The sequence below is a fragment of the Stegodyphus dumicola genome, chromosome 4 (assembly GCF_044657685.1).
Source record: "Stegodyphus dumicola isolate Sdum_Otavi_A_Nest chromosome 4, ASM4465768v1".
In the NCBI taxonomy this organism is placed as follows: Eukaryota; Metazoa; Arthropoda; class Arachnida; order Araneae; family Eresidae; genus Stegodyphus; species Stegodyphus dumicola.
In genome coordinates, this window is record NC_140771.1 from 87058110 (window position 1) to 87202288 (window position 144179).

Consider the following 144179-nt stretch of genomic DNA (forward strand, 5'->3'; position numbering starts at 1 on the left):
AACATTAACAACTGCTTTCTTGTATACCAGTTTTACACAAAAATTGCGTTTGGCGATCGGAAAATGATGCCACAAGTTCCTGGCGCAACGGTCGTCTCTGATTGGTTGAATTTTTCCAGTTCCCGGTGGGTTTCCGACATGAAGGTAAGAAAGGATTACTTTCTCACATACCTGCCTACCGAGGTGACCATGGAGGTAAGAAAGGAAGAAGTGGCCAACCGGCACTAGAAGTGAAGCACTGCTTCGAAGCTTCGGTCACCAGATGGGGTGTTCTTTGTTTACATTCAGAAGCTCGCTTGGCAGTGTTCTGATAGTATTTCGACACACGACAGTTCCATACAAATCGAAACAGGGACAGTTTCGCATGAAAGAAACATTCATAGTGTGATTGATAATAGCAATTTGTATAGTTTAGTGACATTTACGCAAAAATCACATCTTGGTTATTTTTCAATAACTAACAACAGAGATTTTGATTATGAATTTGTTTTATTATAAGCTTCTGAATTACAAAAATATAAATTTGAACAAAAATGTTATGCTTAAAGAATGAAAAATACCTTACGGTACCTTTAAATTTGTATACGTCTTTCGATACCCTTGATAGAGTATTCGCTACTTTTATTTTATATTCGAAACGCCAAAATGTTTTAAATAAAATAAATTTTTTTCACATCCATATATTATTGTAACATGTACCTTTTAAAATTTTTTAGAGGAGAGGCTTTACTGCTGCTCATTTTAAACTCATCATTTTAATTTTGTATATCTGAAAAAAAATCCTTTTGGGCTTACACGTTTTACTTATTTGGGTTAATTAAAAATAAAATATAGTGAATACACAGAAATTAAAGATTTGCACATGCCGGAAATGAAAAATATGAAATATGTATGGGTATTTTATGCATGTGCTTGAAAAATGCATGTATCTGCGTTTAACAAAATAAATAAATAAATAATTAAATTATTTATAAATGTATTTGAAATGTAGAATTTATTCATTTATAAATAAGTGTGAAGAAATCAAATTATTGAATGTATCTAATTTATAATGATTATAAATGTTATCTTAATATATAATAACCTTAATATTGAATTGTAAACATAAACTGAAATCCTGTTGACAAATACGTTATTAAACTATTTAAGCAAGAATTGTTCGCACCGGAAAGCAATCTGTTAAAAGGCATTGTAAAGCAAATGCTATGAGATGCGCACTTAAGAAAGTAATAGAGTTTTGGAATATGTATTGTTGAAATTAATGGTAAAAAAATCTGATAAGTATAATTAAAAGAATTATTCCCCTTACATTTTATAATATCTCATTTACAAGTTTTAAATAATACTTAAAAAATCCTTATTTTATTTCCTTTCAGAAATGTTCAGAGAAAGTTAAGTACTATTTAAAGTATTTCGCTAATTTCTAATAATTCTCTAATTTAAAATGAAACGAATAGAGCATTAATTATAAATTGACTTATATTTTTCGATTTAAAAGATGCCTCAGAAGCCAAAAAATCATGTCATATTTAAGAAAGTATTTTAGGAAGAAGCTCTATAAATAGAAAAGAAATAATACATAATTTTAATATTAATAATACAATAAACTTTGATCTTAATTTTTGTACCTTAACCGAATAAAATCGAATTACCTTAAATTTTTTTTTCTAATGTAATTAACGAAAACTTGTGAAAATATTTCATTCAAATTAAACCATTCTGAGAAAACTGTTCTGCGAAAAGTATACCATTTAATTCCGTTCAGAATGAAATGCTGTATAAAAATATGTTGTTTTCATATACTTAGGACTCTGAAGTGTTATAGAAAAAGAAAATAAATACATTTATATGTATATTTACGACGTAATTACAAAATATTTACATCCGATCGCGTCAAAACCCATTGAACTTATTGGCAAATGACGCAATGTTTTGGTCACCACGTAGGGATCGCCAGTGCTTCAGAGCAGGGTACGGGAGAAATCTGTTTAGGGCTACTCCATCTTACTTCCTACGTGCATGGTTTCCGAGTATGGACGCGGACGAGGACGGTCGCTCGCTTTGCGAGCTCCCGCCGACACAGCCTTTATCCATGGAATTTTGTGATTCTTCGCAAACAAATGCTTTACCTTTGGATACTTCAAACGTGCAATCGTGTACAGAGAGCAATCCATCTGATGATAATACCCAAGACGACCGATCTAATCTTATTACTGAATTTTACGGACTCAAAACTCAGTTTGAAGTCATTCAACAGCAGAAAATGTTTCTAAAACGGACTGGAGGACTGGAGCCCCCTGGATACTTCTGGATACCAACAACTAGACCTAGCGGGAAAGACACTGTTTAATAAGATCAACGACATTGCAAACCGACTTAATGTACAGATATTCCAACTCCCTGCCACCTTACAAGAATTTCAGCAATTATTAGAAAACGATAAAATTGCCAAAATGGCCGCCGAAAAAGAAGCTCTTCTCCGTAAGGAGAAACTCAAAGACAACTTGAAACCTCTTTCTCGCACGCATAGCGTAAAGAAGCAAGCGGATAGACCAGTTTCGACTCCCTCGGCTCAAGATACCATTACTGCCTCCAGCAGAAAAAGAAAGACTGCGAGCGTAGATTCGGAGGGCTTTATTACCCCCGCATCGCAGAAACAGGGAAAAACTCCAGAAATCATTACAGTTCATGATAGTAACCCCACTGATGTAATTACAAACTCAAAAAATATTGCCTCTAAAAACAAATATGAAAGAATTAAAGAAAGCCTCTTGGACAGCGGTCGCAGTCCCGCCAAGGGAAACTCTATGATCATCCCCTCTGCTAACGGGGGAACTTCAGGAGGAGAAACTAGTACGGCGCAGTTACAGAGCGCTCCCCCCTCCACAGCAACCCTCCATTCCGGCTATTCACGTTAAGAGCAGCAAACAGTGGAGAACGCAGATGACTTTCCTGCGAGAAATTGCCCCTAATATCAAGTGCATTCTCACTGGACCTTTTTTTAAATTATTTGTTCAAATAGAACTAGAATTTAGGGAGGTTACACGATGGATGCGGCAGGCCGGCATCCAATTCAAGACTTTTGATCTAAAGCAGGACAGGCCTATCAAAATTGTTATCAGAGGCTTTCCTAAAGAAACTGAAATCGAGGACGTCAAAAATGAAGTGGAATTATGGGGTTCCCAAGTGCATAGGTGCGCCGGTTGACTAAACCGCGCACTAGACACCCTATGCCCCTTGTTTACATACAGGTAGACCAACTCTACAGTGTCACCGATATGTCGGGCGCTGAGGTCAAATTTGAGGCTTACAGAGGCCGTAAAGGCCCTACTCAATGCTTTAGGTGCCAAGGATTTTTTTCATTCCTCTGAAACTTGCACCCTTAACATCCGTTGTGTGAGATGCGCTGGCCCACACTGGGCAAAAGATTGCACATTAAATGATGATCAACTTACTTGCTGCTGCAACTGTGGAGGTAGTCACCCAGCGTCCTTTAAATCTTGCCCTCGTTACCCAGGTAATAACAAAAAGAGTTCAAAAAAGAATGCTCCTGCACCCCCTCTCAGGAAACTACAAACACCCCAGCGACAGCTGTACAACCTGCCACTGTGACTGCACCTAAAAGCACAAGCTCGCTGTCTTATGCAGCGACCCTAGGTAAAGGACCTACAGAGCCCCGACCAAAAATCAGGGTCCAAATCCGGCAGCTATAGCGAATGTGCCTCAAATAGCTCCTCCGGTTACTCAAGTAGAAAGTGGAGACGCCGAGGATGTTTTCTCCTCTACTTTAAAATGCCTAATTGAAATCTCCCGCGATCCTGCGGTAGATAGGCATATTCTACTACAAGCCTTTCAAAGGGCCCTGCCAAAGCTTAGGCAGGCAGACGCTCTTACGAGGGCCTTCCTAATTTATGAAAGCTATATTATGCTTTCAAATTAGGATTTATCGGCTATTTTAGACCTGTGTCTTAAGTTTGTGTAACCTTTTACAGCGGCCTTAAATTCAACTGTTTAAGACAAAGTTCAATTACCAACAGAGAACTTACCATGTGCACATGGAATGCAAACGGCCTCATCAATAAGATCGATGAAGTCAAAGATTTTATTGTAGTGCACGATTTTGACGTGTTATTAGTCCAAGAGACTCATCTTACCCAAGGAAGAATCCCAAAATTGGGAATTATGACATGTACTCGACTGACAGGGTGTCATTAGCCAGGCGTGCAAGTGGTGGCACCCATATCTACGTGAAGCGTTCGATTAAGCATCACATGATACCCCCTCCTGATTTAAGTATTTTGGAAGCGACAATTATCAAACTTTTCCTCCAAAATTCTCCCCCACTAACAGTCATCTCGGCGTACCTGCCTCCACTATCAACTGCACGTGGAAGAGGTACTTTTCCTGTCAGTGAAATCTGAAGTGATTTAAAAAATGAAATACCATTGCATTTTGCCGAATTTTGAACAATTAAGACTTGAGAGCATTACCATGTCTAACAGCACACAAATTTATTGCATACATATTTCTAAAAAGTTATTATTATTTCTAATTCGTACAATAAATACTAAAAATATTAAATGTGCTATAAACTAAATATCAGACTGAGGCTACAAATTTTCCAGAACAAATATACTGCAAATATGTTTAGTCTGAGAACTTAGGTCTGTTTAAGCCAGATATTTCTAGCAACTGTGAAGTAAAACTGCCACTCTATAGGGAAATTTCAAGTTCCTCTGAATTCAGATTACTGTACATAACTATGATATGAGAGCACACATTGACTTATTTTATTGCACTACGATATGAAAGCACACATTGCAAGAAGGAAAGTACAAGAAAATGTTTATAGATTACTTGCAATCAATGCACATAAAATAAATACTAAAAAGCTATAGAATAAACCATGTTTGAACATCGATTAGTACAGGGAAGCATAGCAAAGCAAATAAAGCATTAAATAAATATTTACAAGTGCAAGACACTTATTTTTACATATATTATCAATATTTTATATTTTATTGAATTATGTGCTATTTCTAATTTAATACTCTTTGCTTGATAAGCAAACAGCAAACATAATAATATTTCCCGAATACGTATCCCGATCTGCTGCTACGGATAATCCCTTAGCAGGGAAAAGGTATCACGCTGTCCTCCTAGAAGAAGTACGTCATCGGATGACAACCATAACTTGGCCTACCATGTTTCTCCCCGTTTTGGCGTTAAGGCTGTTCTCCGAACCTTATCCGGTACTTTTCCTGTCAGTGATTTTGATAAACTTTTATCATTATCAAATCATCTAATTATTGCTGGTGACCTAAATTCACGTCATACCGCATGGTTTTGCCCTAACAGGAACAGGTATGGCATTAGTTTAAATTCATAGTGCCAGAGAAACCATATACAGATCATAGCTTCTACCCTTCCGACTTACTATCCTGTTAGAGGGTCCTCTGCAGTTCTTGATCTGGCTGCCTTTCATAATGTCAATTTTAGACACGAAATAAAAGTGATTCAAGACCTTGACTTCTTGATTCTTGACCTTAACTATCCAGTTTTGATCACCCTAGATATCCAAAATCGTTAGTCAAAATTACAGGAGCAAGTCTCTACAAATTGGGACGACGTTAGATTTATTTTGGAACGTACTGCTACCCCCGCCCCTATCAAAATTACCAGCAATTCGGATTTTGACAGGTGTTTACTAAATTTGGAGTCCATTCTCAAAGAAGCGAAAGCTGCGGCCTCAAAACCAATTTTCTATCCGGGTGTCAGACTCCCACCTGAGACTAAATCCAAAATTAAGCAGCAGAACTTTTTGCGAAATTTTTGTCAAAGGTCGCGTGATCCCAGTATCCGCGCCCAAGTTCGCAAAATACAGAACGAGATAAGGACTGAAACCCGTCTCTTCAAACAGACGGAGTGGAAACACTACATTGAGTCCTTAACGACTGAAGACAATTCGATTTGGCGGGCTGCCGCTCGAATACGCAAACAATCCAGACACATTCCGCCCCTTCAAACGGCCGAGACACTGAAAAGGCAGAAGTCTTAGCCGACAGCCTTGCTACTCAATTCACTCCTAATAACGACGCCTACTGTAACCGCCCGGTTACTCAAGGGCGCATACATTCACGTGTTGAAGAGTTTTTAACACAATCTTTCACTGAACTTGGGCCCACTGGTCCTAAAGAGGTGATGGAATACATCAATAGACTGAAACCCAACAAGGCTCCAGGCATAGAGACATAGATTCTATCTCTAATCGCATGATTAAAAATTTCCCTGTAATGTTTATTGTTTGGATTACGGTCCTTATTAATTTTATGCTAAGGAGAAGCTACTTCCCCGACCGCTGGAAAATTGCAACGGTCGTCCCCATTCCAAAACCGGGGCAAAATCTAAACTTACCCGTCAACTACAGACCAATTAGTCTGCTTCCCTCACTCTCAAAATATATGAATATGTCTTACTTAATCACTTGAATGAATTCTGTCGAGATCAAAACTTAATCATTCCGGAACAATTCGGCTTATGTCGCTAAATGTGCTGCCACTTTATTCATTCGAAGAAACATCCCTCGTTTAGATAATCTAATTTTCTTCGGTGAACCTATTCCCTGGGTTACTGCTTACAAATACCTTGGTGTTTTACTAGACTCAAAATTAACTTGGCAACTTCACATTCAAAAAATTATTGCGAATGCGGAAGCTGTCAAAGCCAACCTGCGCCCCTTTTTCGCTAAAAATAGCGACCTGTCACTTGACAACAAGATCTTGCTTTATAAATTTATCATAAAGCCAATTCTCACTTACGCAAGTCCCATCTGGGGCTCAGCTGCTCTGACTAACCGTAAACACGTCCAAATTTTTCAGTCAAAATTTCTACGGCAGATATTAAACGCTCCATGGTTCATAAGGAACGATGACATTCATAACGACCTCAAAATTATGCCCATTAATCGCTTTATACAGCGACTTTCGGAAAGATTTTTCAAAAACATCCATCTTGTTTGAAATCCAGTATTACATACCCTGCCGGTTTATGATCCTGCGGTTGCCTCTTCTAAAAAGCGATCTAGAGCAATCTTACAACCCGATTATGCTCAACTTCCTTTTAAACGGCGCCGGTATTGGAATACAGACGCCCAAGTGGATGCTTACCTCTCGTTCCTAAACCCCAACCGCCCCCGCGTTAACAATGCGTAAGGGCATTGACCGGAGGAACCCTGTTTTTTAACTCTTTAAGAAGAGTCTTCTAACGTTTCTTTAACAAGGGACAACTTATCTCCGCAGCCGCACGCGACTGCATTTAATTTCTCAATAGCTTCTTCAAAGCTTCTTTTCCATTCGCTAAACGGGTTGCTTTCGACCCCCTAAGGGGGTCTTTACACGTCGCACTAAATAGCGACCAAAATTTTTCTTCTCCTCCATCAGCTGTATCACACTGAACTGCTACTAGAACCCGCCCAACGGGTTTCCCCCCCAGCCCTTTTTGCCCAACTCTCCGGATTGCTTGTCCTAAGGATTTTATTTTACTGTTGATATCAAGAATCAAGGAAATGTAATCTCAAAATTTATTCTTGGCCCTTTTTAAACACGAAATTTAATTTAAAGACTTTCTAAGAGTTTTACCTTTTTCTCATGCGGAAGGCATTATCTGAAAAGCTTTTATTTTTGTAATTAGGCTTCAAAATTTTCCCTTATTAGATGAATCCCTCTTTTGATGTAATTATTTTATCTTTGATGATGTGGAGTTAAAGGCCTAGCCTAGCGCACTCCGTAAATTAACTTCCTTGATCCTTGATCCAGTTCTCGGTGGGTTTTAGTCGCCCGTGTCTTCCACCTTCGAAACCCCCCCCCTTTATGGACAAAATGTTTTTTTCCCATTGGCTACTGTTTCATTACGTTTGTTTCCCCCTTTCACGTCGTCTCACCTAAATGGTGAATTTTGACTACTTTTCTTTTCTGGTAGCATTCCTTTGGAAGTCTTCTAATTCCGGCAACCTTTTTCAGCACTTTTTGCTCACTTTGGTCAGGCCAATGTTATGGACGCAGGTATGTTTGTCTTGTTCTTCTATTTTTCTTTGCCTTTGGTCTTAGCAGGACCCATTTAGAGACATTATTTTTATGTTTATTTTATTCTTCTCTTTAACAAAGTTTTTATTCTTCGAGCTCATAGGGATTTTCCTTGAAAATGTGTAATTTTTTTACTAATAGCTTTTTAGCTATTTATTTTAATTTGTACATTCGCCTAACTAGGCTTCCTTGTACAGTTTTTTTCTTGCAAAAATGGTAAGTTTTACACATACAATTTTAAATTGCAGGTACATCGGGGAAAAAAAGCGAAATCATTCAGACTTACTATATTATGATAATTTAGTTTGAGTATTCTATTAATTAAATTCCGCTTTCAGTCTCAATTGTTTTTGTTTGACGAAACGCGCTAATGGTATTAGCTGGATTCAAGTTTTATCACACTTTTCCCTTGATCAGCCGTCTTAAACCTCGAGTTAGGCTAATTTACCATTTATTTCAATTCTGTAAAGGGGCCGTTTTAGATAGGGTCATAGAAGAGTCCGGTATAGTGTAACAAATATTTATTAACAGGTTTAAGTTACACACGGACATTACATTTAACTTTAAGAAAAAATTACAGAGCATCAGTCTGGTACAACCTATCCAGTGGGAGCCTTGGCTTTTACTGAAGTACTTCTCTGGCTACTCACCAGAGGGCAGCCTTGTTGTCACAGTTAGTCCAACAGTTTATGTTAAGGGATTGGTTACAAAATCCCCTCTGGCTCCGCCGACGTCCCGGCAAGGAGACAGAACTGGAGGATTTGGGAGCTCTTGTAACATTGTCTCTAATTTCAGTTTTTTTTTTTTTTTTTTTTTTTTTTTTTTCCTGGGCAAGGGGACCTCTCTTTGAAGCACTGTTCGGAACCATAAGTTCGTGATTATTTTGGGAATCCAAAGTAATTTTTGGCGGCCTACCTCTCTTCTGGAGAGGAAGAATGGGAGAAGTTGACGAGTCTTTGAACGGTGTTAGTGCAGACGTATGGTACGTTCCTAAGGGTTCCGATGGTTTATTAAGGCTTGAAAGGACATAGGAAGTAGGCGATTTCTGTGTGATTACCAAGTATGGACCGTCACGCTTTGGCATGAACTTTGAAGTCTTTTTGTTTTTTCCATTGCTAACGGGATGCAAATTGACCCATACCTTATCACCTGGTAAATAAAACACTTGTCGCCTTCCTTTATCATACTGCTTTTTACGTTGATCTTGCTTTATTTCGTATGCTCTCGTATGTCCTTTGTAAGAGTTGCGAATCGTTTAAGATAAGGGGTGATTTCAGGAACAAAGTTATCATTTTCAACCACAGCTTTGAAATCGTGAACAACGTCGTCGACAGTCCTCAGCTCTTTTCCAAACATTAGGAATGCTGGTGTATGACCTATAGCGTTACAGACGGCCGTATTCATAGCGAAGCGAATAACTGGGAGTTTGGAATGCCAGTTGTCATGCGCATCTCCTACTAGGATTGCAAGACGAGGTTTTAAGTCTCTATTTTTCCTTTCGACAGGATTTCACTGAGGAAAGTAAACTGGTATCAAGTTTTGATTGATATTTAATGTGCAGCAAACTTGTTGCATGCCTGCACTGATAAACTGGGTGCCGTTATCGCTGATGATTCTTCGTGGTATACCATGCCGCAAGAATACTTCTTCGATGAGGGTTATAGCGCAGTCGCGTGCTGTAGCTTGAGCAAGAGGAAATAATTCAATCCATCGCGTAGCACAGTCTTCGACAATGAGGATCCATTGTTTTCCAGTGTCAGTGTTTGGCAGTGGTCCAAACAAATCAATAGATATAATCTCAAAATGTTGAGAATAGACAGGAGTTCTTAGCAGTCCAGCTGGCTTTTGGTTGGTAGCCTTGTAGCGGTTGCATTCAGAACAGCGTTTCATAGTCGGATATATACTTTTTCATATCAGTCCAATAATAGTGTTTGGCAATTCGTTGGAATGTTCCTTCCTCTCCATAATGTCCAGCCATTGGGTCATCATGGTGCTTTCGCATGATTGATTCACCCTCGGCAGCAGGAATTACTAACTGGGCCTCTTCTGAATCAGAGTCAGGGACATATCGGTAGAGAACACCTTGATTCATTAAGAATCCCCGTTCAGTCCAGTTGGCACATTCTTAGTCCTCTGAGTGGATTCGAAACTTTCTATAATCTTTTTTAAGTTTTCATCTTTAAGTTGAGATTCACGCATGTCTTTTGGACTTCTTGTGGGCATGTCCACCACAGATATATTTGAAATCTCGCAAGGTGAAACTTCATGTTAGGCGCTTGGACGAGCGATAACGTTTGCCTTTCCAGGAATGTATTGTACTTTCAGGTTGAAAGACTGAATTTCAAGCGTCCATCTAGCAAGTCTTCCGGCTGGAGACTTAAGGTTCAAAAGCCATTTTAGAGGTTGATGATCGGATGCTATAGTTACTTCTGATCCTTCTACGTAACCACGAAATTTTTTCAGGGCCCAGACTACAGCAAGGGCTTCTCGTTCAGTCGTCGAATAGTTTCGCTCAGCCGGAGAAAGCAGTCGGCTGGCATATTCTATAGGGTGTTCTTTAGACCCTTCCCCTTGCAGTAAAACCGCTCCAAGAGCATAATTGCTTGCATCTGTTCGAAGAATATACGGTTGAATTCCATTTGTTTGCTTCAATATAGGAGGTGTTATGAAGCAGTTTTTTAGAGTATCAAATGCTTTTTGCTGGCTGAAACCCCATTCCCATTGGACTATCTTCTTCGTCAAATCACTAAGAGGTTGTGATATTTCCGCGAAGTTTTGTATATATCGTCTAAACCAAGAACACGTTTGAAGGAAGGATTGCAGTTCCTTGACGTTTTGGGGAGGTGGAATTCTCTGGATAGAGGAAACTTTTTCTGGATCAACTTCGATTCCTTTTTGTGTAATCCAAAATCCCAAATATTATACACGAGAAGAAGCGAAGTGGCATTTCTGTCTGTTTGCGTGCAGTTTGAAGAGCAAAAGCCTTTCCAAAACAGCTTTGAGATCGGAAAGGTGTTTCTCGAATGATTCTGACAACACGAGTATGTCGTCCAGATAGGTGAGGGTTAGGATGTTCTCAAGTCCATTGCGAAAACGGTCTATCAATCTCTGGAATGTTCCTGGGGCATTCCGAAGACCAAAGGGCATCTGCAAGAAACGATATGTTCCGAAGGGACACACAAATGCTGTCTTGTCTTGATCATCAGTATGCACCTTCACTTGGTGATAACCTGCACAGAGATCAAGGGTTGACATGAAAGGTGTAAGTTTTGCCTCATGTAACAGATCATCCATTCTCGGAAGTGGGTAGGAATCTGGAACTGTAATCGCGTTTAATTTGCGGTAATCTATGCAGAGGCGTACTGTTCCATTAGGTTTCGGTATTAAAACAACTGGGGATGCATAAGGAGATTCGCATTCTTCAATTATGCCTTCGGATAAGAGCTTGTCAATTTCTTGCTTTAAGATTTCTTTCTTAGCAGGGTTCATTCTGTATGGTGGTATACAGCTAGTGGGGGATGGTTTCCAGTTTTAATTCGATGTTCTATGAAAGGTTGGAAGGTAGTTGAATATTGACACAATGATCAATGAATTCAGTCATTTCTAACCAAGCATGTGTCCAACCATCAATGAGGAAAAAAAAAAGAATGCACTTAAAAAAGTTTGCTTTTAATTTTAATTTTTTTTTATATTATCATTCCAAATTATTGAAAACGAAATCATTTCATAAGAAAATTTTCAACATGTAATAAAAACTGACACAACATGAATAACACCACAGCACTCATTTTTCCATAAGATCAAAACTAGTATATCTATGAATAAATAAACACACAGAATATTTTCAGATCATTATATAAATAATTTTAAAATTCTTAAATACATCTGTTGTTAAAAATATATATATAAAATACTCTATATAACACATGCTCGTTATTTGCAAGCTTTGTACTTTATATATATTTTGTTCAAAAATGAAAAGTTGAGGAAAAATTTTAATGAATATTCAAAAAAATTCATATTCATATTCAAAAAAATATATTTATATTCAAAAAAATTTATTACTATTGTATCCAACAATTATTCTGATCAAGAGATAAATATTCATTTTACTACAAATGTATTAAACAGAATAGAATAAAAGTAAGATTATTGTCAGTTCCCAATAGAGTGGGGACAGATTAACCAGGCTTTGTACAAAATTTAAAAAAATGTTTATTATCACATAATGAAAAAATTATTATTTATTTCAGGTATTAATTTTTCCATCTCAGTTTATCACCATAAAAGATAACAAATCCTAGCAATATAAAATTATCAAAAGTCATTATTGATGTTTGATGGCACTGATAATGGTATTATATATATTACATACATTGATAATGACGTTTATGTACAGTTTTTTTTACACCACCACATTTTCATAAATTGTAATGTTATTTCCAATCTGAATTGGGCCCCCGGATAACCTTAAAATTTGTGAAAAAAAGATGCTATTGTAAAAGAAATGTGTTCATAATGCAAACAGAACTTAACTGGCCACTGGCAGTGGTCACTCATATTGAAAGTAATACAGTCAAAAGTCGTTAATCCGGACTCGTCGGGACTTCGGCGATTCCGGATTATCGATTTTTCCGGATTATAGATCATCAGTTTAAATCTGGTAAGATGGCATGCAGAAATTACAAAATTAAAAATATGAAACCGTAATTTATGAAATAAAGAACAATTATGATCTAAAGGGTATCAAAATTTACAAAAAGAAAAAGCTTAATATTTATTTGTTTACTTTATTAAACATTTCCTTCAATGTAAGTTGCTTCGTTTCATGTGATAATACTTTCTCTTTAATTCTATTAAACAGACATAATTTCTTGTTTATTTACAAAGTTCCGCTGTTCAAGTCCTATAATTGCTGTGTTGAGAATACCGACTAATTTGTCAATCGAAATGTTTTCGTTTTCAATAACCTCTGGGTCACTTTCTTCACTATCGGAAGCGAATTATAATGACAAGGAACTTGATTTAAATCATATCAAAGACAGAATGAAATACTACACTTAGTATGGAATTATAAACCAAATAAAATAAAAACATCTGCCCTGAAGATGAGGATAGTGCTGACAGATCAACTTCCAATCCGCCTCGTGAAATTGATAAACAGATTTCGGATCTCAAAACATACTTTCGCTTTGTAGATACAAATTACATATTAGTAAATATATATCGGAAATTCTATTTGACATAATCTTTCTAATCTACCATAATCTAATAATGATGTTTCTGCCCCCCCCCCTCTGCCGCACAGCAGCGTGAAATTGGTAAACAGATTTCGGATTTCAAAACATACTTTCGCTTTGTAGTAAATATATATCGGAAATTCTATTTGACATAATCGAAAGTTCAAGCTTACTTTTATAAAATTGCTCTAACAGTCTGCAAAAAATAATAAGCCGGATCCAATTCGAAGATTAAGGAACAACGCAATCGGCAACATTAACTGAATTAGATAACTTTAGCTTAGCGTATAACTCCGTTACAATTTAAACGCGCATGCGCACAAACATATTCGCTGCCGTAAGGGTCTTACGCTCTCTCATAAACGCCTGTGCGCATGCATGAACGCGACGCATGCGCAGAAAGTTTGTAGCTTTGAGGTCCGGATTATAGATCATTCCGGATTATGGGTGTCCGAATTAACGACTTTTGACTGTAGTGTAAAATCTGAAATTATGATTTACCATACATTAGTAAATCAACAGTTGATAATGTTTTAGGAGTATAAATTAATTATAAAAAGATGAAACAACTTATAATAAAGAAATTTCAAATAGTTTTGAGACTGAGTTCAAGAGACTTAACTGGAACGTCAAATTGATGAAGATTTTCAAAATGCTTTTTCTTCAAATTAAATTAAGATTGAAGTTTGACTATTGAAAAATATTTAAAAATATGATATGTTTTAAAAATTTCTAAATCAGAAAAATTCAGCATTTTAGATTCGTCACAAAGGAATATATATTAGACAGTTGACTTTGAAGAGCTCAGGTTAGAACTGTGTCTCTCCTCCTACAGGCAAACTTGTTTTAATCAATACAAACATTTATTTAAAGTTTCTCCTCTCAAAAACACATAAATCAATCACACAGTCTAAAACTATGGAAAAATTGAAGAAACGTTGGGAATTTGTGAATAACTGAACTACAGAGGAACTATCTTTGTGCTGTGAAACAATGCAGCTTCAAAATGATTCCATTCACAAATTTGAATTAATGTCATATTGTGGGGTTATCAAACAAACTGTAATGAAAATTTGATGTAAAATATACCAGTTCAATATTAAACTCATTATTTGAAATTTTATTTTAAGTTATATTTTTAGCTGAATATGATTTTCTAACTTCCTTGAAATTTTATAGCATGAAAACTGCAGTAAAGAACAAAAAGTTCTTACCAATAAAAAAAACTTGCTGAAAACAAAATTAATAATAAAATAAATGTGTATATTTAATTTCATAGAAGCTTTTAATAATAAAAGTGCTTTAGAGCTTACTAAAAATAAAATAAATAATAATAATAAATGTTATGTAATAATAAATGTACATATTAATTGCATGAACAAATTTAACGACTGTTTAAAGCAAAATTAAGCACAGATATTTACTTATCAAACACAAGTTAAATCTTAAATAGACTTTTGTAACAGACAACAAAAAATAATCAGAAAATTTACACTGAAAAACCAGAAAAAACAGCCACATTTACACAATTAGAATGTCATACAGAAATGACAATGCCTTAGACATTTTTGTCAAATAATTTATCAAAATGTTTTTCTGGACATTTCTCTTTCCTTGAAAATTTAACGATTAAACAATTCTTCTAAAATTTCATTTGCAATACATGATCTAAATTCAGTTTAATTGAAAACCAAGAGATTTATCAAAAAAGATATTATTCCTGTTTCCTTTTAATTTAGTGATTAAATAATTCTAAAGCTACATTTTCAACAGATAATCTGAAGTTAATTAAACAAAATTCATCAATATTTTTTCATAGGGATTTCTTTTTTCTTTGAAATTTAATGATTAACAGTTTTCCTAGAACTGCACTTTCAAGAGGATCTCAATTCAGTAAAAGCAAAAATCGGAAAATTTAAAGACTTATCAAGAGATGTGACTGAAAGGTTAAGTTTTCCAGTTTTGTAAGAAGGTTCGCAGCTTTGAAATGCTTAGCTGATGAAAATGTATTAAATCCATTTTCATCAAAGCAACAGCTTGTTTCCTTTAGCATGCAAAAAATTGTTATGACAAGCATCAGTCACAGTAACCAAATTTTGAACAGAGTCAAAAAATTACATATGCATTTTCAGTAGCAACCTTTCAATGGCAACATAAGTTTCACATTCTCAAACTCTCTTGTTATTCAATAATCAACTGTATTGGATGAAGGATCATTTTCATGAATTCTCATTCTATTTTACTTTGAAAAGGCAAATATTTAAAATTCTAAGAAAATCCTGTAAAAATATACTTTAATTCATAAAATATTTTATCTAACTAGCAGTACAAAACAGTTATTAACATCAACTAATTAATCCACTACAAAAATGTACAATTATCTAGTCATTTTATCCTTGGGAAGATGACCCATGTCACCTAAAGTGTACACTGCTACTCTACCCGTTGGCCGTATAGCAATCCAGGTCATACTGCAGTGATGTAGCGCAAATCTCATCCAAGCTTCTGGAGGAAATTGAAGTAACCTGGAAGAGAATAAAAACAATAAATGTAATGGAACACACATATTTATACATATGTGTGTTTTGTTAGCATACATACTCTGTCATAGTCAGCTGCCAACCTTGAAAATGAAAAACCAGGAAAGTTTTGCGCAAAAACCGGGAGTTCCATGGAAATTTTATCATTTCAAAAAAATTCCAAATTGTAGCAAAATCATTTTATAATGCACAATTCAGGTTATAGAACTATCTTAAATATGATATTGATGTAAAATACATTAATATTTATTTAGATATCCTAAATTTTTTGTTCTTTGGCTAATTTCATTGTGTACATTTCTTACACTTTTATCCTGGGGAAAGCCACCCTGTTATTATTATAATAGTAGGTCTATTGGTTGCTGTATTGTTCGGTAAAGATGTACTACTCATTTGCAAACTCAAAGAACAACTCACTTTTCTCAGCAAGTGAATGCTGATTTATAAAAAGAGAGTTGTAGCTTTTTTAGAGTTCACCATGAGCCCTTGCTGGAAGTCTGCCAGGAAAGTTTAATTTCCATTTTGTGCAAGAAAAGAATGTTTATCCTCCCATGTTAAAAATCGGTTTAATTTTTATCACCAATTTTCTTTAACATTCTTTTACTCTAGAATTTTATTATTAGTTCCATGTAGTAATGAGACTTTAGCAAATCTCAAAACTACAGTTGGAAGAAATCAGTCCATATTATTAGCAGTTTGATTGAATCAATTCATCTGACCCCACTGGTTGTTTGATTCTTTCCACTTTTCACTCTATTCTCACACACCCTTCTTGATTCATTTTCTATTCCTGATCTTATTCATCAAGGTTACTGTCGATGAGCTACAAGTTATAAAAAAGAACTGGTTCAATTCATTGAGCAAATGGTTCTATCCGATTCCTTAAAGAGTGGTTTTACCCACTTCTATTACTGGGCTTGGATATGAATCCCTGAGAACACTTAAGAGGCTATCACTTCTAGGGACGTACACGGCTACGCGGGACAATTCCGAGAAACGAGATTCTAGTACACTGCTTTAAGCGAGAAGCTTCCGAGAAATGTTTCATCTACCTAGGAGGAACATGTCCCGGCTACGAGCAACATTTTGAAACTTTCCCAAAAATGTTCTGTCTGGAGACGTGTTCCTCATACGTTCAACCAATCAGACAAAAGTTCTGCTTCTGAAGGATCACGGGTAACTTTCAATATGGCGATGGCTCTCAATGTGAAGTCGTGGACGGTGGAAATAGAGGCCGATTTAATTATTGCTGTTTTGTTGTAATATAACTGCCCGAGTCATTTTAAAAATGTTTATATATTCATTAAGTATATAATCATGGAAATTTCAGAGTTGACAGTATTTTACGACGTTCTTGCAGTTCGGATTTGTTTACAAATTGTTTGTCGCCAAAAGTTTGCCAAATTTGTTGCATTTCGTGCTGATTGTGTATTATCACTCGTATATAATAGAATTTTATTTCTTCAACTTAAGTTGAATAATTTTTTTTTAAATCTGTTTGTATATGTGTGGCTTTTCTCCTAATTACTTATCTTTTAAATTGTTAATTGCATAATCAGTGACACATTTTAAACAGCATAAAAGATGCATAAAAAAGAAAATCATAGTTTATGTAATAATGACAATACTCATTTTATTTGTCTATTATTTTCATGTTATTAATGAAATACTTTCTGGATTATAAATACATTAGAAACTATACTTTTATTGTAAATGCTACATATTGAAACATTAGAAATTTATGGATTTATTATTATGAATGATGAAAAACATTTGTACATATATTCATTAATATAAATCTTATTCATTATATTAATACTAATAAATATATATCTACAACTTCTAAACCATCGCATCTCTCTACCTGTAAGTAAATATATGACTTATTAGATGTGTATATATATGTATGAATACAAAAATGAACATTGCGAAAAAGTTTATTTGAAGTTACTTTTAATTCATATAACGATCATGTAATTGGCAGCAACTGTAGTCATCAGTTCTTTGCAAATTATTATGGATATGTAATAATCAGGTGAAAAATAATTGATGAGCACCTGAGTACTAAAGAGTGTACACATTTTGTTTTGGGGTTTTCATAATTATATCATATGTATGATCTACGTAACATAAACATGACTAAAAAATAATAAGAAATGTAACAGCTGTGCATTTATAGCATTTGATATTACTTAAAACAGTGCACAACTGATTATCACCTTCGTGTGTGTTTAAATAATGAATTATACTTTCCAATTATGTGCACGAGCCTACTAGTGGCCGAAGCATCGTTGAACATTGGTAGTTCTGTCTCAGGTTAGAATGCCGCGAACAGGCTAGCTACATGGGCGTTTTCTTGGTTTTTCCCATTTGTAACTAGTATATGAACCAGTTCTAATTTCTAGAGTTGGTATAATTAATGTGTTTTAGGTATATTACCGAGTGTTCTATGGGACAGTAAACAACTTGCAGATGTTTGATTGCTCATGTATTTTTGACTAATTTTCATTTTGCTGAATAGTATCTTCTGCTGGCTCTGAGGATGTGAATATCAACCATACAGATTTTTGTCATAGAAGGTCTTGAGTTTTTTTTTTTTTTTTTTTTTTTTTTTTAACAGTAATTATGAGCCATAAAGCCATAAAGTTAAGTCAAGAAAATGCTTTCGCCAGGTCACAAAATTTCCAATGAGCCAACATATTTTCATTGGAATGCAGACATCATAAAATACACATAAGTAATGTCTGCTAAATAGACTTATCCAGCACACATTTTAAACTAGACTTAGAGTATACTGAATTTGGCTATTACTGAAGTAATTGATTTCTATAACCAGAAGTGTGATTATCTGTTACTTGAAATGTCAGAGTGGCGATCAAAGTGATTAACTTGATAGCAATCACCTTTCTATTATCTTCCATAACTAACAATAAAGTTTAAAACGAAAAGAGTGTGAGTGATACAAAACAACACGAAGAAACAAAGATCACTTGAAAGGAAACGTCACTTTCACCAGTCTGAGCGATAACTGATTTTTGTTTGGCTTTCAGCCTGTTTACCAAGTAAAGATGGTAACCCGATTTCGCGGAAGAACGATTTTCAGAACTTTTCCTCCAGACATTTTGTTCCGGCAACAAATATCATATGTGATAACAGCATTAGATGTCTCTGCAGCATGGGGGAACTTAAAATACGAATGAGCTGAAAGGTTTCTTAGTATGGGGAGATGGTTGGCAGACCACTGGATTTATACCCCCCCCAGGCTGTTCTCCATCAAAATTGAAACAGAACAGAACTTTCCCACCCTGTGTTCTTGATGATGAGTTCTTGATGATCAGTTCTTGATGATGAGACAGCTAAACAACCAATGGATATTGGCTATTTCCAACAAATACCTTAAGGTGCAAGTGTCGGCCATTCAATACAATAACAAAAACATATTCAGAAAATCCTACATATGGAAAAGAAAGCTTTTGTTTATATCCAAGCCTTTTAAATGCAATAAAAACAAAATTAATAATTAATGTACAAAGTACTTATTGGATAAACTTAGCAATTACATATATTCATGTACGACAAAGTTAAATACAAATATTATCTGACTAAATGTTGCTTGAATCTTCATAAAACGTTTTATAACCAATAGATAGACAGTTCAGATGTAAGTAGATTAGACAGTTCAGATGAAATTTATGCAATTTAAGTTTATTTTTAATTACATTTTTTACCTATTCCACTCTCTAATGCTTTAGTTTAAAAGTATCAATAATTAAAATGGGGAGAAAGAATTTTTATACATGACTTTTACTATGCTCCCTATTGGGAATATCGGCAAATTTTGATTAAGCTCACTATGCTGGTCTTAAAAATAGAAATACATCAATAAATAGACTAAATAACAGGCAAAGTGCTAAGAAATTACGAAGGATTCAATTTTAAATTCGGTAGCGGTATTTCCCAGATCTAGAACCATACTACAGACTTCACCATTCATTAATTAATTTGATGATTGAGAAGCATTGTCATCAAAGTGAAAAACTTCTTTTATATCATATTAATTTATTACTTTATTACCGCTTCTCCACATATCTTTACAAAATCCGTTAACTGGAAAATTTCACCTTTGCTTTAATATATCCAAAAACCTTTAAAATTAGTGGCTATCATCATAAAATTTAGCTATCTTTCACTATACGTATTAGGCTATGCGTCATGAGCTTGGCGACTAACGAAACGTGTTCCGTTAAATTTTATCTTTCTTCTATGATGCACCGAGACAATTAAGCCTGAATTGTATTAGTTTAGCTATTTATTATACTTATGTCTATTTCTTGCACATGCTTAAGGCTTATCAGAGTTCTGAATAAATAAATTCCTCCATATACTTATTGAAAGCCAGTGCTAGATATCTTGCCGCCTGATGCAGTCTCTGTGGGTCCTAAATTCTGCAGTCTGTAATCATCGGTAACTTAACTCTGTAATCATCGCCAAGCGTAATGTCAACATAAAAGGTTACCATACTCCTTTATTATTCAATTACTAACATAAAAACAAAATTGTTTAGGTATTGCTACATGAGTCATTATTCAAGTTGTCATGTTTTTATAAACATGCGGTGATGAAGGGAACGTATAAATGATTCGCCAGCTTGGCATCAGATCAATGATGTATCTATTTGGAATGTTCTGGTTTGAGATGTGTGCCATAGCAGACACGCAGCAACAGAGCCTATTAGCATAAATTTGTACTCCTCACACAAATTTATTTATGCTTAAATGCTAAAATGCTTGTTTCTTTATGCTAAAATGCTTGTTTCTTCAATAACAAAATATTTTATTTAGTATCGAAGTGAAATTACGAATTGGGACTCTCCAGATGTTTTATTATGCGCGGAGGGGGGGAAATCAAATGTGCATGTGTAAAGCCTATGAGAAAAATGGTGGTGGTGGTTTTGAGGTTATGATTTTAGATCATTCCGGATAATAGACGTCCGGACTTTGGACTTTGCACTGTATTATGCTATTGTACTGCATTTTAAGTACGTATAAAAAGCAATACGAATTAAGTAAAAAAAAAAAAAAAAAAATCAGCTTATATTTTGCTTAATCAAACAGGACTGAATAGTCACCTAGAATATCATATATGAAATAATTTCTCACTAACTAATTTAGTTCCATCTTTAATTATTCATTTTCTTCCTTTTCTTTAAATGAAGTGGTACAGTTTGGAATTTAAATGAAAATTGGAACACTCCAGTTTTAAATAATGAGAGAAAGCAACAGTGACAGCTCATAATAAGCACTGTGGAACTGCAGCACCCACTATTTCCACTTATTATTATTTTTAATATTTAATATAGTGTGCCCTTTAGTCTTTAATTCTTTCTTTATACTTTTACAATACATAATCCTTAAGCTTAATGTCAGTAGCCATCTCCCACTTTGTTAAAAAGGTACGAAAGTCTTTGTTTGGAACTGCGCGCTTCACAGTTCCAGCGACGTGGTGGTTGGCTGTTCTGCGCATGCGCACACAGAAAGCAGCACGCGACCTGGGTAGAGAGAACAGCACTGTCGCTCATGCAGTGCCAAAATTCTGGCATGTTGTTGAAAATGTGATTTCTTTTACTCCGTGTGGTATTTCTTCACAAGGTGGAACTTCATAATATGGATCATAAACAGAGTTTATGAAAATTTGCAGCTTTTAAAAAATTGCCTTTCTCAAATTCAGTCAACATCAAATGCAGATCAAACTATTGCAAAAGCAACAGGAATTTTAAAATATCTAAATAATAATAATTTCAAGTTTCGGTTAGAGCTTTTTTATTAGATGCCTCATGTTGAAATGATATACAACTAAATGCAATCTAGAGAAATTAGTGTGTTTAAAGCTAATGAATATATAACAAATTTCAAAACTGTTATTTTAGAATTAAGAAACTCAAAGTACTGTGAGAATTTTCAAAGACAGTGATGGCAGAAGCTAAGGAAATATGTGACTTTATACTATGTATTGATATAATGCACAGATATTCTTCCACTAGTAGCTGCTAAATTGTTAAACAAGAAATGCTTCGCTAGTTTTAGGAATGAACATTCTACAGAAGAAATAGTACTCACCACTGAAGCATATCCAATGATTGACAATGAAAAGCTTGAAACTGAATTAAAAGTATTCTATTGTAGGTCTGATATCCATAAATACTGCAAATTAACTGAGCTACTGAAATTTATCTTCGGAAATAATCTAGACAATGTTCTTAGTGAAATTACGAAACTGATAAAAAATTCTCTTGAGAGTTCCCATGACTACATCAGAGGCAGAACGCTGCTTTTCAACATTGAAAACCTTTCTAAGAAGCACTGGCAATTCGGAAAGATTAAATGCGCTTGCAGTGCTTTCAATAACAAAACATTTCCTCAGTTGTCATCCACAGATTAAGGAGAAAATTATTGATCTTTTCGCGCAAATTAAAACAAGAAGAATGAATTTCATTTTTAAATGAATAGACAAAGATTGAACTGTGATAATTTTGGTTAAAGTAATTAAGAAATGTTTAATTTTTTTCCTTGTAAGATTTCATGAAATTTCAAAATAATTTTCTTTTTATACATGTTTGTTTCCTTTTACACAATTTTAAAACAAAGGTTAAATTTTTTTGAAACAGCACCCCCACTAATTTTAGCCACGAGCTGCCACTGGAAAGCAATAAATGTAAAGGAAATTTTATACAAATATACAAATGCTTTTACATATATGTATACATATATGCGTACGTGCACTAAAATAACTAATAAATGAAATAAGCTCAAATCAAATCCACAACATGAATATAACAATATACTAAAAGCCACAATAAGTTTATGAGGAATAACTAATATATATATATATATATATATATATGTATGTATGTATATTAAGAACTGTTAGAATTTAAAACATCAAAATACAAAAAAAAGGGGGAGAGAGAAAGAAATATTTAAAATAATGAAACAAAAACTCATTTACATCTATAAAGTTTGACTTGCTATGGTTTCATAAACTAGTATCAAACTCTTAACAGACGTTAAGTAAGTTATTACTATGTCTGGATAGAACTAGAGAATCTTAAAAAGATTTTAAAACAAACTCTTTCATTAGATCAGAACTAGAACATACATGCATGATTTGTGCTTACAATTCAGCCAACCACTTGCAATGATATAACTTAAAGTAAGTTCAAATTTAAAATTAAGCTAGCAGTCAAATACTATACAATTCTAGCCAATGTAAGTATTTAAAAAATGCAAAGCCGAACATTATAATCTTATCTGTGTTAGCAGAAAACTTAGTAATGTGGCCTCAATAGACAGAAACATGCTTGTCTTACAATACAAAAATCTCAGCTTAAATACCCTAAGCTAATTTGCATTTCGATAGGGAAACAGAACAGATAAGTCAGAGCTTAAATTGTGTCGGAGCCCGGCTCTGGTACTTCTTAGTTTTGGAGAGAAATTTTAATTCTAGCCGGAGTGCACCAGAGCCCTAAATAGAAGGCTCTGGCACTTCTTTTATGTAACTGAACAACAATTTCAGTAAAAATCTGATCTTGAAAATTTTATTTTTAGCAATAAAACTATATTAAAAATTTCTTATTAAATTTTATCTCTTTACAATTTAATTACTTAAATACTTTAAACTGAAATTATTTTAATAAATAAATAATAGATTAATTATTAATTAAATAATATAGATTGATTATTAATATGAATTAAATAATTATTAATTTATTTTAAAATTATTTATGATTTTAGTAGTCATTTTATTTATTTATTCTTGTTCCTCTTTCCTGAAGGTTTTCCATAGGGCTCCGACACTTCTACTTTTAGAAATTAAGCCCTGAGAGAAGTGACAGTAAAGATTTAAATCATGATAACTGGTTAAATTAACATAAAAGAACATTATACAACAAAGAGAACATAATACAGAAAAGTATTAAAAAATAAAAACAAGGCATTATATATTTTGTAATATTTATTCAGGTGGGTTATGTCTCAAGACAATGTTTCTGAATTACATAATATTACTAAAATGTATACTGAAACTAATAAAATTTTGCATTTGTTAATGAAATCTAACTTCTACATCAAAAAGTGATAAAAATCAAGCACATAATGCAAATCTGGCCAAAACTTATCAGTAAATTAATTTGATGAACTAAGCATGTCACAAAAGGAATAGATAAATCAATTAAGTACAGCAAAATAATTAACATAAAATCAAAATGGCAAAACTTTAAGAACTGTAATCATTGTGGAAGTAATATAACTTACATGTATTCACTGTAATAAAATACGATTTCAAAATTTGAATAATTATACTTATTCCAAACTACAATGATAAACTCTGATACACTTCTGAAGCTTTTATTGATTCAAGCATTTAAACTATCATATTCTTACATAAATCTATAATGCACCCTTAAAGTTCTTTTGCAGCCTTTATTTTCTCAGTTGTTAGTCATGGACATATACCTTCAATTAAATTACCATTTTAAATTATACAAATTTCACATTTTGGCATTTTTAAATTTAGGGAAAAAAAAAAACCACTTTGAAAAAATTATGAAACCTGACTTTTTATATGGTTCCCCAGTCCTTCTAGTTACATTTAGGAAAATTTTATACTCATAATAAAAAGTTTAACTTCCATGCAACAAAAATGACAGAGATATATAATTTCAAAGTTTGGAATTTTTGGCTTGCCTCGATACAGCTAAAAAATCTAATGTGTACACCACATGACTTCCTTGTACGGAATATTAAATTATACGCATTTTTTCTTGCATTTCTTTTAAACTTATTGGATTTAATTAAATCTACTTCACCAACAGCGTATAAACCACAATAGAATAAAGACATTCTTTAAAATTCACTCTATTTGTTTAACATAGCGACACTCTGGCACTAGGTTCACTTAACAGTATTATATTTCATTCATATTATAACTCAGAATGCACAAAATGTATATCATTTAAAGAATTATCTAATCATTGCCACATGTTCTTTTCAAATACTATAATAAAGCTAGAGTGATGTAAAAAAGAAATTAAGCAAACAAAACAAAAAAGAAACAGTTTTTCACAGACGATTGAGTATTTCTCATTCAATTAATTCAGTTTTCACTTCGCTACAAGACAAAAATGCATAAAAGCTCAAAATATCTGTATTAAAAATTACTAATTATTAAAAATTATATTACTAATTATTAAAAATTAAGTAAATCTTAAAAACTTATTTCCTCAAAAAAATTCCATAAAGGATTAAGCCTGATAATTCGCAATAATAAATGAAGGCATTATTTTTGTTGTTGCGAAGCTTAGTCTCTCTTGGCAAAAAATCTACAATTCTGCTGTTTCAAATGTAAACAAATATGTCCGCCATGTTATTTAAAACTTAACCACACTTAAACAGCTTTTAAATTGTTGATAATTGTACAAATATTGGTTCCAGAATTATGAAAGGCATAAAATCCTTAACCGAAAGATAAGAACAACATAATTCAACCATTTTTAAAGCAAAAAATGTACAATTTACAAACATATAAGAGTATAGAAACTAAGATCACTGTACTGAGTAACAGAGTGGATATATATATAAATATAGTATTTATATACGTTTGGTGCGGCCGATTGCAACCAAAATACGAGGTGCACATCTACATGTTATAGCAGTCCTATATACAAAATTTCAACGTTCTGAGGCTGCTCGTTTTTTAGTTATGCGAGATACGTATGTACATACATACGTACATACATTTGTACAGACGCCACGAAAAATTCTCTTCAGAATTAATTTGAAAGCAGTTTTATCATTTTTTTGGAGTCTTTTATTCTGTCCTTACGTACAGATATCATGCAGAAACATCGTTAAATTGCATTCGATAGCGATCAAAATGGATATTTTCATTGAAATATGCTGCCTGAAACTTTTCGCGATTACAATACTTCCTTTTTACTTCGTACTAGGAAGTAAAAATAAATTACAATAATTGGAGGTGAATTCCTTAAATTCCTTTACCTTAAAATGCTATTCAACGATATTCCTTTATAATATACTTATGTGCAATGTTCTTTAACCCTTTGAGGGGAAGTATATAAAATAATTTAAATTGAGGTAAAATTTTGCATGAATTGTAACTTATGGATCCTAAGAACACAAAATTGAGACTTAAAAAAAATCTAGAGTGAGATCGTGAATTTTGAGAGCCTGTATATATTTTATACAGGTGCCCCTCTAAGACATTTTTTTCCAGGTAGCTGCCAATTGTTCATTTTAGTTTTTTAAATTAATTTTGCGTACTTTTGATATGCCTCTGGAGAAATGGGTGCTTGAATATAGTTATGTAAGTCTGAAGACAAAAACCTTTAAAATTCTGCAAGAAATTAAAAATTTTAAAGATAAAATTTATGTTTTATGCACTTGATGATGCAACCCAGCTGAACATATTTATGTAAAATATGGGTAAAAAGCTTTTGAACTTGATTTAAATTCAATATTATTATTTTCTGAGAAAAATTAGCAAATATAACACTGCATGACTAAACTGTATCATGTTCCAACTGAAATAGTATAATGTTATAAGGAGATGTAATCAGCCGAAAAATAAGAAATTGAAAAATGAAACACTTACGACTCAGCTGAGAAAGTAGGTTGCATTTTTGAAGTTATTATATTTTATGCTTTTAAATAATATATAAAAAAGATCATACTTTATGCTATGATACCAAGAATCGCCCTCCCTCCTCCACTTTACACACTTTAGATTATCGAGGGCCATTATAGGGTCCATTTTTTATTTTTTGTAAATATAGGTTGTAATATATCTTTTTGTTCAGGAAGAAACGCAGTTAAACAATTTTATTATTTGATACACCTCAAAGCTCTTATTTCAATTTTCAACCCCTCTGGTCTAAAGCACCGTTTCCACTGGGGTTTATCTGAGCTAACGGAGTCAGTCCCATGTGTCGACTAGCTCCACTGTGCCTGCAGTTCAGATTTTTCAACTTGCTGTTTTATGGGGAAAAACTGGTTTTGGAGATGGGTCGACTATGTTATTTGTATTCGTTAGCTCAGATAAACCCCAGTGGGAAAGGCCCTCTAGTAAACCAAGAATAAAAAGAAATTAATATACTTGTATTCAGTCCTAGCACAGGGTCACTAAACTCCCCATCCCCTAATGAACATAATATTGAATCCTAAGGAACTTTGAGTAATATGGATAATGGGGAGCTGAAAAAAAATTTCAAAAGAAAAAAAGAAAAGTTTACAGTAAAATGTCTCTACTTATTTGGTGCATACATATTAGGACTGGAATAGAATCTTAGAATCTGATTTACAATGGTGTTAGTTATAACTTTAACTTACTGGGAGTCCAATCTACGAGTTTAATGGTAGGAATAATAAAAAGTCTTTTTTTTGCCAAACATTTTAATTATTTTTATTAAAGAGTTTTAATTGATAATTTTAAGGTCATTTTAATCATAATTGTTAATACCAATTTCATTGTTATTGGAAATGGTTTTATTAAATTTCAAAGATTTAAGATGAATAGTTGTTCCAATTAACCGAAAATTACTGAAAATGATAAGGTTATCCTGTATCTAAAAGTAAGATTAAATTTATCCATTTGATCCTTCATAAAATTGCACTCTTGCATAAAAGGATTAATTATGCAGAGTATTATTATCTTGCATTTATGCAGAGTAGAGAAGACTGGCGTTGCCATCTATAGGCGTGGCACCCTCTGTATAGGCCCCAGTATATATTACAGTCAAAAGTCGTTAATCCGGACTCGTCGGGACTTCGGCTATTCCGGATTATCGATTTTTCCGAATTATAGATCATCAGTTTAAATCTGGTAAGATGGCATGCAGAAAGTATAAAATTAAATATATGAAACCATAATTTATGAAATAAAGTACGGGTTTTCATCCGCAGAGAACCCGTTGGCGCTTCGGGAAAGAACCCGTTGGCGCCGTTGCATTTTTACTCGCCAAGCTCGCGGTTCATCGACGATGAGCCGAGCCGTAAACGTGATTTTTAGTGCATGTAAGTTGAAATTAGCAAGCAAAATAATATATTAAGCATATGGTAGTAAAAATTCACAGATAATAAGCATGTAGATGTAAAACTAACCGGTTAAACGTGATATACGAAAATAAATTTGTATTAAATTCAAGTTAGCACAGAAAAGAATATATTAAGCGTTTATAACGGAAATAAAAATTCATTTAAAAAATATAAATTAGTATGAATTAGTATTAACCGGTTAAACGTGATATACGAAAAAAAATTGTCTTAAATTCCAGTTAACACAGAAAACAATAACAATTTTGATGCATCAAACTATTCTGTCATCTTAGGTAATCAATAATATTTTTTATTTCAATTTAATCATGTATTTATGTCACACCTGCCATCCTCTGAAAGGTTATTGTTAGAAAAGCATTAACAATATATAATCTTGTTAAAATTTTAAGCCATAAAAATTGATTTATGCTCATAATTTTAGATGACAATGACCAATAATAAAAATAAAAGCATTACTTAATTATTTAAAATGCACATGCACATTTTGACTTATTTTAGAGGTTGGAAACCTCATGTTTCTTAGCGCTGTTAATAATTAAGAACACAACGTAAACAGCTGTGTTACAAATTAGCATTCACCCCTCCCGCCGTATTTTCTTCCTTTCATCCCGAACTGAGAACCGGCATCTAACTACGAAAATATTTCTATCTATTCGTTGTTAAAAAATTCAGAAAAAATAATAATAAATAACAGAAGAATAATGTAAATCTGCAAATGCGAACAACGACAGTAATAATTCAACAAAATGAACACAAGAGGAATGGTTGCAAACTTCGAACAAGCGAATAGGATAAATCCGATGGGTTACCAGGTTTGAACTATTATCGTCAAAGTTGGCGATGTTTACATTTATCGGGTTCTCTGCGGAAGTGCTTCCTAAAGAACAATTATGATCTAAAGGGTATCAAAATTTACAAAAAAAAAAAAAAAAGCTTAATATTTATTTGTTTACTTTATTAAACATTTCTTTCAATGTAAGTTGTTTAAGTTGCTTCGTTTTATGTGATAGTACTTTCTCTTTAATTCTATAAACAGACATAATTTCTTGTTCAGTTACAAAGTTCCGCTGTTCAAGTCCCGTTAATTGCTGTGCTGAGAATACCGACTAACTCGTCAATCGAAATTTTTTCGTTTTCACTAACCTCTCTGTCACATTCTTCATGTCTTTATCCATTTTTTGCAGCAATTCCACTTTTTGTTTGTTGGACATCGAAACATACTTTCGTTTTGTAGATCCTTTGGAAGTTCCAGCATCGGAAATTCTATTTGACATAATCGAAATTTCAAGTTTACTTTTATAAAATTGCTCTTACAGTCTGCAAAAAATAATAAGCGGGATCCAATCCGAAGATTAAGGAACAACGCAATCATTAACATTAACTGAAATAGATAATTAGATAATTTTAGCTTACACCGTCCGTTATACATTAAACGCGCAGGCGAAAACGTATTCTGCACTTGCACACACGCATATGCGCAGTAGTCAAGGTCTTACGCGCACGCGTAAAACGGCTGTGCGCATGTGCCAACGCGGCGCATGCGCAGAAAATTTTTAGCTTTGAGGTCCGGATTATGGGTGTCCGAATTAACGACTTTTGACGGTATATAGCAGTTTTAAAATTGTATAAATAATAATCTGTTAATTATCACTTCTGACTAAAATAAAGTAAATATATAAGATTAAGCATGTGTACATCATATATTTGCAGATTTTGTTTCTTTCCGTCCAATAGAATTTAGGAATCTTCAACCATGATACCTTGGAATGAGGTATATTAATTTCATAACTACAAAATATTGAGCATTCATAGGGTAGTGCTGCCATTTAGAATAAAAAGGAAACACTAGAAACTTTACAGCTTTTAGTGTAGAAAAGTTAGCATTTTAAGGAGGTTAAAAACCTGACAAAGAATCGGTATATTTTACATACTTGTGCCCTTTAACCCTCTGAGTGTTACGGGTTTAGCCCTGAAATTTCTAAGCTCCTCAAAATGTCATGAATAAGTGATCTTTTCTTGATTTTAATTTAAAAATGACTCTTTCATTTTGTACCTTGATTCCTTTTCTTCCAATATACATCCAAACTGAAATCAGATACATTAAAAGCTAGCAGAAATTTTCATGTATAATGAATGTGGAAGGCAACCTACTGTACGGAATTTTCCGGCTGTAACGCTGAGAGGGTTAAAGGGTTGACTCATGATTTTGTTATAACTAGTATATCAAAAGAATTTTCACCCAAGTAATTTATAAGTTTTCATACTTAAAAATAAGTTACTAATATTTTCATGATGTTATTACTTTTGAATCACAATTTAATCATCATACAAAGAAAATTCATTAAGCTAAAAATGAAAAATATTTTTAATTAATAAAATTTCCTTGTATGATGATTAAATTGTGATTCAAAAGTAATAGTTACACAAGATTCAAATGTCTGGCATTTTCTATATCAGACAAATTTTGGCTAAATATAACTATAGGAACTGGAAAAGCATATAAGAAATTCAATTTTGCAATTTTTACATAAATTTTAAAACTTCAGAACATGGATATAAGTAAAATTTGAAACATTTTTCTTCTGTTGACCCCATGTACATAACAATAATAAGAACTACTGCTTTCATTTTGTTTGATCAAACAGAATGTTATAGTAATCATACATTAACAGGGTGGGTTCATAGCCACATTTTAGTTAAAAGAATAAGCACCTATAAGCACTTTTCAAGCACATTTTAAGGAAAAAATAAGTACCTGTCTAATTACATTATACACAACTGCATAACCTTAAAAGAAAAATTAGACTTGCAATTTAATTTGAGCAAAGCAATATTTATTAAGAGAATGAGCATTACCTCAACAATGGAAAACAATTAACTTTTTTTTTTTATTTTTAAATGACAGTTCAATTTACAGAATTAGTTTACAATGAAAGAAAAAAAAACCTATGCAGAACTAAACTATATTACAAAATTTAATGATGATATTTCAGTTGAAAATATAGAAAATAATAATAAGCCATATTAATTGTATTCATTTGGCACCTAATAATAAATACAATTTATTTTTCCACTCATATTAATATTTAAATAATTTAACTTAAATCAAAATTCTGAACATTTTCTAAATTTTCATTGCATAACAGTTTTCGCTTAACATATATCCCAAACAAAGTAATTTAAGTAAAAAAGAGGCACATTTCTGAAATCAGAAGACGGGAAATTGCTTCATGCAGTCATCCTTTAACAGTAAAAGCTTAACTAACCTGCATACTCGTAAATTCCCGAATATTCCGGATAGTAACTGGAAAAAGAGGAGTGGGGGAAGATTGTAGCCGTTCTTTAGATTTAAATTTTGGCTAAATAAATAATTTTGACATTTCGATATGTGCATCATATAAAAACCAACGGAACTGAGAAATATTCTGCTTAGAAAGCACAGTAAAACTCTTTTAAGTGTTCATAAACAAATCTCAGACTGAACATCAAAATTAATTATCAATGCAAAATACCACAAACGTTATTGCGCAATATGTGCGGCATAATTCTTCCATATGTGATATTACGCAATCGGAATCAACACCTACCGGTATTCGGAGAAAAAGAATTAAATAAAGGAAAAGAAAGAGACTTACTAATCTGGGGTGTTTCTGATTCTAATTTTCAACAGACTGTATTAAATTTCCGGAATAGAATCAATCTTCGCTTGGGTTGGGTAGACCACAAAAACTTTTAGTCCTATTCAATCCAGATTGGACAGTGACAAAAAAAAGTCCGCTGCTTCAATATTAGAGATTTTGCGGAGAAACTCCCAACCTCCGTACTGTATAATGTATTGGCAAAGAAAATGAAATTATTTTGACTATTCGATTACTTTCCTTTTATTTAAGCCATTCCGAATATTATTCCTTAGAAAGCTAATCTGTGTAAAAACACACCCATTTTTGGAAGTTTATCTATACTTCAGCAGTTACTGCAACTATATTATTATAAATATTCATACATATGCTCATAATATAAGTATAACGATCATAATAAACACGAATATAAACTGACTACGCGGGACGAGAATGCAAATTATTAAAATCTTGATAGAAATTCAAACGTGTGTAGTATTTGGTTGGGAGGAAAAGAATACCGAATGTACCGGAATTTTCTACGTTTTCGCAATTCTTTGGCCAATAGAATGACGTGCACCTGTCTGTACTCTCGCGCGCACCATAGGTTATGTTAATGCAGAGGAAGGGGGGAAAGCAATTTTCGGGAGTATGATTCACCATCTGACATTGCATATAAGGAAGAAAAGTTGTTTATTTAGTTTTGGCTTTGGTACGGGGAAAAAATGCACGTTCTTTAAAAACAAAGGATTAAAAAAAAAGCACTAACAGCAAGAAATAAGCACTAAAAACAAAAAATAAGTGTTTTAAAGAAAAAGTAAGCACCTATAAGGGCCTTTATATTTTATTTTCAAATATAAGGACTTATATGCACTTGTAAGGACTGCTACGAACCCTGATTAAACTATTTCTCATTGTTTGGTTCAATGCCTCTTAATTACTTCATTTTTACTGCCATTAACTTTAATAAGTTGCCATTAACATTAATAAGTTGAACAGTTCAATAATTTAAGCAAAAATTATAACACTGTCTGGCCTTAAATAACAAAAGTCATTTATATAGCTTTAATTATAACTCCATTACCATGCACTTCCAAAAAATATTAGAAATGAAATGGTACAATAGCATAAATAAAATTATGCGTTCCCTTTTCTATACATTACCGTAAAATTCAATTCAACAGCAATATCACAAAAGAATTTTAAAATGAACATGTCTTTAGAATTTACGAAACACAGTCTCGTGAGCTAGAGAAAAAAAATTTCCCCCCCCCCATACAGTTTTACCATTGCTCGCTTTGAAATCATTGTGTGTTTTAACCAAAAATTCGTTTAAGTGTTACAAAATATGAAATGGATAATAAAAAAAATTTCAAATTCTAAATTAAGGATGCCAATATTCCAGATGCCCATCAAATTTTGAATAACATTATATGTTATTCAAAATTTGGCTCTAGGTACCATTGTTTTATCACAATGCGAGAAACATACATACATTTATGCAGATTCTTCATTATTTAATTTCTTTATATATAACACAGGGCTCTAATATTTGGTGGCAACAATTTGAAAAGTAAACCAACATTTATAGTGAATGAAAGCAAAATGCCAAAATTAAATTCATAGCTTTTCTATGCAGACTCTTTGGGCTAAAAAGGCGTGCCTTAAATAGTTAGTTACATTAGTAAGGTTTACTTTTATACTATACTTGAAGAAAGAAAGAGCAGCAGTGAGTAAGAAGATAGCAGGATAGAGAAACTAAGAAAAAATGTGCAAAATTACAATATGAAATTTTGTTAAGAATGAAAAAATTTTGGTTTGTCTTTGTCCCTACTAGCTACACTTTCATAGACTTTTTTTTTTTTTTTTTTTTTTTTTTTTTTTTTTTGTTATGCTGCAAGAATGAAAAATGTGCAATGCCCTCACCAAGACTTGAACTCTAGATCACTCAAAAACACAAAGGCATGCAAAAAGAAAGAAGAAAATGTTCGAGGGAAAAAAAAATGCACAAGATCACACTAAGAAGCGTTGGTTAAAAATGAAAAGGGTTTGGTTTATTTTTATTTCTACCAGCCAATTAAGATTTCAGTTCACAACTTTTAGCACTATTATTGGTGCCTAGCACTATTATTATTAGTATTGCACTATTATTATTAGTATATTATTAGTATTAGTATTATTATTAGTATAGTTTAGCACTATTATTATTAGTGTTACATAAGAACCATGAGGGAAGGATTAGTTTTAAAATGATGCAACTTTAGAGCCATTTTTTATAAACATGTTACTATTTTGGAACAAACTGCAAATTAAAATCAGGATTTTATTAACATATTTTTTATCTCATATACATATGAGAAAAAATGTAAAATATGTAAATAAATATGTAAACATATATATAAACAAAAACAAGAAGAAAAACTTTAAATCATTTAATAGGTCTGAAAAATAATATCCTGCACTATTGCAGCAAAGATAGCATTTAATTTAATAAAGTAATACAGAATATAAAAGAAGTTATCATCTAGAAATTTGAACTGAAATTTAAAAAGCAAAGGTGCATTAGTGTGATATTAAATAATTGTAACTTGTAAAAAAATACCCTGGAATTATCAATTAATATGTAAATGAAAAGAATAAGAGAATTATTGCCAATTACACAGAAAGATCCCAACTTATCAAAGGGAACTGAAACCTCTCTAGACAACCATTAGGTTCAGGTTCAAGTGCAGTGGACACCCATTGGTTAACCTCTGGCAATGTGGGTATTGTCCAAATGAACTATCTATCTTTATTTGAATAGTTTTTTTGTGGGGGGGGAGGAATTTTGACATATTACAACTTTACATATAGTTACAATATAATTGTAATACATGATGTCGTTCTTGCTTATTTTATAATACATAACGGCAAATACATAAAAATGCTTTTACATACATATATAATATCAGGTTTTAATGATTTTCCCAAGTTATTAGATCTGCTTTTATGCCAGTAATAGTAGATTTTGCCACCTCATCAGCTTCTGCAGTTCCAAAAGATTCCCACATGGGATTTAACCTATGAAACTGTAGAGTGTATATTGGGATTCAACATAGAAATATCACAGATATGTATGCGTACAGGTTCGTAATGAATCAAATGCATAAGTCTGATGAAAAGGGTATAAAATTTATTATTATCACAACAAATGAAATGCTTAAATTTCCTCAGATATTCATACAACATTCCAATATCTCACAGTAGTTATATTTTAAGTTACTAATATATTCAACAGAATTTAATTCAAAACAGAGAAAGCTAATCTGATTTCAACGCGATTTCGCTACAATCATTATAACACCAATAAGTAAACAACTGAACTGAGATGTTTTCCCTCCAGCTTTTATAAGTGTTTTAATAATGCACGAGCACATTCTCATACTTTCTCAATTTTTCTGAATAGCAAAAGCAATTACCAGATATCTGTTTATAAAATGTGCATGCTCATGTATTTTTCATTTTTCCCCGCATAGCTTTCTCTTCAAATTTGTCATGCACAGCATTGCATGGGGAAATGAAACAATTTAATAACAATTTTATTAAAAATAGCAAACTAAATAAATACAAAATCCATAATTATCCAAGATATCTATGATATTCATTGATGTTTGATATTTTTCTTAGCTAGAATCATGGACCAGCTATCTGTATATATTTGAACTTCTTTCAGCTTAAATTTGGCGCTGTATAGATATAGAACTGTCCCCAATCCCCCTATTTTTTTAATATGTGTGTGTTTGTGTAAGGTATACATATATAATTAAACATATTGCTGTAAAAGGTGTTAACATATTGCTACAAATTCTGTACATAAATAGATAATTTTAGTGCAATTATATTCAAAATTATTGTGTTTTTCTCCATAATGTAACATGAAAATCTCGAGAGAAATGATGTTTTGCCGGAAAAGTAAGAATACAGGGACAAATTTATTTAACAGTGAGTAAATGGCTATCTCGCTAACCTGGGCAGATATCGCAAAGCTGGCAGTGGTTTTGATGACTAATTTCTGTTACCAAATTTGGCACAAAATCCCCAAAAGTTGCCAAACCTGGTGGCCATTTGGCAACATTTTGGTCCGATCCTTGTATCACCGTAATGGATATTATATTATAGCTGAACAGCTGTAATTGATTTTATATTTAATTCTAACCGTATTCAGCCTCGTATGCCTTCCAGTATTTGCAAGAGGCAGAAATTACCAGTAGTAGTAGTAACGGAGGACGTGGGCACCGTCCCTCTACCATTACAGTTAATTAGTTCTGCCCGCGTCTAGTATTTATTAATAATTCTAAAAGTTTTACATTGCCGTATATTGTGGCTGATTTACAAATAAAGTTTATACAATAATTGTATTCACAATATTAACATAATTTATTACATAAATTTTGATTAGAGAATTTTCTGTAATGAATTTCTTTCTTTTGCAGTTTCTTTTTACTTAAAACAGTCTATACAGTCAAAAGTCGTTAATTCGAACACCCATAATCAGGAATGATCTATAATCTGGACCTCAAAGCTACAAACTTTCTGCGCATGCGTCGCGTTCACGCATGTGCACAGGCGTTTACGAGAGCGCATAAGACCCTTACAGCTGCGAATATGTTTGTGCGCATGCGCGTTTAATGTGTAACAGAGTTATACGCTAAGCTAAAGTTATCTAATTCAGTTAATGTTGTAGATTGGGTTGTTCCTTAATCTTCGAATTGGATCCGGCTTATTATTTTTTGCAGACTGTTAAAGCAATTTTATAAAAGTAAGCTTGAACTTTCGATTATGTCAAATAGAATTTCCGATATATATTTACTACAAAGCGAAAGTATGTTTTGAAATCCGAAATCGGTTTACCAATTTCACGCTGCTCTGCGGCAGAGGGGGGGGGGCAGAAACGTCATTATTAGATTATGATAGATTAGAAAGATTTATGTCAAATAGAATTTCCGATATATATTTACTAATATGTAATTTGTATCTACAAAGCGAAAGTATGTTTTGAAATCCGAAATCTGTTTATCAATTTCACGCTGCGGATTGGAAGTTGATCTGTCAGCACTATCCTTATCTTCAGAGCAGATGTTTTTATTTTATTTGGTTTATAATTCCGTACTAAGTGTAGTATTTCATCTCGATATACTCCGTCTTTGATATGATTTGAATCAAGTTCCTCGTCATTATAATTCGCTTCCGATAGTGAAAAAAGTGACCCAGAGGTTATCGAAAACGAAAACATTTCGATTGACAAATTAGTCGGTATTCTCAACACAGCAATTATAGGACTTGAACAGCGGAACTTTGTAACTGAACAAGAAATTATGTCTGTTTATAGAATTAAAGAGAATGTATTATCACATAAAAAGCGAAGACTCTTAAACAACTTACATTGAAAGAAATGTTTAATAAAGTAAACAAATAAATATTAAGCTTTTTCTTTTTGTAAATTGTGATATCCTTTAGATCATAATTGTTCTTTATTTCATAAATTACGGTTTCATATTTTTAATTTTGTAATTTCTGCATGCCATCTTACCAGATTTAAACTGATGATCTATAATCCGGAATCGCCGAAGTCCCGACGAGTCCGGATTAACGACTTTTGACTGTATATTATTTCGTTATCGTGAAGTTTCTTTTTTGTTACTTGTACCATTTCAACTAGAATATTGTCGAAGTCCTCTTGCAAAATTCCTTTCATTTTGCTGCAGTTCTTTTATGAGTTTCTCAGTTTCAAGTTTTCTATTGTATTCCTCATATTGTTTTTTCTTGTTCCGTGCCTTTTTTAAGAAAGACACGGAAGCAAGAATTTAAATTTTCCTAACCGACTAACCTAACTCAAATTTAATAAGTAATTGCAATGTGTGTTTTGATTCTGTACAACCCTTTTTTCAAATTAGAATCTGATCTGGTGAAATGTCAGTAGTAAAGTTAAATAAAACATACACTTTATTAATCCAAAGAAAATATATAAGTTTATAGAGCCTAATAATATAGCATTAAATATTACTGGTAGATACCAAACAATAACCGGAAAGATGCAGAATTTTAATCAATATTGCACATAATTAAAAATTTCACCTACGCTATTGATATTCCATAACCGGAAAAGATGGAAAGTACCGAAAATCCGCAGACCTGAAATCCGCCAACTCCTGAAATCCGCGTTGCCTCTCAGAATATAAACATTCAGTTTATAGGTTCTGGAAACCGCAACATTGCGTACGAAATATCGAAAAAAAAAATACTTACCAAATAATGACGTCATAACTACCGAATAATAATGAGTCAAAACGGAAATACCAAATTATTGATATAAAACGTTAAAAAAAGTACCATAAAATAAATAAAATAAGTTTTTTTCCCTCTAATCTGCATCGAGGTAAAAAAGCAGATGATTCACTCAACTCTTTGTTTAAGTTCACGATTCACGTTGTTGTATTTTCTGAGCTTTGTTATTTCACGAGACTGTTCAGTGCTGCCTTTTTTTTTAATCCGGATATTTTGTGGATAAATTAAGAATATTTTTAATTTCAGCCCTTTTTAATACAATGACATATAAGAAACGCACTCATGATTTTACTGCTTGCAATGTTGAAAAACGTAAACACGTTGCATTGACGGTAACGCAAAAAGTGCAAATTCTTGCAAAAGATGGAAGCAGGTGCTACTCCTCGATTTATAGCAGAATGGTATGGAATTGCAACATAATTGTGTATGATATACAGAAAAATAAAGAAAAGCTATTGAAATTTTACAGCAACAGTGAACACCGGAATCCGAAACCGGAAATCTCTGCATGAGGCAAAATCGGTAAACCTCGATGCTGTGTACATACAATACAATGAATAATATAATCAATTTATATGTGTAATAATAAGTTAATGCATATAATAGATTAGTGCAATAATGTATATAATAATTTGGTTAAATGTATCTAATGTGCATTATTCATTTTGCACTTTTAGTCCGAATATTATGCTTTATCTTTTCTGTCCTGAAATCCACAAAATCCTAAAATCTGCACAACCTCTGGTCCCAAGCTTCGCGGATTTCTGGAATTTTACTGTATTGCACAAATAAAATCATGACAGTAAAATATAATATAACACAACTTTAACAAGATTTCTAAGACGAGGCAGTGATATAATTTAAGTAACATTCATTTTTGCCAACTGAGCCTGAAAGGTTATTATATATATTTTTTTAATTTTCTCAGCCTACAAATATCAAATAAACCTTAACTACTAATTAATTTTTTTTTCTTCTAAAATTTAGATTTTCCTTCTAACAAGTCATTAAATTCATCAACGGTTGGCCAAGGAGACAAAAGAGCTGAGGTTACACTAAAATAACAATTTCAAGAAAAAGGAAGAAAACTTATCTAAAGGCTTCCTGAAGACGACGCAGTCATGCAGGGGAACTGAACGGTCACAGGTATACAGTCTGGTGGAAATTGAGCTCCGGAAAATACTGAAGTTTTTCAGTCCAGACGAATACCATAATCACGCAAGAGGTACATCTATATGCATGGTAGGGCCAGGAGTGCAAAAGAAGATCTGACAAGAAACCATAGATGTTGATATGCGAAGATCTGATGGCCAATTACTGCTGGGGAGAGACAAATTGGATCAGAAGCCATCCTGTCAGCTCCCTGAAGAAATACCCGCATGACGAATGAAGCTCCAGAGAAACGTGTATAACTTAGATGGTGAAGTTTAAGAATAGCTAAGGCAGTGAACTAATGCAGCTCAGGATAATCAGATTTTGGTGTACTAAAGGAGATGCAAATCACTCATATTGCCAAAGAAAATCGTTGTGCAGAATAAATATCAAAATGCAGTTACAGTAGGAAAATATCGAGTCTATTGAACAAACAAGATAGGGTGAAGATTTAGACAGGCCGTAGGGCCGATAGGCCCCATAGGTATGGTGTGCCAGATCTCCGCCTTTACGGTGCGCCGGCTCAATGCCTTTTTCGAAAAAACCATATCGTGCAAAAGCACTGTAATATCTTCTTATTTAATAAATAACCATATTTATTGTTGAAGTTGCAACGCCATATTTGTATTATGTTACCATTGCTCAGCAACGAGAGAAATTGTTTTAAAAAATTAGAATTCTGAAGTTTTTACCAGCTAATAGTAGTATGAAAGTTTTGCCACTAAAGAATTTCTTCAAATTATCTATCTCCATGAACTAGAAATAAAATTTATATTCTAATAAGAAGATTGCCTGTTTTGTCAATTACTGCAAAATACATTACAGTCTTAATTAATTGGAGGTTCCACTGAGATACTGGAAATCAGGAGTGCAAATATCAATTTCGATGGTGCTGGTCTCCTAATCCCAGAAAGTTGCTGAAAATTTTGAGAACAAGTTTGGTAGTACCAATTGAAGTTTATTTAAAGGAGAAATGGATGTAAAAAGTCTGCCGTTTTAAAGCCAGATTTGAAGCGGATCATTCAAAGGTTATCTTCTGTGCTTCTACAACTTGCGTCTGAGCAAAAATTTGTCAAAAACAGGATACTGCTGATTTCCGAAGATAAGATTAACTTTTGGTTTTCATAAAAAAGTATTTATTGAATTTTAGTATTTCATTTCAGAATTAATTTTTAAATAGTAAAAGATTCTGTGTAAAATAACTAATACTAAAAATATTAGGAGTAATTTATAATTGATATTTGTGGTAGAAAAGTATTTTAAATTATTATTTAGCCCTTACTGTTGTTTGTATTGAATTTTTTTTTTTTTTTTTTTTTTTTTGATAATTGATATATGTACGCCATCCCGACATTTATATAAAAAAAAAAGAACTGCTAGCTGAGTTTTTTAATCTGTTGCCAAGCAGGCGCGCGGAAAGTAAGTAGTAACATCAAACTGATGTAGTGTGATTTGATTATATTGCAGAATTAGCAAGTCTTTTCAAAGTTCTCGCTATCCAGGCGTTTGGTAGATAGTAACGTCATCCCAACGTATTGCAGCTTGTATATTGTAAAACATGTACTACCAAAATGGTAAAAAAATTTTTGTTATCGCCAATCAGGCATGGAGATAGATAGTAAAATCGTCAAACTGACGTGGGTAAAATTCCATTGTATTGCCTAACTGGCAAAGGTGTTTATATAGGTAAAGCTAACGAGGCTTGTGAATAGTCAGTTAAAACGTCAACGCAACATAGTATTATATTACTTTGTGCCAACCTGGCAAAGTTGTTTAAATAATTCTCTCCAATTGGTTAGTGTGAATTTAGTATTTGAGAAATTTAGTCTCGCTAGAAATTATGCATTTTTAATACAAGTACAATCTTTTAGATTCAATTTCAAAAGGAAGCCTATTAAAGGTAACTTGTGTCAACATGTCATTCTTAGCTAGGAGAAAAAAAAAATAGGATTTAAAAGTACTAGCAGAAGAGTTAGGTTTAACCATGAAACCTGAGTTTAAGATTGTGCAGTCGCTTAAATTGATTACTGAAAGTCCCAGTTATGATGAGGAGTTTACTCGAGAACTACTGGCTGCAATTAGAGAAGAAAGAAAGGAAGAATACGAAAGAGAAGAAAGAAAAAAAAAGAACGCTGAAGAGAAAGGAGAGAAGAAAGAAAGCGCAAAAGAGAAGAAAGAGAAAGAAAGGAAGAACGCAAAAGAGAAGGAAGAGAAAGAAAGCGCAAAAGAGAAGAAAGAGAAAGAAAGGAAGAACGCAAAAGAGAAAGAAGGGAAGAACGCGAAAGAGAAGGAAGAGAAAGAAGGGAAGAACGCGAAACAGAACATGAAAGAGAATAAAGAGGAAAAGAATGCGAACAAGAAGAGCGAATTAGAGCTTTTGAGCTACAGAAACTTCAGTTGGAAGCAATGGCTGCAACAGCACAGCCCGTAGAAACTACACAGACGAATGAAGAGCAGTGAATGAAGAGCAGAGATGAATGAAGAGCTGAGCAGCCTTTAAAAATCAGAATTCACAATGTCATGCCACGTTTCAACTCTAAAAAAGATGAAATAAGTTTATTTCTGGTGTTATTTGAGCATCAAGCTAAAATAAGTGACTCAACTTATTTCATTGCTGCCTCCTGACATTGTTCAGCTTATTGCTAGAGAACCAGAAGAGGATATGAAAAAGTATGAATATGTAAAAACTTTACTGTTACAATGATTTAAATTGAGTGCGGAAAAATTTTGACAACTACTTAATAAACACCAAAAATCTACTGAAAGTACTTGGTATGATTTCTACTATGAATTAAAGAATTATTTAGAAGGATGGCTTAACAGATTAAACATTAAAACGTTTGAACAGCTAAAAGATCTCATGCTAGTTGATCAAATTAAAAAGTGTTACTTCTTCTGATTTCAAAGAACATTTTATGGATGAATGGACTACCATAATTTCACCTACTGAGATGGTTAAGAAAATTGAAAATTTTGAAGATGTGAGAAAAACAATAAAACCGAAATTTTCTGCCAGTCAAACTGAGAGATTTAACAAAAAGACATTGACAAAGAAGTCAATTTCAAAACAAGAACCAAGAAAATTTATATGACAAAAGATATCGACCATGTTGTTTTGAGTGTGGATCACACGAACATTTTAAGCCTCAGTGTCCTTGCTTAAAACCAAATGAAAAGTTAAATTGCGTATCTTCGAAATATGATTTGTTAGAGACATATACAATTAACGGTTTAGTGAATGGGTATGAAATGCCTATTCTTCGAGACACAGGAGCCACTGTTGATGTTATTTCTCGAAAATACATAGATAATGAAAAAACGACTGGAGAACATGTCTGGGTACAATATCTTTTAAATGACCATTTAGTGTGTCTACCGTAAGCGGAAGTTGAAATTAATAGCGAACTTGGTCATATAAAGACAAAGGCAGCTATTGTTACAAATGATACCGGAAGATATGTATTGGGTAAAAAAAACTGCACAATTGTTCAAAAATAAATCATTCTTAAATTTAGAAAAAATAAATGCAGTTTTGACACGTAAAAAGATCTCATGAAGAAGATCAAAGCAGAGAAATTGAAATGGAGAAACTAGAAGAAATGATGTTTATTGAGACTGACGAAGATATTTTATCTCAAGCTCATGAGGAAGACAAGGAACTTAAGCAAGTGATTAATGTTAATTCAAAGGAATTAATTGAATCTCAGCATCAAAGCAGAGATCTAGCGTCATTGCTTAATGAAGCTAAAAATGAAAATTCCAGCAAGACAAATGATTTCAAAGTAAAAGAAAACAGATTGTTGGTGAAAAGGAAAATAGATAAAAATGGAAATGAAAGGAAATTAATTGTTATTCCCGAAAAATATATGGATCAAATAAAGTCATTATGTCATGATAGCACAACTGGAAATTTAGGCTGCGTCAAAGCTAAAGATAGATTAACAAGATACTTTTAGTGGCCTAATTGCTATAAAGAAACACAAGAGTATGTTAAAACTTGCGATCCTTGTAAAAGGGTGGGAAAATCTAATGATAAAGCCAAAGCACCTTTGACTAGTATCAATTATTGCAGAAGTATTTTCAAAAATTAACTTTGACGCATGCGGCCCTTTACCAATAACACCGAATGGCAATAGATATTTAATTACAGCTATTTGTTTAGCTTCAAAATATCTGGATGCTGTACCTATTCCTAATATTGGCACAACGTCAGTAATTGAAGCCATGTTACAAATATTTAGTAGAATGAGTTTCCCGAAAGAAATACAAACTGATCAAGGTACCTCCTTTATGAGCAATCTAGCCATTGAATTTGTAGAAAAATTTGGAATAAAAGTAACTAGAAGCTCAGTACACCATCCGCAAAGCAACCCTGTTGAAAGATTTCACCGAACAATCAAACGAATTTTAAAAGTTTTATGTATCGAAGCAGCCCCTGAGTGGGAGAAGCAAGTTCCCGCAGCTCTATTTCCTTTAAGAACAACAATGCACGAGAGTACAGGATTTACACCTGCAGAATTAGTATATGGTCGAAATCTTAGAACACCTGTAACATTATTATATGAACAATGGATGAATCCTGAAGACGAAGGAAGTAATGTTGTTGAATACGTTTTTCAATTGATAAATCGGTTTAAAAGATGCAAAGAGCTGGCTACAGATTAAATGCTGGAAATGCAAACCAAAAGAAAAGTGTGGTCCGATCATAAAGCTATCAAAAGAAAATTAGCTGAAGGAGATTTAGTATTAGTTGTATCAACGAATAAACCAAACAGACTAGCAGTTGAATGGAAAGGTCCTGGGAAGGTTGAGAAGAAATTATTCGAAACTAATTATGTTGCGAGTTTCGAAGGAAAAAAAGACATTAATCAAGTCTACCATGTTAACATGCTAAAACCTTATCATAGGCGAGCAGAATCAGTTAGCCTTATGATTACAGAAGATCAATCTGAAATTGATGATATGGAGAAAAATTTCCCAACAACTGACTCTGAACCAACATTGTTCGATTTTGAGGACATTAAAGAAAATAGTTCCTTAAGTGATAAGCTAAATGAAGAACAGATTCAAGAATTGCATGATATGCTGCTCAAGTTTTCAAAAATCTTTTCTAATAAGCCTGGAAAAACTCATTTAATAACGCATCATATTCAATTGACAGAAAACAGCCCAATCCACTGTAAACCATATAGAATGTCTCCTAGACAAACAGATATATTAAAAACGGAAAATTGATAAAATGCTTCAGCATAAAATAATTGAAATAAGAGATTCAGATTACAATTCTCCTATGATTTTAGTGGAAGTAGCAGGGAGGGATCCAAGACCTTGAATCGACTATAGAAAATTAAATAAGTTGACAAAAACACAATTCTTTCCCTTGCCTAACACCGAACGAGTAGAAACGGTAGCAGGCGCAAAATATATAACTCTTTTGGATTTAACAAAGGGATACTGGCAAATACCTTTAACACCTAATGCTCAAAGATTAGCCACTTTTGTTACAGGTGTTGGCACATTTAGACCTCTACGGATGCCTTTCGGACTTAAAAATGCACCATTTTCATTTAGCAAAATGATGGCCGAAATCCTTCACGGTTGAGAAAACTTCGCTGTTCCATATTTAGATGACGTGGCAATCTTTTCAAACACCTGGGAAGAACATCTAAGTCAACTGAAAGCCGTTTTGACCAAAATAAATAATGCTGGTTTAACTATTAAACCTATAAAATGTAAATTTGCTCAAGATAGAGTCAAATATCTAGGACATATTATCGGTCATGGTATAAGAATGCCAAGTGAAGTGAAGTGAAAGTAAAAGCTATTCTTGATTTTCCAGTGCCATCCACAAAAAGTCAAGTCAGAGCATTTTTAGGATTAGCAGGATATTATAATCATTACATTCCCATGTTCTCATCTATAGCAGCACCCGCAACGAGACATTTCCCACCCCACTCCTATATTTTACTAAGAATGAAGAAATGCCGTGCGTGACTGTTCTGGTATTTCCGTTACCTTTCAGGGTTGAGTTCATAAAGGCGTGGTTGAAAGGAATTTTTCCCACGATGTCTGAATGGCTAGATTATTTACAAATAAAGAGCTGTGGGACGGTAGCAACCCCGCACGGTGTGGAATGTTCTACTTGTATTCACTACTTCAGTCGAAATGAGTGCGTACGAACGTGAACAAGAGAGACTGCGGGCGAGTGTTGAAACAGATAGCGAAATAGAAGATTCTGAATCAGAGCATGATAATATATCAGAAAGTGACCACAATACAGATTCTGAACAAGAACATGATATAAATGATTTATGTGTCAGGTCTTCTGTCTCTTCCGAAAATTTTCATGTAGGAAAAGATGGAACAAAATGGTCTAAAGTATTGCCTTTCAGAAATGTTCGGACTCCGTCGAAAAACATTGTAACCCATGTACCTGGTGTAAAAAAACAATATCGAAATTTAAAAACTCCAGTTGATTGTTTACTTCAAATTTTGGATGATGATATTCTAGGAGATTTGGTCAACTATACTAATATTTATATTTCAACAATAAAAGATAAATTTTCCAGAGAAAGAGATGCTTTTGAAACAAATGTAGCGGAACTGAAGGCTTTGTTTGGATTGTTATACTATGCTGGTGTTTTGAGAGCAGCGCACCTGAACGCAAAAAACTTGTGGTCTACTGATGGTTTTGGAGTTACTATTTTTAGAAATACAATGACACTCAATCGTTTCCATTTTCTTTTGAGATGCATTCGATTCGATAATATAAATTCGCGATCACAAAGAAAAGAAACTGATAGACTCGCATTTATTAGGGACATTTTTGAAGAGTTCTCGAAGAACATACAGAAACTGTACTCTATCTCAGAATATTGCACAGTTGATGAAAAACTTGAAGCATTTAGAGGAAGGTGTCAATTCAGGCAATACATGAGAAATAAGCCAGCCAAGTATGGTATTAAAATTTTTGCTTTATGCGATTCTCGCACGTTTTACACATATAATTTAGAAATTTATGCCGGACAACAGCCTATCGGACCTTACAGGCAATCAAATACGCCATCTGATGTCGTCAAAAGAATCATTTCGCCGATAAAAGGAACATGTAGGAACATAAAATGGATAATTGGTTTATGAGTGTTCCTTTAGCGACTTATTTATTACACAATTATAAACTTACTTACGTCGGTACACTTCGAAAAAATAAAAGAGAAATTCCGTTAGAATTTTTGCCTCATAAAGGTAGACCTGTACACACTTCACTATTTGGCTTCAAAAATAAGGAATTTACTTTAACATCGTATGTTCCAAAAAAATGCATCGGTCCTGGTATTGTCATCTATGCATGATGACAACAAAATTGATCCAGATTCAGGCGATAAGAACAAACCGAAATGATAATGTTCTACAATATGACTAAAGGTGGTGTTGATACTGTAGACGAATTATGTGGAACATATTCAGTTTCAAGAAGATGCCGACGTTGGCCGCTTACAATATTTTTTGAACTAATGAATATTGCCGGAATTAATGCATTCATAATACACAACTCTAACCATGAGCAGAGTAATATGAAACGAAGGGATTTCTTGAAGGAATTATCATTAGCCCTTGTAAAAGAACATGCAGTAATTCGATCAAAGATCACATCTCTACCCATTGCACTAAAAACTGGAGTGAAGAGGTTGGCTGGAGTAGATGTAACTAATGAACCAAAAAAGTTTAAAAAGAGAAGCTGCAGACGATGTGATATTTGTCCAAGAAAAGACGACCGGAAAACATCCATACCTTGTTTAGAATGTAACAGGGTTGCCACTCAAACAGGAGAATGAAATTCCCTGACTTTTCCAGGTTTTCCAGGTGCATTTCAAGAAAATTCCAGTCTATCCGCGTAATGTACATTGGCTACGCTAAGAGGTAAATTATGGTATTACTTGTATTGTGTAGCAAATTCACTTAATTATTCAATAAATCCCAGAGGACATTTATTCTTAATTATTCTTGGTATACTTTGTTTGATAATTTTGTTTACTTTTCCACTGAAGAAACTTAATAAAATTTAAGATATATACATTGGATAACAAATGTATGTTTTATTTAATTATTACTCATGATCATCACCAGTTCAACACGAGGCTAATCCGGTCTTTATAAATCACAACGCAATGCTAAATAGTTAGGTTAGATTTTAGGTAAATTTAATTTGTGTGAGGTATGTTCTTAAAAAGCACCTTAACACTTGAAAACACAAATATAATTATAATAGTTGTTGTTTTCTCCATTGAAGATTGAGATTAGAATCTTCCCAATCTGGAATAAAATAAGGCTTTTTTTTTTTGCAGACATTCTGCTGCTAAACGAAACAAATAAATCTATTTTAATAAACTGAGGTATTTTATATTTAGTTCGCAGCATACATAAGAAAAAAATATGTGCATTAAATTTCGTGATGGTATGTCATCATACGGCTAGAATTAATTTCAAGATTATGCCAGAGAAAATTTCCTGAAATTTAGAAATATTATTTACTAATAATTAATAAATTTAGAGGGAAGAAGCATCATTAAATTATACGAATAACATAAAAATAAAGATAATTACTTAAAAATTGAATTAGAATAATCAACGATATTTTAGCGAATATAGTTATATTACATGGTTAGCCTAGATGACAGATTACTATTTTTTATTTTACTGCAAAATGGCAAGGTATTTATTAAAAAGAAAAGTTTAAAAAGATTTTGCGGTAAAATTCTAGTATACGGTAAGGCTTTGGCACGATTTTGAAAATTGTCGCCAAGACCAAAATGACCCGTTTACTGCGCATCATCATGTCACCAAATCCATACATGGAGATTATTTTAACCAAAAAACGTCTATGCAAAGAATCTCTAATTCTTTGGTCTATGTAAAGAAGAAAATTTTCCATACAAGTAAAATGCTATTACGCCGCTAGAATGCGGAAGGAAAATTTGCCAAGGGATTTGGCGACAGAACCTAGCGGCCAGAATTTCCCTCTCCGCAATGTGTACCGGATATTGAGAAACGTGTTAAGAAGAAACGTTCTTTGACAAAAAGAAAGCTACGAAAATCCGTTTTTAAATTATTGCGAAAAATCCAAGAAGAAACATTTTATCAAAGGACGTTTCTTCTTGGATTTTTCGCAATAATTTTAAAAACGGATTTTCGTAGTTCCCCCCCCCTGAAAATTACTAACCTATGAATTAATTTACTTGCGCCAAAAAATATTTTCTTTTAATTTAGAGTTTAACTACTTGCGCTAAGACTAAACTTCACGGTTGCGGTGCCGTGCACTACAATATAGCAAGTGGTAAAGTGTCTCATTTATGCCGCTCCGCATCTGCGAGTGCAATCCAGAGCTGTAACTCGAGAAATAAACAATCTCGTTGTTAGGCGACGTGTGCACCATGTTATTTTCATTTTTGCGATAAATGCTTATCGACGTGGGGTTCACGTCGCTCGCAGTTTGAGACAAAAACATCTCGACGTGCGTGGCACGTCTTTTTAGCGCAAGTGGTTAAAGAAATTTTAAAGGATATTCAATTAATGAACTCTTGATAACATGACCTTCGAACTTCGACACCGGTTTCCAGCTTTGGCGGCAGACATATCACGCATGCACAGATGTTTCCCTCTATGATGGAACGGAGCCACGTCTGTTGCAGAGAGGTTTTCCTTCTTTACAATACATATTCTTTGATTCTAACCTCCATGGTACCGTATACTAAGATTAAACCCATTTTGTTTTATACGAGAACAGGTACTTTCTTTAGTTCATGCATTGCACATGCGATTCTCGAGAATACTGAAAACCAAAAGTTGCGGGAAACTTGCTTTGCTTTTCTAAAAGGCAATCAAATTGGAGCTGTGAAAATTGGCTCTATGCCAGCAGACACTCACGTGATAGGCAATTCGCCAAAAAAGTTATCTCTTCCGACGTCGGCGCAAAAATCGCTTTTTTTGGCGGGATCATTGTATGAACTTCCGTGACTTTTCCAGATTTTGACAAAAATACTTAAATTCCCTGACTTTTCCCTGAATTTTTTGGTCAATTTTCGAATTCCCTGACTTTTCCCGGTTTTCCAGGTAGCGTGGCAACCCTGATGTAACAAATTAATTTGTAAGAAACATGTAAATATCTTATGTGAAGATTGTTTCAAAAGTAAAGATTCTGAATAATTAAAGGTATGTTTTTCAGTTATTGTATTACTGTACTTAATTTTGATAGAGATGAAATGATAAATTGTGTTACTGAAGTTAATTTCGAAAGGGTTAAAATGATAAATTGTATTACTGTACTTAATTTTGAAAGGGATGGATTGATAAATTGCATTATAATATACTTAAAAATTAAATGGAATAATTTAATTAGATTAAATAATAAAATCAGCAGAATTTATTTTTTAGTTAAAATTTGACTGTGAAGATAATTAAAAAATAATGTGCATTTATGCATTTTATAGTTTTCTTTCGAATACCGATCATGTGCAAGACCTTAAATTAAGTCATATGTTTTAAAATTAAACATATTAAACTAATCTCATGCAAAATTAGAATTTCTAGTTTCAATCCAAGCAATAAACTGTGCTCGTTCATTATATTTAACATGAAATGTGGACAATGAAACCTTGGGGTGAAAATTGTCCCGCGCGGTTACTAACGCAGCGAAAGGGAGCACGGGTGCTGAAGGGTTAACAGAAACTTTGAAAGGAAACTTAAAGGGAAAATAAATTGGACAGAAGAGGGCACAAAAGCATTTGAAGAACTAAAGGAGAAACTGTCTCAAAGGCCTATACTACATGCACCTGATTTCAATAAGGAATTTATTTTGCAAACTGATGCTTGAAACTCTCTTATGTATGTCATTTTAGCTCAAAAAGATGAACGAGACAATGAACATCCAGTATTATACCTCAGTAAGAAATTAACAGAAACTGAAAAAAAGTACTCTATCACAGTAAAAGGAATGCGCCGCCATAATATTTACTGTGAAGAAACTTCAATGTTATTTAGACGGGCATACTAAATTCCTCATTATGACTCATCATAATCCCTTAGTTTGGCTAAAAAATAATACGAGTCTAAATCCACGACTTATAAGATGGGCACTAATACTACAACCCCACAATTACACGATCGTTCATCGAAGTGGTAAAAACCATAAAAATGTAGACGCATTAAGTCGTACTCCGTAGCCTGATTAAATCATTTGTTTCTCTATATAGATACAAAATTTTTTGTTCCTTCCTCTCTTCCTCAGTGTATGTTATTATGTTATTTCTTGTATTTCAATTCTGTATTGTGCTGATATCGTTGTTCTGAAGGAGAAAAAAAAAAAAAACGCAAACTTTAATTTATAAGAATATAAATTAAAGTCTATCTGGAGGGGAGAGAGGTAGTAATATCTTGTTATTTAATAAATAACTATACTTATTGTTGAAGTGGCAATGCCATATTTGTATTATGTTACCGTTGCTCAGCAACGTGAAAAATTGTTTTAAAAATTAGAATTCTGAAGTTTTTACCAGCTAATAGTAGTATGAAAGTTTTGCCACTAAAGAATTTCTTCAAATTATCTATCTCCATGAACTAGAAATAAAATTTATATTCTAATAAGAAGATTGCCTGTTTTGTCAATTACTGCAAAATACATTACAGTCTTAATTAATTGGAGGTTCCACCGAGATACTGGAAATCAGGAGTGCAAATATCAATTTCGATGGTGCTGGTCTCCTAATCCCAGAAAGTTGCTGAAAATTTTGAGAACAAGTTTGGTAGTACCAATTGAAGTTTATTTAAAGGAGAAATGGATGTAAAAAGTCTGCCGTTTTAAAGCCAGATTTGAAGCGGATCATTCAAAGGTTATCCTTCTGTGCTTCTACAACTTGCGTCTGAGCAAAAATTTGTCAAAAACGGGATACTGCTGATCTCCGAAGATAAGATTAACTTTTGGTTTTCATAAAAAAGTATTTATTGAATTTTAGTATTTCATTTCAAAATGGAATATAGCAGCTTCTTTAGCTAGTTGGTCCACTATTTCATTGCCGTATATTCCGGCATGACTTTTTATCCATTCTATAGTTATTTTGAATGAAACATTAAGTTGTAAAACTTTCTGAATTGCTGCAATAATAGATGAGGTAGTTTTCGGATTTTTAATTGCGTAGAGTGTGGAAAGGCTGTTAGATTTTATTTATATTATGCCTGCAATGTATTTTATTGCTTTACTCATTGCCATCGCCTCGGCTTGGAACATACTATTATGTTTGTGAAGCTGGCATTTCCATTGGTGAATTATGATGCCATTATGAAATGCCACGAAAGCGCATCCAACGTTCTCATTAATTTTAGATCTATCAGTATAGATCTCATATTTTTATCAGGTGATTTGGTGTCATTCATAAACACATGGGGAGAATTGAGTATCATTAAAAGTAGCTACGTGGCGCAGTAGTTTTACTTGCTGCATTGTGGCTTCTAGTTCTGTGCTGATATGGAGTGGTATTAAAACGGCCAGGGCATTTATTACATTTGAAGATGTTGTTCAAAAGGCTTTCGTTATACTTAAACCAAATGGTCTGTGTGTACTCAGAAGATGAATAATTCTTCGCCCCTTCACTGGATATGCCCATATGGCTGCATAATATGTGACAATTTTTTCAATAATGATATGAAAAAGGACCTTTTGGATATGTGAATTCAATCCCCAATGCTGTCCTTGCATTTGACGTAGTTTAATTGCAACAGCACTAATACGTTTCTTGATTTCTAAAATATGGGGTATTCAATTCAGTTTTTGGTCAAATGCGAGTCCTAAATATTTAACTTGCATAACAATTCTGAGGCAAGTGCCTTGTAGTTAGATCATTGGATGATGTGTCAGTTATCCTCCTTTTTTAGGTATTAGGAGAACTTGCGATTTATTTTCTGCTATGGTTAGTTTAAGATTTTGACAAAGGGTATTGAAGATATTGCAAGTTTCATTATTGTTCTTTTGTAGTTCTTCTCTGGTGCATCCTTGAACAATTAAGGCGGCATCATCTGCATATGCATATATTTTAGTATGCATTGGGCTTATAGTATTTTATCAAATGCAAGATTCTACAAATCACGGCCCGCACATGAGCCCTGTGGGCAACCTCTTGTCATTTTTCTTATAATAGCACCATTGTTTTGGATGATTAACAGTTGGCATTTACATACGTAATTTCTAAGGGTTTTGAAGTTATTTACTGGACAGTTAGCCTCTCGTAGTGCCTATAAGATGGCTGGCCACCATAATGTATCAAAGGCATTTTTTAAATCAATGCTAATGAATGCTGCATGGTGGCCAGTATTGCGGTATAAGTTATTATTGTCCTTTATATTTGTAAGTGCTTGAAGTGTTGATTTACCAAGTCTGAAGCCATACTGTTGTTCACTAAGGAAATTTATCTTGTGAAGATGATATTTTAATCTATTTATTAAAAGCTTTTGATATATTTTTCCAAGGGTCGATAAGAGGCAACTGGGATGGTATGCGCTTGCTATTTTTGGATTTTTATATTTCTTTATATGCCCTTGGAAAGATACCTGCATTTAGAAGTTTGCTAAAATAAATTTTGAAGAATTTTAAAATTGAATTTATTACCACCCTGATGGTATAATCTATACCATCAGGTCCTGGAGCTCTCTTTTTCGGTAGGTATCTGGTGATATGTTGTATCTCTGTGATTGTGAACTCAGTATCTTCCAAGGATGTAGGCAATGTTGTTGTAAATCTTACTGTGGCTTGTGCTGCTGTATCATTAGCAATGCCATCTTCTGGGAATACTGTATTTAAAATGTGATTGATAGTTACATCTGAAAGACTGGAACCTTGGGAGCTTGTTGGTTGAAGGTGTAGTTTCATTGGTGTAAAGAGCTTATCTGTGCCAATTTTATGATGTAGACCATATACATTTTTATTTTCGGTACAAAATTGATGCCAGGAGTTAATTTTTGCCTGCACAATCATCTGCTTGTAAAGGGCCTGTTCTCTTTGATAAATTTGCAATACATTTGATTGGATCATGTAACGTCCTTCAGACTTTAATTTACGCCTGAGAGCTCTGCATTTCTTTTGTTGTATTCTGAGATCTTTCGTCCACCATTTTAGTGATTGCAGCTGTTTTGAATGACACTGGGAAAGGATTTCATTGCAAGTATCTTGTATATCAGTTAGTAATAAATCGGTGAGATTTTCAAATTCTTCTGGTGACTGGATGTGGATAAGTTGCTGTTCATGAATAAGTAAGCTATTTCTTATTTTTCTACTGAATGCTAGAATTTTATTTATTGGTGAGTTATAGCATTTAATAATTGGGATGAATGTGCTTTTTTCAATTTGGAAAGTAATGAATCTGCGATCTGATAGACTTTCCTGCTTTTCTACTTTCCAGTTTTGAATTAGAGGGCTTATTTGTGAAGTGGTGAGAATAAGGTCTGGCCATCCTATTGCATATTTCATAAATCCTGTCGAAAGCGGGTGGAGAATCAATTGCATTATGTAAAATTAAATTTTTGGAAGACATATAATATTCTATATTATGACACTTTCGATTTGTCAATGCATATCCCCAGCTAGTATGAGCATTGAAATCTCATGAGACTATCTGATGGTGAGTACCTATGGAGTTAGAGATCTTATCTAAGAAGTTGAGAGCAATGACTAGATCATCTGTGGGACTTGAATAAATTGAAATAAATACCATTGTTAGTCCTTCTGTCTCCAAGAGAACTGCTACTTGACCTCGCTCTACTGCGAGGATATACAACGACCAGGCTTGGTTACAACATATTATCGTTGCTCGTGGTAGTTCAGACATATCTTCTTTTTGAAATATATTTCTTCTTTTTGAAATATATTCCATCGGCGGTGGAAAGCCATTGATGCTACGTAGCCAGGAAAATGTTTAATTCCGCATGCAGAAAAATCTATATTTTTTCTCTTGTATTGTTTTCGGAGTGTAGTTTCAGATAGTTGCAGGATCCGGACGATACCCAGATAGTTGCGGACGATATAATTAGTCTATGTAAGCCGTCCAGGTGTCCGGACCTGCTCTCACCTGTCACCACCTGTTGCTGTCTGTGCTTTTTGTAGGTTTATTTGTAAGCAGCATATTTGATTATTTAGTTCTAGATGAGTTATATTCATTGTATTAGTGTTCTGTATTTGTGGTTCAGTACTCTGTCGTAAGTAGACTTGCTTTGAGGAATTATTAATTTTGTTATTGTTGATTATTAGTTGTTTATATTCAGTTCTTTTTATTTTACTAATTTGATATATGTATGAAGGACAGATTGGAGACGTAGATATGATGCATGTCGAACCTTGTTTGATTTGTTTTATTATTTAATTTGCAGTTTATACAGTTTGGAGCTTCTGCAGTACATTCTTTTGTGTAATGATTTTTTCCACAGAAGTAGCAGTAGGGCCTTATCTTACATTCTCTTGAAATATGTCCATATTCTTGGCATCTGAAACAGCATTTTATACCATAAAACTCTAATTTTACATGTTTTCCATCCTAGAGCAATAATGGGAATGTTCCATACATATCTTGGATTGCATAATGCTTTTGGAGTACAGTTTATTATCCATCTCACGAGATCTTTATTTTTATCAGAGAGTTTAAATAATGGTGCTAGATCCTGAATGTTACATTATGTAGTATTTGATAATTGTTTTAGTAGTGTATCTGTGGAGATATTACATGGAATACTGTCTATAATTAATTTTGGTGATCTCTTCTTTGCGATTCTGAAATCTACTAATTTTATTGCTTCTTCATTTGTAATTGCATTTGATATCTTTGTTATGTTTTCATGCGATTTGCAGAAAGTACTAGCAATCTGTCGGTATCTAGGAAAAACTATATAACACAGATGAAAGCATCAATTCCTCAATTGTTGCTGTGAGTTCAGCATGAGTTCGGAGTACAGAGATACCTCCAGGTTAGCTTCCTCTTTAGATACACTTTGCCTTAACATTCTAGTAGTTCAAAATGTAATTACTGATTATACTCTATGATATTATGAACATCTGTATGAGTATTTCTGTGGAAAGTTCCAGAACTCTGAAGAGTTTTTTTTTATCTCCTCCCCCCTTTTTTTTCCTCATTAATTTCATTTTCTAAATAAAAATCGCTTAAGAAGTACAAAATGTATATTTTGCATTTAAGAAATCTTTCTCTGCTGCATACATAATAGCAAGAGCAATCAAAAAGATCTCTACAATATCACTTACGGTTTTGAGCACAAAAAAAAATTCAAAATAACAATATAATTTTAAAATATTGGAATTACAGATTTTTTTCAAAAATAAATGTACACTTAGGTCCCCCCCCCAAAAAAAACATGTTATTTTGACTTTTTTTTATAGTTATCTGTTTATATATTAAGAGGGGTGGCAAACCCTAAACGACAAAAATTTCTAGATATGCCACTAGTGAGAACAGATACTAAGATTACGTTGTTCTTTCACAAAAAAATGTGGAACAGCAGAGCTTCAGAAATCTGGCAGTTTTCATCTGACATGTCTATATTTTTTAATCCAGATAATCACTCATCTTCAGACATTATTTTTAAAGGTTTGTCAAAGCATAGCAATAATCTCAGCTACAGTTTTACTACACAGGAAAAGCAAAATTTTAGGCACTTTCTTTTCTTTTTGTGGTCACACATCACATAAATGGAAAAACACTGTTAGCAGTAGCCAGGGCTGAGGAGTCAGGAGGGAAAATGACCAACTCAGACTCCTGGAATTTTAATGAATCTGACTCCATATACAGTCAAATCCGATTAATTGGACCATCGGATAATCGAACCAGCCACCTTTTTCGGACCAAATCCTAAAGAACCTAAACAAATGCTATGTACATAAGCCTAATATAATTTGCTTATTTGGACCAAAATTCCCTTTAATCGGACCAAAATACATGAGAGCAAATAAGATACAGAAGCTACAAGTTGGCCGCATACAGCAGATGTACAGGTGGTCTGCAACATATGGGAGGATCTATAGTTGTGGCTCCTCAGGAAAATGCTTTATCAAAGGTCAGGAATTCCTTAAAGTAATGACAAAAGCAAAACTGGTGGGAGGTGAACACGCACACCATTTTCTTTGACCTGCGCCTCCGAGTTTCGAGGAAATGAACAACAGAGTGTCCGGCTCCATCTGAAAGGAATTCACCCCTGTCAATCATGATTAAAGTTTACACAAGAAAGCTATCATTTCATCACCTTTTTGGGATGATTTTAGTGCCAAAGCTTTGAATGGCGAGCATTTTATCTCCCTCTTGACCTCAACATCTTGCACCCGAAACACCAAGATTTCTTCAGACCACTTTAGTCAGTGAATTGAGTGCGTGTCTTGTCTCCTCTGCCAAAATGCCACGACGGGACTTGACATTAGCTGAAAAAATTGGTTTCCTGTATAAGATCAAGCAACAACCACAAAACACTAGTCAGCGTCAGTTAGTGGAAATAACCGGATTGGCAAAGACTAAAATTTCATGCTTAATAAAACGAGAGAATGAGCTGTGAGAAGAATGGGCACAATGTGAAGGACGAGGAGGAACTTCCAAAAAAAGGAAGCATGAAGGCAAGGACCCAGACGTCGACGAGGCCTTTAATGAATGGTTTGCCATTGTTACTGGATGATCTTTGTAAGTAAGCACCCAATGTTAAAATACAAAGCAGAACAACTCACTAAAAAGCTGGGACACGATGACTTTAAAGCTATGGACGGTTGGTTGTCTCGATAGAAATCTAGACATGACATAAAATTCAAGAAAGCACATGGCGAGAAAGAAAGTGCTGATAGTGCAAATGCTGAAGAATGGAAATCAACAAAACTGTCCGAGCTTCTTGAAAAATTTTCAGCTGATGACATCTACAATGCTGATGAGACTGGGCTGTATTACCGTGCTACGCCGGACTGCTTGTTAATTTACTAACATGTTGAAATCTATGTCTCCAAAAAAGCGATGGATCGCGTAACTGTTTTGCGCTGCTCAAACATGTCAGGAACGGACAAGAGGAAGCTATTGGTTATAGGAAAAGCACTAAGCCTCACTGCTTTAACCTTTTGACAAGTGGTGGTCGCGCCCTGAAACCACCAATTTTCGAATTTTTTTCTCCTCTTCCTTCAGAAATTTTTGATTGAAAATCAATTGATTACTGATCTTTTACCTCTAAATAACACAAAATGACTGCAGAATCATACATAATACATATTTTAGGTCTTAGTACTTATTGGATGACTTTTAAAATTTGTTTTCAATCGGATGCCTTTTAAAATTTGTTTTTAATCGGATGCCTTTTAAAATTTGTTTTCAATGAGACAAAATAACTTCCTTTTATACACAACTTTAAATTTCAAAAGTTATTCATTGCACATCATGATTTCTATCATAAACAATAAAAAATAGCAATAATTAAACTGTGTGTGTGTATATATATATATATATATATATATATATATATATATATATATATATATACAGTTTAATTATATATATATATATATATATATATATATAAACCACTATATGTATGGCATTTGCTTTGTGGTTTCAGGTCGCGACCACTGCACCACTAGAGCATTGTGTCACAATGCTCTAGAGGTTCAGTGGTCGCGTCTTGAAACCATGGCTCTTCAAAATGATGTTTGCTTGCTTCTCAAATAGGAATGTTTATTTTTACCCAGATATAGATAAGAAGGCTTTGAAACCACAGAGTTATTTCATTACTAAACAATACATGCACCTGCCCAGTAAAAAGGTCTTTCTTTTCCAGAGACTTTTCTTTGACCTCAACACACTTGTTACCCAAGCTAGTATTGTGATTTTATACATTATTTTCTGTGGTTTAAATTTAATGTAAATATACTTTGCTATAATTAAAAATACAACTTGCATAAAGTTTTATTTAAATTAAAAATATTTTCTGAATGTTTTGGGACGAAATACGAATAAAATAAGTATGAATGGGAAACGAATGATCCTTACCAAAGCCAAAAAGACCAAGCCCCCCAGATTAACATAAAAAAAAACACAATTTCCTGTACCAGATGAAAAGAACCTAAATAATGCTGGACATATACCAATGACACTTAGATCCAGACAGTGTCATTTTGTAGCACAAGGAAGGAACTCCATAGAAGAAGATACATCTGCGAAACATGCAATGTGGGTCTATGCATATACCAAAAAAGACAAAACATGCTGTGAACAGTGTCACAAAAAATATTTGTTCTTTGAAATTAAAAAAAAAAAAAAAAAAAAAAAAAAAAAACCAAGTTTTTTTTTTTTTTTTTAATCCTTATTTTACTGAGTTTTTTAATCCATTTAGCCAAACATCCTTATTATGTAGGTACTCATATTTTCACTGCTATAAAAAAATGACTCAAATGTTTATTTTTTATTTTTTTCTGACGATTTACTTTGTAAAATAATGTAAAAAAATTATATATTATGCAATTCCTACATACGTTTTTTTTTTAAATTCATAAATTTCATCATTTATTGGAAACGCACACGGAGAAAGGTAAGTTTTTTCCCCCCTACTACTTAGATAAGTTTGCGCGGTGGTTTCACAGTGCGACCACCACCCACAGAAGAATGGACAAGAGTAGATTTTTTTAAATTCATATATTATTTGTCTCTAGGTTCATAATATTCAATTTCTAGAGTTTTTAGTTAAAAAAATTATAAAAATAATATTGCGCCCGTCAAAGGATTAAAGGAGTTAGGATGGAGAGTTTACCAGTTGTGTATTGTGCGAACAGAAATGTGTGGATGAACTCTGAACTTTTTTAAAGAATGGCTGAAGGATTGAGACAGAGAGCTACAACGCCAGTCGAGAAAAGCGCTGCTTCTTCTTGACAATTGTGCAACACATCCTCATTTAGATTGCTTGATGAACATCCAGCTGGAATTTCTACCTCCCAGGACCACAGCTTTGGTCTAGCCAATGGACATAGGCATCATAAAAAATTTGAAGACCCTTTATTGTGCAATGTTGGTTAATTACATCCTTGAAGCAATTAAAGAAAGTTTGCTGACCTCATCGTCAAAAGCCAGCGAAGTCAACATCTTACAAGCAGTTACATTTGTGGCCGACAGCTGACGAAACATGAGCAGTGAGACAATTCAGAACTGTTTTTGTCACTGTGGCTTTACGCACTTGGTTTTGGTGATGGATGTGGACATGCTCATTGAAAGTGAAAATGATGATTTACATGTGGAACTTCAACAGGTACAAAATTGAGAAGAATTTTTATCCATTGACAACAAGCTTCAATGCTACTATGAAAATGAATATTACAACGCTGCAATCGTTGCTTGAGTTGCAGCAAAACACACGACAGCATCGGAAGACCAAGAAAGTGATGATGATGATGATCCGCTGATAAATTGGTGCAAGTGACAACACAGGATGCAAGAAAATGTATTGAAACTTTGCATCGGTATTTTTTTGCCTTTTTAATTTGTTCGTCATCCAACAAAATTTGGTGTTTAGGATCTACATATATTACACCCAGCAAGATCTTATTATCTAGCAAACTAGTTTCACTTTTCTTCATTGAAGAAATGATTCCTTCTGCAATAAACCCTCCATTTCAGAAAGAACAAACATCCCATTCTCGCCTTCTGTCAATTCTTCAGATTGCAGCTTTTTTGTGGCTATATACGGTATAGAAAGAAGAGTTTCCAATTCTGTAAGATCATTCTACAATCTTTCTGTTAGTGAAACATTAGGGTTATCTACATCTTCTTAAAAAAGTTCTTAATTCTAACAACCTCTTTATCATCAAATATGTACTTCCTTATTACATTGCTTGATCAATAATTCTCCTTTTCCTGCTTGCTTCCTAAGAAAGGCATCAATTTTGGGAGTTCTTGCTGCTATTGCTGCTTACCTAAATTTATCGATGAGATTCATAACTAAATGAATCAGTTTAATCAATAATTCCAAATATCAATCCATCCTGCTCCCTTATATTTATTTATTAATATGTCAATAGAATAGAAAATATTTATAACTGTATATAGTTCATGAATGAAAATATTAACTCAGTTTGTCATTAATTTTTTTTTCCAATTCACTTTAATTTCATTTCAAATTCATACTGTCCAACAAAACTAGAGTTGGAGTCAACGTGTTTTTAGGGACTCCAGCTCCAACTCCTTTTACCCAAAAATCTGTGCAACTCCGATTCGAACACCACAGCCCTGGCAGGAACGCATACAAATCAGCACCAAGAGCAAACCAATTTACTCAGATTGATGCCAATACACATACAGGCATGTAAAATTCTAAGCTAACAAGACCTTACAAATACATTCTATAATTACAAAATGTTCATATGCTGTGCTCTTAATCTGATTTGTTTGGGCTATCCCTGTACGCATATGGACTTTTTCTTTTATTACAGATTAAAATTAATTTTAAATAATTCAAGTCGCTCATTTAAACTGTGTTGTCCGGGTTTCTGCCATACATCCATGCATTGATAAGCGTGGGAGTTTAGAGTAATTTTAGAGTGTACTTAATAGGAATGATGATAATTAGGTCAAAAAATGCAAAAGAACCTACCTGCAAAAAAAGTAACGGATTACGTTTGCATGGCAAACTATAATTTCATAGCTATCAGACTTTTGCCTGGCATCAGCACGGTGGAAGTATCTTCGAAATGCAGCTTCAATCCTTGCCCCGTCTTCGTAAAACTGTTAAAAGTTTAAATAGTTATTAAACTACAGCCACTTACATTTCTACTTTCATATACATAGTAATAATTAATAATTGAACGTACTGACATACATGACTTAAATCAAGCAGATTTTGAAATGCTCCTAGAAAAAGTCTAATACTTGAGATTGACTAATATTGAGAACTGAAACTAACTGATTAATAACTCTTGATTTGAGGAATAATTTGCATTATATTTTGGCGGAAGAGATCAAATTTCTCCAAGTCATAACAGAAAATTTCGCCAACTGAGAGGGGGAAGGAAGGACATTGAAATATATCTTAGTACTTTAAGCAATTAATACAATTATTAAAGTTCCTTCGCTTGCTCACGGATTACAGTGAAATCATCCTAGCATGGTTCCAAACAAATTCAATTTTCACTGAAGGTAGAAGATATCATACATTCAAAACATTTCAGAAAAACAACTACTTAGTGCAAAGTTTCTGCTTTGTCACATAGTATAAAACAGTCAATCCCCACAGTTCACTTTCAAGTTAACAGGTAAACTGGAAATTGGTTCTCTCCATAACAAACACAGAGACTAACAACAAAGAACTACCTTGTTCGGGATGCAGTTCGGGAAGTAGAACGGGAGAAGAACGTTCTTTATTTTGATGTTGACTGGTTGAAAACGTACAATCTGCAAGATTTTTTTTCAAAGAAAAGGAGGAAAAAATTGTTTGTCTTTCTTGCAATGATAAAGCTGGTTAAAAAAAAAAAATTGCATGAAATAGTTACTTATTGAAAAGAGATGTATATGTGATATTGCTTTCGGGAAAATGATCACTACAGGTGATTAAAAAAGAAGGAACATTTTATTTATATTCTCAGAAATACAATTACTGTTCACTTTAATATTATGGCAACAACAATAAACTGACACTTAGCATTGTTGCCATAATAAGTTTGTTGTTATAATTATCAAAATTATTAAATTATTTGCTATCAAAACAGATGCTGTGTTACTGAAGCTGTTCTGAAAGTAGAGTTCAGTTATTAATCTAAAAAATTTGGAAGAAACATAATTCTTCCAACTGCAGTCAAAAGTCGTTAATCCGGACTCGTCGGAACTTCGGCGAATCCGGATTATCGATTTTTCCGGATTATAGATCATCAGTTTAAATCTCGTACGATGGCATGCAGAAATTCTAAAATTAAAAATATGAAACCGTAATTTATGAAATAAAGAACAATTATGATCTAAAGGGTATCAAAATTTACAAAACAAAAGCTTAATATTTATTTGTTTACTATATTAAACATTTCTTTCAATGTAAGTTGTTTAAGTTGCTTCGTTTCATGTGATAATACTTTCTCTTTAATTCTATAAACAGACATAATTTCTTGTTTAGTTACAAAGTTCCACTGTTCAAGTCCCATAATTGCTGTGCCGAGAATACCGACTAACTTGTCAATCGAAATTTTTTCATTTTCACTAACCTCTTTGTCACCTTCTTCATGTCTTTATCCATTTTTTGCAGCAATTCCACTTTTTGTTTGACGGACATCGAAACATACTTTCGTTTTGTAGATCCTTTGGGAGCTCCAGCATCAGAAATTCTATTTGACATAATCGAAAGTTCAAGTTTACTTTTATAAAATTGCTCTTACAGTCTGCAAAAAATAATAAGCCGCATCCAATTCGAAGATTAAGGAACAACGCAATCATCAACATTAACTGAAAGAGATAATTAGATAATTTTAGCTTATACCCTCCGTTATACATTAAACGCGCACGCAAAAATGTATTCTGCACTTGCACACACGCATATGCGCAGTCGTAAAGGTCTTACGCGCACGCGTAAACGCCTATGCGCATGTGTCAACGCGGTGCATGCGCATAAAGTTTTTAGCTTTGAGGTCCGGATTATAGATCATTCTGGATTATGGGTGTCCAAATTAACGACTTTTGACTGTATTGGGAAAATCTCAATGTATTTCAACTTTATGTTTAGATATGGGATAGTTCATATCTTTCTAAATACAATATTTCACTAAATGATTTGCTATCGGATAATTATTCTTTGTCAAAATTATAAGCGTGAAGGATTTTATGCAAAGTTGTCTGGCGAACGCCAAGTATTTAAGTGTGGCCTTTTTGCCAAGCAGGAGAGAGGAAGCAGTGAGTTCGAAGCAGGCCGCTTACCTTAGAAGTTACGCAGTTGCTATTTGCCTTCCAGGCCAGAGGTTTTAATCCTCTTGATAAATTAAACGTATTGTAGTGTTCACAGTCTCTGTGCTACATACGCTTCCTGTTATTATAAGGCCAATCTTATTCTAAAGTTAAATTAGAGTTTAGTTTTATTTTTATACCTTTTACGTTAGACCCCGAGTGGAGGGTCATTGTATTCCGAAGTACGGAAGTCATTGTATATAAAGAAAAATAAAGGGTCTTGTATACCCTTCGTCTGTATCCTGTCTACTTACTACAATTAGTGAACATAGCTTTAGTAAGCTCTCTGTTCCTAGTCAGGTCATTGTATGTTTCCGAAGAAGGTTAGAAGAAACATTGAACCTGATAGTGGCGCCCGACGAAGAATAACCATGGCCGAGTTTCAAGAAGAACCTGTGCTGCCTGCAGAAACGGCTCAGAATCCAGAAATGCCAGCTGCCGCCCTGGAAGGATTTGGGTACATCGTCCAGACCATGCGCGCTTCGATGAAACCAGAAGCAACATTTAATGGAAACTCACAGGTAACCAGTTTTTTGGAAAAATTGGATGACCACTTCATGCTCTACCCCGTGCACGAGTTTCAAAAAGTTACCTTAGCTACCAGCACTTTGAGGGCCAAGCGCTTAACTGGTTCAAATGTATCGGCAGAAGTCTCTTGGGTCAAGCAGGAAGTTCCACCTATACTTACAAAAATTTCAAGACTGCCCTACTAAAAGCCTTCCCTGTTGTAAGGGATCGTGCGAAATTAGAAACAGAACTTTTCAGTATATATCAACAAAGAATGGAAAACCTCTCGAGCTTTATTTTAAGAAAAATTCACGTTTTCAAGCTCTTGTATGGAAACCGTCCGGATCCTGAAATAATTCAAGTGATTTTGCCGAGGTTACTACCCCAAGTGCAAGACTTTATTGAATTACGAAATCCGACTACACTGGAAAAGTTATTTGAGCTAGCAATGCAGTTTGAAAGTAGAAGAACGGCGGACGTCGAAAGAAGACGCCAATATCAACAGCGAAACCAATTTGGTACGCCAAGACTACAGCAAACTCAAGCACATGGCTACGGAGAAAAAGCGAATCAGTGGGCAAGGAAACCCGAGCATTCAAAAACAGCCGGCGAACGTCGACAGTTCAATAGCAACCCAAGAAAAAAGTCTCAAGGCCAGTGGAGAAAGAAGGAAAGCACCGAAAGGAAAAATAATTTAAACTAAAACGGATTTCTGCTGACAAGAGGGTGCGGAAATCTGAAGGCCACGAAAACCCCTCTTCCTACAAGTTAAATACAATAATGGTGAAAAATTTAACTCTTCCGAAGATTGAAGTCTTGGTAAATAATATCCCGGCCACCGCACTCCTGGATACCGGCGTGCAGTGTTCCTGTGTGGCAGAAGTCTTTTTTAGAAAGTATTTTCGCAAATACCGCATATATAATGCGGATAATACAACAGTATTAGCGGCGCAAGGAGAACGATGTAAATGCGTAGGTAAAGTACCTTTGTACATCCGTATCAAGGACGAACAAGTAAAGGTGATGTTTTTTATAGTAAAGAATTTGCAAACAAATTTAATCCTAGGAATAGACTTTCTTTCAGACGCACAAGCTACACTGGATTTTAATGCAATAAGTCCCTTAAGCTGACGATGAAACCAGTGCGTGTAGAAAAGGTTGAACCGCCAAGGTTAAATCTTGACCACCTGCCTAATGACGAGCAAAATAGAATCCGACAAGTGGTAAGTGAATTTGCTTCCTTATTTAGTGATATTCCAGGATTTACTCAGGTTACTAACCATAGTATTGACACCGGAGATGCATTGCCGGTTCGTCAAAAACCATACCGGTATGATAAGAATAAGGAAAAAATTATAGAATGGCATATTACCGATATGCTACGTAAAAAGATCATAACGCCTATCTCAAGTAGTTATGCTAGTCCGGTGGTTTTATGTAAGAAAAATAATGATTATCCTTTGGAGCATCCAAAAAGGTGGAGATTCGCTATTGATTACCGTAAATTAAATTCCATAACGAAATATCCGGTATATCCGTTACCGATCATAGAAGAAATTTTAAGGAACATAAAATCAACCAAATTTATGACGACTTTAGACTTAACGAATGGTTATTTTCAAATAGGGGTCAGGCCTGAGGACGTGCCTAAGACTGCTTTTATAACCAAGTCTGGCACTTATGCATTTTTGCGTATGCCGTTTGGCCTTTCAGGCGCCCCAGCAACATTTCAGCGATGCATGGACATTGTGTTAAGACCTGTTCTTGGAAAGTCCACATTTATCTATTTAGACGATATCATTATTACTAGTGATAATCTCGACCAACATATACAGGATTTAAGACAGGTGTTTTCTTTATTAAATGAGGCCGGTCTAAAAGTTAATGTCGAAAAGTGCAAATTTGCAGCCCCTGAATTAAAATATTTAAATTACAAAATATCGCAAGAAGGGATCGAGACAGATGAATCAAAAATAATCGCTGTACAAAAGTATCCGACTCCAAACACGGCAAAGAAGCTCTCTTCTTTTCTAGGACTTTGTTCATATTATAGGTCCTTTATAAAAGATTTTGCGGCTATCGCTGAGCCATTGTTAAAATTAAAAAGGAAAAAGGCAAGATTCTCGTGGACGGCTGAAGCCAATAGTGCTTTCGAAAAATTAAAACAAGCATTAACGCAAGCCCCTGTGTTGAAATTTCCTGAAAAGGATGACAATTTAGAAATTTCAGTGGATGCTTCAGATTATGCGGTAGGAGCGGTACTTTCGCAAAATCAGCAGCCCGTGGCATTTTTTAGCCGAACTTTAAATCAAACACAAAGAAACTATTCCGCGACCGAGAGAGAGGCACTTGCAGTTCTGTTAGCAGTGCAAAAGTTCCGAGTCTATTTTGGAAAGGCGCCGATAACAGTATATTCTGATCATGCGGCGGTAACTAGATTGTACTCAGGAAAAAATTTATCCCCAAGGTTAATAAGATGGGCACTCAAGCTGCAAGAATATAATCTGGTAATCAAGCATACCCCCGGAAAGGAAAATATCGTAGCAGATGCCCTATCACGAATTAAATTAGACGAACAGGGTAATACCGTAAAAGTTGCAATGCTGACAGCGTGTACAATAAATTCCCGAGAAACTGTAATAACCGAACTGGGTAAGGATCCTGAGTTTGGAAGTATTTATGAGTATTTGAAGGATCCTGAAAATTTTAGCCACCAAGATATTGTGGCGATAAGAAATAGGGCGGCCCATTACGAACTAATAGATGGTCTATTATTCTATACAAAAATTACGAATGCCAACAACGAATTTCGACCTGTTATCCCAGCTAGTCTTAGATTAAATATCCTGCAGGAGCTCCATGACAGCCCTTTAGCTTCTCATGCTGGTATTCGAAAAACTATCCAACGCGTACGCGAGGCAGTCTACTTTCCTGAACTGCAAAAGTTAACAAGGGCGTATGTCCAGTCCTGCCCAACATGTCAAGCCGTTAATTATATTAATTCCGCCCGGCCGGGTTTCTAAATAGTATTAAATCCGAATTTCCAAATGAAATAATCGGCATCGATTTATTGGGCCCTTTCCCAAAAAGTCAGTTAAACAAAAGTCGCTATCTCCTTGTTATGGTTGATCATTTTAGTAAATGGACCGAAATTGTTCCCTTAAAACGAGCCTCCGCGAAATTAGTTACTGATTCTATTTTAAATAAATATATTTTAAAATACGGGGCGCCCCTAAAAGTTATATCGGATAATGGTCCTCAATTTGTAAGTAATATATTTGAAGACATGTGCCAAAAACTGGGTATACGTCATTTAAAAATGGTCCCGTATCGGCCGCAATCAAATATAGCGGAACGGGTCAACAGAAATATAGTGAAAATTATCCGTAGTTATGTTAAAAATTTTCATAAAAGCTGGGATAACTATGTCAATGAATTTGCTTTCGCCCTTAGGACCGCAAAACATGATACAACGGGCAAAACTCCTGCTGAGTTATTTCTAGGCAGAAAGATTATAACACCGTTAGATAAGTTATTTTATGTGCAACAAAGAGCCCCAGAATTTAAAATGGGTGATATCGAAAAACTAATTAAGGAAGCAAAGAAGAATACGGAAGTAGCACAAAGAAAACAGAAGCTCTATTATGATTTGAAACGACGGGGAGTAACTTATAAAGTACGGGATGAAGTTTTAAAAATTAAGCATTCACTTTCTTCAGCACCAGAAGATAAAACTGCCAAATTTTTTCCACGATTTGAAGGACCATATGTTATAGAAAAAATAACTCACGCTGTAGTAGTGTTAAAAGCCAGAAATGGTGAAACCTGTTCCGCAAACATTGATCAAATCAAGCCCTACTTCGATCGTAATAAAATGCAAATATTTTCAGATCTTTTGCAGGATCCGGCACGGCAGACACCGCAGGCACAAGCTCCAGAGGTGGAAAAACGACAAGTACAAGGGCAAGCCAATAAGAGGCAGGAGCAAGTGAAAAGAAAATTGCCCCGCGGAAAAATTGAAGGTAGCAAGAAAAAGAAGCCGTTCCACCGTCCAGAAAAGAGAGTTCACGAACACCCCCAGAATGAAGAAGGGAGAAGGACGACGTATGTGAAGAGAACCAGGAGAAATGACGGCAACTATAACCCAGCTCTAAAACGGAAGATCGACTCATCCGACAGGACTCTCCGCAGTAAATGTAGCCGAACTCCGGAAGGGCCATCAGCGGCGGAGGAAAAAGTACAAGGAAAATTTGAACGGCCAACAACGAGGTCCAAGCAGGATCACGACAGAAGTTTCCCGGTTCCACCAAGACCAGCTGCCTTCAAACGGCCAAGACCACAAGCAGAGCACAAAAGGAAGGTGTTCAAGGGTGGCCGTACTGGTGAAAAACGGAAGCTTCCAGAGGAAAGCACTGAAGGGCGAGCCCGTACAAGAAGGAGGATCAACCAAGCTACTATCAGCTATACCTTTAAAGACTGGGCCCAGAAAAGGATGTCTGAATATTACAAAGATAAGTAAAATTTTATGTTACTTTACAAACTTAAGTTAATCTTTCATTCTTACTGCAAGTGGCAGATTTCAAGAAGTTTTACCTCATGCGAGGTCTACCTTTATCACCAAAAGGGCGAGTAATGAGTTGTGACCGATTTTCTTATTATGTTTTTCAATTACTCGCGCGTAAAACTAAAGTTGATGTATAATAGCGTTGTGTAAAGACTTAAATATTGTAAAAAGTTATTGTATAAATTTTATTTAAAACATTCTAGCAAGAAAGAAGTTTTAGTCTGAAAGACTTTTTGAAATGTAGTATTATTTCAATGTAGAAAGAATTGGCACTTGCTTTGAAAAGAATAGAAGTTAACAATGTACTACTAATGTATGTTTTCAAATGTGTAAAATTAACGGCATGTTGATATGTTCTTGTATACATGTGAACTGTTATTTTGAATGTTAAGAAATACCGTGATATGGTAAAAGTGAAAGTAATGTTAAAAATTTGTTATTCGTGTGACTGTAAAGACTAAATCATGGTGAATATGTGTTAAAGGTTGAATGATGTAGTTAGGCTCTCTGACGCTACACTTTAGAGTTAGCCACTTTCAGAATAGTACCTCAGGGTTTAGAGTTGAAAGTAGGGTGTGTTAAGAGGTCTCGTATGTTGAATTTTAACACGTTAGTGTTTTGATTGTAGGAGGAAGTGTGGCACACGTAGACAGAAACACATACGTGTTTGGTGTTCTTTTACAACACATGTCAGAGAGCACGGGGAGAGATAATTAAAATAGTCATGAATGAAATAAGAATGTTAAGAGAAGTATATTCTATATGTTAATTGCAATGTCATTCTGTAACATTTCATTAAACTAGTTTTCCTTCCAGATCTCTGGAAGGAACCAGAATTGAATAAAGCTCCTGTTTAGATGCAGTACAGATGAAAAAAAAAAGATTGTTGTATATCCCGGGAGCTGCTATTGTAACAAATTTCTTTCTTTTAAATTTTCTAGTTTCTAGCTAAGTTATGATTGTAAAAGGTTGGCCTCGCGTTAGTTTTTAGAGCTAAAAGTTTTCAACAAGGTCGTTTTAGACCTCAGTTTCAAACAAATTAACTCTGGCGGGAAGTATGTAAGGATCTTAAGTTTTACTAACGTTTATTTTATTTTAAATCTTTACTATCCCTTCTTATTTTCTACTTCCGGCCAGAATTATAAGCGTGAAGGATTTTATGCAAAGTTGTCTGGCGAACGCCAAGTATTTAAGTGTGGCCTTTTTGCCAAGCAGGAGAGAGGAAGCAGTGAGTTCGAAGCAGGCCGCTTACCTTAGAAGTTACGCAGTTGCTATTTGCCTTCCAGGCCAGAGGTTTTAATCCTCTTGATAAATTAAACGTATTGTAGTGTTCACAGTCTCTGTGCTACATACGCTTCCTGTTATTATAAGGCCAATCTTATTCTAAAGTTAAATTAGAGTTTAGTTTTATTTTTATACCTTTTACGTTAGACCCCGAGTGGAGGGTCATTGTATTCCGAAGTACGGAAGTCATTGTATATAAAGAAAAATAAAGGGTCTTGTATACCCTTCGTCTGTATCCTGTCTACTTACTACAATTAGTGAACATAGCTTTAGTAAGCTCTCTGTTCCTAGTCAGGTCATTGTATGTTTCCGAAGAAGGTTAGAAGAAACATTGAACCTGATAAAGTGTCTGTGTGGCTTTTGTCACAGCTCATATGTACTGCTCTGTTTATTAATAAAGAGAAGCATTTTATGAGAAACAAATTTTATGAAGAAGGAACAAAATTCTATATTGCTGATATTTACATTTTTACCACAATTGACAGTGTTTAGCTACATCCTTAAAAGCAATCTTCTTCATTTTCTTACTGTTTTTCCACCAAATAAATTCACTGAGGTACATTGGATATTCAAACATGATGTAGTACATATATGTGAGGTTAACTATTGTTGCATACACTAGAAAATGCATTAAAAATATGACAATTTTACTAAATGTTGAAATTTGGGGCAGTGACAGTTAGAAAACACTTTTTCTTTTTTGACGTTAAGCTTTCTGTTATATGTTTACAACTGAGAATTATTCTTCAGTATTTAGTTTGTTCATTTATTACAAAAGCTGAATTTAGTAAGATTAATGTCAATGTAAACTTGGCCAAGAGCATGTATACTGCACAAAAAAAGGGGGCTCAGTTCTATAACTAAATTTTGAAAGCACGACTTAGGATATGTATTACGTTTATATATAGCATTATTCTAATACAGTCAAAAGTCTTTAATCCGGACTCGTAGGGACTTCAGCGATTCTGGATTATCGGTTTTTCCAGATAATAGATCATCAATTTAAATCTGGTAAGATGGCATGCAGAAATAATAAAATTAAAAATATGAAATCATAATTTATGAAATAAAGAGCAATTATGATCTAAAGGGTATCAAAATTTACAAAAAAAAGCTTAATATTTATTTGTTTACTTTATTAAACATTTCTTTCAACGTGCGCATGCGTAAAGCATGCATTACGCATAGTCGAAATTAGAAAATTGCAACCAGAAAACTATTTGATTTGTATTCGTGATATTTATAATGACGAGGAATTTGATTTAAATCATATAAAAGACGGAGTACATCGAGATGAAATACTACATTTAGTAAGGAATTATAAGCGGAATAAAATAAAAACATCTGCCCTGAAGGTATCAGGATAGTGCTGAGAGATCAACTTCCAGTTCATTGCACGCCGCGACGCCTCCCCCCCCCACAGAGCAGCGTGAAATTGATAAACAGATATTGGAATGGTTAGAGAAACAAAGGATATGTCTTTATCCATTTTTTGCAGCAATTCCACTTTTTGTTTGATGGACATCGAAACATGCTTTCGCTTTGTACACCCTTTGGCAACTCCAGAATTGGAAATTATTTGTACTGTAGGTTTAATTTTAATTCGGATTTTCTGTACGGAAGACTAGTAACGTCTTTTCACTCGCTACTTGCAAATGCGCTGAAACACACAATGGAATTGGGTAAATTTCCATGTAATAAACTAAAATTTTTGTGATTTAATTAAAGTGTAACTCCTAATATTTAGTATCATTAGATGGAGAAAAATTAGCATTTTAATTTGAGACTACTTTCATAATCCTAGCTTTAACAGATTTTAAGTTATAGCCATTTAATTAACGAAAAACTTTCAAAACTTTTGTTCTCGGCAAATGGGGGATGAATTGCGAAAATTCAGCACTCAATGACAAAATATCATGTTTTTGGACTTGGGTAAAGCTACTTCCTGTGAGGGAGGTTTATGGTTGCCAGTTTCGACATGCCAGATGTTTTTAGGCATGGCCTTGCTTGGCGCGTATTTGGCGAGAATCAAATTCTGCCTTTAGTTTAACGCTTCAGAAAAAAGTATAAATTTTGCATGGCTTAAGGCGAGAGTTTTTGGCAACTGGGTTTTTCACCTTTTCAGGTGGAATTTAGCGAAGGCAGCTGTCCCGCCATATCTAAAAGGGGTTGTTTTTCAGGAATTCACCCTTCTTCGGCTTCTCTTCAATTGCTCTCCTAGCTCTTATCCGTGCAAGTTGGTTCATCGCTCGTCTTTGCTGCTCGAGGCCCAAAATGTACCAGACAGCTCATTCTCGTGGCTTACGCTCGTGAGACTTTTTGCTCTCACCAGACTCCAATAATCGAATTCGAATTCTGTGCTGAAATGTTTTATCTAATCTAATAGAAATAAATATCTCCAATAGAAAAAAAATGAAAGATTAATTTAAATTTCCTCCTCAAAGGGGTATTTTCCCTTCACCTAGAATCCAGCATGCCAATATGCAAAGGAGTAAATTGACTTTGAGGTGCGACCTGCTTAATTTCCATGATGTTTTCAATGTTTGATCTCATATCATCTAATAGCAATTACTGCCATCCCTGCTTTTGCCTGAAATATGAATTCCAACAGATCCTGATGAAAAAATAGACTTTACACCTTCCTGAATGATGATCTATGCTTCCTTCCAGAATCTTGATGAAATAATGGAGCTTCAGTAACCTGATTGATTTGATGCAGCTAAGTTCTTGAATTTATTTCAACTTAATTTTATTTGCTATTTCTTTTAAGTCTGAAAATTCCTTAATTCTCTAAACTCTTAGACATTAATTTTTCTTAAAAGCCTCTGCATTTGTGGTAGAATTATCCTTGAAGTTAGTTGAAGATAAGATTAAGTAATATTAATTGTTCAGCTAAATTGTTATTTGAGCTGTCTTGTAGACCATTTTAATTTTCCTAGGGCTACTTCTTAAGTTAATTTATTTCCTTTTATTATTTTATTGGAAGAGTAGTTTAAGAAAACTTAAATTGCTAATAACGTAAATTGATAACTTTCAACAAGAATTTTAGAATATACTCATATAGTACAGCAGTAATGTAAAGTTTACTGGGAAAATTAATTTTGTGCAATATAATGTTTTGTATTTTCATCTTTTCCGGTTACTGTAAAATTAATACTGTAGGAGAAATTTTATTCGATTCAATATTAGTTAGAATTTTCATCCTTTCCAGTTATTGTAAATTAATAGTTCTTAGAAAACCATCATTAGAATGATTTGGTGCTTGAAAAATGTCTGAATTTAAAAATTTTGCACCCAGTATTTCCTAGCTGTATTGTGTTAATCTGAAAATGTTCAACTGATTAAGTATTTTGCTTCAAAATATGAAGGTGTTTACATTAATATCCAATGTTGATAATTATTGTTAAAAAAAAAAGGAAAATGTTTATACTGTTGGTTAAAGATAAATGATAATTGGTTTTATCTCCGGGAGGGGAGGTGTTTTTTTTTTTTTTTTTTTTTTTTTTTTTTTTTTTTGAAAGTAATAGCCATATATTGTTTTAAGATCTAAAACTAATTTTATGCAATACTATTTGGTTTAATAAATATATGTTATTCTTTGGATTAATTAATTGTATGTTTTATTTTATCTTTCTCCATATATTCACGGTGAAAACACAACACAATGTGAGTTATTTAGGTTAGGAAAATTTAAATTTTGTGTTTCTGTGTCTTCTTAAAAAGGCACAGAAAACAATTAAATATTTTAATTCAACTAGAGTCTGCTTCTGATCAACAGAATTTTGCATGATACTTTCTAATAATTTGCAACTCTGCCAACAAATCTAAAAAAGTATTCATCAGGAAAAGTAATAGCCAAAATAGTTATATAGCAGCCCACAAAGTCGCCAAAAAATATTGTTATGGTTTTTGTATTTATTTCGCTATTTTTAGTATAATTTGTAATTAAAATTGTTTTATGTTCCTGTGCAATGCAGCACCAGACTTATTTGAAGAGAAAGCTATGTTGGAAAAATTAAAATACAGGAGCATGTGCATTTCACATTTTAATAAATAGATATCTCATAATTGTACTCTTTTTCCTATCCAAAAAAATCCACAAAATACCAGAATGTTCTCATGCTGATTAAAAAGCTTATAAAAGTGAGAGGAAAACATCTCAATTCAGTTGTTTTACTTAGTTCTTGTTATTTTGTTTTCGTGTAGCTTTCGCTACACAACGCCAAAATAATTCAAAGAACTGCACAAACTCGGTATCCATGTACCGCCAATTTTCGCCAAGGGGTGCCAATATATTTTTACCCCAGATAAGTAAAAATTATTTTAATACTAATAAATTTTAGCAATAACTAAATTTATTAATACAACATTTATTGTTACCGGATTAATCAGACCTCCGTATTTGCTTTATTCATGTATTTTTTTGTTAACACTTTTCATTCAACAAAACGGAAACTTTTCCAAATCAGTACAATTTAATAGTTCTCTGCCTTATTTCCTGTATTTAAGTAGATCTCTGCCTTATTTTCTGTAAAGAATGATGCAAGTTAACTGCTATTTCTGTTTTTCCCTTCCACTTTAAAAAAAATCATTAAAATTTGGACTCTGCCTTCTACAGAAAACTATGCAATGGAATAGTTTCAAAGTTAGGAGATCTTGGCATGGAGAAAAAAAGTCTTAAAGGGCATAATATGGGTTTTCAACTAAAAACCAATAAACAATAGCAATATAACATGAAAAACTGTGGCAAGAAAATATTCAGTGCGATTTATACCACGCAGCATACATTAACTGCTGATAATAAAATTAAATTAATTATCACGTCTTTCAAACTCCTGCCAGAATGACTGATACAAATTTAGCAGGATATCTGCAACTTTCATGGTCAATGGGAAAATATGCAAGTACTTTCATGATTCTGCTTTTCTGTTTTAAAGTCTGCTCACTGCAGCAATTCCTTTGTTCTTTTTATTCAGATAGAGTATTTTGAGAGAGTTAAAAAAAGTCTAATTTTTTTTAAGTAAAAACCAAAACAGACAAAATACTGTATTAATTAACGCAAACCCTTGATGTAGCTTGTTGAATTTTTTACAGAAGAGTTACAATTGCCAAAAATTATTTGCTACTTACCTACATAATTCACATTCTAATTAAGTAATTATCACAACACTCGATCAGTAAAATCTTAAAATAGGGTTTCTGTTTGTTCCTACAATATTTCTTCAGTAGCAAAACAAATTGTTAGAACATTACAACTTTTACAGCACACAAAAATGATATCTGTTTTTTATGTAATTATATATTTACATAAGATTAAATATATAATTATATTAATATTTTATGTAATTATACATTTATATAAGAGCAGAACAAACAGAAACCCTCTGATCTTAAAAGAGGGTTTCTGTTTGTTCTGCTCTGGTTAAAATTTTATGGCAATATGATCACATTCAAAGCAACTGTTTTCTTTTGTAATTTTGAGAAAATATGAAGTATTCCTGCAGACATTTTACATTAATTCTTCCAAAACTGGCAAATTCCACAAATGCATATTTAAGACCAAAAGAATATCACAATTTATTTATAAAAAACTACAGGAACAAAAAAAAAAAAAAAAAAAAGAATGCATGAAAAAATGAGGCTTTGTTAAAATTGCAGAATTCCTATGCACATCATTGTCTGAAGAACTGTTTTCAACAAGATTGCCAGAATTTGATACATTCTAAAAATGTGGAGACTTCATACTTAGGCAGCTGTGCTATATCCCCAAATGTGGTTTTCCATTTTTTACAAAAGACATTTAATCAAATAATATAAAACTATAATAAAGATAAGAATGAAAGAATATTTGTTATAAAAATATACTGTAAAAGTATCTGCGAAACTTGAGAAATGATAAACGTCAGATAATTCCGTAAGAACATGCTATTCGCAATAGAAATGTTAAATGAGTGGAAATAAAAGGAATTTAAAATTACAAAAGAAGTTTCTTATTTGCTATTAGCCTGAACATCGAAAGCATATATTTAACATTACAAAAGATTTTGAAAAAAAGTACATTTTAGACAGGCAACGTCTTTTCATAGATCATAGGTATGAAAGTAAAAAGATCTCATTCAACTACGAAATTTTTGTCAATCATAAAAGTTAGTAAAGGTCCCACCAATAATTTCAGCAGAAATTTGAAAGGACTAATTATACTTTGTTTAGTCAGATAATCAGAGCATGGGTCAGAAACCTTTTTTTATTAGGAAGGCATATTTCAGAAATACAGCAGTGCAACAAACACCATAGGATGTCTACAGTAATAATAAAAATAAATTATAACAATATTAAAATAAATATATGATTACATTAAAACAAGACTTAATTTTTGTGTGTTGTAAAAGTGTAATGTTCTAACAATTTGTTTTGTTATTGAAGAAATATTTATTAAAAATTGTTGCTTTAGTATGTCATTCATAATGTTGTCAATCAGGCAAGAAAAATTCAAATCATCCTCATTGTGTGAATGAAATAAATTACTGATAAAAAATAGACAGCTGAAATGAAATTATTATCTTAGTACCAACCATTGCAAAAAGAAATTTTGTATCTTTTTGTTATCTCTTAGTTTGAACACATACTCAGCATACAACTAAAAAAATATGAATTCGTGAAATGACAAGTTTACGTATAAATAGAGATTATAGATTAACATGCAGCATTCTTTAACTGGACAGAGTATACAAGGATAATAAAGATGCAAAACACAGTTCGCTAATGTACAATCAGATGTTTCCAGCAGTCAAAAACTGATTCATCCATTAATTGCAGCATTATCTAGATGTTGCTAAGATAGACTTTTTTGGTCAAAAGTTTAAATATATGATTCATTCAATAGCTAAAATAGTAAAGGTAAAATAAAAATTTTTTATTAAAATTATTCATTACAATTACAGTTGTTGCCCAAATATCTAAAATTTAGAAATTTAGAATTTAAATAATTTAAGCTATGGGTACTTCAAAATCAATTAAAGTTACATATTATGCCCGCTTTTCTTGATGACAGGATCTGTAAATATTCCACTGCATGCTGTTCTGTGTAGGGCAGGTCCCAAATTTTAATTTTTTTTTTTTTTAATACATGATGAAAAAGTGAATAAAAAGTAATTTATTTATCTCTTTCTTTAAAAAATACAAAAAAAATTACTTATTGAGAATTAACTGGCTTTACATGAAACCAAGATGAAGATCATAGAATATTATAGCGACATCATGCTTATTAATTATTGGCACTAAAGCACACAGTTTGGAGACAGTTCCTTTTTCTTTCCTAAATCATTATCCTATATGTGCTTTATGGTGGCTTTGTACACCTTTCATTTGCTTAAGTTTTGATTAAAAAAAGTTTCTAAAATTTTAAAATATTCTGATTACTTCAGCTTTCAGGTTAGTTAAATATTGGATAGTCTGCTTTTACTGTATTTGTCATAAATACACATACCATATTCTCTACGGTGTTTTGTCCCTAGTTTTCAGAACCAAGTTCTTATTATTGTTGTAGTGACAGGTAATTTTTTTCATCTTACTAAAATGGCAAACTCTCGCAAACTACCTGCGAAGGTCATGCCAAACCTTTTCCTTTTAAATGTTAACTTTTATGCCAATCTAATATAAGAGCCTGCCCATGTCAGCAAAACAAACATGGACTGATATTCAGTCTATAATATATCTGACTCACCAGCTTTTCTAATTATTTATGGATCATTTGAGGCCTAAAGAGTAGCAGAGAGAAAAAATACAATAAGAACAGACCTAGATTCAAGATATGCAGAAGCAAAGTTATCTTATTAGATATTGAAATATTAATATTACTATATATTCCTATTGGAATGTAGGTTTCTTTTAAAGAAATAATGTTATAGTAGTTATCAGTAGTTTATCCATGTCTACTTTACATTTCTTACTGTAACCTTCAGAAATGAAATTATTCGCATAATCTTTCCTTTTCGATCTTTGGACAATAAAATTGGTACCAAAAAAAAAAAAAAAAAAAAGAGGAAAGTATGCGAGAAAATACAGTTAATTTTGAAGAGGAAAATAAAAAAAAACTTGCCTTATACTCTTCTCTATAAGTTCCTATTGGAGGTTCAGGTGGAATGGGCGATCCTTCTCTTAGTAAATCATCATCTTCAATAGGTACATCAGGAACGTATCTATGAATTATTTCCCCAGTTTCCAAGGCTCTAGTCATGGTGGAGCGAATTAACTTTGTATAATTAAAATCTAGACTTTTCAAACGCTGGCCAACAAGTTCTGCTTGCTTGCGTCCTAATAAAAAAAGATTAAAATATCCAACATAATATATCAAATAAATTTATATAACACATTTTTAAACCGCTAAAATGCTAATACTAGAAATAAAAATAAGCACAGAAATTAAAATACAAATTTATGTATATATGGCAGACCTAGTACTGAAAATGACAGTAAATCGGAATGTTGCTACCAGCAATTCAAAAAATTTCAATTTTTGAACTGCCAACAGAAATATTCAGTTAAGAACACTACAGACAATTTGAAATTATAATGGCAAGATTTGTCCAAATGAATATGAGCAAATCTTACCATTGCAGGAAAAGAAAGTTAATGTGTAACCCAACATGACCCTAAACTGCTATGTAATCCATTTAGTGTACTGGCCAAGATTTGTTGTACTCTGACATTCTCTGTGCTTGAGGCATAAAATACATGAACTTAGTCATCTATTTGAACAGATAGTGTGGCAGATTAGTCTATTCCCATGGTTTAGATATCGCCATCATTCCTAGTAATCATCCTTTCAGGTCGAAAGTGCAACAAATTAGTCTGTTTCCAGTATTTGTATATCCCCATACTACATGAGATATGTTATGAAGCTGTTCTATATCATATGAGCCATATGGCTATGGACACTCCATATCACACAAATGGTCATCTGGCCTCCTCCCATGCAATGGATAAAAGTAAACAGACTTTGAGCCAAAGCACTGATTATCCCTTAAGGATGATTCCGTATAGTGTTCAGCGAAGAATTCTGCTTCACTCTTGAAGCAGATGACTACCGTGTTCGTGTCTGGAGAGGGCAGGGCCAGTGGTCCCAATCAGCCTTTGTTTTACAAAGGCATACAGCCATAACCTCTAGTGTGATGGTGTGAGGCACTATTTCTTATGACAGCAGGCCATCTTTAGTCATCCTCCGTACATCTTTAACAGATCAACAATGTGTTGATACCATACTGCAACCGGTTGCATTACCCTTCATGGCACGTCATCCTGGGGCCATTTTCCAACAAGATAATGCCAGCCCACATACTGCTCGCATATCTCTGGATTGTATGTGTACGATTGATACTCTTCCTTGGCCAGCAAAGTCACCAGACCTTTCACCAATCGAACATGTCTGGGGCATGGGAGACAGCCAGATTCGGGCACCACAAAATATCGCAGATCTGGAGCAACAACTGATGAATGCCTGGCAGAATGCGTCGCATGATGACATTAGGAACCTCTACCAATCCTTGCCTTGATGAATTCAAGCATGCATTGCCGCCAGAGGTGGTTCGACCAACTACTAATTTGAACACTCAATGGGTAATTGTGAGCCGTGAACTCGTACTATGACCTTGATTTTTTGATCATTTTATTATCTGTGTTTGAGCTATACACATATTCAATTTTATCAAAAACAACCACTTCCTTCATGGTGCCTCAATTTTTTTTCAAAATAGTGTATTTTATAACCAATTTTCTTCCTTTTTAAATTTTACTGATTAACTGCTCTTGTAGAGAATTCTAAGTGCACTGCCATTTTAAAAATAGATGCTGCTTTTTGCACACTTGCTAAGCAAAAAATTGGTCGTCAATGAGTTCAAGAATGCTCTCCAAAGTCGCCAACTAGTTCACAATTTTTCAGGACAATCAGAAAGTACCTTTTCTCGTTTTAAATAGATAAAATTAATTTTTATAAAAATAAATAATAAATTTATATTCTCTATATTCTCTATATATAGCTACTGATTCCATATCTGTTCTTTCAGTTATCCACAGTTGACAACAGAGTGGTGACCAAGGTAATGGACTAAGTTTCGGAAAAGTAAACAGACCACAGCACAGTGAAATCAAGCATCTCAGACATGCCCAGTACTATCTTCCCACAGTAATCATACACTTGTATGCTTATTTCATATTAATGTTACTAAGTGGGAAGAAATAGTCATTGCATAACGTTATGCAAGTTTCCAGATATGACCTACGATTCAGGGGTATCTTGATTGATAACCTGCCTTAATGACCATAAATATCTTGGCAATGTATTACAGCTATGAATGGTCAGAAGTTAGGTTAGATTAGGTTAATCAATTTAGGTAAAGTACAATAAGAACAAAGTTGAAAATCTGGACATCCAGTATTCTGAATGATCTAATATCAGGACATCTCTGGACAAAAAAAAAAAAATTACTAAAATCCTCGTCCCTCCCTCTTACAAAATCTATGAATGGAGATTGCAATGCTCAAGGAAGCAGATGTGATGGAAATGAGATTCCATCCCCCAGACTAACTGAGATTCCAGTATATCACTTTCAAACACAGGGGGGCTTGGGAGTCATATTGCAGCCAATTACAATACATTGATTGATGCTATGCTGATGTTAGCCATGATCATACTTTCGGTCCGAGTATTTGTGGAGAGGAGGCTGGGTAGGTACTATGCATTTTGCTGCCCAGTGCAATCACTGCAGGTCATAAATTCTACTGCCTGATACTCGGTATTCAAAAAATTTTGCCATTCTTAAATTTTGTTGCTCAGTGCTGCTTTAAATTCTAAAATTTTTGCCACCCTATGCGGTCACACCAGCTCTAATTCTGGCCCTTTTAGGAGGTTAGAATTCTTCTGTCTGACCTAAACAATAAGCAAAACCTTAACGCTATGATGCCTGCATGTCATTTCACTAGATTTAACACGCTGACTGCCATGGAACTTTTCACAATTCCTTCTAAAATGGCAATTCTGATCTTGTAGCTGACGTATGTAGCAGAAATTTCTCAGCAAAAGCCAATTATGAGGTAATTCATGTGCAGAAATGCTTCAACATGTTGCTTTGCTACAGCTGAGTCAGAAAATATGTGTCAATTCATTAGTAGAATTATAAGTGCATCACATTTGTGTCCTTCAAATGCGTGTTACTTTATAATCAAGTTATAAATGCCCTAATATGAATAGAAAAAGACCACTTGCTGAGGAAAAAAAATTAAACTACGCTAATAATCCAAGTCAGGGTTTCTTAAACTGTGGGCCGCAAACCCCTTGGAGGTCACGGGACCTGCAGCAGCAGGTCAAAAAAATTTTTAGCAATTTTGATATTTCTTATTACAATAATTTTACAATTACCAAATATTTTTACAGAATGCATCTGAAAATAGATAAAGATAAGACAATATGGACAAAGAAAAAAACGAAACTGTTTTGACGCATTCTTTTTATAATATAAATGTTCATTTTCCTTGCTTTGCACGTGATGCTGTCATTTCGTCTGTTTCTTATTTAAAATTTTCACATTGTTCTATGCCTTAAAATTAAAAATTAAAGTTAATGAGCTAAAACTGCAATAGTATATTACAGTTACAAGTGAAAAGATTGTCAGTTTCACTCATGTGTGTGTCGGATTTGCGCAATACTTGTGGGGTTCTACAAAATTTTTGTAAATATTATGGGGTCTTGGGGGTCGCGAAAAAATCTCACTGATAAAAGGGGGTCGGGACTGAAAAAAGTTTAAGAAACCCTGATCTAAGTGATCCGGTACTTGATGAGATTGTCAGCGAGGACAGTAAAGGCAGTAGTAATTATGTACCTTCTGCAAGTGGGGACAGTCTCTGAACCTGAAGATGAGATGATTCTTAAAGCTGAAGACAATTGCGATGCTTCCCAAGAAACCACTCCAAATACGAATGATAATTTATGGGCATAAAATTGCAAAACTTTTTCAAAAAAAAGCAGAAGAGATTGAACCAGTTTTTTTTTTTTTTAAGATCACGGGAGTTTATTTACAGAGTATTCCTCCTACAGAAAAAAGCTGCATCTGACAAAGCCATGCTGATTTTGTGCCAAAGGTTAAAAAGCACCAAAAAAACACATTACTTCAGTCCAGTCTTCCAAGAGAAGCCAGCACTTTGTGTGGAAGATTGTTTTAAAAATTATCACAAATCACAAAAATGTTATTCTGCTTGAATAAATATTTTTCAATAAACTTTGTAGTATTTTCTGTAGATTTAAGGCAAACCTGATTTTTTCTTCTCTTTCCTGAGACCACCTATTCATATTTACACTGTTATACTATGACTTTCCTCGTAGTTATACAAATATGGCAAGTAATGAAGTGACGAGATAACTTGTAGTTAGCGTCCTGAGGAAGTAAACAACCTACAAGATATCCTGTAGTTGTTAAATTTATTACATAAAATCTGAATATTTCCAAAATCCAGAACAAACTAAATTCCTGATGATTCCAAATAAGACTCTGCACTGTAAATGTGGGGAGAATAGGCTCATGGTTGTCTTTCTGATGCAAACATGGCTAGCACTCCTATTACACATGGAAAAATTATGAATACACCAATGCAGACAGCCTATTCATTGAGATTTTAATCTAGGTCAAGCTATCACTGTTTAGCAATCTTACCTGCACTGCCATTTGTGGGCATCAATGGTCACAAAATATTTGACTCTTTTCTATATTTTTTTACCAGTCTGCTCTTACAATATAAGAATCTTTCTTTCACTATCTAGTATCCATAAACTCCAACCTGCAGCCAAACCTGTCAGTAGTCAATGCACGAACAGCATTTTTACAACTTTGAAAATGTGTACATAACCCATGTTTTAATTAAAATTCATATATATATATGTATATATATATATATATATATATATATATATATATATATATATATGAATTCATATAATAATATATAGAATTCATATATATATATAGCATATATATATATATATGAATTATATATATATAAACTGAATAATTAAAAATATGTCTTACAAATTATATGCACATTTAATTAGAAATTTTCATTTAACTCCTCAAGCCATGCATATCACTAAATCTACTAATATATGTTTGAAGCAAGTATTTTAAATCACTGCTAATCATTGAAAAAATCAGAATCCCCAAATCATATATCTTTATTCTGGATTTGATTTCCACAGGAAATAAAATTTTTAAAAAATTTCAATAAGCAAGAATAATACATATAACTATTTAAAAATATTCATAATTTATTTATAAATTATGAATGCAAAGATTTATATGCAGCATGCTTAGCAAGCTTAAGTTCGGATTTTAAGAATGTTTTTTTATAACACAATTCTTCATTTGCCTACATATTTATTTTTTAAATCAAAACTGCTCCGAGAGTTTTAGGACCTAAATTTGGTCGAATTTCAGTCTGATTTTTGTTTAATAATAGAAAAATTCTTTTGCAAGCTGCAATTGAATGAGGTATTATTAAGACAGTGAGCATTACGATAGGCAATACTTTTTAAGCAATACTATATCAGTATTGCTATATCAGTGCTATATCAGTATGCAAATCTACAATTTCTTTCAAATCATCTACTTGATACATAGAAAACTCAATTTCTACTTGTTTAAGATATTTTTCATCAATAATGGATGGGAAAATATTCATCAAAAAAAGAACAGATGGAAATGAAAATTCAGTTCTCAAGTTGATGTCAGCAACTTCAGCATGCTTTAAAAATGGATCACTTAGTGGAAATTTACCTATTATATATGACCATGCAGTTACAAAAAAAGCTCAGACAGAATTGCAAAATGATTTCAATTCAACTAGGCATTTTTTAAACATAATCTTGTTTCTGTACCAATCACTAAATCAAACTTTCATTTTCTTTTTGTTTACTACACTTCTGAAATGGAATCTTTAGAAATTACTGATCGCTTTACGAATCTAACAAATAAATTCATTTAAAGTTCAACAAGTTCTCTTCTCAGTTTATGTATACAAGGAGCTTGTTGTTGAAAATTAATATTTACTGTTATAAACAAAGGCAAAGTATTTTTCAAAAGTAATAAGTACAATTTGGTGGTAGGTGACTGTAACATTTTTTAATGTTTTGCAATCTCTTTCCTTCATTCTCACTGTTATCTGGTTGATCACCAAAAAAACTAATCAGTTTAAAAAAAAAAAAATTAATCAGAATTCCACGGTTCCCAAATACTTGTTACAGAATCTAAAAGAGAAAACCATCTCTTTTCTGCAGTATTTTAAAATGTTATGAGATTTTGCATTCTGTCCCAAAATTTGTTGAGCAACTTTGAAGCTGTGCTTTCATTTTGAACTTTTCTCCAAATAAATATATATATATATTTACAACATTTTGATTTCTGAGCCAATTAATTTTAAGTATCTTTTTTGCAGCTATATGCAAAAGGTGGCATGGAAAACCTCGGATAATTGATAATATATGGTTGATGTATTTTGATAAATGATGCTACACCTTTAAATTTTACATATTGCTAGCATTATCTGAAGAAAATCATAAGCAATTTTTCCATTCTAAACCTTTGCTTTTAAAGTTTTCATTTATACAATTAAAAATACCTTCTCCAGTATTATTCGTGCATTCTAAAATAGAAATCAATGAAGTAATTATCACTTCCTTTACTTTACTATAATATAATTAAAAGGGTACAGTTTGTTATCACTGTTATCATTACTTCCATCAGTGCTTAGAGAAAATGACGTATTGCACAATGATTTTATAATATTGGCAACAGTACTTTCTGCAAAAGTTTTCACAATAGCAGCAGTTTTGGTATGGCTGCAGCTAAATTTTTTTGCTATGGCAGAATCCAGAAACATTGCTTTGAAAAGCTGTTTGGAATGATCCGATACTGAAATCGGTTGATTATGTTCATTTAAAAATTGAACTAAGTAGCATTTGGCTTTTATAGCATCCGTTTCACCATCTTTTATGAAATCATTCATTATGTCTACATTTTACAGAGCCAAATTCTTTTAAGCTTTTGAGAAAAAACATGCCATTTAGAGTCATCCTTCTGCCATGTGCGACTGAGAAGTCTTTGTTGGATACACTACAATGTGCATGATTCACAGAAATTTCAGATGCTTTAATGCATGGAAATTCTGAAGAATATGAATCTTTAAATTTCTGCTTTGACATTTTTAGCTTCTTCATTCGAGGCAGTATAATTATCAAAAAACTTCTAGCTGAATCACAGCTCACAAGACATGTGCTATGCTCTCGCCATAATCTAAACAATGAAGCCGAGGCAGGTTAACGCTTTGCGGTACACCTAAAAATTTCCTTCTGTACGCACAGAAAAATTGAATGAAAAAGGATTTATAGTTTACTATAGGTTACTCTGAACCTTCTTTATTTATAGTAGATGGCAACTCAACACAAAACAGTCCATACATTTTAGCCATGTTTAGTTAAGACCCTCATTTTTCAAAGAAATCTTCCAGATTTTTTTAAGGGTATAAAAGGAACTGTTTGAAAAGAAATTTCTCTGCTATTTTTTTGGCTGTATGCTAATATCCTTACTCTACATTAAATTTAAATTTTTGCCTTGAAATCTTGCCTAAAACCAAACGGTGAATCCCAGGTGTGCCTATACCGGGCTCACCGATTATCTAGGACAACTGAGAGTCTGTAGTCTTTGTTTCTCCGCAGCTCATCGGTGAGTTCATTCACAACAATGCTCATTTCAGAACTCTTCTTGAAGCTCTATTTAATCAGTGTGCCCAAAGTGGGCACACCCACAGAATTAAAACGGTAAGTGCTATCTTCACAAAATTTTATTTGTGTACTCCTCTAGGCCTAATTAGACTGCCTACTTTTTTTTTCTCAAAACTTCGATTTTAAAAGGTAGCATGCTGGAAAGGGTTAAACAAGCCCTATACAGTAGCAATGACGCTGGGATGCAGGGAACTATCGAGAAGTGATTAACGGTTAGAGTTACTGATCTACGAGGGCCATCCAGGAAGTAGATTACGTTTCCGTCTGTGTCCGCTAGGGGCGGGGCTAGCGCGGCCATCTTGGGGTCAGAGCGTTGCGCAACTCAGTCTGCATCTAGCCGTGCTAGTGAGAGGTTCGTGCTGTGCTCCGTTCAGATACTGTGACGGTTTGAAATGTCTGCGTTAATTGAAAATCCCGCGAGCTGCGAGGTGCGCTCAGTAATAAGGTTTCTGACTGCAAAAAACTGTAAACCGATAGAAATCTATCGGCAGCTTCGTGAAGTGTATGGGGACAACATTATCACTGAAGGTGGAGTGCGTCAGTGGGTCATAAGATTTCAAAATGGCCGAACCAATGTTCACGACGAAGATCGAAGTGGGAGACCCAGCATAGTGACCGCCGAACTTCTCGAAAAAGTCGATGCTAAAGTCCGTGAAAATCGAAATTTCACAATAACGGAACTTTCTTTGAGTTTTCCACAAATTTCGCGAAGTTTGCTGCACGAAATCATCAGCGAAAAGCTTGGTTACCACAAGTTTTGTGCAAGATGGAAGGCAAGAAGAGGTAACGAAGTAGTTGAAGGCGCAGGCGGCCGAATTTTTCGACGAAGGAATTTCCAAGCTCGTACATCGCTACGATAAATGCCTTAATTTGTATGGTGACTATGTAGAAAAGTAGTATTTGAGTGTGGCTTTCATCTGTATATAATAAAATTTGTTTCCTATACTTTGTTTATTTTTTTATTCCAAAACGTAATCTACTTTCTGGATAGCCCTCGTACAATTGGCTATTCATCAAAACCAGCAAAGCACTCAACCAACACCTTCTAGATACATGAAGGCCACAGCACGATTCCCAAGAGGAGGTGTGACATCAATGTTAGTACGGATAACATTTCACTTAACTCCCCTTCACTGAGGAATGTGGTAGGTGGATTTCCGGAGTTTTGACGGTCATTCAGTCACTAGGCATTCATTAGAACAGTTGACTTTCTTTTGCATTTTTTAGATGGTTTAAGAATATTTCCTTCTCATATTTTTCCCTTCAAAATTTGGATATGGTGTGCACGTGCTGTGTACGCAACTGTACAGAGAACTAATGGCCACAATTAGCAAGTTTTATCTTTTCCGAAACGGGAGAAAATTGTTAAATGGATTAATGCTATTCACAAAAAAGATTTCAAGCCAAAAAAATTTTCAAAAGCATTTTTTTTTTAATAAATGAGTTTTTATTTATTTGTGTTAAAAAATGCTTTTAAATATAATACAATAAACTAAAGCAAATGCATTATTTATGAAAAGTAAATGCATTTAATGTTAACAGTAAGTATAATAAGTGATTAAATAAATATGATGACTTATATCATTCATTCATCTTACAGCAGATAGTATTATTTATCATCATGATAATCATTTAATCTGTAGCAGATGGTATTATTTATCATCATGCTAGCCATTTAATTTATAGCAGATGGCATTATTTATCAAAACCAAGTAAAAAAAAAGGGTGATTTTATTTTAAATTAGGGTTAGATTAAAGGTATGACTAAGAAAAATTTGAAACTTCAAATGCGTTTCGCAAGCAGCAAAATGTTTGCATTTAAATAGCTCGATACATTTGTCACAGCAACAATGTTATTTATTTAAAATCTGAAAATTTTAAATTATTATAAAATTGGATCAAATCAAAAATATCTTTATTGCGATTTTTTGTACAAATTATGATATTAAAAATATTGCAATTTTTGTACATAAAGTATATTAAAATAGGAAATACTAATATCAGGTAAAGCCTTGATAATTTCTCTGTACCTAATACCTCTGTATTTTGTTTCTAATATTAATGTGAAGAAATCCTATATTTAAATTTTCCATGAGTTCATAGATAATTAAATCCGAGTGTAACAATCTGCATGCAAGTGTTCTGAAGATAATAAATATATCATTTATGTGATAACAGTAATGCACATGAAGCACATTTGAGTTATAAGAGATTCATGTGAAAAAATTCATATGTAAATAGTACAACAGCTTTTAAAAAAACTAACAGCTTTAAAAAAGACAGGCTAATCTAAATTTGTAAAATGAAATAAGATCCAAACAGCAAAAATTTTAACAACAGTTTACTATGCAGATTGCTTTGTATTTTTGAAGTTTTAAAATAAATTATTCTTAATTTTTTCTCGGTTTCTTTAAAAAGCAGGTAAAATAGATTTTTCATTAATTCATTCTTTTAAAAGCAGATAAAATAGATTCTAAATAAGGGAATTATATTTTAGTAGTTTTATTCGACAGTAATGATGCAAGATCTTTTTCATTTGTTGTGTTCAATATTCTAGTTTAGAAATATTTACATTTCACATAATACTATTAAATCATGTTATAAAATTTAAATGTAGAGATCAGAGGTTGTACTGTTTAGAATGCAAACTAATGTATAATTTTCTCGGTGCAATTAATGTCTCATAATTATGAAAACTTATTTAAATCATTGCAAGCTTGCTCTCATTTTTTCAAATATGAATATTTATTATTATTATTATTATTACTATTATTAAACGGCAACATATGCCAAAAATAAGGCATATTCTTTTTTAAAGATGTTTATTAGTTTAAGGCATAAATCATGGTAAGAATAACAACTATGAGCCTCAACTAATAAAGATCTTGGATTAGTTATATTAGTCTTCAACTGATGATTTTATCTTGCTATATGATTCCAGCTAAAATATTTTCCTAATATAAATGAAATAGGATTTACTTCATTTTTTTTAGGATCTGTATCTATATCCTGCCTTCATGTCTTAAACAATTTTTTTTTTTTTTTTTTTTTTTTTGTTTAATTATTGTGTACATATTAAATTCCGTGTTTTTTCGTTAACAAGAATTTCTCAGCGATTAAATTTCTTAAAATCAGTAGATAACTTTTAATGGAATTTAAAATCTACTCCTTCGTATCAAAAATATTTTTTTAATAAAAATTTCGGTCCTTAACATTCTAAATGATCAGAATGAAATATAAAAACTTTAGTTTATTTGCAAGCCTATTAAATGGGCATTTCAGAAGGCAAATCTACGAATCCTTAAAGTTAGGAAGGACAAAAGTAAAGTGATGTCATGAATTTCACACCGAGGCCTTGAGTTAAGACTGGGGGTGTTGACTCAATACGTGATATATGATAACACAGTACTCAGCCGGTCATCGGATAAATTAGCTGGTTCAGTTTTGCATACTGGTTCTCCTACCCTGTTTCTGTAAAATAAATAGTGTTTTCCCATACGCTTCGTAGCTCGTAGTTTTTCAAGAATATCCAGAGAAACTATGGAGAATCCATAGCAGTTGAGTACGACCACTATGAGTCTATGAGTACCACCACTGTGTTTTTAGAATTCTCTCTATTTTCATTTCTGTGATGTTACTAGGTTACCAGAAAAGCCATCACATAGTTTTGCAACAGATGATGTTAATTCTTTTCCAGAAGTGTCAGAATCATTCACTTAAATATGACTGGTATAGTAATTAGCATCCCTGGTTGCCATATCGTTGGGCCCAGGTTTGAATCAAAGAGAAGCCTTTGATGCTTGAAGGCTTTTATGTGAATACCTTTGTGACAAGGAGGCACTTAAAATATAAAGGCCAACCATAAATCCTCTTGAGTGATTTGTATGGGAAGAAGGGTGGAAGACCTTTGCTTCTGTCCTCCAGGAGATTCTCCTTTAAAATTTAGATGGAAGTGAGCAAAGTCATGATGTCATACATGAGATGCCTAGGCCCATGCCAATGACAGATGCAATTCTGTGCTCCTCACCATGATAAATTTGTGGACTTGTTGTGATGTTATTATCAGATTGAGATCAACAGCATCACAAATAAATTTAATATTCATGCTTAGAAGTATTTCTAACAATATTTATTGTGGTAGGAAAGTGGGATCAAATTATCAAATAATATATGCTTTAAAAACTTCTTCTGCAACATCTTTAATACTAAAGAGGCATTAACATTAGAGAACTTCATCACTTCTTTTAAAAGATCCATTGTGTCTGTAAATAAAATACTGTCATTTTTTCAATTTTTTAGTTTATAACGTTGCGCGCCTCCAACTTGCACGCAACCAAGAGGTGACTGTGAAAACTTGTATAAAAGATAGAGCCTTGTGAAGGGTTTAAGTCCCTTTTTATTCAACGTAATAAATTACAATTGCGTTCTCTTGACGCTTACAGACGGTGCCAACTTGGCAGTCAAATAAAAATAATAACCTGAAAAGAAAGTAAAGACAAGATTCTAACTACGAGGCTCTCTAAAATAACTAACTCACCGCGTTTTACAATACCGCTGCTAATTCAGCAGACTTGAAGCTCACTGGAACGATTACCACTACTTCCCGCGAAGCACATAGGCCGCAACGCGGGGTTCTTCAATTCTCGCTAACTACCTCCGCGCTCGTGCAGTAAGAATATCACACACCGAACTTGTTTCCTTCCTATTTAAATCATAATACTTCCACTGATAATTTGAATCCTTGCGCGTTCTACTCAAATTTACATATTCTGGCATCGGCAGTTCCAGGGGAAAGTAAGGCTTGACAGGAAAGATAGTTTAAACTTAAAATAAATGTTAGTTAAAATAAATATAAACCCTACAAGTTCATTTTGCTTTACAACATATTTTGCATTATTTTACTTATTATAGTACATACTGTGGCATACTGTATTGTTTACTTCATTAGTTTATTTAACCCTGGTAATGTTTCAATGAATATAATTTACCAATTAAAACTATGCCATATAAATATCTTATTTTACATAAAGGCCCAGATTTAGACTTGAAGAAGCCCTAAGCTATTTGAGATATGGGGCCCTTTATAAGGGATATGGGACATTTTTTTTTATATGGGATATGGTACAATTTTTGGAGGGCCCTACATTATAGCTTGTGTAGCTTATATGTGAATCTGGCACCATTCACATTCTATTATTAACAGCTTTATGTATCCAATAAATTTTGGAATACACTCTCCATAGATGTAGGCAGGAACAATTTGCAAAATGGGGTCTACAAAAGATCCACCTTTTTTTTATCAGTAGCTATTACTGATGCATATAAAGTATTTCATGGAATAACTAATTCCATATTTTTTTTTCATTTACATTTATTTATAAAAAAATACTTTTAGTTTTTACAGTTTGAGTTCATTATATGTTGTATAAAATACACCCATACTTGCATATTTTAAACCATGTTCTTTCCTGGCATAAAGTTAGAAAAAGAAGTACTTAAAGAATAGTTTTTGTTATGAACTTTAAGTCCATAAATTTCAGAGGTTAAGGCTAAGTTAATGAAATCAAAATGCTTATTGATTTAAGTCAAATCTATGAATAAAATGTGTAATTAAAAACTTTAGTTTTTTCCATCATCAAAAAATATTTTTCCCTGACACTTTCCCCCCCCTCTCTGAAAGAGAAATTAATCATTAATTAAATTAATTAATCTGCTTTTAAAATTATCAAAATATTAACTTAATGACGTTGCTTGCCCATAAGACAGCAAAATAATAACCTTCATATTGAAGAAAGTTATGAAAAGCGAAAATATGAAATTTATTATTTTGTTTTTCTTTTAATTTTACCTTTTAAAACCTAAAATTGGGAAGAAGCCGCAAAAATTTGTCAATTTAAATATTATAAGAAGGTTTGAAAGCTCCTTTAATGTTAAACCTAGGATGCAAGCCTCTTTTCCTCTTTCATAAATCAACCTTACATATGAAGGTATTATTATACCATAGCTACCAATCTTAAAAAACTGGAAGAATAAGAAAACCACGAAAAATTAGGTTTTCGTGCTGAGCAGTGACACCATTTTAAACTCAAAACTGACACTTTATAAAGTCTGCATGTATTCTTTGGTAACATATACCTTTGACCCTGCGTCAAAGATGAAGTAGCGAATCCTCGCTACGTCTTTACGAATAAATACTGCAGGAGAAAAGTTTAAATAGCCTTAATTTTTTTTAGCTGAAAAATTTAATAAGATCAATAAAAAAGTACATTTCAGATGACATAAAATTTAACAAAGAAAATTATTCTGAAAATCACTAGAAGTGGGCAGATGCAATTTGCCCAATTTAAGTTTCAGTAATTCAACGAAATTTATTTATTGGTGGGACACACTTTTCTGCAGTAAAGGCTCTAAAAATAAAAAACTGGGAGATTTTTTACCAGGAGAGTGGGAGATATGACGAAAAATTGGTAGAGTTGGCAGGTATGCTATACACTACATAATTCATTCAGATAACTGCGCAGAGGCAATATATTATTTACCCAATAACGTCAAATGTCGATCAGCATCTTTTCTAGCCCACTCATCGTACTGCCCATGCCGTATTAAGAAAATGTTTCTAGTTGCAGTGGGCTGCAACTGTGACCGTTGCTCATTAATTCTATTTTGTTCAGCTGGATCATTTTCATCTTTCATAGGTTTAACCATGCTAGCAATATCCCGCCTGAAATAAATACAACAAAAAAAAAACATTGATCACACATGCGAATTAAAAATTTTTCAAAAAATAACAGTTACATAAAAATGTTTCTCAAAATGTGAGTAGAGTGTCTAAAACTTGAATTAACTTTTCGATAGTCATCAGCAAGTTCAATTCACATTCCAGTTACGCACCACAGTGGGTGCAAATGAACACAACTAATGTTACAAATTTAAGACTGACAGAAATCACATGTATTTGGAAAGATGAAATTGCTGAATCTCAAAAATGCAAAAGGGTTAAAGAGGACATTACATCAAAATCAGCAGAACTAATAACTTAAATATTGCCTACACATTTCTACAAAAATTCATGTAATATATGAAACTTATTCAAAATGTTAATCACAGATAATAACTGGATGGTATTGAAAAAGGATTTATATATAAATGGATTGCTGTACATATGTATATACAGCAATCCATTTATACAGTAAAATTCCAGAACTCTATGGACACTGAGTAGGGTTGTACAAATTAGAGAATTTTGTAGTTTACAAGTTATGCTTTTCTCAGTTTTGTTTATATTTTCCCCATTCTAATTTTGATGCTAAATTTGTACTGTCTGCACGTAAATACTGTCAAAATACTCATAATTTAATCAAAATTATGGAATGTACCAGTTTGGTTAGAGTAGATTGAAGGGTGCCCCATGTATTATTATTGTGAAATTGTTTCATTTATCACCAAGTCGTTGCTTCATTTATGGTAACCTGAGTAGTTGAATGTTATGGAAACCCTGTTATAGCATAATCGGTTGCGTGATTGCAATACATTTTGAATGATGAGAAAAGATTTGTAAGGGCTTGTGGTGTTTGTTGGTTAGGAGTTACATTGCCTGTTTTGTGGTTTAGATTGTAGAATGGCTAAATGTGGCAAGATTAATTTGAAATTTCTGTACGATTTGCAATGAAAGGGGAAAAGAGCATTGATTGACTGATGTGTAAATGAAGGTTTACTTAGCAGCCATTATAAGTGTCCTGTGTGTAGGAAGGAAACGTGTATGGTTGAATGACGGAGGATATTTTTTACTCATGTATTTGAGAATTTATGTGGTGATGCCATGCCAATATACAGATTCTAGTTCAGATAATTTTAGGAAGTTCTTTGGATGCTGTAAAGGAATTTTTTTTTTTTTTTTTTTTTTTTTTTTTTGACTGAAAACAGAGAAATTTGTAAATAAGGTGAATGCATATTTCCTTTGTGTAGCGCCAAGATGAATTTCCTTTTTTCATGTTATTTCATTGTTTGATTTAAAATGTAGTTTAATGAGATTATATATTTTTTGTTGGCTGCTCCTTTGACTTTTTAAGTGAATATAGATAGATGTGTAGATGGGCAAAGTCAAGGGAGTGTGCAATGCCAAGTTTCTGCAATTCTCTGATGTTAGTGAAAATAAGTCGATGTGTACACTGCTCAAAATAAAAAATGGGACAGTGCTATATCTCCTGTTCTACTGGGGCGATTCACGAAATTCAAACTGCGTTCTTCATGTCTCGAAAGCGCGACTTAGGATATATATTAGATTTATATATAGCACAATTCTAACATAGGTGTTTTGACACAAAATCGGACTTTTTCTGAAATAACATACCAAATGTTTTACATATTTCGATTCTACGACTCAAATTATGCCAGAATACCAAGTTTTGTAAAAATCGTACGAGTAGTTTTTGCAATATTAGTTCTCAAAATTTTAGCTCCTCAATGTTAATTGAATTTGGCAAATATTTATTTATATCTCTTTTTTTTTATTAAACTTTTTTGATTTTTTCTCTCACATTTCGAAATTTAGGTTCATTCCAAATAAAATTTACCCATTTTTTGTGTTTTATTTTTTAAATTTCTATTTTTAAATAATTTTTATAAATTTTTCGAAAAACATTTTGAATTATAACCTATAAAATTTTTACCATCATCTTAAAGTAGGTATATTTTTAAGCATATCTGCAAAAAATTAGACTTTTTTATTCAAAATTTTCTAAGATATACACAAATTTACATATTTTCGCGGTTTGAAATTTGGCATCTTTTTTTTTTAGCGATAATAATGCCAAATGTGGTCTATGGATTTTTGTTACACTGTATTGCCACAGCTATTTTTAACCTTAAATTTCAAGTGAAATTTTACGGAGAATTAATTATATGACATTTTTTCCCTCAATGATGCGTAATAAATATTTATTAATACTATATGAAAAGCTATTTTTTTAAATTATAGATGATATTATTCAAATTTTAACAATGTTTTTTAATTTCTCTCTTTCTTCCTTTTTTTTAAAAAAATAAGAGTACATTTTTCTAAGAGTAAATTTTTACCTTCGGCCTTTTATCGTCTGCTACTTTACTTTGTTTAAATCGAATAGTATAAAACTGAGAATTTTCATTTGATGTTTATTTGAATTTTATGACATTAACTGCCCAATTTATTTCTAAACAAACTGATGCTTTTGAAGTGGCTGAAAGAGCGGCTGGTACTATCATCCATATTTTTAAAGCACAGTATATTTTTATAGAAACATAAGATTTAGAATAATCATTTTTATAAAAGTCAAATTATGATATAAACATACAACCCTCTAGAGATTGAATTAATGGAAGTTCAATGGTTATGTAGAAATGATCTGCAGCTACTTAATCGCTGGATAAGTCAGCAGATTTCGTGGACAAGTAAGAATAATTATATAAACGACACCCAACATTCTGAATTCAATTAACAACGAGGATACGATGTTTATTAAATGAATTCAAGAAGTTTTAAAACATAAAAAATCGACTCATTTTTTATCCTAAAATGTATTTTTGTGCGTAGCGTATTTTCATTATTCTAATTTAAAATTCTAATAATTCTTAAAATTCTAATTTAGAATGTAATTGTCAAGAACTGATTCCTAATCATCAGTAATATAATAAGTAATTATTACGGTTATTAATAAATCCTTCTTAGAAAGTAATTGCAAATATTTCAAAAAACTTTCTGTCTGAATGCAAATATTTTTAATTTTATATTAATCAAGATTGCACATGATATTATTTATTTGCACTTCAATTCTTAACGTCAGTTCTAGTAGAAGTTACAAATCAATTATATTTAATTAAGGATTGGATTGGATTATTTAATTATGGCAAAGCACACGAGGGCTATCTGCCTAAAGGGAGGGATGCCTTCGTGGAGGACTTTCTAAGGGAAACTGGCCTCGTATACACGTTACACATCGGGAAAACCACAAAAACACCCATGCAACCAGTCCGTTCGCGGGATTCGAACCTCGGACCGAACTACCAGTGATCAGCGTCTTTACCGCTGGGCCGTTTGTGTGCCTTTATGAAATGGAAGGCGATAACTTTATTTAAAATGATTGTCAGAAATACCAAAATGTTTCGAAAAGTTGGATACTTTTTAATATACTTTCAGAATGCTTAAAGAAAAAGAGAAGAAAAATAAATTTTTTCGTTAAATTTAGTATATGTATTTTTTTTAATTTAAAACTTTTCAATGTTATGATATTTGATTCTTGCGATTTCAAAAATAAAATATTTCACTAAAATATGAATAACATTTTAAGAAACCAAATGTAGGATAAAATTGTGTAAAGCAATGGGCACAATGATAAAACTGTTTGAAGCAGTGTATGCAAGTCATCCTAAGTTAAAATTGTCAGTTATACATCTCTCTTATTTATATATATCTTTTCTGAACGGAACATTGAAAGGCGTGTAAAACTGTGCTTTACTGTATTTTCTCTTTTAATATAGTATGCAGTTTTCAAACTCATCGTAGTCTGGGTTACAAAGTATTCTTCCGATAGAAACGTAGTTCAAATAAATAAAATCATATTCTGGAAAATTGATATTAATAAATATATTTAAAATGCTCAGTTCGAAGGAATAAATAGAAAATTTTAAAACAATTATCTCAAGAGACAACGCAACACAAACAATTAAAATAAAAGTATAAAAATTACCTAAAATAATAACTACGACGAAAAATATATATAAAGAAAACTATTTGAAAAAAAAATAAACGCTGCACCTTTATTTACGCAGTTCGAACAGGTAAATAGAAATTTTTAAACAGTTATTCGAAAAAAAAAAAGTGCAACTTAAACAATTAAAATGAAATTCGAAAAAGAAAAAATTACTTAAAATTAAAAATATAATATAAAGAATATTATTTGGGAAAAAGGAACGATGGTGACTTTTTTCCCTAAGGAAACTAGGTTGCCATATATTAAGAAGTTCGCCAAGTGAAGTATTCTTGGCGCAAACTGACAAAAAAGTGCCAACATAAATTTGTGAATTTCTCCGTAAATTTCGCTCCAAATTTTACAAAATTTCATATTTAGGTGTAATTTGAGTCGTAGAATCGAAATATGTAAAAAAATTGGTATGTTATTTCATAAAAAGTCCGATTTTGTGTCAAAATACCTATGTTAGAATAGTGCTATATATAAATCTAATATATATCCTAAGTCGCGCTTTCGAGACATGAAGAACGCAATTTGAATTTTGTCAATCGGCCCAGTAGATCGGGAGATATAGGACTGCCCTTTTTTTTTTTTTTTTTTTTTTTTTTGTGAGCAGTGTACATGGATAAAGTCAAGGAAGTGCACAGTGCCAAGTTTGTGCAATTCTCTGATTTTTTTTTTTTTTTTTTTTTTAAGTGAAAATAGGTTGATGTGTACATGGATACCGAGTTTGCGAAATTCTTTCACTTGTTATTTTGTCTGTATTTTTGCGCCAAAAATCGCCACTACACAAAGCCAAAATAATAAGTCAAAGAATTGAACAAACTCGGCATCCATGTGCCATCAAAAATCAACAATTTTCGCCAAGAGGCACCCGTAAATATATTTTTTTTACCAAAAGTTTTTTAAATACTACAACTGTGCACACAGAAAATAATCCCAAACGATGGAAACATATTCAATTACAAAATCTGCTTATTTCAGTCATGTATTTTTAAATTTTTGCTAGATATTTTGGTATCGCCCCATATATTACTCCAATTAAATTCCTTCCATTTTATTTAAGTATTTATAACAAATTGTTATTTCTGCACTCGAAATGATAACTCAAGATATCAGTACAGTTTCTGCAAAATGATTACAATGACAATATTATTTAAATTTCATACTACAGTCAAAAGTCGTTAATTCGGACACCCATAATCCAGAATGATCTATAATCCGGACCTCAAAGCTAAAAACTTTCTGCGACAGGTGTTTTACGCGTGCGCGTAAGACCTTGACGACTGCGCATATGCCTGTGCGCAAGTGCAGAATACGTTTTCGCCTGCGTGTTTAATGTATAATGGACGGTGTAAGCTAAAATTATCTAATTATCTATTTCAGCTAATGTTAATGATTGCGTTGTTCCTTAATCTTCGAATTGGATCCCTCTTATTATTTTTTGCAGACTGTAAGAGAAATTTTATAAAAGTAAACTTGAACTTTCGATTAGTCAAATAGAATTTCCGATGCTGGAGCTCCCAAAGGATCTACAAAACGAAACTATGTTTCGATGTCCATAAAAAAAAAGTGGAATTGCTGCAAAAAATGGATAAAGGCATGTCCGTATCAAAATTATGCAAGGAATATAACATTGGAAAGTCAACTGTATATGACATAAGCAAAAAGAAAAAGGAACTTTTTGATTTTTTTGTGGATTCCAACACCCCACTTGCAATGAATAACAGAAAAAGGGTTCGTTATGCTAAAAGTGACGATCATGACAGAGTGATGATTGAATGGGTCAGACAGCGTCACAGCGAGGACGTGCCATCGACGGGTCCAATAGTAATGGCTCAAGCCAAAATATTTCATGAAGAAATGAACTTAAACGGAGAGTGCACATCTTCGACAGATTGGTTAACAAAATTTTAAAATCGCCATGGTATAAGACAATTAAAAATTTCTGGTGAAAAATCTTCAGCTGATACTGAAGCTGCTGAACAATTTGCAGATGAATTCATTGAATTCATTACTAGTGAACAATTATCTGCAGAACAAATTTACAATGCTGATGAAACTGGTCTTTTCTGGCAATATGTACCACGAAATACCTTGGCAACCTCTACAGAAAAGGCTCCAACTGGTGTCAAAGATTCCAAAGCGAGACTAACAATTTTAGCATGTGCAAATGCTGCAGGAACGCACAAGTGCAAACTTTTCGTAATTGGAAAACATGCATGACCTTGACCGTTTAAAGGAATAACGATTTTCCCTGTTATATATCATGCAAATAAAAGAGCATGGATGACACAAGTATTGATGAATGATTGGTTTAAAAATCATTTTATACCCGAGGCTCGGCGACATTTGAGTTCAGTTGGTTTACCTAATGACTCAAAAATAGTTCTGATTGTTGATAACTGTTCGGCGCATACTTCACTTAAAGTTTTAGTGAAAGATAATGTATCCGTGTTATTCTTTCCTCCAAATTGTACGTCTATCATTCAGCCTATGGATATGGAATAGTGCACGCACTGAAATGCAAATATAAAGCAGCATTTTTAAAATCTATGTTAAATTTCTTGAACAGTGGCAAGACTATTCAAGAATTTTTGAAATTTTTTAGCATGAAATCTGCCGTGTGGAGCATCACAAGATCGTGGGAGGATGTGTCTCCAAGTACGTTAAAAAATGCTTGTCATAATTTATGGCCATCTACCATATTTTATGGTAGGTACCATATTTCATGGAGGAGGATGAAGATGATAGCCGCGAATTTGAAGGTTTTCGGACATCGCAAACTAAAGGTGAAATTTTTCAGTTATTGGATTTTGTAAAGAAATGTGGAGAAGCGGTAATAAATGAAGATGATATAAGAGAAGTTTTTCATTGCGACGACAATGCCCCAATCATCAATCAATTAACGGATAGCAAAATCTGTAGTATGGTTCTAGATCCAGAAAATATCACTTCCAATAGTTAAGAAAGTGACACAGACGTTATCGAAAACGAAACAATTTCGATTGACAAATTAGTCGGTATTCTCGACACCGCAATTATAGGACTTGAACAGCGGAACTTTGTAACTGAACAAGAAATTATGTCTGTTTATAGAATTAAAGAGAAAGTATTATCACATAAAACGAAGCAACTTAAACAACTTACATTGATAGAAATGTTTAATAAAGTAAACAAATAAATAGTAAGCTTTTTTTTTTTTTTTTTTTTTTGTAAATTTTGTTACCCTTTAGATAATAATTGTTCTTTATTTCATAAATTACGGTTTCATATTTTTAATTTTAGAATTTCTGCATGCCATCTTACGAGATTTAAACTGATGATCTATAATCCGGAAAAATCGATAATCCGGAATCGCCGAAGTCCCGCCGAGTCCGGATTAACGACTTTTGATTGTATTATAATTAAATAATCTTAGGAAAAATGATATAATAACACTGACAAAAGCAACAAATTCATATCTTTCCACAGATTTAAATGTTAAAATACACAATTCATCTCAAACACAAGACTATTAAAAAGCAAAAACTGAACATATTTGAAGCAATATCCATCTCAAGTATTCATTTGCAATACATCATTCAATACATTCATTTGCAATACATCCTATTCATGTTGTATAAGAATAATTGGTACTATTCTGTTTAGAGGACCGTAAAATATCGGCAAACTATTGTTGATGCCAGTGCTGCCAAAAATAATTGCGGCAACCCTAACACAAGAAAGGAAGTATAATAGTAAATAACTATCTAAAGATTATTGTTTTAATTTAGATGAAAGGTTAATTTCATATAATACTTTATTATTATTATAATTTATATAAAAAAAGGCTAAACATAACTGAATGGAAGCATAAAAGTAAATAATTTCAGATCATTTATTATAATTTATATAAAGAAAAAAGATAAACATAACTGAATGGATTACTACATTGCTTTTTCGCTACCGAGTTATCACTAAAGCATAATTTCATCTCATTGGTTGTTCAAACATAATTTTCTATAATGAAAATGCCTTTTCTTTGAAAAAATTCTCGGTAAAGCGCAGAATCACCCACTTATTTGTTTGGCGTTTTTGTCAATTTTCTTTTACTTTTTAAGTGAAAATAGGTCAATGTGTACATAGATAAAGTCAAGGGTGTGGCATAGTGCCATTTTTGTGCAATTCTGGGATTTTTTAAGTGAAAATAGGTCAATGTGTACATGGATACCAAGTATGTGCATTTCTTAAAAACACGTCAAGCAGTGGGTGATTCTGCACTTTGCCCTAAATTCTATTGCAGACATTTCGTCACGGGCAATTCCCAAATTGTTAAATCCATAGGATATCAAAAAAGGAATAAAAAAATGAAACTAGTATTTCAATGGCGGTTACCATAAATAACTTATTCAGCAATGGGTTTACCATAAGTCATATTAAACGCCTAAAGAAAAATCTAAAAAAATCGCGAAAATCTGTGCAACCGTGTACCAAAGTAGCACCAAAAAATTAACTAACTTTCCGTTGAAGACAAAAAATCATGCAAAATTTTTCAATATCTTACAAACAGTGAAATAAGCAAAAAATAACATGAAAGAAACTCAAAAAAACAAAACATTCCTAGCAGAATTTTACTCTGCAGAATCTGCAGAACAACTTTATCAAAAAAAAAAAAAAATCAATAGAAATGTATTATATATATAAAAAAAATCTGATGTGTACACCACATGACTTCCTAGTATTAGAATATTAAATTATACGCATTTTTTCTTGCATTTCATTTAAACTTATTGGATTGAATTAAATCTACTTGGCCGACAGCGCATAAACCACAATAGAATAAATGCATTCTTTAAAATCCATTCTAGTATTTGTTTACCATAGCGACACTCTGGCGCTAGATTCACTTAACAGTATTAACAATTATATAACAGTTAACTTATATAATAATTATATAATGGAAACTAAGTTAATTGTTATATAATCCAATAATTATATAACAGTTAACGTATATATTTCGTTCATATTGTAACTCATAATGCACAAAATTTATATCATTTAAAGAATAGAATTATCTAATCGTTGCCACACGTTCTATTCAAATACTATAATAAAGCTAGAATGATTTATAAAAGAAATTAAGCAAACAAAACAAAAAAGAAATGTTATTTTAAGAAATTCATAGAAGGTGTAGAAGTATGTGCAATTCTTAAAAAACGCACCAAGCAGTAGGTGATTCTGCACTTTCCCGGTCTATTGCAGACTTTTCGTCATGGGCAATTCCTAAATTCTTAAATCCATATGATATCAAAAAGGATTTAAAAATTAAACTAGTATTTCAATGCAGCTTAAAAAATATAGAACTATCGAAACTTACGCAATTTGAAATCAGCGTGTTCCCTAGATTTTGGGCACTGTTAAATGGGCAGGTTTGCTAGATTTGGCGCTTTTGCGCATACATTTTCGGTGCAATTTTTTACGGCCCTCAAAACAGAATAGTACCGAATAATTTTAGGCTATATTTAAATAGTAAAACTTCTTATGTTTATAATATTAGTCAAGGGATAATTATTTATTATTCTGCCTTTAGATTAATATTATTAAAATTTTTTAAAATTTTAATATTGAACTGATTTTAATCTAAAATTTAAGGGGGGGAATGTCAGTAAATAAGAATATAAAAATTTACTTGTCACAGTTGTAATCCTATTTCAGAACAGTAAAATCTCCTCTATTTATTATTTTATCTTTAGATAAACATCACAAACATTAAATAAGTTTTTATATTCATCAATACTCAATTGATTTTAGTTCAAAATTCCCATGCTCACACACAAAGTGTCAAAAAGTTAGAATAGAAAAAAATTAATTATTCGAGTTGCAATCCTATTTTAGAATAATGAATCTTATTTCTTCTAGTTTTTATGTATCAACTTTTTACTTTTTGTCACTAGATTAATATTTTAAATTTTAAAGGCTTAAAATGTGTCAGCACTCAAGTTACCTTAACCTAAAATTTACACAAGCAAAAAGTATCAGTAGGAAAATTTACTTGGAAATTTTATACCATAGGTACCATAGGAATACCATAGGAACCAAAAAATACCATAGGAAAATTTACTTGTCCCAGTTGTAATCCCATTTTATGGAAGGCTCAAAGTTGGTGGTCCAGGATGTCTCCACACACTTTTTCTCAGATTGAAAATAATTAAATATGCCTAAAACAACACCACTGCCAGCAACTGCATAAAACCATTTAGCATTATGTGGCAAAACCATTTTGTCAGAAAGATTATATCCAGTTAGAGTGCAAGCTAAAATTAGAAAAATAAAAAGAATTTGTAACAACTTTAAAATATTTACTTTCAACACATACAATGTGTATAAATGGACACTGTGACAGTATTCACTACTAAAAAAACTAATTTAGTTTTAAATACTTGGCAACACTGTATGCTACTTATTTATAAAATATTCAGCTCTTATATGCAGCCTAAGATCACCAAATCTGGCGATATGCATTCTGCACTGGTTTTTGGTATGACTGCATGTTGTATGGCAACTCTTTTGACGTTGAAAACTCTTTTGCTGGAGTGGTTGAATTGCTCGATGGTTTGTGTCATGCGTGTTTTGAAATGGCCTATGATGCAATGACAGACATGAGTGTCAAGAGGGTCTGGGAGATTATTTTTAGTAACTGTGCATGATAGAATTAAGGAAATGCTGATGCAGTGTATTAAAGAGTGGATTGAGCCTTGTACAACTATTTTTTCATATGGCTGGAAATCTTACAAGGATTTAGGAAAAGAAGGTTTTGAACATTTATAACCATAGTACGAATTTTTTGGATAGCGAGTCTGGCTGTCATATTAAATACTATAGAGAGTATGTGGCAGCATGTTAAAGCTACGTTCTACTGTCCGAAGAAACATCTATTATGGCAAGTGCATTTTATTTTATTGTTTTTATTTTGTAGAATGTTATGTTCATTGTTTTCTTACTATGAATTTCTGTTGGTATTGTTGTTTTTTGAATTATTTGTAATTTATTTTAGTTTATTTGGTACTATTCGGTTTTGAGGGCTGTAAAAAATCGCCAAACTATTGTTGATGCCAATGCTGCCAAAAATAATTGCGGCAACCCTAACGCAAGAAAGGAAGTATAATAGTGATATTTAAGATTGATGCTTTAATTTAGATGAGAAGTTAATTTCATACAGTACTTATTATTATAATTTATATAAAAAAGGCTAAACATAAATGCCCATTTCAGATTTTTATTTTAATTTAGATGAGACGTTAATTTCATATAATTCAATTTTGTATTACTTTATGAAAAAAGGCTAAATATACTTGAAATTAAACGGGTGGCATAATTTTTTTTATGTCTTCAACATAGCAGAAATAAATTTCAGTATTTTTGTGCAAACGTCTGTACATAAACTCGCACAAGTAAGAATCAAAATGCTGTCGAGGTGTGCCCCGATGGCGTTTATTACGCCATTTAGCACTGCCCCACAGCCGCTCTACTGTTTGTTTATGACACCCACTTTTCTGGTCCACAAAATTGTAGTTGTGGTTGACAGTAAAATGTTCAAAACCGGCATCTTGCAGTTCATCTGACTTGTATGATTTCCAGCAGTCAGTATAAATAACGCTTCCTTCTGCGATAATATTATTTATGATGTTCAATAAGGTTTTCACCGATCGATCTGGAACAGTGACTAAGAAACATTCATTTGATTCTCTGCATAATCCGCCGAAAACCCATTGTGGCGGAAGAAAACGTCCAACATTGATCTTTCTTTTACTGAAAAGGCTTTCGTCTACTTCAATAATTTTACCACGTCCGCCAATTTTAGTCTTGGGCCGAGCAGTTAAAGCTGTGACACACACCTCACGCATGTAGTAACTGTTTCAGTCTACAACTGTACAGTGGTTCATCTTGAGCTTGAGTTCACAAAATTCAACAATGTCATTTCCTGACACCAAAAATAGATGAACCTAACGGCTGTAAGGAAGGGGATTTTCAATCCTTCAAACCAATTTTGACTTCTTACTCCTTTCTTCTCATTACAGGTTTCTTTCCTGCACCGTCATTTTGCTACCGAGTTATCGCTAAAGCATAATTTCATCTCATGATTTTTTTTTTTTTTTTTTGAAAAAAATTCTGTTGCAGACTTTTCTTCACTTGCAATTCCCAAATTGTAAAATCCATATCTTTATCAAAAAGAGAATTAAAAAATTAAACTAGTATTTCAATGGCGACTGTGGCGACTCTGTAAACATGTGTTGTACTCGCCAACCGCGCGCCATTATCACTAACTGTAACCGAAGGTGGTTTCGGCGACACACAGTCATGTCTCGTCATCGGTGCGGTTGGTCACTCGCTTTCCTCCAAGATGATTGTCTGTCGACTGTAGTAATTAAGTTTTAATATTGTGATGTGATTAAATGTTTTTGTTATCAAAAATTGGCTCTTATGGCATGTTATGAATTCATCCTTAAAAAGCACTGGCAAATTCCTATACGCATAGTTTGTTGTTGCACACAGCCGCAACCACGTGCAACAAATGGTGACCCGGACGTACATATCCACGTACATATCGTGGATATTTGGTTGGACCCTTACCCCCATCACTAGGTTATACATATCTTCTTACGTGTGTCGACAGATACACACGTTGGCCAGAGGCTATCCCTATTGTAGATATGTCAGCCGACACTGTGGCAAAAACCTTTTTTTCTGTATGGATTTCACAGTTTGGTGTAACCGAGTACGTTACCACGGACCAAGGACGGCAGTTCGAATCTCAATTATTTACTGCATTAACAAAATTCTTGGGAACTAAAAAGATCCATACATCACCGTACCACCCGAATTCCAATGAACTTGTTGAGAGGTTCCATCGCTCTCTTAAACAGGCCATTAGATGCCATACTGCTATTCACTGGGTTGATGTCCTTCCTACTGTGTTGTTAGAACTCAGAACGGCTATCAAAGAGGACCTGGGTTCTTCAAGTGCTGAAATTGTTTATGGTACCAATTTACGTTTACCGGGAGATTTTATAAATCCCGCAAAAAACTCACCCAATGTCCAGCCCCATGTATTCCTCAAACAATTGCATGAAACCATGGCTGCATTATACCCTAAGCCCACAAACATACATTCTTCAAGACCTGTGTTTGTGCTTAAAGAACTCGCTACATCCTCACATGTGTTCTTACGGTGTGATGCATCAAAAAAGTCCTTGGAGCCTACCTAAACAGGCCCACACCTAGTTCTAAGTCGCACATCCAAGAACTATCGGATACTAATCGGCGACAAAGAGACAGTGGTGAGCCTTGATCGTCTCAAATTAACCTTTATCTTAGCACCACAAACTGTCGAGACTGGTACATCAGTCCCACCTTCTTCGAAGGCACCTTCATCTATTGGGTCTACACCAACATCTGCTACTACGTCAGTTCCTGTGCCTGGATCCCAGAAAACAAGTGCTCCTCAGTATACACGTTCCGGACGTAGAGTCCGATTTAACCCTTGGTACCTTTAATTCGTTGCCACTGGAGGGGGAGTACTGTGGCGACTCTGTAAACATGTGTTGTACTCACCAACCGCGTGCCGTTATCACTAACTGTAACCGAAGGTGGTTTCGGCGACACACAGTCACGTCTCGTCGTCGGTGCAGTTGGTCACTCGCTTTCCTCCAACATGATTGTCTGTCGACTATAGTAATTAAGTTTTAATATTGTGATGTGATTAAATGTTTTTGTTATCAAAAATTGGCTCTTATGGCATGTTATGAATTCATCCTTAAAAGCACTGGCAAATTCCAATACGCATAGTTTGTTGTTGCACACAGCCGCAACCACGTGCAACAGCGACTTACAAATATAGAACTATCTAATACTTACGCAATTTGAAATCGTCATGTTCGCGAGATTTGGCGTGCTGTTTAATGGGCGAGTTTGCTAGACTTGGTGCTTTTGCGCATGCATTTTCGCTGCAATTTTTTACGGTCCCCGAAACCGAATTGTACCGTTTATTTTGTTGATTTTTGCGCAATGCCTAGATTGTGCAATTCGTAGATGCTTTATCAAGTTTAAACAGAATGCTGTGTACATGGTATTCTCTGAAATTTATTGTTGTTATGTTAATTTATTAAAGTGAGGTGTGCGTAGTTCATATATGTGTTTGTTGCCTAGATTGTGCAATTCATAGATGTTTTTTTAAATTGAAACATACCGCTGTGTACATGGATTCTTGTCAAATATTTTTGGTTAGAAACTTTACGTTTGTGCTATCTAAATTTTTTTGTTTTTGTTTCGGATTTTTAGCTTAAATTGTGTGTTCAAAATGTGGTTTTTGCATGTGCAAAACTGAATTTTTGGAGACATTTCAGGTTTAAAGTTTGAAATGTAGACAAAAAATTTAGATAGTAATATGGCACTGTGGAGTTTCTCACCAAAAAATATTTGGTGAGAAAGTGGACGAACTGAGGGCGCATATAAGAATTTTTCCAAATATTCATTTGGAGTTTCTCATATTTGGAAATGGTATTTAGATATTCGGTTAATCTTTGGATTATGGTAATTTGGCGACCAACCCTGCTACAGGAACCTGCTAGGTGCTACTTTGGTAGACGGTTGCACGGATTTTGGCGATTTTCCTTTGGCGAGTAATACAACTTATAGTAAACCCATTGCTGGATAAGTTATTTATGGTAACCGATACTTTGTTGTCATTTTATTTAAAAAATAATACGTTTTATTGTGCATAAGTTTCGTGTTTAAAATATTATTTATGGCTTTTAAATATTAAAAATCAATTTAATTTTGCATTTTTATTTGAAATAAAAATTTTATTGTTTATCATAATTTATGAAATTTTATGTTATGGATGATGTAATCAATGATGTCACCTTACTTTAAAAGTAATTTGTTTTAATATGTATAAATTTAATCTAATGTTTTAAACATTATTTATGGCTGTTAAATATTAAAATACAATTTAATTTTGCATTTTTTTAAAAAATGATTTTATTATGTATGAATTTTTAAATAATTTTAGTTCTAGCCGTGATGTAATAAGCTCTCTGATTGGTTATAGAATATTTGTGCATTAACGAGCTGTAATAAGCTCCCTGATTGGTTACTGACAATTTGTGTATTTCCACGCCGTTTTAAAATTTAATTCATATCTTCGAATTCCTTCAAAGATGTTATCTAAATTATGATTCTGATTTTTTTTTGTGGTACTTATCAATAAACAACAGGTTAAATACTCAAAAAAATGTAAGTACATATTTTTCTTTTATTTTATAATTGTATACTTCAATTTTTGTTAAAAAATTAATACTCTATTTTCAGAAATTGCTGAGATAATTATTTTCCATATGTTTTAATGTTAATTATATTCTATATAACGTATTTTAAAGTATTTGAATTTAATAATATTCTAATTCTTTTAAATGTTGGTATGATGGTTTTTAATTCGATATTCAATTTCAGTAATATTTTAATCTAATTAAACATTGGCCCAATGTTTTTATTCTCTTCTTTGCTATATGAAAGTAATAATAATCTTACTTTAGTATTTTATACTCATAGTAAATGTATTTATTTACATTTGCCTGCCATCTTAAAAAACGACATTTTCAACAAAAAATTAATCCATTACTTTGAATGATATTTATTTTTTTAAAAAGTTTCGACTACTTTACTATGCGTAAAAACAGCGTTTTCCAAGATGGCTGACGTTTGTAAAAATCGCGCCAACAATTCCGCCAACGTAAATCGCCAAAAATCCGTGCAACCGTCTACCAAAGTAGCACCACCTGCTAGTTTTTATTGCACGACATTTTGTTTTTCACAAAGTAAAGGCATTTTTTTTTTTAACTCAACATTTTTTTCCAACAATCTGCTAGCCGAATTACGCTTATGCTAGAACTTTTATGGAACAAAAGTGCTCATTCATGACGAAGATTAGGTGCGAAATTGGGAGAAAGTGCAGAATCACCCACTGCTTGCCGCGTTTTTAAGAATTGCACATTGGGAGAAAGTGCAGAATCGCCCACTTCTTGCCGCGTTTTTAAGAATTGCACATACACGGTATCATCCATGTACACGTCGACCTGTTTTCACTTTAAAAAAAATCCCGGAATTGCACAAAAATGGCATTGCGCACACTCTTGACTTAACCCATGTACACTGCTAAAGTCGTCCTAACTAGTAACCTTTATCGCCTTGCCAAAATGTCGCCAAACTACCTGTTACCATATTCCAAAGATTAGCCAGATATTCCTCTTGTGAATTTTCAGTTAATCTTTGAATTATGGTAACTTGGGGATTTTTTGGCGACCAACCCTGCTACAGCAACCTGCTAGTTTTTGTTTGGATGCCATTTTGTTTTCATGAAGTAAAGGCATTTTTTTTTTTTTTTTTACTCAACATTTTTTTCCAACAATCTGCTAGCCGAATTACACTTATGCCAGAACCTTTATGGAACAAAAGTACTTAATCATGACGAAGATTAGGTGCGAAATTGGGACAAAGTGCAGAATCACCCACTGCTTGCCGCGTTTTTAAGAATTGCACATACACGGTATCATCCATGTACACGTCGACCTATTTTCACTTAAAAAAACATCACAGAATTGCACAAAAATGGGATTGAGCACACTCTTGACTTTATCCATGTACACTGCTAAAGTCCTAACTAGTAACCTTTATCGCCTTACCAAAATGTCGCCAAACTACCTGTTACCATATTCGAAAGATTAGCCAAATTTTCTTCAATTAAATTTTTTTATTTCTAAGGTTTAATTTGGAAATATTTAATGTTTAAAAGTAACAGTATAGAAATATACACTTAACATGCAGCATAATGTAACAGCAAATGTTTCTGATATAATGTTCAAAATACTAATTAAACAGTTCTTATAAATTAAACAGCCAACATAAAAATACAGAATTATCATAGTATAGGCATGTAGACAGAAGAGTGATATTTATATGTGTATATATCTATATATACACTAGTAATAAAAAAATGCTCTTCAAAAACAATTTCTTTACCTGATCCTTCAATTAATTTTCGAATCAATTTAATAACTTACAACCCTTAATTAAAAAAAAATATTAGAAGCTACGCAGTATATAATATATCTGCACACTGTTTCAAAATTTATTAAGGGATATAAAAATTAATACAATTAGTTTTATCAAATAATAATCTAAGTTTTATGATTATTGTAATCAGAAATTTTAAACATCACATTTATTAACAGAAAAGATAAAAATACACGTATCTATCGAGATACGTAACAAGATAAGACAAAATTCGGATATCCTTCCATACAATAGTTTTAAATATTCTTAATTTACACGCCACAATACGACTACAAATATAAGGATATATAAAGAATATTTAGGCTTCTATTACTAAGAAACAACTACTACCTTCGTATTTAAAAATTTTAATATGATGTAGTATCATACTGTACCAGAAATTTTAGTCCAAAGTATTCGAACGCACGGTATAAACACACTTTGACAATCGTTTACTTTCACGTGTTGTTATGAGATGTAAACACCGGTCACGGTTATACTCCGGTGTACTTCGTGTAACCGTGACGGTGACCGGTTATACTCGGGAGCACGGAGTATAATGAAGGAGGTGAAACTGCCTAGTAGAAAAACGGTCCTAAAATGTCGCGTTCACAAGATGGCGCTGTTGTTCCATCTTAGTAGTTCCAAATGTAAACATTTATCGAGTAGCCAGGCGGCGAAGCTTACTACCGAACGAAAAATGTTTATGTTTTTAATGTCATGGATTGCGTTATTATCAACGTTATAATATTCTGCTCACTAATGATTGTATTTTATTCCTCAAATTATAAAATTAATTTACAGCTTTCATGCTGTAAGGCTTGTAGTACTTTTTATGAATGACTAATTTAATGATTATTTTTCAGTCCCTCCCCCTTAGAAAAATAATCATATTACTAGTAATAATACTTGCTGTATATATGTTAAATGTAATTAGAATAGTTTCTTCGCGTCTCTCATTTTGTAAAATGCTTAGATACACAGCTTGATATAAACTGTGACGAAATTTTAATGAAGCTTATAGAATTTTTTGCTTCAGTCAGTAAATTTTCTGTACTATCATAATAAGTTATTCTTTTTTATGAATCAGATGTCAGTTTTGATTTTGATATTTTTATCGTTTTCTGTTAAAAATATCTTTGTTTTTTGAGAAGTATGTTTCAAAATTGATTTCAAAAGATTTTAAAATAGAATTCTGATTTGAATTCAGTTAAGTATTCTGAACACTTGGTTATGCTGAACTATATTATTCATAATTAAATATAAAGAGTAAAAAATATTGATTAATTCAATTTATCTTTAATTTTGTCCTGCTTGAACTAACTTCTAACCAATAAATGCATTATTTTAACTAAAAATATAATGCAGATCTTTTTTATTTTAAAGTACATGTCCTCTTTTCTTTCCAAGGGAGGAAAATTCTATCCCATTCAATAGCCTAAAAGATGAATTTCTTATATTCAGACAAATTTTATCACAGTTATAATGTTATGACATTTTCTCGCTGTTAAGTTTCAAATTGGTACATGTAGCTTTTTTGAAAAAAATGTTTTGCATGTGTTATGTTTTACTGGAAAAGATCCCCTATTTTTTATTTTCATTTGTTGAACCGATCATTTACTAATAGAGTCTTGTTGCAAAACTACCAGTTTAATATCAGAATACCTAATGTATGCTTGTTGCGGTATTTAAAAAACATCATTAACTATATAAAACTAAAGTCTGTTTTCTCTTGCAGTAATTATTTACTTTTTTTATTCTCAATTTAATATCTCTTTTTCAACGATTAAAGACTCACAGTGAAAGAAACAAGTTCAATTAAATAACAAAAATTTAATAAAAATGTAACAGTAATTATATAATCCCGGAACAATCTTAGCAGTATTGTTTTATATTGTTACACAATGGTGAGCTATAGGAGGCTAGAGTGATTCATTAAATTTGTGTTCAATTTGCAAGCACCTTGTTCTTTCCCACCAGCAGTTGAGCAGCAAAAGTCACCAAATACTGCTAGTTTGGTCCTGGGTTCGAATCCCGCCAACAGGCTAGCTGCATGGGCATTTCCCTGGTCTTTCCATGTGAAATATAAAAAAGTACATGTGCTCTTTTCCTCCAAAGGATCCGTATGAAGACATTGAACTGTTGGCCATGGTTAAATTATATATTACTCTCGTTACCTACAATAGTGTTCCCCCTCCCTGAAATTAAGTGTAGTTAATAAGTTTTCAAAGTCATTCTATCCCATTCAACAGCCTAAAAGATGACTTTCTTATGTTCAGAAAAATTTTATCACAGTTATAATGATATAATATTTTCTCGCTGTTAAGTTTCAAATTGGTACATGTAGCTTTTTTGAAAAAAATGTTTTGCATGTGTTATGTTTTACTGGAAAAGATCCCCTATTTTTTATTTTCATTTGTTGAACTGAGAGTCTTGTTGCAAAACTACCAGTTTAATATCAGAATACCTAATGTATGCTTGTTGCGGTATTTAAAAAGCATCATTAACTATATAAAACTAAAGTCTGTTTTCTCTTGCAGTAATTATTTACTTTTTTATTCTCAATTTAATATCTCTTTTTCAACGAATAAATACTCGTAATGAAAGAAACAAGTTCAATTAAATAACAAAAATTTAATAAAAATGTAACAGTAATTATAGAAATAATCCCGAAACAATCTTAGCAGTATTGTTTTATATTGTTACACATAAGGGTGAGCTGTAGGAAGTGTGTGTAGTGTTAAGAGAATACTTCAGTAGTACAGTGGCTTAGAATCATGGTACTTGCCAAGTCATGGTGAGCTGTCCAATAAAAGGAAAAGAAGAGTCCTGGATACATTTTCAAAGATCGTTTATTTATCAATTCTCGTCAGACTTTGCTCCATATTGATTGCATGAAGTCCGCCACAGTAGAATCCCTCCTGGCACCTAAAAAATTTGTATTTCTGTGCACTGAGCGTAGTTTCACAGCCTTCGTTAACAACATTCAACATTTCTCATACGGTAAGTGGAGACAAAAAGTCAAACATACTCCAGAAAGAAAAGTATAAGGGCTGTCTCTCAAATTTTAAAAATAATGGCAGCTGTCATCACTTTTTTTTTTTTTTTTTTTTTTTTTTTTTTTGGTACATAAAACATCTCCAGTACTAATACCATAATATAGTAGGGCTTATTCCGCTAACTGCAAAAGAGGGCGAAGAAATGCCAACCACGAAAAAACCAACTACGACATATTTTGAAACAAGAAGAGTACACACAGCAGAAATCCAGAGGGAAGCGAAAAAACAATGAATAGATTAAGAGATTCTCTAATTCCCACTATTTATAAGCTAGCACAGTTACACATTTCAACCAATGAAAATATCAAGGATCAAGAAATTTTAATTTATGGAGCACTTAGCACGAAGCCTTTATCTCCACATCATCAAAGATTAAAAATTTATCATCATCAAAAGAGAGGTTCAGCTAATAGGATAAAAACTTGGAAAGCCAAAACAAAAAGCTTTAAACAAATAGTCTTCACATGAGAAAAAAGGTAAAAACACTTAAGAAGGACTTTTTAATTAAATTTTGCATCAATACATTAAGGACCAGAATTTAGAAAGGGCACTTGTATCATAATTTAGAATAGCGAAATAAAAAAGGGAGATTCCTCGATTCTTGATAAAATTAAAAGTACAGACAATGCAGAAGATAAGAAACAAAATGAAAATATTCCACAGCAAGAACAACCAATCGTAATAATTCTTTCCCTTTGCAGACAAATTGAACTGAAATGAGTTGTCTGATGACATAGCTTGGTCATGTTATAACAAACCTGTTGGCAAAAATATTGTCTCCAGATGAAATCCCTTATCTGGTTCTAGATGGCTGTAATAATTCCAAGGACATAAATTTATTGTGACCTCATCACATATTCACCTCTTTTTGAGGGAAGGAGGAAAAATTAATTATGTGCATAATAAAAATTCCGGTATCATGGTGCCAGCCTCATATAAAATTATTACAATCACTATGGAGCTAACAGTCTGAAATACATATTACATAGATTACATTTTAAATGGGAAGATTTTTTCATTTAAGTATCACCAAAACCATGCCATCTACACAAAAACAAAATTTTTAACATTAAAACATAGAACCACTTATTTAAATATTCCATAATTCAATACAAGCAACTTTTTATGCAAAATACATATAAGTGCATGATATAAATATGGTACATAAAATTTTTGAATATACCATATTGCAAGTACACAGTACAGAATTGTAAATGAAGTATTTCTATGATACAGCAAAATGCAATTTTCGTACATCCCCAGTTACACTTAATTAGATAAATCACATACAGGATGAAGAAACAATACAAACCATTATAATCACATCATACCAGGAAATTTTGAAAATAAACACTTATGCACTTGTATATATTAGGCACAATGTCGTTGAATTTCGAAATGATATTTAAGGGTGATCAAGCCTTAAACTCTAATGATTATGCTCACACAATCAAGAAATCAACAAGACACATAACAATAAATTTTGAACAATTTAACATATGGCATAACTTGTAATAATGTTCTATGATAGTACAAGTAATGAGTGAAAAAAAAAAAGAATCAAGTGTACTGAAGTGTGGGAGAATCTTTTAGGAGCCAAACGAAGGCAACTGATGTGAATTCTAAATGGCTGAGAAAAAATCCTTGTCAACTGCACAAATAACATAATTTACATCATTTACTTTAGAAGAAAAAGTTTTCGAAAACCTATGCTGGAATGTAACCTTAGATTTCACATACACTATATCATTAACATTGAATGATCTTAATATGGCATTTTTCAAGTATTCAGTTCTATTTGCTAATTCCAACATCTCATAGGCATGCTCATAACTTAGTTTTAGTTGTGTTAAAAGATCACACAATTGATGGATAAGCAATGCATTTTCAAATGGAATACCTTTTTCATGAAGTATAAGCAAAGAGCTCTTGATACAAGTATTAACATGTTCATTATACTCAGGTCTCTGAGGAATACAGTGAGATAATTTAATATCCAAGCATTTGGTAATCAATTCAAACAAAAGTGAAGGGTATTGTGTGCCTAAATCAAGATCATTTCTGGTCTTCCAGGTACATATATTGTAATAAATGTGCTGTAATAGTTTCAGCAGTGAGATTTTTAAGTCATAAAACAAGATGTTTAGAAAAATGATCTAGAATAATGAGATCATGTGCACAATTTCGTACAGGACAACCAATATACACGGAAATAAAGTCATTTGGATATTTAGGTATTCTGATAGCTTTAAATAGAGCCTGTTTAGGAGTGAAAGATTTGTATTTGTTACGTAAATGATACAGAACAAAATTGAATTGATTTAGAACAAAATTCTTTGTGTCATACCCTTCCAAAAGAATCTTTCAATAAGATTTCGTACGTTTTCTGAACTCCAAGAAGGGATATATGAGAAATTTCTCATTTTCACAGGATTTCAGTGCTAGTGGGACAATAACTAATTCAGCATTATTTCATTTATTCAAAACAAACATAAGAAGCTTATTGAATCATTTTTGAAGAAATTATGTACTTTTGCTGAATTAAGCAAGGCAGGTTTTTTCAAAATGTTGGTAATTTTTGAAGTACATGGATCAAAAATTTGCTGAGCAAGATTGCTGATTCACCTGGATCTAAAGTGAATTTGTGTTTCAAACAAGCATTGCAATCTAATGATATAGTATAACAATTAGCATTTGCATAACATTAGCCACGTTAATTAAAGGTACATAAAAATTATTAAATTCAGCTATTACATCTTTAGTACATATTAACACATCATGTTTGGATAAAAACAAACAAAATAGCAAGACAAATAATATACACTGGCTGAAAAAATTAAAATTGGACCAGTCATGCACCTAATTATTTAGATATGGGAACAAAATACCATTATTAAATCAAAACAATGAGAAAGCAAGAAATATTATTTATAAAATAATATACAATTTATGTCATTGCTTATAAGGTATTACACACACTGACCAATGAATTAGAAATGCAAGATCAATATTTTATTGGATCACAGTTTGCACGCATAACTGCTCTGATTCCTTTGGGCATCAAGTCTACATGCTTCCGAAGCCATTTCCATGCCAGCAGAACATGCCCCATATCATGATACCCCTACCAAACCCTTGTACATGTTAGTAAGGCAAGATGGATTCATGGGCTTCATTCACAAAAAAAATTTGCATACTTCATCCCTAGTACACATTTAAATGAAAACTCAAAGTTTTCTAATTCATTGGTCAGTGTGCATTTATACATTAAGTAAATTAAAATACACTCTAAAATTGGTAACGAAAAGATATTTCAGTGCATAATATGTGATCTGTTATACAATAATATACATTTAGCATGCATATTTACAGATTTCACGATGTATAGATGCAAACAGTATTGGTAACAGCATGTTTGTTTAAGACCTATATTCACATACTTTAAACACAATTTGTTAAAAAAAAAAAAAAAAATCTGAAACCTTTCAGATTTTACATTATGCCCAAAGAGACTTTTTTTAACCTTTTGTGTGTTACCTTTATTTATTAAATAACATGTGCTTTGCACTCAAACCATAAAATTTAATTCAACAGCAATATTGCAAAATAATTTTAAAATGAGCATATCTTTACAATTTCTGATACAGTCTTCCCAAGTGAAGATAAACATTTCTTTTTTACCTGCACAGTTTTGTTATTGCTTGCTTTGAAATCATTGAGTTGGTTAGTCAAAAATTCATTGAAATGTTACAAAATATTAAATCAATAATAAAATAAATTTTAAATTAAGGCTTCCAGATGCCCATATTTGGTGGAAGATTATGTTATTCAAAATTTGATGGCTGTAGGTACCATCTTTTTATTACAATGCGAGAAACATAAATACATTTATGCAGCTACTTCATTATTTAAATATAACACAGGTTGATAATATTTGGTGGCAACAATTTGAAAAGTGAATTGACATTTAAAGTTTTCACCACAAAATGCCAAAATGAAATTAGCCCTTCTGTGTTAACACCCTTTGGGCTTAAAAAAAATAAATAAATTCAATAAATAAAAGACATTAAGTAAGCTTAGAAAGCTTACGCAATTCTTTTGTTTTCCTATTGCGGTCTATATTTGTAACTCTCTTACAAACAAAATGCATTCGTGTTATTAAAAAAAAACCTCAAAATACTATTTGTAAAAGAGTGCAAATGATCGTTACAACCAATTAATTGAATGGGAGGCCCATTTTCAAGTGCAGATGTTATTTTAAAAAGTGTGTCAACATGCACTCGTTCTGATGACAAAACTTTCATAGTGCTTTCTTCTAACTGTGATATTAGACAGAATAAAGCATCTGAAGGATAAATTAAATGCCCTTTACTTTTTAAAGCAATTAATTTGTCCTTTTTTTCCAAATTATCCTGTCTATTATTTTTTAGAGAATTGACACATTCATTGCACTTTGAAAAACGGCTCACACGTCTTGCTATATATCCTGCAATGTAGGATATTATGAAATCCGATGTAGTCTGCAAGCTATATGTATGATCGCTTTCCAAAGCTTCTTCAATAAGTTCTGTTTTCCCCCCATCCAAGATGCTGTCCAACTGATCACTCCAGATCTTCTTCCTTTCAGATGTCATCTCTCTCATCTCCAGTAAGGAAGACAATACTTCAGAAGAAGCACTGCATCCTTTATTTGGCTTGATCAAAGAGTATGTGCTGATCAGTCTGTATACTTGCAAGAAAATTGCAGAATCCGGATGATCATTTGATCCACATGCACTTCTCATCATCCCGAAGAATACCTGGAATATAAAATTATATTATGCAATATCTGGAAAATATAGCATTCAAATGAATGCAAAATTGTAGTAAATTAATTGCAAGTATGATCATTCATAAATTTAGATCAACTTTTATTTAGCATTAATATTAAATGAAAAACATCTGATCTTTCATCAGACTAACAATGTAATATTTGTGGCTACATACAGATAATCACAAATATACTGTAATATTTCGTTACTTAACAAATAACTTTATTTATTATTGAAGTGGCAATGCCATATTTGTATGACGTATCCATTGCTCAGCAACGTAAGAAATTGCTTAAACTTAGAATTCTGAAGTTTTATCAGCTAGTAGATGCTTGAAAAATTTATAACCAAAAGACTGTATTCAAATTAATTATCTCAGTAAACTAAAAATAAAATTTACGTTTTACTAAGAAGATTATCTGTTATTTTGTCAATTACTGCAAAATGCATTACAATACATAATATAAAATAGACATGGAATTTTTTTTTTCAACTATTATAATTAAATTATAAATCTTACTTCAAGTGAATCTTGATTTAAACGTGATGTCATCAAATACTCAAATCCACATTTAATGCTTAAATATTGAAACAGTTGCAATGTAGACTCCAAAGTGATTTTTAAGCCTATGCATGTGGACTCTGAAAGGAAGTTAGTTTTTTCAAGCATTTCCCATTGTTGAATGTATTCCAGGAAATCCTGAATAATCTATAAAGAAAATAATTTGTTTTGTTAGAATACGTCCTTCAAAAACTTAAAAGGTAACTCAAATCTTTTCATTTACCTTATGCTCAGACGAATTAAATCTCAAAGCAGTGGCAGGTATACGTGAATTTATCGCATCAATTAGGCGATTGAATTTCCTAATAAAAGCGATGGATGAATTGCAGTCTTTCAGGTCATTGTGTTGATCCTTGTATATTTCCATACCTGAAGCAACAGATTCACTAAAAAACTGTAAGAAATAATAGTTAGCATTTTATGGAATATTTACTTTTAGAATAAGATGGCATTTATCACTGAGTTTTAAGCATTCATACTCATATAAAATTTTTAGATTATATGCACTTACTTTTTTAATAACTTGAATTTTCATTTTTAATATTATTCCAACAGACACAACTTATATTTGCTAATATTTATAAGATAATCTATCAATAATTTTACCAAATTTACTTGATTATTATAATAAAAGATTTTTTAATATGACATTACATATCTCAGTATAGAATAACTGTTTGTATGTCATTAACAACTTTCTTTTTGGTATCATCACAGCTTTAAAAATTGTCATTCTGTTTTAGAGCAAATAAATAAAGCTAATTATTTTGCATTATAAGAAAATATCTTTCACCTGAAAAGCCATAGCTACATTCATTTTCTGGAAATTTTTGGGATGAACATGATCTGGAGTGAGATGTGGACAGAGCTTTAAATTATATCCTCTGGGATTATCAAGGGTTATTATGGCTTCCCAGTGCTTTAACTGAATAAGCCCATCTGGTGTCTAAAAAGAAAATTCAAATGATTAAATTCTTAAGTAACAAATATATACCTGAATGATGAAAGTATTTTGCTTACAGTTTGGCATCAATAAAGCCAAGCTTTCTTTTTATTTTACTGGTCCCTAAATATTCCTCTAAACTTACCACAATATTCTGTTTCATGTAAATGCAGTTTCTGACATTTTTTATTAAATGTGGGAAATCTGAAAGACACCACAACCTCCTATCTGGATCGCACATGTGCTCACAGCTAGTATTTTTGTCAGAAATACCAAACTGTTTCCACATGTTACGATTCCATGTTGCTCCATCAGTAGTTATCCCATCAACAAATAATCCAGCCTTTTCTAACAACAAAACTCCTTCTACTATAAGATGATGTAAAGCCTATAACAGTAATGCATTCATTTTTAAGGAATCTAAATTTATATATGTCTATTTTTTGTTTTTAAAAACTCAGATTTACTGTATTGTTTGCAAATTTTAATATGACATTAAAATATAACCTTTTTACTTTTAGCAAAATACAATTGTTTTGAAAAGTTAATCTTACCTGAAGCAGCCCCTTTACTCAGAAAACATGCTACTGCTTGCACCCATTTTCCTTTGAATGGCTGGAACATAAAAACTAACACATGGTCTCCTTGCTGCTCCTTTTGATGATCAGGTGTGAAATCCCCTAAATCTGTGAATCCTTGAACACTTAAATTTGTTCCGTCAAAAACAATAGATGGGGATACCTTCATTTCATCAAGAAGCAGGATTCCTAAAAAGAATATTAGAAAAATATTTTTAAATTAATTTTTCTACTTAGAAATGAAAAAAAAGTGCATTTTTGTTGAAATGCTTCTTTGAAGAGGATGAAATTATCACTGTTTTAGTTGAAACAAGTTCTTTCTCATAATTTTCCTTGTGATCCCCAAACTTCATCATACATTGGTAAAGCAAAAAATACACATTTACACATGCATTTTTTTTTTTTTTTTTTTTTTTTTTTTTTTACTTCCTGGTTATCAGCACACCTAAGGAAGAGTCACAAACTTGTTGCCAGCTTTAAGGAGCATTTGGTATCTTGTTAGGGACTTTAGACTAACATTTATATGGGTGTCTTTACGTCTACTTGTACAATGCATTTTTTTTTTTACATTCTTTGTCCTGCATGCTTAACTCCTCAAAAGTAATTACACTAATTGATAGTTGTGTTTGGAGATAATTAATCCCATTCCTTCCAAACAAAACTATCAATGCAACGCCCCCCCCCAAAAAAAATAATAATAAAAATAAAAAACTATTTTCAAAAGTGCAAATTAACATGTACTCAGACACATGCCAAATAGACAGTTTTGGGTGACACTGGGGGATTGCCAGATAAAACTTTTCCTTTTTTATGAGTTTTCAGTGAGGGTGCTGATAATGCGAAAGTTTTTTTTTTTTTTTCTTTTCTCTTTTTTAATTGATAAATGTCTTTCTATACAATGTTTAACAAAATCTGAAAATTAAAAAAAAAAAAAAAAAAATCCAATAACCACAGAAATTTCAAATATGTGAAAAGAAATAACAGAAAAAAAAAAAAATCCTGTATGGTTAAAAAAAATTACGTCATACCATGCCGATCAGGGGGACTCATATTGGCAGTTTTGATACGAATTGAATCAAAAACTGCATCCTGGAAGCCATAAACTCCCTTAATTCTTTTGATGTACCTATTCAACGTGTTGATACATGGCAGTGCAAGGATGTTATGTTCTCTCAAGTGTTTATATGCTTTTCTGCTCTTTATTTTTAACAGTAAGCATTCATACACCCATTGAACTGTGTATCTCATTCCCTTTCCACTAACTTTTGCAGCAGCTATGCAGGCTTCTACCGATATTTGCTGTGTTGATGGCAAGCTTGAAAGAATGTCCTTAACAGCATCTTTGTTTGCCTGTGCACATTTTTTCTTAATATTTTCCATTTCCATTTTCACAAGATTAAGCTAAAGAAGAAAAATAAATTACAATCTTAATAATAAAAGTACACAAGAAATAAAAGAATATAATATACATAATTCTAACCTTTCTTACGAGACGAACATTCTTACGAACAATATTTTTATAACATGTTTTCATTATCTTATGTTGCTGGCAACTCCTTTTCCTTAATTCCATTCTTTTTTCTTTAAGCCGCTGACGATCTGCACTTATACTCCGTGCTCGGGAGCCAAGGTTCTTTAATATACTAAGGTTAGGCCAGGAACGGAAAAAGCGTGCCATTGGTTGCTGGTAGTGACGTCACCCGGGAGACAAGACGCATCTAAGGTTACTATAAAGGGCTACTATATGTACTAGAGCTACTAGAGATATATAAACTATATATCTCTAGTAGCTCTAGACGCATCGGCCGACGCGTCTGCTACATGATTTTGGTAATGGAAAAAATGTAAACTAAAGCAAAATAATCATTTTATATGTGGTAGATATACCGGAAATACGGGGTATATACTTTCCGATTAAGTATTTTGTTAAAGAAAATGTTTATTTTATGCACAGAATTCGTACGAATGCTGAAAATAATTGTAAACATTAAATTCTTTTCGTAAAGGAAAGCATTAGAAAATGAAAAACGATATTTAAGTTAATTAAGGGAAATAAATATTGTAAAACAAGGTATTTTTCAATATTTTTTCGTAGTATTGTTTGCACTAAATAAATCTTGTTGAACAGAACACATGATGGCATAACTGCTAAAACCATGGTAAAAACATAATCAAAAAGTATTATTCTATTTATTTTCATTGCTCATGCACTTTCCATGAGAAATATATGATCGTGATTTTCAGTTTAAATTACATATCTCAAGCAAAAATATATATAAAAAGATTTGACTTAACAAATTCATATTTAAATACCATAAAATTCTACAAATTTCTTAATATCCGTCATTATACTTTTAAATAGTATACTTATCACATTCTTTTTAAAGTGAAAAGTCACTTCATACTGATTCACTTCAGATTATTGCAGAAGTGCGTATATTTTCAGTATAATCTAAAAGTACTCTTATAATCCCTTACACTCCCAAGATTTCTATATAACATTTATCCTGACGTGATTATTTGCTATAGTAAATAATCTTTGATATTGGCATCCTATTCTTCCTTTCATACATTAAAAATGGAACAATTAAAATACATTTTCTTACACATATACGCACAATAATAATAATAATAAACTTGCCTTACGTCTTAGTTTCGGTCCACCAGCGGCCGAGCGGTAAAGTCGCTGAACACTGGGTAGTTCGGTTCGAATCCCGCGAACGGGCTGGCTGCATGGGTGTTTTCGTGGTTTTCCTCATGCGTAACATGTATACGAGCCAGTTTCCCTGAGAAAGTCCTCCACGAAGGCATCACACCTATTACGCAGATAGCCCTAGTGTGCTTTGCTATAATTAAATACACCACCACATCTTAGTTTCAATTCAGTCTGTACACAAATTAAATATTTTTAATCACTAATGTATTTTTATTAGCTTGTTTCTTAAAATACTTTTGTTATACTCGAAATATGTGTTCAATATTGAATTATTTTTCTTTCTCTTATAATTAAAAACAAGTTATATGGAATCAAAATTAAAACATATGCAGCAGTTAAATAACACTGAACAGAATATCTTACTTTCTCTTTCGCTATTTGTATTCTAGCATTATACACAGATTTGTTTTCCTTCAGGTTCAAGCATGTGTAAGTTATATCAATTAAATTACATCACACATACCTGTATGCATCAGTTAAATAACACTGAAGGAAATATGTCACTCACTCATTCGATGTTTGCAGCATAGTGTGGTCGAGAAATTGTCCTTTCCTCACGGTGAGGCATGTATCAGTTTACTTAGTTCGCAAAGCTTAACCCAGACGCTGCTTCAATACATAGAGTTACGTTTGGGATGTAAAGAAAGTAACCAAAACATGTGAATGAAGTTGGATACGCAAATTTATTAACTAATCATTTAGGTACTCAGTATTGGTAAACATGACACTGAGTTTAAATATCTCACTACGATGTAAGTCTCATACACAAAATGAAGATTATGATAAAAAATGATTTAAAATGAGAAATTTTTCAATTTAAATGTAAAATAGCAGTAAAATGAAAAATAAATGTAAAATTACATCACAGTTATGTATGAAAACTACATAAATTCATTAAAAAAATAGTTATTTTATCTGATTGTAAAAAGCGTTTTCCGCCAAAAAACGTATTAACGTGTATAATTCTGACACAACGCTATAGCACAATTTGCCACTTCCGCTTAGGTATAATAGCAAATTAACAACACAAATCAAATCAAACTGCTGATGCAACGAAAGTAAACAAATGCCAAGAACTAACGCTGTCACCCACATGACGTCATGCGTATGTGGCATAACTTTCTCCCTGCACTGCGCATCGCTCTTGGGCCCCCCTTGCTCGGGAGCGACTAAATTTCAACTCGGCAGGAAAATTTGATTGGTCAACGGTACACGTCACATGTGACGTCAAAAGCGGGGTGTTTTAGATTTACCCCACAGGATTACCTGCCATTTGTTGCTTGTTTTCTGAGCTCTGCGGTGATATTTTTTGGCGAGCTAAAAGTGTTTTTTGATAAAATATTTTAATTGGTAATTTAGGTATTGTTTGCTTGTAATTCAACACGTGATTACAAATTATTGTAAAGTATTTATTTTTGAGACAAACTTTTTGTAATCTATTTATTTTTCATATATTGCCTTTTGAGAACAGATAAATTTAGCGGAAATTTCCTTTGTTGAACACAGGAAAATGAAAAATGTTTCAGAATAGCAAGCCGTGTTAGTTTCAGTCAAACATTAAATATTTTAATATCATATGCTACCATTTTTTTGTGTCAAACATTAAATATTTTAATATCATATGCTACCAGTTTTTATTCATTTTTTAATATTTCTGATGACAAAATAAGTTTTCTATTTTCTACTGTAGTACATAACTTTTTGTTATAACAATGGAATATGAAAAGATAGCAGTATTTGAATGTATGTAATGCTGCAAAAAGTACAAAAAGAAAAAGGTTTTATATGAACACATTCGGGAAGTACATAAAGTACCTGTTGTGGCTGAAGGAAATTTGAAATGTCCTATTAATGCCTGCAATTTTTCATGTAGAACATTTGAAGAGTTAAGAGATCAACATGGATACACTCTTAACTCCGTTGAAATGACATTTAATATATATGAAGGTAAGATACAGTCAAAAGTCGTTAATCCGGACTCGTCGGGACTTCGGCGATTCCGGATTATCGATTTTTCCGGATTATAGATCATCAGTTTAAATCTGCTAAAATGGCATGCAGAAATTATAAAATTAAAAATATGAAACCGTAATTTACGAAATAAAGAACAATTATGATCTAAAGGGTATCAAAATTTACAAAAAAAAAGCTTAATATTTATTTGTTTACTTTATTAAACATTTCTTTCAATGTAAGTTGTTTAAGAGTCTTCGCTTTTTATGTGATAATACATTCTCTTTAATTCTATAAACAGACATCATTTCTTGTTCAGTTACAAAGTTCCGCTGTTCAAGTCCTATAATTGCTGTGTCGAGAATACCGACTAATTTGTCAATTGATTTTAATTCCACTTTTTGTTGAATGGACTCCGAAAGATACTTTCGCTTCGTATATCCTTTAAATATTAGTAAATATATATCGGAAATTCTATTTGACATCATCGAAAGTTCAAGCTTACTTTTATAAAATTGCTCTAAGAGTCTTCAAAAAATAATACACCGGATCCAATTCGAAGATTAAGAAACAACGCAATCTGCAACATTAACTGAAATAGATAATTAGATAATTTTAGCTTAGCTTTTCCCGTCCGATATACATTAAACGCGCATTCGTAAACGTATTTTGCGCACGCGCACACGCAAATTCGCAGCCGTAAAGGTCTTACGCGCATGCGTCAACGCGACGCATGCGCAGAAAGTTTGTAGCTTTGAGGTCCGGATTAAAGATCATTCCGGATTATGGGTGCCCGAATTAACGACTTTTGACTGTATTAGAAATCTGCATTTTCTGCAATAAACGTTTTTAATTTGAATAGCCCCAAACTGAGTACAAATTACTATTTTTGCAAATTCATTCATCAAGCTGGGGAATAAAATACATCTATTTTTGTGAGTATAATTGATAACAGAATAATTTCCTTAGCATTTTGCTTTTTTCTGTTAGCCTGATAAACCCCCATTATTCTTCAGTAAAAATATTTCAAAGTAATATTTCTCTTCCTCAGCTATTTGAAATATGAAGTAAACATTTTCTAAATAATAAAAACATATATAGAGATGTACTGCTACATAATTATTTATACATGTAATTCAGTGCCTCATTAAAAAAAAAAAGACTATTCTGTTATTACACAAACGGATCTCTTAATGCATATGTATGATGAAGATATCAAAAATAATGTGGACCTAATAAAAAAATTGTTAAAATCTTTATTAAAGTGGCAACCTTCAATCGTAAGTTTAGTATCATAATGATAGACACTTATTTTATTATATGTAAATGAGGCTTAAAATTTATTATATGTTATTTTAAAACTACTTAAAGAAATTTATTCGATGTCTTAAAATTTTAATAACCTATACACATTGTATCAGTTATCAAGAAACAGGCTACAATGTTTTTTTACTTTAGACATAGGCCAGATGACACTCATGTTATGGAAAATGTCTGATGACAATTTGTCTCTTAAGAATAAATTTCTTGCATTATTATACAACTTTGGGGAATATGTTTAAAGTCTTGTTTAGCTGGAACACGAGTACTAGTAACTGTCAAATAGGAAGAAAAATATGCCAATGTACAACTTAAAACAGAGTCGTAGCTAGGGTTTTCAGCGCCCAGGGACAACTGAAGGTTTCGCGCCCTCTACTGCTTGCCAAGGATGGAAAACATTTAATTCTAAAATGTCGTAACATCAGTTTGGTGCCCCTTGGATTCTGCGCCCAGGGACAGATGCTCCCCTCTAGCTACGCCCCTGACTTAAAATTAGGCAACTTTATTTCAGTGTAGATTTTAAATAATACTCAGTTTTGAGAGCAATTAGACACAGGTCCCTCTTCTTGAAGAGAAAAAAATTCTGCTAAAGTGACCAGTATCTATTTACAATCAGTGCCAAAATAAGATTTTGGTTAGTTTTAAATTAGTAATTTTGTTTTAAAGATTCACTAGTTCACAATTAAAATGGGCTTTTATATTGTATGTAGGCTAATGTTTACCCTTCAAATTTAGATTTCTTACAATGGAAAAGTGAGGAAGAACGAAGGGAAAAAATTTCTTACTTTATGAGAAGTACAATAACTCTTAAAGAAGGTGGGAAAAAGAGTTACTTCCTTTGTAATCGATCTGGATTTTATAATTCTAAAAGTAAAGGTGTAAGAGCTATAAAATCACAAGGTACCTGCAAAATAGAGGGGCACTGTCCATTTACTATTGAAGTTACCAGTAATGGTATTATTAAGATTTTATATTTCCAAACACACGTGGGACACACAGTAGATCTAGAACATTTGCCATTAACAAAAGATTTGCGAGAAGTGATTGCAGGTAAGTTTCTTTATGAACTTGATTGTGAAATTCAATATAAAACAGACATTATTATACAACATTATCATATAAATGCAATATTTTCGGGTAACTTAAATGAAGGCATTCCACCACAGAAAATATTAGATTCCACAAGGAATAGTATTAAAGAAGACATTTACAGGGAGCATTTATTGACAAAAAAAGACATACATAACATTTCTAATTCTTACTGTATTGGTAATGATGAACAATATCATCCAACTGATGCTGTCAGTTTAAGGATCTGGATAGAAAAAATGAAATGTTTAGATGATAATCCAGTTCTTTTTGTAAAATTCCAAGGAGAAGCAGCAGATCAGCACTTGGAAATTAGTAACTTCTGCATCATCATAATGACAAATGTTCAAAAGCATATGCTTTTAAAGTTTGGATCCGATAGCATATGCATCGATAGCACACATGGGACTAATGCTTACGATTTTCAATTATCGACAGTTTTAGTCATAGACGAGTTTAATTCAGGATTTCCTGCTGCTTTTTGCCTAAGCAATAGAGTAAATTTAGGTTCAATGCAAAAATGTTTTCAGTGTATTAGGAACAAAGTTGGACTGCTGTCTGTAAACTGCTTTATGAGTGATGATGCACCAGTATATTATACTGCATGGACATCAGTAATGTGTGATGCCAAATTTAGGATTCTATGCACCTGGCACGTTAAAAAGGCATGGCTGCAAGCAGCAAATTCAATTATCCCCTCAAAGCAAAAGGAAGTTTTGAAATTTTTAAATGTAGTATCTGAATGTCATGATATAAAAGAATTTGAAGCACTGATATCTGATTTCCTCAGCAAACTCTTTGCTGATAGAGATACAGACAAGTTTGCTAATTATTTTGCTTAAAATTATGCAAACAGATGTGAGTTGCGGGCTAAATGTTATAGAAAAAGATGTAACATCACAACTAACAATCATCTTGAAGCACTGCATCGAGTTTTAAAATATTCTTATCTTGATGGATTGAAAACAAGAGGGTTGATAATGGCGTTGCGAAGCTTATTAATATGGTGCAAGATAAATGGTTCCAGAGATTTATCAAAACAACAAAAGGGCCAAACACATCAAAGATCAACCAAACAAATTTACGACACAACAAAGCAATAAATTTTCCAGCTAATAATATCACAGAAATCAATGAGTTTTCATGGCATGTGATTTCAGAAAGTGACCCTACTCTTGAATATACTGTTACTCAAATACATACACAATGCATTAATTGTAACATTGTTTGTAAATGGTGCAAAATTTGTAACGATGCATTTGTATGCATATGCACAGATGCCACGATTAAAGGAAGTGTCTGTAAACATATACATGCAATAATTTTAAAGACAAGATTACCTAATAGAGAACAGCCTATCAGGTTCAATGTTTCTTCTAACCTTCTTCGGAAACATACAATGACCTGACTAGGAACAGAGAGCTTACTAAAGCTATGTTCACTAATTGTAGTAAGTAGACAGGATACAGACGAAGGGTATACAAAACCCTTTATTTTTCTTCATATACAATGACTTCCGTACTTCGGAATACAATGACCCTCCACTCGGGGTCTAACGTAAAAGGTATAAAAAATAAAACTAAACTCTAATTTAACTTTAGAATAACACACGTGGAAGATTGGCCTTATAATAACAGGAAGCGTATGTAGCACAGAGACTGTGAACACTACAATACGTTTAATTTATTAAGAGGATTAAAACCTCTGGCCTGGAAGGCAAATAGCAACTGCGTAACTTCTAAGATAAGCGGCCTGCTTCGAACTCACTGCTTCCTCTCTTTCGCTTGGCAAAAAGGCCACACTTAAATACTTGGCGTTCGCCAGACAAACTTTGCATAAAAACCTTCACGCTTATAATTCTGGCCGGAAGTAGAAAATAAGAAGTGATAGTAAAGATTTAAAATAAAATAAACGTTAGTAAAACTTAAGATCCTTATATACTTCCCGCCAGAGTTAATTTGTTTGAAACTGAGGTCTAAAACGACCTTGTTGAAAACTTTTAGCTCTAAAAACTAACGCGAGGCCAACCTTTTACAATCATAACTTAGCTAGAAACTAGAAAATTTAAAAGAAAGAAATTTGTTACAATAGCAGCTCCCGGGATATACAACAATCTTTTTTTTTTCATCTGTACTGCATCTAAACAGGAGCTTTATTCAATTCTGGTTCCTTCCAGAGATCTGGAAGGAAAACTAGTTTAATGAAATGTTACAGAATGACATTGCAATTAACATATAGAATATACTTCTCTTAACATTCTTATTTCATTCATGACTATTTTAATTATCTCTCCCCGTGCTCTCTGACATGTGTTGTAAAAGAACACCAAACACGTATGTGTTTCTGTCTACGTGTGCCCCACTTCCTCCTACAATCAAAACACTAACGTGTTAAAATTCAACATACGAGACCTCTTAACACACCCTACTTTCAACTCTAAACCCTGAGGTACTATTCTGAAAGTGGCTAACTCTAAAGTGTAGCGTCAGAGAGCCTAACTACATCATTCAACCTTTAACACATATTCACCATGATTTAGTCTTTACAGTCACACGAATAACAAATTTTTAACATTACTTTCACTTTTACCATATCACGGTATTTCTTAACATTCAAAATAACAGTTCACATGTATACAAGAACATATCAACATGCCGTTAATTTTACACATTTGAAAACATACATTAGTAGTACATTGTTAACTTCTATTCTTTTCAAAGCAAGTGCCAATTCTTTCTACATTGAAATAATACTACATTTCAAAAAGTCTTTCAGACTAAAACTTCTTTCTTGCTAGAATGTTTTAAATAAAATTTATACAATAACTTTTTACAATATTTAAGTCTTTACACAACGCTATTATACATCAACTTTAGTTTTACGCGCGAGTAATTGAAAAACATAATAAGAAAATCGGTCACAACTCATTACTCGCCGTTTTGGCGATAAAGGTAGACCTCGCATGAGGTAAAACTTCTTGAAATCTGCCACTTGCAGTAAGAATGAAAGATTAACTTAAGTTTGCAACGTAACATAAAATTTTACTTATCTTTGTAATATTCGGACATCCTTTTCTGGGCCCAGTCTTTAAAGGTACTGCAGACCGTAGCCTGGTTTATCCTCCTTCTTGTACGGGCTCGCCCTTCAGTGCTTTCCTCTGGAAGCTTCCGTTTTTCACCAGTACGGCCACCCTTGAACACCTTCCTTTTCCCCTCTGCTTGTGGTCTTGGCCGTTTGAAGGCAGCTGGTCTTGGCGGAACCGGGAAACTTCTGTCGTGATCCTGCTTGGACCTCGTTGTTGGCCGTTCAAATTTTTCTTGTACTTTTTCCTCCGCCGCTGATGGCCTTTCCGCAGTTCGGCGACTTTTACTGCGGAGAGTTCTGTCGGATGAGTCGATCCTCCGTTTTAAAGCCGGGTTATAGTTGCCGTCCTTTCTCCTGGTCCTCTTCACATACGTCGTCCTTCTCCCTTCTTCATTCTGGGGGTGTTCGTGAACTCTGTTTTCTGGACGGTGGAACGGCTTCTTTTTCTTTTTACCTTCAATTTTTCCGCGGGGCAATTTTCTTTTCACTTGCTTCTGTCTCTCATTGGCTTGCCCTTGTACTTGTCGTTTTCCCACCTCTGCAACTTGTACCTGCGGTGTCTGCCGTGCCGGATCCTGCAAAAGATCTGAAAAGATTTGCATTTTATTACGATCGAAGTAGGGCTTAATTTGATCAATATTTGCGGAACAGGTTTCACCATTTCTTGCCTTTAACACTACAACAGCGTGAGTTATTTTTTCTATAACATATGGTCCTTCAAAGCGTGGAAAAAATTTCGCAGTTTTATCTTCTGGTGCTGAAGAAAGTGAATGCTTGATTTTTAAAACTTCATCTCCTACTTTATAAGTTACTCCCCGTCATTTCAGATCATAGTATAACTTCTGTTTTCTTTGTGGTACTTCCGTATTCTTTTTTGCTTCTTTTATTAGTTTTTCTATATCACCCATTTTAAATTCTGGGGCTCTTTGTTGCACATAAAATAGTTTATCTAACGGTGTTATAACCTTTCTGCCTAGAAATAACTCAGCAGGAGTTTTGCCCGTTGTATCATGTTTTGCGGTCCTAAGGGCGAAAGCAAATTCATTGACATAGTTATCCCAGCTTTTATGAAAATTTTTAACATAACTACGGATAATTTTCACTATATTTCTGTTGACCCGTTCCGCTATATTTGATTGCGGCCCGATACGGGACCATTTTTAAATGACGTATACCCAGTTTTTGGCACATGTCTTCAAATATATTACTTACAAATTGAGGACCATTATCCGATATAACTTTTAGGGGCGCCCCGTATTTTAAAATATATTTATTTAAAATAGAATCAGTAACTAATTTCGCGGAGGCTCGTTTTAAGGGAACAATTTCGGTCCATTTACTAAAATGATCAACCATAACAAGGAGATAGCGACTTTTGTTTAACTGACTTTTTGGGAAAGGGCCCAATAAATCGATGCCGATTATTTCATTTGGAAATTCGGATTTAATACTATTTAGAAACCCGGCCGGGCGGAAATTAATATAATTAACGGCTTGACATGTTGGGCAGGACTGGACATACGCCCTTGTTAACTTTTGCAGTTCAGGAAAGTAGACTGCCTCGCGTACGCGTTGGATAGTTTTTCGAATACCAGCATGAGAAGCTAAAGGGCTGTCATGGAGCTCCTACAGGATATTTAATCAAAGACTAGCTGGGATAACAGGTCGAAATTCGTTGTTGGCATTCGTAGTTTTTGTATAGAATAATAGACCATCTATTAGTTCGTAATGGGCCGCCCTATTTCTTATCGCCACAATATCTTGGTGGCTAAAATTTTCAGGATCCTTCAAATACTCATAAATACTTCCAAACTCAGGATCCTTACCCAGTTCGGTTATTACAGTTTCTCGGGAATTTATTGTACACGCTGTCAGCATTGCAACTTTTACGGTATTACCCTGTTCGTCTAATTGAATTCGTGATAGGGCATCTGCTACGATATTTTCCTTCCCGGGGGTATGCTTGATTACCAGATTATATTCTTGCAGCTTGAGTGCCCATCTTATTAACCTTGGGGATAAATTTTTCCCTGAGTACAATCTAGTTACCGCCGCATGATCAGAATATACTGTTATCGGCGCCTTTCCAAAATAGACTCGGAACTTTTGCACTGCTAACAGAACTGCAAGTGCCTCTCTCTCGGTCGCGGAATAGTTTCTTTGTGTTTGATTTAAAGTTCGGCTAAAAAATGCCACGGGCTGCTGATTTTGCGAAAGTACCGCTCCTACCGCATAATCCGAAGCATCCGCTGAAATTTCTAAATTTTCATCCTTTTCAGGAAATTTCAACACAGGGGCTTGCGTTAATGCTTGTTTTAATTTTTCGAAAGCACTATTGGCTTCGGCCGTCCACGAGAATCTTGCCTTTTTCCTTTTTAATTTTAACAATGGCTCAGCGATAGCCGCAAAATCATTTATAAAGGACCTATAATATGAACAAAGTCCTAGAAAAGAAGAGAGCTTCTTTGCCGTGTTTGGAGTCGGATACTTTTGTACAGCGATTATTTTTGATTCATCTGTCTCGATCCTTTTTTGCGATATTTTGTAACCTAAATATTTTAATTCAGGGGCTGCAAATTTGCACTTTTCGACATTAACTTTTAGACCGGCCTCATTTAATAAAGAAAACACCTGTCTTAAATCCTGTATATGTTGGTCGAGATTATCACTAGTAATAATGATATCGTCTAAATAGATAAATGTGGACTTTCCAAGAACAGGTCTTAACACAATGTCCATGCATCGCTGAAATGTTGCTGGGGCCCCTGAAAGGCCAAACGGCATACGCAAAAATGCATAAGTGCCAGACTTGGTTATAAAAGCAGTCTTAGGCACGTCCTCAGGCCTCACCCCTATTTGAAAATAACCAGTCGTTAAGTCTAAAGTCGTCATAAATTTGGTTGATTTTATGTTCCTTAAAATTTCTTCTATGATCGGCAACGGATATACCGGATATTTCGTTATGGAATTTAATTTACGGTAATCAATAGCGAATCTCCACCTTTTTGGATGCTCCAAAGGATAATCATTAATTTTCTTACATAAAACCACCGGGATAGCATAACTACTTGAGATGGGCGTTATGATCTTTTTACGTAGCATATCGGTAATATGCCATTCTATAATTTTTTCCTTATTCTTATTATACCGGTATGGTTTTTGACGAACCGGCAATGCATCTCCGGTGTCAATACTATGGTTAGTAACCTTAGTAAATCCTGGAATATCACTAAATAAGGAAGCAAATTCACTTACCACTTGTCGGATTCTATCTTGCTCGTCATTAGGCAGGTGGTCAAGATTTAACCTTGGCGGTTCAACCTTTTCTACACGCACTGGTTTCATTGTCAGCCTAAGGGACGCTTCATTAAAATCCAGTGTAGCTTGTGCGTCTGAAAGAAAGTCTATTCCTAGGATTAAATGTGCTTGCAAATTCTTTACTATAAAAAACATCACCTTTACTTGTTCGTCCTTGATACGGATATATAAAGGTACTTTACCTACGCACTTACATTCTTTTCCTTGCGCCGCTAATACTGTCGTATTATCCGCATTATATATGCGGTATTTGCGAAAATACTTTCTAAAAAAGACTTCTGCCACACAGGAACACTGCGCGCCGGGATATTATTTACCAACACTTCAATCTTCGGAAGAGTCAAATTTTTCACCATTACTGTATTTAACTTGAAGGAAGAGGGGTTTTCGTGGCCTTCGGATTTCCGCACCCTCCGTCAGCAGAAATCCGTTTTAGTTTAAATTATTTTTCCTTTCCGTGCTTTCCTTCTTTTTCCCCTGGCCTTGAGACTTCTTTCCTGGGTTGCTATTGAACTGTCGACGTTCGCCGGCTGTTTTTGAATGCTCGGGTTTCCTTGCCCACTGATTCGCTTTTTCTCCGTAGCCGTATGCTTGAGTTTGTTGTAGTCTTGGCGTACCAAATTGGTTTCGCTGTTGATATTGGCGTCTTCTTTCGACGTCCGCCGTTCTTCTACTTTCAAACTGGATTTCTAGCTCAAATAACTTTTCCAGTGTAGTGGGATTTCTTAATTCAATAAAGTCTTGCACTTGGGGTAGTAACCTCGGCAAAATCACTTGAATTATTTCAGGATCCGGACGGTTTCCATACAAGAGCTTGAAAACGTGAATTTTTCTTAAAATAAAGCTCGACAGGTTTTCGATTCTTTGTTGATATATGCTAAAAAGTTCCGTTTCTAATTTCGCACGATCCCTTACAACAGGGAAGGCTTTTAGTAGGGCAGTCTTGAAATTTTCATAAGTATAGGTGGGACTTCCTGCTTGACCCAAGAGACTTCTGCCGATACATTTGAACCAGTTAAGCGCTTGGCCCCTCAAAGCGCTAGTAGCTAAGGTAACTTTTTGAAACTCGTGCACGGGGTAGAGCATGAAGTGGTCATCCAATTTTCCAAAAAACTGGTTACCGGTGAGTTTCCATTAAACGTTGCTTCTGGTTTCATCGAAGCGCGCATGGTCTGGACGATGTACCCAAATCCTTCCAGGGCGGCAGCTGGCATTTCTGGATTCTGAGCCGTTTCTGCAGGCAGCACAGGTTCTTCTTGAAATTCGGCCATGGTTATTCTTCGTCGGGCGCCACTATCAGGTTCAATGTTTCTTCTAACCTTCTTCGGAAACATACAATGACCTGACTAGGAACAGAGAGCTTACTAAAGCTATGTTCACTAATTGTAGTAAGTAGACAGGATACAGACGAAGGGTATACAAAACCCTTTATTTTTCTTTATATACAATGACTTCCGTACTCCGGAACACAATGACCCTCCACTCGGGGTCTAACGTAAAAGGTATAAAAAATAAAACTAAACTCTAATTTAACTTTAGAATAACACACGTGGAAGATTGGCCTTATAATAACAGGAAGCGTATGTAGCACAGAGACTGTGAACACTACAATACGTTTAATTTATTAAGAGGATTAAAACCTCTGGCCTGGAAGGCAAATAGCAACTGCGTAACTTCTAAGGTAAGCGGCCTGCTTCGAACTCACTGCTTCCTCTCTTTCGCTTGGCAAAAAGGCCACACTTAAATACTTGGCGTTCGCCAGACAAACTTTGCATAAAAACTTTCACGCTTATAATTCTGGCCGGAAGTAGAAAATAAGAAGTGATAGTAAAGATTTAAAATAAAATAAACGTTAGTAAAACTTAAGATCCTTACAAGCCAGCTAAAACTAAAGATCCTATCCTTTCTTGATCTATCAGCACAAAAATTTAAAAAATCAGAAACCAAGCACCATATTATAGATCAACTGAGTATCATATCAAAACTTGTAACATCAACAACAGTAAATAATATAACTTTGGGAGATATTGAAAACACACTGAATAAAGTGATTACAAAATTAAAGAACGAAAAGCCGAAACTGAAAATGGTGAACTATGAACCTATAAATAAAAAAGCAGAGAAACAAAAAAATTTCTTTTCTACGAGAAAGAAAAGGAAAAGTCCATGCAGTACTGAAAATATTGCAACAACTTCATGCAAGAAAGCTGCTATAGATGCCATTGAAAATAATGAAACTCTTATAATTCATGATTCTTTTGATCATGTATATTGATATCTCATCATGTAAACATATTGTACAGTCAAAAGTCGTTAATTCGGACAGCGATAATCCGGAATGATCTATAATCCGGACCTCAAAGCTACAAACTTTCTGCGCATGCGTCGCGTTGACGCATGCGCGTAAGACCTTTACGGCTGCGAATTTGCGTGTGCGCGTGCGCAAAATACGTTTACGAATGCGCGTTTAATGTATATCGGACGGGAAAAGCTAAGCTAAAATTATTTAATTATCTATTTCATTTAATGTTGCAGATTGTGTTTCTTAATCTTCGAATTGGATCCGATGTATTATTTTTTGAAGACTCTTAGAGTAATTTTATAAAAGTAAGCTTGAACTTTCGATTATGTCAAATAGAATTTCCGACATATATTTACTAATATGTAAAGGATATACGAAGCGAAAGTATCTTTCGGAGTCCATTCAACAAAAAGTGGAATTGCTGTAAAAATGGATAAAGGTTAAAACCTTTGTTAATCTAAACTTTAACGTTTGTTTATCTATCTAAACTTTGTTTATCTTTAACGCTGCGCCGCCGCGCAATGAATTGGAAGTTGACCTGTCAGCACTATCCTTATCTTAAGAGCAAATGTTTTTATTTTATTTGGCTTATAATTGCTTACTAAATGTAGTACTCCGTCTTTGATATGATTTAAATCAAATGCCTCGTCATTATAATTCGCTTCCGATAGCGAAGAAAGTGACAGAGGTTATTGAAAACGAAAAAATTTCGATTGACAAATTAGTCGATATTCTCGACACAGCAATTATAGGACTTGAACAGCGGAACTTTGTAACTGAACAAGAAATGATGTCTGTTTATAGAATTAAAGAGAATGTATTATCACATAAAAAGCGAAGACTCTTAAACAACTTACATTAAAAGAAATGTTTAATAAAGTAAACAAATAAATATTAAGCATTTTTTTGTAAATTTTGATACCCTTTAGATCATAATTGTTCTTTATTTCGTAAATTACGGTTTCATATTTTTAATTTTATAATTTCTGCATGCCATTTTACCAGATTTAAACTGATGATCTATAATCCGGAAAAATCGCTAATCCGGAATTGTCGAAGTCCCGACGAGTCCGGATTAACGACTTTTGACTGTATATAAAATAATCTCTAAATAGTTTATAAATTAAAATATGATGAATTAAAAACAGTATATAAATTTAAAATGCTCTTAATCTTATCACTACTTCATCCTTGCTAGTTACACAAGTAATTTATTAATCAGTTTTTGATCTGCATATTCTGTCGCAGTATTTCACTACTAAATTATTAGTGTAAAGTTCTCCAGTTGATGGTACACATACAGTACAGTTAGCAACATCATTTTACAAAACATCGACATATAATGTGTTTATTAGGACGTATCACAACAATATGTGCAAAAGAACTAAAAGTTTCAGCATGAAATATGCAGTTACAGATTCAGTCAAATATAGATAGTAACATCATATACAGATAGAGAACATAATAGGAATAACAATCGCACTTGATTATTACAAAGGAAAATCATAATTCAGTATCTGCTGACAAATGAGAGTGTGCTGGTATTTCTCTAAATCAGCGTTTCCCAACCTTTTTTGGCCAAGGCACACTTGTCGCGGGGAAAAAAATCACGAGGCACACCACCATTAGAAAATGTTAAATAATTAACTCTGTGCCTATATTGACTATAATAAAGTAATTCTCTTGAATAGGAATCAAATAAGCACAAAGAAAGTATTTTATAATTACTTTATTATGAAATATTAAGTAAACAGAATAGTGAAAAATTATAAAATACTTTCAGTGCGAAACCTGGGCCTGTTTGGCTGAACACAAAGCTGGTATTCTGGCTGGAATCGAAGAAAGACACACACGTAGCTCTTCGTCAACAGTTCTCATTCTCTCTCTGTATTTGGTTTTCATAGCAATCATGCTTGAAAAGCTAATCTCACACAGATATGTAGTGGAAAAAGGGAGCAATGTCAAAATAGCTTTGTTTGCCAGAAGGGGGAACTCCTTGGCAGTATCCAACCAAAAACTGTCCAAAGGTAGATCAGCAAATCTTAGCTTCCAACCACAATTTTGTCTCAGTTCAATTAGTTCCTCCTGCTCCTGTAAAGTCATTTCCTTTCCAACAACTGATGCTGAGCTATAAGGGTCCCTAACCCAGTCAAGGCATTCAGTGGAGACTGAAGAGAAATAAAATGACAACTTCTCCTCAAGAGTTTTTAAATGCTTAACTATTATCTCACACAGTGCAGCAGTGTGAACACTTTGCCATTGCATGGTGAGTGTGAACATTTCAAGATTGCCACTTTCCACGTGTTGATGCCAGAGTTGCACTTTTGAACGGAATCCATTTATTTTATCTGTACTTGTAAGCAGGTTTTCATTTCGGCCTTGCATTCGGGTGTTCAATTCATTCAGATGATGAAATATATCTGCCAGGTATGCCAGCCTTGCACAGCACTCATCACTTGCAAGCTGCTTTGCGTAATCTGACCCCTCATTTGTCAGAAACACTTTAAGTTCCTCCCGCAGCTCATACACACGAACCAAGACCTTGCCACGCGACAACCACCGGACCTCCGTATGAAACAGCAAGGTTTTATGCTTTGCTCCCATCTCCTCACACAAAGCTGCAAATATGCGACTTTTCATGGGTCGTGACTTTACAATGTTTACCATGCGCACAACATCATCCAACACATGAACTAAGGCTGATGGTAAAGTCTTGGCTACGAGGGCCTCGCGGTGTAAAAAACAATGCGTAATAATCACATCTGGATTTCTTTCCTTCACTCTGCTTACAAAGCCTTTGGTGCGCTCGACCATGGCTGCAGCTCCATCGGTGCAGACACTTGTGCAGTTTTCCCACTTAAGTCCTCCTTGTTCAAGGTATTCTGATGTGACCCGAAAAATTTCTTCTCCTGTTGTTTTTTCTGGCAATACCTTGCAAAAAAAGAAGTTTTCTCTAATTGCATCACCATCAACAAAACGCACATTAGATAAGAGTTGAGCATGTCCACTGATATCAGTAGACTCGTCAAGTTGCAATGCAAATTTCTCACTGATACGGATCTTTTCCAAAACCACACTTTCGATGTCTGCAGACATGTCATTAATACGTCTGGAAATTGTGTTGTTTGAGAGAGGGACTTTGGCTATTTCCTTTGCTGCTTCAGGTCCGAGCATCTCCTCTACAATGGCTTTGCAGGCAGGAAGTATTAATGTCTCTGCCACAGTGTGCGACTTTTTTGTCTTGGCTATAAGTTAAGCAACTTGATAGCTAGCTTTAAGAGCTCTTTCATTTACCTTTGTTGTTTTTCTCATAAAAGTTGCCTGTTTCTCCATGTTGTCACGCAGGCGAACAAAATAGTCCACATTCTTGTTTTGAAGCAAAGGGTGTTTCGTTTGGAGATGGCGTTTAAGTTTGCTTGGGACCATAGCACTGTTAGCTAGCTTTTCACCACACACCACGCACAGTGGAGTTGGTTTGTGTTCATCTCCAGTGAAAGTAAATCCAACTGAAATATAGCTTTCGCTATATTGCCTTGCGCCAGAGAATTTAACCATCTTTGCTTTCTTTTGACCCCCACTCATACTCTGGCTCTCATCTGGCTCCAGATTTTGTTCAGAGTCCAGTTCTTTCCTTTTCAAAAACTTGTCCATCACTGCAGTATCAGTGTCTCTCTCCTCATAGCAGCCGTTGTCTCTCTGACACTGTGTGAGGCGTCTGCCTGCGTCTCATGGGGGCGGGGACACGGCGGACACTTGTCAAGATTGGCAGGGGGAGGAGTTATAGCACTGCACAGCGCCGTGACCACCTATGACACTGGCGGGGGGAGTGACGGGAGGAGTTATAGCGGGCGAACAGCACCGTGACACCCAGACCCGGCGGCACACCACGGTGCTTCAGACGGCACACTGGTGTGCCGCGGAACAGCGGTTGGGAACCGCTGCTCTAAATAAATGATTAAATGCCACAAAATATAATAAGTGCTTTAAAATTCTTAAATTCATATAAGTGTAAATCTTAGTGTTTTTGAAAATGCTACTGTATTTTGTTATTGAGCATTTTTGAATTGCTAGTGATTACAATAACAATTTATGAATAGTGAAAACTTAAATTATTCCAAGAGAATTGATTAATAAATTTCATACAGTAAATAAATCATTGGGCTGCAAAAGTATGCAGATATATGACAACCAATAACAGAAATAAAAATAAAATCTTTAAAAATTTTATAAAGTGGCGAAGCATGCAAGAGCTATTTATTTATCTTGTAAACAATACATTTTCAGTAGAATCAGTACTTTAAAAAAATTGATATACTTTGGAAACATGCTCTGCAATGTAGTTGTGATGAAACTGTTGATAGTGATGCTTTGATAATGCTATTGTTGATTTGCTCCACACAGTAAAACTGTAGAAGTTATGTATACATAGTTCTTGCTTTTATGTATGGATGCAAATTATACAGCTTTTAATTTTTCATGAAACTTGCATACATATTAAAGTCAAGTGACTTTTCAGAATATTACAACATTATAAATCTCACACCTTGAGATTACTAAGGCTTATACACAAATTTCAAAGGAAAATATTATTGATGTAGGCACAAGTATATAGTTTCCATTAATTACCACATTGTTATTGATGAAGATCTCTTTAATGATTCTTACATAAAGCTATTTGGACTTTTTTCCAGAAGAAAAACAAAGTTTCATTTAAGAAAAAAAACCACAGAATATTCTTAATTTTATTATAAACTTTCATTACATCACATGAATCTATAAACACTGAACTAATCGTTTTCAATTTAAATCACAAATGTATTCTTCATATTGATTTATTGACAGTATGAATAACGACCAAAACTTAATATTATCTGTATATAATAAGAAATCATTGATACATAGGGTAAAAATAAGCATGAAGTTAGACTATATGAGCATGCTAATGGACCAACTAATGGCAAAAGACTTGAAAAACTTTACCTAATCATTTGTACAAGATTATTTAATGAACACAAAATGTATAGGAGTTACTCCAACCCTTTTTTGACCGCGGACACATTCTAACATATATTTTGAGATCTTGTACCCTTATGACTAAACATTCAAACAGATTTCAGGCATGATAGACTTTTAAGTGCTTCTTTGTCATGAAATTACCTTATGATCATTTCATTCAACTACTACAAATCAAGGAAAGGAGAATTAATTACCAGTGTTTTATACTTTTAGCCACTTGATAATGTTACATAATATGGATTAACTCAAAGCAAATTCTACTGATTATAATCAGATAATTGCATATCTCTTCTGAGAATTTAGATTCCTCCGCATTTATTTCTTTGCAGATCTTGCTCTAAATGGATTTCAATACATATTTACCACTAATAATCGCAAATGATAATAAATAACAAATTAATTTTTATTCTAAACATGATTTGGGCTGGCTGCATAGGCGTTTCCGTGTTTTTCCTCATGTGTAACGTGTATATGAGCCAGTTTCCCTTAGAAAGTTCTCCAGGAAGGCATTCTTCCCTGTAGGCAGTTAGCTCTCGAGTGCTTTAATCAAATAAAAACCTATTTTTAAACTACAATTTCAAATTTTGTATTTTGTCCTTATTTATTTCACTAAATAATTGAAGTCCTCTTTAGTACATACACATATCAGGCGCTATTTTATCTTCATTTACAAAATAAAACAGTTGAAGTAGTTTTAAAACTTTTCTCTCATGGGGAAAAAATATCTGCATTTTATCCAATTTCCTTTATGAAAACTGAAGTTTTCATACCAAACGAAATTCTTACAATATAACCTTCCTTACGAACTCTCTTATTTACCATATAAACCATTTCGGATCTTTGCTTTGGTAAATGGTCTAAGGCCTTTTACCAGTATATGGCTGTCATAATCCATAAGGAAGCATATTAGAAAAACAAAACGGTCAGCTATACGCAGGGTTTAATTTCAAAAATTAGAAGTACCAGAGCCCTATAGAAGACCTTCAGGAAAGAGGAACAAGAATAAATAAGCGAATAAGATGACTAATAAAATCATTAACAATTAAAAAATTAAATAATTCATTATTAAAAAAAATTAATGGTTAAAGTAATTAAATAATTGAAATTTAATAAAATGCAAAGTGATAAATTAGAATTTAATAAGCAATTTTTAATATAATTTTATTATTAAAAATAAAGTTTCCAAGACCAGATTTCTACTGAAATTATTGTTCAGTTACATAAAAGAAGTGCCAAAGCGTTCTTATTTAGGGCTCCGGCTAAAATTATGAATTTTTCTTAAAACTAAGAAGTACCGGAGCCAGCCTCCGGTGGGCTCCGACGCAATTTAAGCCCTGGCTATACGAATACTATCTTGGTAAAGCAAGAGAAGAACCCATCTTTGGTCATGACCAAACATGGCGCATGATGAGTTTTGATTGTAAACTACATGAGAGGCGGAGTTTAAATACGTCAAAATGACGTCACCAGAGCCAACCAATCAAAATTTCCTGCCAAGTTGAAATTTAGTCTCACCCGTTATACTCCGTGACACCGGTAATTGAATAAAATTAAAAACGTGTACGAATAAGTGTTGCCAAACTTTGATCTGAAGATTTAAAACAGACACACAAAGTAGACATAGGTCGCCGCTTTTTCGGATGGCCAAGAGTCACAAGCGCGAGTCTCCTTTTCCCATCGATGACGACTAGCTGATAGCTTTGCACTTTGTAATCGATTACGAAGTCTCGATACTTTGTTTACGTTTTAGGCGGAATTGTGGAAAATTTTGCGGAACGGAAAAGGGCCTTCACATTCATATTTTATTTTATTTATTTATTTTTTTGCGGTATACGAGACTGGGCGCAATGCGAATAAATCTGTATGATACACAGAAACTTGCTCATATTGCTGATACAATGATCAAGAGTATTGATATGTTTAGTTCATTTCTGTTGTTAAAATAAAAAACCGCAATTGTGCATGTAATGAGTGTAAACAATAATGAAAATTTAGATATGTCTGTATTGTTGACTAAGTAGTAATAATGCCTGATTGTAAAATATATATTAAGACTACTGATTGTATATGTACGATTTAAAGTAATAATTACGTAGGGTAGAACACAGCAAAAGAATCACTGAATATTTATTTATTTGAATGACCCGTAATTTTTGTTTTGTTCATAGGGATATATCTTTTTTAGGTGATATATCTATTTTAATATATTGTGTACTTAATTGTGTGTGCATATATATACGAATAAACGGGCCTTAAAACTTGGGTTGATTTAGTAAAAAATTAAATATAGTATAATGTGTTATTATAAACATTATAATACTATACCACACAAGCACTTTCTTATATATGTAATATAATCTTAGAGAAATACCAACTGAATCCTTCTTTGAATATCTATAATATTCTCTGACTGTGTTGTTTCATATACAATGATCAAGCAAAGACAGCGTTAAAATTTTGCTCCGAACAGCTGAGATGCGTGTCTTAAATTTTGTACTAAACAGCACAAACTTATGTCTGGAGGAAAGAAATTTATAAATTTTGTTTTGTCTACGCTTTTCATTTCTCTACATCGAAAAATTATACTGGGGTGGGGGCACCACTTCACTTGACATTTGATTTCAAGTGGCATCTGATGTTTTATGTCAATAAAAATATGACAGTTCATCCTAATTTTAATCTCTTCTTTATTGTTAGCTTTTAAGAAATTTGCTTCTTATTTGCATTTTGTTCTCTTTCTGTCAGTAGATGATATTAAGGATTTGGTTTTTATTATTTAACCATACTCTCCAATTTCTTTCTGTTGCTTCTCATGTAGGCACATGTTTCTTTTTCATTCTTGCAGCAGATATTAAGATGTGTAGTGCTTCAAGTGAACTAATATTTTGTGGATTTTTGTTTGCTATTGATTTCTTTTTAAATTATAATCCTGCTTAGTGTTAAGATTTATGCGCTGTTTATATCTGGTAATTAATAATAAAAAAACTATGTATTTTCATCATTTTGTGTACATTTTAACCATACAATTATTTTTGTATGCGAATAAATTTGTATTTATTGACTTTTCTTTACACCCAATTATCCCTAAAGTATATATGCTATGCTGAATGTATTATTTCAGATTCAAAATGTATACACAGAGAGATGCATATCACACTATGATGATAACAAAAGTGGTAATTTAATAACATTGACATCAAATATCACCTAAGACAACCACTTCCATAGAAAAGTTTTTGTAGCAGCTGTGTCTGACTGTCTTACAGAAGTGTTTTGTGATTTAGAATTAACTCGCTGTAATACTGATGCAATTTAAGGTTACTAATATGTGCATTCAGCTGTTTTTCTTTATTAGTTCAAACAACCCATGTTATTGATCAAAAAGCAATACCTTATTGTTAGTCATATTATAAAAATTAAAAAATGGCTTTTGGAAATTTTTCTCCTTATGCAATGATTTCCAGTTTGGTAAAAAAGCTTTCATAAGTTGATCTTACTATGGGCACATATTGAATTTTATTTAGTGTTAAAAATCATTTCTATGGTATATGTACATATTTTTACAGTTTTTAAAATACTTCAGAAATTCATTATCTCATGCCATAAGGCATGCATAAAATAAGCTTATTTCCTTGTACTATTATTAAGCTGTCCAGAAGAAGCCTTTTTTTGACAATGGATCACTGAAAGTTATGCTGTATCTTTATGTTAATTAGAAAATAATTTTGGATAATAAAATAAATGTATTAGAAAAATATTATATTAAAATGATATTTTTAAAACACATAATTAAATTAATGTATTCTAATACATTAATTTAATTATGTGTAATTAATCTGTAATTTAAAGCAAACCTTCGTTCTTCAACTACATATTCATTTCCGATACCCAAAGGCTAATTCCATCATAATAACTTGTATTTTAACTCGTCATTATTCAGCAAAACTTTTTGATTAAAAAATTCTGTATTCGTCCTTTGTGATAAAAGCCCAAGATACGAACCTCCACCATCTGCAAAATGCATGGCTCTCTTTGTACAGGATCTCTGTGGCTGTTACTGGAAGCCTAGAGTACGTTCAAGCAGTAGTAAATAGGCTTCCTTATTCTCCGTTTATTTAGTGTGTGATATATTTGTTTGTGTGTGTTTATTTGATAGTGTGTCTGTATAAATACTTTTGTCTGCCATTGGAAATAAAAATATATGCATTACAAATCCGAGTTATTAAGTATATTAAGGCTGTTTACATTTTTCATTCCAAAACATATATTCAATTAAAATACATTATGCAATTTGTGTTCATCTACATTTGTTAATGTTTAATTAATGCCAACAGAAACATGTTCGCATAAATTCCTCTAAGTAATTTAAACATGAGGTTG

General features: G+C 33.2%; 3 protein-coding genes across 3 annotated transcripts; all 3 read right to left on the minus strand.

Annotated features, from left to right (window-relative positions):
- Positions 1-15598: 15598 nt before the first annotated feature.
- Positions 15599-109602, minus strand: LOC118202065 (serine/threonine-protein phosphatase PGAM5, mitochondrial-like). Its single transcript, XM_085815154.1, has 6 exons — positions 109444-109602; positions 102060-102252; positions 91772-91953; positions 77511-77725; positions 60728-60858; positions 15599-15846 (listed from the first exon to the last, which is right to left on the minus strand). Exons 2-6 carry the CDS (start codon positions 102215-102217, stop codon positions 15699-15701), a joined length of 834 nt encoding a protein of 277 aa, XP_085671280.1. The 5' UTR covers positions 102218-102252; positions 109444-109602; the 3' UTR covers positions 15599-15698.
- An 8139-nt stretch (positions 109603-117741) lies between these two features.
- On the minus strand, positions 117742-120597 carry LOC146997597 (uncharacterized). The gene is made up of 5 exons (XM_085815155.1): positions 120482-120597; positions 120030-120402; positions 118978-119190; positions 118274-118426; positions 117742-117874 (listed from the first exon to the last, which is right to left on the minus strand). The coding sequence occupies exons 1-4, from the start codon at positions 120572-120574 to the stop codon at positions 118374-118376; spliced, it is 732 nt and encodes a 243-aa protein (XP_085671281.1). The 5' UTR covers positions 120575-120597; the 3' UTR covers positions 117742-117874; positions 118274-118373.
- Positions 120598-136562: 15965 nt separating this feature from the next.
- LOC146997598 (zinc finger BED domain-containing protein 5-like) lies at positions 136563-137957 on the minus strand. Its single transcript, XM_085814357.1, has 2 exons — positions 137015-137957; positions 136563-136951 (listed from the first exon to the last, which is right to left on the minus strand). Exons 1-2 carry the CDS (start codon positions 137955-137957, stop codon positions 136563-136565), a joined length of 1332 nt encoding a protein of 443 aa, XP_085670483.1.
- Positions 137958-144179: the final 6222 nt, after the last annotated feature.

Excerpts from the sequence above, each read along its gene's own strand:
- LOC118202065 (XM_085815154.1), bottom strand. The coding sequence starts at position 102,217 with ATGGTTTTGCCACATAATGCTAAATGGTTTTATGCAGTTGCTGGCAGT. Across the intron at positions 60,859-77,510 it reads CTTATAGAGAAGAGTATAAG|TTTTACGAAGACGGGGCAAG; the intron begins GCAAGTTTTTTT and ends AACTTTTAACAG. Across the intron at positions 15,847-60,727 it reads ATCCGTTACTTTTTTTGCAG|GTTACTTCAATTTCCTCCAG; the intron begins GTAGGTTCTTTT and ends ATTCTCTTCCAG.
- LOC146997597 (XM_085815155.1), bottom strand. The coding sequence starts at position 120,574 with ATGGAATTAAGGAAAAGGAGTTGCCAGCAACATAAGATAATGAAAACA. Across the intron at positions 119,191-120,029 it reads GAGTCCCCCTGATCGGCATG|GAATCCTGCTTCTTGATGAA; the intron begins GTATGACGTAAT and ends TATTCTTTTTAG. Across the intron at positions 118,427-118,977 it reads GAGTAAAGGGGCTGCTTCAG|ACACCAGATGGGCTTATTCA; the intron begins GTAAGATTAACT and ends TTTTCTTTTTAG.
- LOC146997598 (XM_085814357.1), bottom strand. The coding sequence starts at position 137,957 with ATGCTCGGACCTGAAGCAGCAAAGGAAATAGCCAAAGTCCCTCTCTCA. Across the intron at positions 136,952-137,014 it reads TGTTCACACTGCTGCACTGT|TCTCCACTGAATGCCTTGAC; the intron begins GTGAGATAATAG and ends ATTTCTCTTCAG.